Genomic DNA, 144,179 nt, shown 5'->3' on the forward strand with positions numbered 1-144,179 from the left:
GTTTCTTGCAGAGTTTGGATTCCATATAAGGAGCCGCGCAGGGCCGGCTCCAGGCATGTTCCAATAGAGTGGCCGCGCAGGGCGCCACCCTTAATGGGCGCCGCACGCTGGCACCGCCATATTGGAGCCTGGTCCTGTGTCTGTGTGTGGCTCCAGCTCCGTCCCCGGCCAGCCTCCGAGTCCCACTCCCAGCCAGCAGTCAGTGGCTGACTCTGAGCTGGGGGCGGGACTATGCAAAACTCCTCATTGCGCGCCACTGGCGCTGCATAGCGCGCTGCATAGCGCGCACTGAGTTTCTAGTGTGCCCAGCCGCCCACCCGCCGGAGACTGAGGGGAAGGAGAGGCGCACGCTGTGCATGTGTATCTGTCACTGGGGGCATATCTGGCAATGTGGGGCATGTGTATCTGGCACTGTGGGGCAGGTGTATCTGGCACTGGGGGCATATCTGGCACTGTGGGTAAGGTGTATCTGGCACTGGGGGCATATCTGGCACTGTGGGGCAGGTGTATCTGGCACTGTGGGGCATGTGTATCTGGCACTGTGGGGCAGGTGTATCTGGCACTGTGAGGGCATATCTGGCACTGTGGGGCAGGTGTATATGGCACTGTGGGGCAGGTGTATCTGGCACTGGGGGGCATATCTGGCACTGTGGTGCAGGTGTATCTGGCACTGGGGGCATATCTGTGGGGCAGGTGTATCTGGCACTGTGGGGCATGTGTATCTGGCACTGGGGGGCAGGTGTATCTGGCACTGTGGGCAGGTGTATCTGGCACTGTGGGGCAGGTGTATCTGGCACTGGGGGCATATCTGGCACTGTGGGGCAGGTGTATCTGGCACTGTGGGGCAGGTGTATCTGGCACTGTGGGGCAGGTGTATCTGGCACTGGGGGGCATATCTGGCACTGTGGTGCAGGTGTATCTGGCACTGGGGGCATATCTGTGGGGCAGGTGTATCTGGCACTGTGGGGCATGTGTATCTGGCATTGGGGGGCAGGTGTATCTGGCACTGTGGGCAGGTGTATCTGGCACTGGGGGGCATATCTGGCACTGTGGGGCAGGTGTATCTGGCACTGGGGGGCATATCTGGCACTGTGGGGCAGGTGTATCTGGCACTGGGGGCGTATCTGGCACTGTGGGGCAGGTGAATCTGGCACTGTGGGGAAGGTGTATCTGGCACTTGGGGGCATATCTGGCACTGTAAGACAGGTGTATCTGACACTGTGGGGCATATCTGGCACTGTGGGGCAGGTGAATCTGGCACTGTGGGGGAAGTGTATCTGGCACTGGGGGGCATATCTGGCACTGTTGGGCAGGTGTATCTGGCACTGGGGGACATATCTGGCACTGTGGGGCAGGTGTATATGGCACTGGGGGACATATCTGGCACTGTGGGGAAGGTGTATCTGGCACTGGGGGGCATATATGGCACTGTGTGGCAGGTGTATCTGGCACTGGGGGCGTATCTGGCACTGTGGGGCAGGTGTATCTGGCACTGTAGGGCAGGTGTATCTGGCACTGTGGGGCAGGTGTATCTGGCACTGGGGGCATATCTGGCACTGTGGGGCAGGTGTATCTGGCACTGGGGGGCATATCTGGCACTGTGGGGCATGTGTATCTGGCACTGTGGGGCATGTGTATCTGGCACTGGGGGGCATATCTGGCACTGTGGGGCATGTGTATCTGGCACTGTGGGGCATGTGTATCTGGCACTGTGGGGCAGGTGTATCTGGCACTGGGGGGCATATCTGGCACTGTGGGGCAGGTGTATCTGGCACTGGGGGGCATATCTGGCACTGTGGGGCAGGTGTATCTGGCACTGGGGGGCATATCTGGCACTGTGGGGCATGTGTATCTGGCACTGGGGGCGTATCTGGCACTGTGGGGCAGGTGAATCTGGCACTGTGGGGAAGGTTATCTGGCACTGTGGGGCATATCTGGCACTGTGGGGCAGGTGTATCTGGCATTGGGGGACATATCTGGCACTGTGGGGCAGGTGTATCTGGCACTGGGGGGCATATCTGGCACTGTTGGGCAGGTGTATCTGACACTGTGGGGAATATCTGGCACTGTGGGGCAGGTGTATCTGGCACTGGGGGACATATCTGGCACTGTGGGGCAGGTGTATCTGGCACTGTGGGGCAGGTGTATCTGGCACTGTAGGGCAGGTGTATCTGGCACTGTGGGCAGGTGTATCTGGCACTGGGGGCATATCTGGCACTGTAGGGCAGGTGTATCTGGCACTGGGGGCATATCTGGCACTGTGGGGCATGTGTATCTGGCACTGTGGGGCATGTGTATCTGGCACTGGGGGGCATATCTGACACTGAGGGCATGTGTATCTGGCACTGTGGGGCATGTGTATCTGGCACTGGGGGGCATATCTGACACTGAGGGCATGTGTATCTGGCACTGCGGGGCATATCTGGCACTGTGGGGCAGGTGTATCTGGCACTGGGGGCGTATCTGGCACTGGGGGCGTATCTGGCACTGGGGGCATATCTGGCACTGTGGGGAATGTGTATCTGGCACTGTGGGGCAGGTGTATCTGGCACTGTGGGGCATGTGTATCTGGCACTGGGGGCGTATCTGGCACTGGGGGCATATCTGGCACTGTGGGGCAGGTGTATCTGGCACTGGGGGCATATCTGGCACTGTGGGGCAGGTGTATCTGGCACTGTGGGGCAGGTGTATCTGGCACTGTGGGGCATGTGTGTCTGGCATGGGGGGCATATCTGGCACTGTGGGGCAGGTGTATCTGGCACTGGGGGCATATCTGGCACTGTGGGGCATATTGTGTATCTGGCACTGGGGGGCATATCTGGCATTGTGGGGCATGTGTATCTGTCACTGGGGGCATATCTGGCACTGTGGGGCATGTGTATCTGGCACTGGGGTGCATATCTGACACTGTGGGGCATGTGTATCTGGCACTGTGGGGCAGGTGTATCTGGCACTCGGGGCGTATTTGGCACTGGGGGCATATCTGACACTGTGGGGCAAGTGAATCTGGCACTGTGGGGCAAGTGTATCTGACACTGTGGGGCAGGCGTATCTGGCACTGGGGGCATATCTGGCACTGGGGGGCATATCTGGCACTGTGGGGCAGGTGTATCTGGCACTGTGGGGCAGGTGTATCTGGCACTGTGGGGCATGTGTATCTGGCACTGGGGGACTTATCTGGCACTGTGGGGCATGTGTATCTGGCAGTGGGGGCATATTTGGCACTGTGGGGCATGTGTACCGGGCCTGCTACGGGGCATATTGTGTAGCTGGCACTGCTGGGGGGCATATCAGGTGTAGCTGGCACTGCTGGGGGGCATATCATGTGTACCTGGCACTGCTGCGGGGCATGTCATGTGTAGCTGGCACTGCTGCGAGGCATGTCGTGTAGGTGGCACTGCTGCGGGGCGTGTCATGTGTAGCTGGCACTGCTGCGGGGCATGTCATGTGTAGCTGGCACTGTTGCGGGGCATGTCATGTGTAGCTGGCACTGCTGCGGGGCATGTCATGTGTACCTGACCCTGCACTACTGTAGACATTATGTGTATCTGGCACTATACTGGAGACATGTGTAATATGGCACTATACTGGAGACATTGGGGGTAATTCCAAATTGATCGCAGCAGGATTTTTGTTAGCAGTTGGGCAAAACCATGGGGGTAATTCCAAGTTGATCGCAGCAGGAAATTTTTTAGCAGTTGGTCAAAACCATAGTGGTCATTCCGAGTCGTTCGCTCGGTAATTTTCTTTGCATCGCAGCGATTTTCCGCTTAATGCGCATGCGCAATGTCCGCACTGCGACTGCGCCAAGTAAATTTGCTATGTAGTTAGGAATTTTACTCACAGCTTTTTCATCGTTCTGGTGATCGTAATGTGATTGACAGGAAATGGGTGTTACTGGGCGGAAACTTGCCGTTTTATGGGTGTGTGCGGAGAAACGCTACCGTTTCTGGGAAAAACGCGGGAGTGGCTGGAGAAACGGGGGAGTGTCTGGGCGAACGCTGGGTGTGTTTGTGACGTCAAACCAGGAACGACAAGCACTGAACTGATCGCAGATGCCGAGTAAGTCTGAAGCTACTCTGAAACTGCTAAGAAGTGTGTAATCGCAATATTGCGAATACGTCGTTCGCAATTTTAGGATGCTAAGATTCACTCCCAGTAGGCGGCGGCTTAGCGTGAGTAAATCTGCTAAAATCCGCTTGCGAGCGAACAACTCGGAATGAGGGCCAATGTGCACTGCAGGGGAGGCAGATATAACATGTGCAGAAAGAGTTAGATTTGGGTGGGTTATTTTGTTTCTGTGCAGGGTAAATACTGGCTGCTTTATTTTTACACTGCAATTTAGATTGCAGATTAAACACACCACACCCAAATCTCTCTCTCTCTGCACATGTTATATCTGCCTCCGCTGCAGTGCACATGGGCCCTCATTCCGAGTTGTTCGCTCGTTATTTTTCTTTTGCAACGGAGCGATTAGTCGCTAATGCGCATGCGCAATGTCCGCAGTGCGACTGCGCCAAGTAAATTTGCTATGCAGTTAGGTAATTTACGAGGTTTTTTCTTCGTTCTGGTGATCGTAATGTAATTGACAGGAAGTGGGTGTTTCTGGGCGGAAGCTGGCCGCTTTATAGGTGTGTGCGAAAAAACACTACCGTTTCTGGGAAAAACGCGGGAGTGGCCGGAGAAACGGAGGAGTGTCTGGGCGAACGCTGGGTGTGTTTGTGACGTCAAACCAGGAACGACAAGCACTGAACTGATCGCAGATGCCGAGTAAGTGTGGAGCTACTCAGAAACTGCTAAGAAGTGTCTATTCGCAATTTTGCTAATCTTTCGTTTGCAATTTTGATAAGCTAAGATTCACTCCCAGTAGGGGGCGGCTTAACGTGTGCAAAGCTGCTAAAAGTAGCTTGCGAGCGAACAACTCGGAATGACCACCATGGTTTTGCCCAACTGCTAAAAAATTTCCTGCTGCGATAAACTTGGAATTACCCCCCATGTGCACTGCAGGGGAGGCAGATTTAACATGTGCAGAGAGAGTTAGATTTGGGTGTGGTGTGTTCAATCTGCAATCTAAATTGCAGTGTAAAAAAAAAGCAGCCAGTATTTACCCTGCACAGAAACAAAATAACCCACCCAAAACCCAAATCTTACTCTCTCTACACATGTTATATCTGCCTCCCCTGCAGTGCACATGGTTTTGCCCAACTACTAACAAAAATCCTACTGCGATCAACTTGGAATTACCCCCATTGTGTGTAAGGAACACTACTATGTTATGTGTAAGGCTGCTAATTGTGTGCACAGTATCACTTCTCTAATTCTGTATGATCAGTGTAATTATACTGCAGATACACATTCCTACTATCTATATGTGACAGATGTACAGTATCCCTTCTCTCATTCTGTATGATCAATGCAATTATACTGGAAATATACGTTCCTATATGCAGAGCCAGCCATAGGCATAGGCAAACTAGGCAATTGCCTAGGGCATTTGATATGCCTAGGGGCATCAGCAGCTTCTGCTGATTAAAATGATCTGCAGAGCTGTAGAATAACCCAATTCTTTGCAGCAATGGAGAACCAACAATGGAAACAGGTTTCCCCGAGGGCCACAGTGACCGATCCAATCTGCTGAAGGTGGTATGGCCTATAGATAATCTCAGTAGGGATAGGCTGTTGATATTCCTCTTGTGGGCAGTAGATCTGGGGGTAAATGTACTAAGATGGGAGTTCTATTTAAGATCAGATGTTGCTCGTAGCAACCAATCAGATTCCAGGTATTATCTTCTAAAAAGTGCTAGATAAATGAGAAGTAGAATCTGAGTGGTTGCTATGGGCAACATCCCATCTTAAATAGAACTCCCATCTAAGTAAATGTACCCCCCAGATTGCCTTCAACAAACAGAAAAAAATGGAATGAATATCCTTCTCATTGGCTGCATGACAAAACTTTCCTTTAAGGATATAGGGGGAGATGTACTAAGCAGTGATAAAAGTGGAGGAGTGAGCCAGTGGAGAAGTTTCCCTTGTGAACCAATCAGCAGTGACATAACATTTATAATTTGCATACTATAAAATCATACAGAGCAGCTGATTGGTTGCCATGGGCAACCTCTCCACTGGCTTACTTCTCCAGTTTTATCACTGCTTGGTACATGTCCCCCTTAATGTATTGCTCTATGTCCTTGTGACCACATAAATCCTATCCGGTCCGGCTCTGACTAGATGTAAAATCCGCATCACCAGCCCATGGTAGCACTTTGGGCCTGGGCAGTGCTGGGCTCATCTGGGTGGCCAGACACGACCCGGCCCGTGACCTATGCGACACGGTGACATGACATCACACCACCACAGCCATACCACCCACACAGTGCTCTTTAGTGACTTAAGGGTCTATTTACTAAGCCCTGAAGAGAGATAAAGTGGGCGGAAATAAAGTACCAGCCAAGCAGCTCCTGTGTTTGAAAAATGACAGTTAGGAGCTGGTCAGCTGCTACTTTATCTCCATCCACTTTCTCTCTCTTCAAGGCTGAGTTAATAGACCCCTTAGTCACTGAGGCTGCAGCCGCTACTGCTTGCTGGTGTCACCTGTGGGTGGCTAAAATGGATTTACGTCCAACTCAATCAAGTCCATAGCGTCCCACCATTATGTTCTCCCAGCGTTTTCAATGACTGTATTTGATTAATAAAGTACTACAGTAGCTGCATTGCTCCTACAAATGACTTGAAGTTGAGATAATAAAGCAGCATAGTCGCTGCCAAGTAGCACAGTAATCAGCAATATTGTATGTGCATATATTTAGGTTTTTAAATAGTAGACAAAATAAGTCACAAATAAGTTTCAGACAGTTTTATTGTAATAATTCGGGAACTGTATGTAAAATCAACAACTTTTTTGTCTTTTTATAAAACGTATTCTCTTCACAAACAAATCAAATATAAACACTGTACACAATCTCTAAATCCAGCATAGATTACATTTTACAACATGGGATAACATATATTCTCTTTGTAACAGACAGTGTAAAGTATCTTTAAACAGGATGGATTAGAAAACAATGGGATCCTTTGCACAGTATGGTGTTGGAATCCATTGAACAGGTCGTCTCTTTCACCTGGAATAATACGAAACCCAGCGGAACAGGTTAAGGCAGTGGTTCCCAAACTTTTTTGAATCATGGCACCCTAGAGTATCAGATTTTTTTTTCACGGCACCCCTAAGCAAATAGTTTCATATTGAAAAATGTAGAAAGAAATATTAAATTAAGTAAATTGTCTTTATATGTCATCCTTAAGGGGGGTACTCACGGAGCGATCGCTGCTTAAAATCTAAGCAATCTGACTAGATTGCTTAGATTTTAAGCACGATCGCTCCGTGTGTAGCCCCCTCAGCGATAGCGATGCGCAGCCCCGCGCATCGCTATCGCTGCTGCTAGATTGGCCTGCAAGCAGGCCAATCTAGCGGGTCGCTCACTTCACCCGCTGGGTGAAGTGAGCGGCCCCCCCGTCTCCCCCCGCACGCTCAGCACAGATCGCGCTGTGCTGAGCGCCGGGAGAGATGTGTGCTGAGCGGTTCGCTCAGCACACATCTCTCTGACATCGGCCAGTGAGTACTGGCCTTTAGGGTAGCTTATGTGGTGAAGGACAAGATTTGCTTCTGATTGTCAATATATTTTATGATTGGCAGCCATTAACACTGGTTTTGCTTTTTACATTCACCATGCAGAATTTGAATTGGTTCTGGACCACCAACCCGAGGCACCCCTGCAAGTGTCCCAAGGCACCCCAGGGTGCCACGGCACACAGTTTGGGAACCACTGGGTTAAGGTGTTTTCTGCACAGCATACTGTGATAGGTAGGAAGGATTTTGACATAATAAAATTAAACTTTAATTTTTGTTGCAGAATGACACAGTATGAAAATATTCTACAAAAACTGTATTTCTACCTGGAACCTGATATGGTGCCAAGTAGCAACATATGTATATATGGAATACATACTACATCACGCCGGTTGGGATGCCGGCAGTCACATGACCAACTGTGGCATCCCAACATTGAAGATCCCGACATCGGAGGTAATAGTATTTGCACCCCCCTGTCCCCTACCCTAACCCTCGCGGTGGCGGCTAGGGCTAACCCTCCGGGGGAGTCGGCTACGACTAACATGTACCCACACAACCCCCGGGGGCCCTAACCCGTACCCACATACTTATCTTCAGGATGTCGGCTGTCTGTAATCCGGCGCCGTTATGAGATTTTCAAATATCTGTTTGGCTAACTTTACTATATGACGCTTTTCAAACATCTTCAGCAGTTTAGGTCACTGGATTTAAAGGGACGATCTTATTTAATATACTGTAAAACACACCTAGTTTTGTTGCAGTGGCTTTGAAAAGGGGATCAGTATTAAATCCCACTGGACGGGGTCCCGGCGGTCGAAATACCAACGCCGGAATCCCGACCACACAATCCCGACAGGGGTGGCGAGCGGAACGCGGCCCCTTGCGGGCCCGCTTCGCTCGCCTCGCTGTGGGCACGGTGTCTCGCTACACTCGGCACACTATTATATTCTCCCTCTATGGGTGTCGTGGACACCCATGGAGGGAGAATATGTCGGGATTGTGCTGGTCGGGATTCCGGCGTCGGTATTTCAACCGCCGGGATCCCGTCCAGCGGGATCTTGACCGCCTCCATTGGAAAGCTCTGTACAGTAGATTTAGCCCTTTGTGGATGCCAGAGACTTTTGTTCTGAATAGCTTTTCAGATGTTTTTTTTCTGTTTGTTCTGTTTTTTTGACAAATGCGTTTTCATTTGCGCTTGTAACACCTTGGAGTGTTAATCACGTGATATGTACAACTGTCAGTTTAGTTTCAATTCCAAGGACATTGAGAACTGTAATTAGTTAAACAGGTAATGTGGCATTAACATAGAGGGCCAAATGTAAAAGCCAGCAATTTGCAGACAAGACAGAGCCTGATTCATGTTTGTAAGTAAAACAAAAATGCAAGCAAATGGGCTAAACCATGTAGCACTGCAGGTGGAGCACATGTAACATGTGCAGAGAGGTTTAGGTTTGGGTGGGGTGTCTAGATTGAAATCTAAATTGCAGTGTAAAAATAAAGCTAACATTTGTGGGCTACATGCAGGACCGGCCCGACCATTACGTGGGTCCGACCGCAAGCCAATCTGAGCTCGTGGACAGGCAGCCAATTAGGCAGCGGTGGCTCCTGATTGGCTGCCGGACCATGAGCTCCGATTAGCTAGCAAGCCGCCCCCACATTTGAAATGGCCGCTCTGCTCTACCCGACTTTCCCCATCAGGGCCATTTTGAGGTGGGTTGACTTGTTACGCTATCCTCGACCTGCTGGCGGTTGCTTCCCACTGCTGGTTTCTGACTCCAGAACTGCCTGGTCCTGCTTACTGGGAGCCCCTATGTCACATCACCAGAGTAGTCTCCTCTGCTGAGCAGTAACTAGTTACTATTCTACACAGAACTGTGGGTGCAAGTTTTGCCACTGTTTATGTGGATCTGGCTTTTTCAAGGTTTTTTTGTGGCTCTGGATCTATCTCTTTGGGTTTTCTCTCCTAATATATATGTCTGTATTTGTATACTTTCATATATTATGATAGATTGACACGTTTTTACACCAATTGATGCCCCAGCCACATTGTAGCTCCATCCACAATATGCACAGTGAGTGGCACAAAAATCTATATTCGCTTACCAAACAAATTTGCTCAGGCCAGCCCTTGCTACATGCAAAAGCAGCCAATATTTACCCTGCACAGAAAAAATATAAATATATTTGCTCCCCTTGCATGGCAGCATGGTTTGTTCCAGACACAAAGTTACTTGCTTTCTTTGCTTTACTTAAAAACATGAATCAGACCCATAGCCACTAGAATTAAAGCGGCAATTAATTAAAAACAAAACCAGGTGGGTTCAGCCTTTAAACTTTAAAGCAAGTGACTATCACACCAGAATTGCACCCATGAGTTGCTGGCTTTTACATTTGGTCCGTAGTCTTCCATCAACTGTATCTCTTACTTGTCTCTTATTGGGCTTATATACATCAAAATAACAATTTACTTAAATAAAAAAGGTACAGGACATATTAGTTGTAATCATTTGGAATTATACACAGTGGAGGGTTTATAATAGCTGCCAATGATCAGTACACCCTATAAAGTTCATGATGGCCATATGCTGCAGCCAACCAGACAACAGGGAAAAGGGCAGGAGCGACTGCCCAATAATTGGAGGCCTCCATGCACTACACAATCATTAGATGCGATTATCAACCAAAGAGTGCATCTGAATGGCCAGTGGTCGGGTGGATTGGACTGGTTTGAAAACCCAACACTGAACGATAACCGTTCAAACTAGTCGCTTGGTTGGCTGGTTTGCACAATGAGCATTCAGTGTATGGTATGCTTAAGGATGATGAGGCACATCAGACTTTCCACTTGTGCAAAGAATATATCATTTAAGGGTCTATTTACTAAGCCCTGGAGAGAGATAAAGTGGACGGAGATAAAGTACCAGCCAATCAGCTCCTAACTGACATTTTTTCAAACGCAGCCTGTAACATGGCAGTTAGGAGCTGATTGGCTGGTAATTTCTCTCCGTCCACTGTCTCTCCAAAGTTTAGTAAATAGATCCCTTAGTCACACCCTGTGCGCATGCCTATGTATACATGTTTGATCAAACTTAACTAAGAGCACTCGGTCATAACTCCCAGCGGCTGGGAATGGGCGCATTCGCATACTGTAAGTAGATAACAAGAGTACATACACTATCAGAATATGCTGTTTGCTAACATTACGGGAAACTTCATACATTTATATATAATAATGGATTTAATCTTTGTTTTCCTTTAATCATTCATTAAGTACATTCAAAAAATTCTTGATGTAACAATGTTAATCCTTTTACCCACAGACACAGGCAGGTATAAATAATGGAGAGATACACACAGATGAGAATATGATTTTGCAAGGAAAAATTCTTGATTATAACGTTCCCAATCTGTGCGGTGGCTCATATATATATATATATATATATGCCCTAATTCCAAGTTGATCGCTCGCTAGCTACTTTTACCAGCCATGCAAATGCATAGTCGCCGCCCACGGGGGAGTGTATTTTCGCTTTGCAAGTGTGCGAACTCCTGTGCAGCCGAGCGGTATAAAAACATTTTGTGCAGAACAAGACCTGCCCTGTAGTTACTTATTACTTGCAAGGATTGCTGCGATGAAGGTCCCGGAATTGACGTCAGATACCCGCAATGCAAACGCCTGGACACGCCTGCGTTTTACTGAACACACCCAGAAAACTGTCAGTTGACACCCATAAACTCCCATTTCCTGTCAATCTCCTTGTGATCGGCTGTGCGAATGGAATCGTCGCTAGAAGCAGTGCAAAACAACGATGCTCTTTGTACGCATACGCCGCGTGTGCGCATTGCGCCCCATACGCATGCGTAATTTAAAAAAACATTTTTAAATGATCGCTACGCAGCGAACAACGGCAGCTAGTGATCAACTCGGAATGAGGGCCATATATCTTGACTTTTAACATCTATGTGCATAAAAATAATCTCAGAAAATCAGCACTATGTACATATTTAATCATATGTATTGATACAAATTCAGTGATTATTTCCTATAGGTATAAAAAATACAATATTTTGATAAAATTTACACTTTCAGAGTCCCCAGAATAAATTTATTGTCCATATGTTCCGGGAATTGCTGACTGTGGAACGGTGCAATTTTGGCGTTTTCGCCAATTTAACATAACTTTGTGCTTTCCTTCATATTCACCTAGACATCTAATACCAGCTTTGTTATATCTCCCAAGCTTAGACACTGAAACTTATTTTTTCACACAGCTAGGTCATAAAAAGTTCCATATAATGTAAATAGGCAAAAGTGAGTGAAAATGAAATTGGTGAAATAAGGAAGGGGCTATAAATGACATAAATCATTGATAAAGAGACCTATGGACATATTTTCACATTGGTGGCTTTTTAAAACCATCAATTGTTGATGGTTCTGTTTATGGGATTTAAAATGGGAATAATATTAAATGATGGCTAACCCTAATATGCGACCCGTATTTGAGTCTTGACCCATTCCATATACAGAGAGAATATCAACGGCTTGGCTTAAGTAATGTCATACACCAAATGGTATAGATTAACTAAAAGTGGTTGAGCTAATTGGAGGGTGCAGTCAGGGCAGTCTATTCATACGGGCTCAATGGGTACTTGCCCAAGAGGCACAGAAGTATAACGGCCCTACGCTGATAGCTGAGAGTCCCCTCTTTCCAGGGGTAACATGGTTTTGAAAATCGGCCCTGTGGAACCAGAGATATCGGACTTCAAAGCAGTGGTCCCCATATGGGCCTGTTAATTGCTCTTCCCAGCCAAATAGCTCAGGCTCTGTCTGACTTAGAGTTTTTCTGAGGGTATACTCCAAATCTCCTTTTTCGGTTGATTCTGGAAGCTTGTCTCTACTATGCCCAGAACCAGAAATATCAGCCCTGCAGCAGCTGGTCCCTGGAGGTATCTACAGTCAAGCAAGCTGCCCTCCCACCAGAAAATTATCAACATTAAGCCCACTCCATTATCCACCCCTCTCCTGCGTGTTAAACACCCCCTACCACCCTGGAAGTCATGTACCAGGGCCCCTTCATTCAGCCCAATGTCCCTTTTAAAGTTTAGCATTCTTCCTCCTGCCCCATCTGTGCAGTTAAGGAGTAATTAGCAGAAATTACTGCTCCAGGTCCTACATGCTGAGCGGAAGATAGAATACCCCCTACCGCCCGCAGGTCATCAAAGCTGCCGCTGATAGCACCCCCCTCCCCTACCGCTGGAGAATGGTTAGTGGCCCCAGTACATTGCTCTGCTCAGGGTCCTACACTGCTGTTAAGACGGCTCTGGGTACAGTAGATATTTAAGAAAGTAGTAATCAGTTATAATACTACTTTACTTACTAACTACTTGGACTGTTTTTATAATGTACTCAGCTAACTTTCCTGATTCTGTAGGTGCAGTCCCCAAATTTTGGGTTACTGACCTGCTTAGTCAGGACTTTGATCTGAATGTAAGCACATTTAGGAAATATGTCCAGCTTGACACCGCTCTGGTCATGAAGGGGGACTCTGTGCCTCAAATACTCGTGGAACTTACAAAAAAATTGTACTTGGAATGTTCCTGGACTGGCATAGTGAACAATGTTGCCTTCTCCTGATGTAGACCTTTCAGTCTTCTTAATACAATCTCCATTGAATACAAAATGTTGCAATAAACATCCATTATTACAGAATAATTCAATGACACCTGAAGATCCTCCTGGATACATCTTGTTTTTCACTTAAGGATGTTAAATCCAGTTTTCAATGGTTTCATGTTTTTGGGTGAAGTTCACTTGAAGACACTCACACATATGTCGCAACCTTTGCAGAAAGGACATAACGTAGCCCCATAATTAGGATCTGCCCTGTCTTTAGACCAGGAAAATTTGCCAGCCACTGGTCCTCTCCACTTTCACCATTATGTGACCTCTTCAAGGAGCTTCTGCTTGCAAAGCTCTATGTTTTTCTTTAAACCTTGGCTTTTTTCCGAGCTTATAAGCTTTTTTATGAGGTATTTGGCAACTGCCTTTATCAGGCAAGGAGGGGATAGGCAAGTAGTGTCCTGCAGTTTGCTGACCAGTCTGTAGAGGTCCTTAAATAGGCGATATCGGGAGATCTTCCTGAGGCTTTTGGGGATATCCTTTTTATTGCAAAGGCCTTCGAAGTAAACCATTGTATATTCCTGTAAATGTTCGTTTTCCTTGACTACTTCAAAGTCCTTCTGCAGACAGGACATGGCGGCACCAAACAGATTATTTGAGTCTTTCCAGCCCATACTATTCAGTTTGCGGCTTCTCCACTGTTCATACATTGTCTTGCTCCGCTTACTCCACACAATCATCACTTTACCTTTTCTTTGAGTCACCAGCTCCCTCTTTTGGTAAAACCATGGCAACATCCCAATCTGACTAATGGTGTTCATATCCCATAGGTCCAAGATGACCTCGCAACCCAGAATGCTTTGCAACAAGTCAGCAAAGACACAGATGAGATTCCTATACTCTGCAGAATCTGGGGAATATACCAGCAGGATGGTCCTCCTCCAAAGGGGAGCTAGGCAGAGAAAAAGCAAATATTATACAATATAAAATGAAAAGGCTTTTGCTTAGAGACATCTAAAAAAACTGTGGCACCACATCAACCCTGCTTCTGTTGCAGTCGGTCCCTTCTAGAATGGCAACATACGGGACTTCACTCACTTTATTAGAACTTCTTTTGCTGATAACCCCACCTACTACAGAACATATTGTATCAATATTCTGAAAATAAATAACTAGAAAGGGGTGGAGTTAGTCACTCATCGAGCATTTTTGCCCAATAGACTTGATCTTTGGCTAAATTTTAATTAGAACCTTAGATTGACAAATGATTTACCAGGGAACTCAGACATTTTGGTTGGCCAATGGCTCCCTTAATAGACAATTGTGACCAATGGTCAGTATTGGAATGGGCCATGAAGGGCTGAAGGGCCCAAGCAGGGGAATACATCGGTAAGGGTCCATGCTTTAGGGGGGTGGCCAGCCACCATAGCGGCTTGGTCAGCCAGTACAAACGACATCCTGCAGACAATATGATTACTACAGTGCCTGGGCCCAAATATATATATATATGTTACCTCAACTGCTAAATTTGATTGGCAGGTGGGTAGTTCCTATAGAAACAAACCAACTACCCATCTTCAGCCATGTTCCTGCTCTACCAGAAAACAGACCGTCTAAGTAACAATGTACAATACATTATATCTGGAACCTGACAGTAGAGGAGAGGTTGGGACCCTGAGGAAGTTGGGCCTACTGGGTTTTCTCCAGTACCGCTGTGGGCCAGTCTAACCCTGTCATTGACTGACTACATTTTCAAACTTGTTAGATAATAATCTGATTTTATCATTCAAAAAGTAATTGGTTGTCAATTGGGGCACAAATTGGTGGCAATACCAGATCAGTGGGGTCCATATAGCAGTTTGTGTGGCTAGTATAAGCATCTTGCTAATAGACTTAGCCAAAAATTCTCCAAGGGGGAGATGTATCAAATCTTATTAAATGGACAAGTGAAGAAGTTCCCCACTGCAGTCAGTTTGCTTCTAGTGATCATTTATCAAGTACATTCTATAAAACGATAGCTACAAGCTGATTGGTTGATATGGTAAACAAGATTAGATACTCCTCTGTCAAAACCCTTAATGTATAAATCTTATTACATGACGACATACTTGTCCTCCATAATACTTCAACTATTTTTTCAACAGGATACAATAATTCTAATCAACATATTGTTTTCCATACTAAATCTCATTTTTAACATTAATGAAAAAGAACTGGAATGTCAATTCTATTTTGCTTGTCGGTACACACGAGTCAACAAAAACAAATGTGATAGCTCACTTTTGGGTTCAACGGTGCTGATTAATTATGCCCCTCCCTTATCTGGGTGGTTTAAGTGATGGACAGGATCACATCCAAACCAATCAGGTTCTGTATTTAGATAAAAGAGGCCCTATGGGACAGAGGTATCCGGACTCCAGGTCGACAACAAAAAGGTCGACACACATTAGGCCGCCATGGACAAAAGGTCGACATGGACAAAAGGTCGACAGGAACAAGGTCGACATGGAAAAAGGTCGACATGAAATTTTTTTATTTTTTTTATTTTTTCGAACCTTTTCATACTTAACGATCCACGTGGACTACGATTGGAACGGTAAAGTGTGCCGAGCGAAGCGGCAGCGGAGCGAAGGCACCATGCCCAAAGCATGGCGAGCGAAGCGAGCCATGCGAGGGGTCGCGGTGCACTAATTGGGGTTCCCGGTCACTCTACGATGAAAACGACACCAAAAAACCATTAAAAACTCATGTCGACCTTTTGTCCATGTCGACCTTTTGTCCATGTCGACCTAAGGTGTGTCGACCAACTGGCGTCGACCTAAGGTGTGTCGACCTTTTTGTTGTCGACCCTGAGTCCCTGACCCCTCCAGCCGTTATCTGTAATTAGCTTTCTGTCCCGGGTCTTGTGGTAGTTATCAGTGACAATCATCTAATAGGGGAGCATTACTGAGATTTTGTTGCCCCTGAAACCTGCTTCCAGTTCCCGTAACATTTTACAGTCCAGCTAACTACTTACTGAGTTGCCAGTAATTTTTAAACTAAGCAATTAGAACTGCAATAATACACTGTAGGGTATGGAACGTCTGTAAAAGATAGTTAATTATTGTCTGCAAACACTAAGATGTTCTAAAGCACACCATTAAAGGGCTCTAAAGCAATAAACTAAACTCAGAAATACAGATTGAGCTATAAACAGTCTGCACGGTAACACAATTCTTTGTGAGTTACTGTAGATTCCTCCTCTACAAAGAGCGGCAATGAAAGGTCATACGCTGGGAGAGGCAAGTTCTCACCTGTGAATATCTTCCATATCCTCTGATAGCTCAGGAAAAGGAGTAATATCAACATGAAGACCACCACTACAGTAGCGAGAACAACAAGGCCCAGATGTTTGTGGGAAACTACAAAAAGCAGAGAACAGATAGGAAAATAGATTAAAAAAAGGAAAATTCCAGCAGAACTCTACATATTATATTATAGACATTTGTGATGAACAAAGTCATTCCATATACAATTTAAAAATGGCTGCCAACTTTGCTGGGGTAGGTACTACTGGAAGGTACTCTAGTGAGCCAGCCTTGTGTCACTGATGGATCAGTTGACATCAACACTCTAATGACCAGGCCAAGGCTTCCAGTCATAGTCCTCTAGGAATGTTTACACTTTACATATTGTTGCAGCTTAAGGAAGGCCTCTACTGAAATGGTTGTTTACTTCCTCATGAAGCCCCTTCCCCTCATGCCCACTGGTGCTACTGAAGATGCCAACATTTTCTGCACCTTTTGGCAATTTTGTAACTTGGCATCCTCACTTTTGTAACATTGTTTGATGAGGCACCTTCCATGGTATGCATTACCTGTCTCCACAGTAGTTAATCGATCTCATATTCGATACCCCTGCTATAAACCAATTACACTTTTCCACTGTGGAATACCACGAAACTGGGTGAAGTTGTGGTATAAATGTTCATAAATGTATAAATGTGATATGAACAGACAGACAGCTCAGGTAGGTACTGTACAATAGATGACAGAAGCAGAAGTTCTCGCACTTACAGTCAAATGAGCAGATGAGATATTTATGTGCATATCGGACATCAGAACGCCACACCTGCAAGGACATATCGGAGATGGATAAGTGGAAAGGGAATGGTAGCATAATGTTAAAGCTTACACAATAAGACAAGGCACTTCACAAAAAAATAAATAATCTAAATTCATTGTTACCAGTTATTCATATAGCGCACACATATTCCGCAGCGCATCTTTCCATTTGCAGTGAGATGGAGGTTCTCACTGCCCCAAAGATGCGTCACCCCCTAAAAGAACTATACTTCCAGCCCTGCATCTGTCTGAGCAATTGTAAGCGTGTCATGTAGTACAGTCTCCTCTCACACATCAAAGGGAGCTCATCCACCAATCACAAGCAAGCTATTTCCTTGCTATGTTACCTATTTTTAGCAGACTTATGGACAGGGCTTGCGATTAGAACCATCCTTACAATACATGGTAATTTTGTGTCTTATCAAAGCTACTTTTCACTAGAGATGAGCGGGTTCGGTTTCTTTGAATCCGAACCCGCACGAACTTCACTTTTTTTTTCACGGGTCCGAGCGACTCGGATCTTCCCGCCTTGCTCGGTTAACCCGAGCGCGCCCGAACGTCATCATGACGCTGTCGGATTCTCGCGAGACTCGGATTCTATATAAGGAGCCGCGCGTCGCCGCCATTTTCACACGTGCATTGAGATTGATAGGGAGAGGACGTGGCTGGCGTCCTCTCCATTAGAATAGATTAGAAGAGAGAGAGAGAGAGAGAGATTGTGCAGACAGAGTTTACCACAGTGACCAGTGCAGTTGTTGTTAAGTTAACTTTTATTTAATATATCCGTTCTCTGCTATATCCGTTCTCTGCCTGAAAAAAACGATACACAGCAGTCACACAGTGTGACTCAGTCTGTGTGCACTCAGCTCAGCCCAGTGTGCTGCACATCAATGTATAAAAGCTTATAATAATTGTGGGGGAGACTGGGGAGCACTGCAGGTTGTTATAGCAGGAGCCAGGAGTACATAATATTATATTAATTTAAAATTAAACAGTGCACACTTTTGCTGCAGGAGTGCCACTGCCAGTGTGACTAGTGGTGACCAGTGCCTGACCACCAGTATAGTAGTATATTGTTGTATACTATCTCTTTATCAACCAGTCTATATTAGCAGCAGACACAGTACAGTGCGGTAGTTCACGGCTGTGGCTACCTCTGTGTCGGCAGTCGGCACTCGGCAGGCAGTCCGTCCATCCATAATTGTATAATTATATACCACCTAACCGTGGTATTTTTTTTTCTTTCTTTATACCGTCGTCATAGTCATACTAGTTGTTACGAGTATACTACTATCTCTTTATCAACCAGTGTACAGTGCGGTAGTTCACGGCTGTGGCTACCTCTGTGTCGGCAGTCGGCAGGCAGTCCGTCCATCCATAATTGTATTATTATAATATATACCACCTAACCGTGGTTTTTTTTTCATTCTTTATACCGTCATAGTGTCATACTAGTTGTTACGAGTATACTACTATCTCTTTATCAACCAGTGTACAGTGCGGTAGTTCACGGCTGTGGCTACCTCTGTGTCGGCAGTCGGCAGGCAGTCCGTCCATCCATAATTGTATTATAATATATACCACCTAACCGTGGTTTTTTTTTCATTCTTTATACCGTCATAGTGTCATACTAGTTGTTACGAGTATACTACTATCTCTTTATCAACCAGTGTACAGTGCGGTAGTTCACGGCTGTGGCTACCTCTGTGTCGGCAGTCGGCAGGCAGTCCGTCCATCCATAATTGTATTATAATATATACCACCTAACCGTGGTTTTTTTTTCATTCTTTATACCGTCATAGTCAGTCATACTAGTTGTTACGAGTATACTACTATCTCTTTATCAACCAGTGTACAGTGCGGTAGTTCACGGCTGTGGCTACCTCTGTGTCGGCAGTCGGCAGGCAGTCCGTCCATCCATAATTGTATTATAATATATACCACCTAACCGTGGTTTTTTTTTCATTCTTTATACCGTCATAGTCAGTCATACTAGTTGTTACGAGTATACTACTATCTCTTTATCAACCAGTGTACAGTGCGGTAGTTCACGGCTGTGGCTACCTCTGTGTCGGCACTCGGCAGGCAGTCCGTCCATCCATAATTGTATTATAATATATACCACCTAACCGTGGTTTTTTTTTCATTCTTTATACCGTCATAGTGTCATACTAGTTGTTACGAGTATACTACTATCTCTTTATCAACCAGTGTACAGTGCGGTAGTTCACGGCTGTGGCTACCTCTGTGTCGGCAGTCGGCAGGCAGTCCGTCCATCCATAATTGTATTATAATATATACCACCTAACCGTGGTTTTTTTTTCATTCTTTATACCGTCATAGTGTCATACTAGTTGTTACGAGTATACTACTATCTCTTTATCAACCAGTGTACAGTGCGGTAGTTCACGGCTGTGGCTACCTCTGTGTCGGCAGTCGGCAGGCAGTCCGTCCATCCATAATTGTATTATAATATATACCACCTAACCGTGTTTTTTTTTTCATTCTTTATACCGTCATAGTCAGTCATACTAGTTGTTACGAGTATACTACTATCTCTTTATCAACCAGTGTACAGTGCGGTAGTTCACGGCTGTGGCTACCTCTGTGTCGGAACTCGGCAGGCAGTCCGTCCATCCATAATTGTATTATTATAATATATACCACCTAACCGTGGTTTTTTTTTCATTCTTTATACCGTCATAGTGTCATACTAGTTGTTACGAGTATACTACTATCTCTTTATCAACCAGTGTACAGTGCGGTAGTTCACGGCTGTGGCTACCTCTGTGTCGGCAGTCGGCAGGCAGTCCGTCCATCCATAATTGTATTATTATAATATATACCACCTAACCGTGGTTTTTTTTTCATTCTTTATACCGTCATAGTCAGTCATACTAGTTGTTACGAGTATACTACTATCTCTTTATCAACCAGTGTACAGTGCGGTAGTTCACGGCTGTGGCTACCTCTGTGTCGGAACTCGGCAGGCAGTCCGTCCATCCATAATTGTATTACAATATATACCACCTAACCGTGGTTTTTTTTTCATTCTTTATACCGTCATAGTCAGTCATACTAGTTGTTACGAGTATACTACTATCTCTTTATCAACCAGTGTACAGTGCGGTAGTTCACGGCTGTGGCTACCTCTGTGTCGGAACTCGGCAGGCAGTCCGTCCATCCATAATTGTATTATTATAATATATACCACCTAACCGTGGTTTTTTTTTCATTCTTTATACCGTCATAGTGTCATACTAGTTGTTACGAGTATACTACTATCTCTTTATCAACCAGTGTACAGTGCGGTAGTTCACGGCTGTGGCTACCTCTGTGTCGGCAGTCGGCAGGCAGTCCGTCCATCCATAATTGTATTATAATATATACCACCTAACCGTGGTTTTTTTTTCATTCTTTATACCGTCATAGTCAGTCATACTAGTTGTTACGAGTATACTACTATCTCTTTATCAACCAGTGTACAGTGCGGTAGTTCACGGCTGTGGCTACCTCTGTGTCGGCAGTCGGCAGGCAGTCCGTCCATCCATAATTGTATTATAATATATACCACCTAACCGTGGTTTTTTTTTCATTCTTTATACCGTCATAGTCAGTCATACTAGTTGTTACGAGTATACTACTATCTCTTTATCAACCAGTGTACAGTGCGGTAGTTCACGGCTGTGGCTACCTCTGTGTCGGAACTCGGCAGGCAGTCCGTCCATCCATAATTGTATTACAATATATACCACCTAACCGTGGTTTTTTTTTCATTCTTTATACCGTCATAGTCAGTCATACTAGTTGTTACGAGTATACTACTATCTCTTTATCAACCAGTGTACAGTGCGGTAGTTCACGGCTGTGGCTACCTCTGTGTCGGCACTCGGCAGGCAGTCCGTCCATCCATAATTGTATTACAATATATACCACCTAACCGTGGTTTTTTTATACCACCTAACCGTGGCAGTCCGTCCATAATTGTATACTAGTATCCAATCCATCCATCTCCATTGTTTACCTGAGGTGCCTTTTAGTTCTGCCTATAAAATATGGAGAACAAAAAAGTTGAGGTTCCAAAATTAGGGAAAGATCAAGATCCACTTCCACCTCGTGCTGAAGCTGCTGCCACTAGTCATGGCCGAGACGATGAAATGCCAGCAACGTCGTCTGCCAAGGCCGATGCCCAATGTCATAGTACAGAGCATGTCAAATCCAAAACACCAAATATCAGAAAAAAAAGGACTCCAAAACCTAAAATAAAATTGTCGGAGGAGAAGCGTAAACTTGCCAATATGCCATTTACCACACGGAGTGGCAAGGAACGGCTGAGGCCCTGGCCTATGTTCATGGCTAGTGGTTCAGCTTCACATGAGGATGGAAGCACTCAGCCTCTCGCTAGAAAACTGAAAAGACTCAAGCTGGCAAAAGCACCGCAAAGAACTGTGCGTTCTTTGAAATCCCAAATCCACAAGGAGAGTCCAATTGTGTCGGTTGCGATGCCTGACCTTCCCAACACTGGACGTGAAGAGCATGCGCCTTCCACTATTTGCATGCCCCCTGCAAGTGCTGGAAGGAGCACCCGCAGTCCAGTTCCTGATAGTCAGATTGAAGATGTCAGTGTTGAAGTACACCAGGATGAGGAGGATATGGGTGTTGCTGGCGCTGGGGAGGAAATTGACCAGAAGGATTCTGATGGTGAGGTGGTTTGTTTAAGTCAGGCACCCGGGGAGACACCTGTTGTCCGTGGGAGGAATATGGCCGTTGACATGCCAGGTGAAAATACCAAAAAAATCAGCTCTTCGGTGTGGAGGTATTTCACCAGAAATGCGGACAACAGGTGTCAAGCCGTGTGTTCCCTTTGTCAAGCTGTAATAAGTAGGGGTAAGGACGTTAACCACCTCGGAACATCCTCCCTTATACGTCACCTGCAGCGCATTCATAATAAGTCAGTGACAAGTTCAAAAACTTTGGGTGACAGCGGAAGCAGTCCACTGACCAGTAAATCCCTTCCTCTTGTAACCAAGCTCACGCAAACCACCCCACCAACTCCCTCAGTGTCAATTTCCTCCTTCCCCAGGAATGCCAATAGTCCTGCAGGCCATGTCACTGGCAAGTCTGACGAGTCCTCTCCTGCCTGGGATTCCTCCGATGCATCCTTGCGTGTAACGCCTACTGCTGCTGGCGCTGCTGTTGTTGCCGCTGGGAGTCGATGGTCATCCCAGAGGGGAAGTCGTAAGCCCACTTGTACTACTTCCAGTAAGCAATTGACTGTTCAACAGTCCTTTGCGAGGAAGATGAAATATCACAGCAGTCATCCTACTGCAAAGCGGATAACTGAGTCCTTGACAACTATGTTGGTGTTAGACGTGCGTCCGGTATCCGCCGTTAGTTCACAGGGAACTAGACAATTTATTGAGGCAGTGTGCCCCCGTTACCAAATACCATCTAGGTTCCACTTCTCTAGGCAGGCGATACCGAGAATGTACACGGACGTCAGAAAAAGACTCACCAGTGTCCTAAAAAATGCAGTTGTACCCAATGTCCACTTAACCACGGACATGTGGACAAGTGGAGCAGGGCAGGGTCAGGACTATATGACTGTGACAGCCCACTGGGTAGATGTATGGACTCCCGCCGCAAGAACAGCAGCGGCGGCACCAGTAGCAGCATCTCGCAAACGCCAACTCTTTCCTAGGCAGGCTACGCTTTGTATCACCGCTTTCCAGAATACGCACACAGCTGAAAACCTCTTACGGCAACTGAGGAAGATCATCGCGGAATGGCTTACCCCAATTGGACTCTCCTGTGGATTTGTGGCATCGGACAACGCCAGCAATATTGTGTGTGCATTAAATATGGGCAAATTCCAGCACGTCCCATGTTTTGCACATACCTTGAATTTGGTGGTGCAGAATTTTTTAAAAAACGACAGGGGCGTGCAAGAGATGCTGTCGGTGGCCAGAAAAATTGCGGGACACTTTCGGCGTACAGGCACCACGTACAGAAGACTGGAGCACCACCAAAAACTACTGAACCTGCCCTGCCATCATCTGAAGCAAGAAGTGGTAACGAGGTGGAATTCAACCCTCTATATGCTTCAGAGGTTGGAGGAGCAGCAAAAGGCCATTCAAGCCTATACAATTGAGCACGATATAGGAGATGGAATGCACCTGTCTCAAGTGCAGTGGAGAATGATTTCAACGTTGTGCAAGGTTCTGATGCCCTTTGAACTTGCCACACGTGAAGTCAGTTCAGACACTGCCAGCCTGAGTCAGGTCATTCCCCTCATCAGGCTTTTGCAGAAGAAGCTGGAGGCATTGAAGAAGGAGCTAACACGGAGCGATTCCGCTAGGCATGTGGGACTTGTGGATGCAGCCCTTAATTCGCTTAACAAGGATTCACGGGTGGTCAATCTGTTGAAATCAGAGCACTACATTTTGGCCACCGTGCTCGATCCTAGATTTAAAGCCTACCTTGGATCTCTCTTTCCGGCAGACACAGGTCTGCTGGGGTTGAAAGACCTGCTGGTGACAAAATTGTCAAGTCAAGCGGAACGCGACCTGTCAACATCTCCTCCTTCATATTCTCCCGCAACTGGGGGTGCGAGGAAAAGGCTCAGAATTCCGAGCCCACCCGCTGGCGGTGATGCAGGGCAGTCTGGAGCGACTGCTGATGCTGACATCTGGTCCGGACTGAAGGACCTGACAACGATTACGGACATGTCGTCTACTGTCACTGCATATGATTCTCTCAACATTGATAGAATGGTGGAGGATTATATGAGTGACCGCATCCAAGTAGGCACGTCACACAGTCCGTACTTATACTGGCAGGAAAAAGAGGCAATTTGGAGGCCCTTGCACAAACTGGCTTTATTCTACCTAAGTTGCCCTCCCACAAGTGTGTACTCCGAAAGAGTGTTTAGTGCCGCCGCTCACCTTGTCAGCAATCGGCGTACGAGGTTACATCCAGAAAATGTGGAGAAGATGATGTTCATTAAAATGAATTATAATCAATTCCTCCGCGGAGACATTGACCAGCAGCAATTGCCTCCACAAAGTACACAGGGAGCTGAGATGGTGGATTCCAGTGGGGACGAATTGATAATCTGTGAGGAGGGGGATGTACACGGTGATATATCGGAGGGTGAAGATGAGGTGGACATCTTGCCTCTGTAGAGCCAGTTTGTGCAAGGAGAGATTAATTGCTTCTTTTTTGGGGGGGGTCCAAACCAACCCGTCATATCAGTCACAGTCGTGTGGCAGACCCTGTCACTGAAATGATGGGTTGGTTAAAGTGTGCATGTCCTGTTTTGTTTATACAACATAAGGGTGGGTGGGAGGGCCCAAGGATAATTCCATCTTGCACCTCTTTTTTCTTTTCTTTTTCTTTGCATCATGTGCTGATTGGGGAGGGTTTTTTGGAAGGGACATCCTGCGTGACACTGCAGTGCCACTCCTAGATGGGCCCGGTGTTTGTGTCGGCCACTAGGGTCGCTAATCTTACTCACACAGCTACCTCATTGCGCCTCTTTTTTTCTTTGCGTCATGTGCTGTTTGGGGAGGGTTTTTTGGAAGGGACATCCTGCGTGACACTGCAGTGCCACTCCTAGATGTGCCCGGTGTTTGTGTCGGCCACTAGGGTCGCTAATCTTACTCACACAGTCAGCTACCTCATTGCGCCTCTTTTTTTCTTTGCGTCATGTGCTGTTTGGGGAGGGTTTTTTGGAAGGGCCATCCTGCGTGACACTGCAGTGCCACTCCTAGATGGGCCCGGTGTTTGTGTCGGCCACTAGGGTCGCTAATCTTACTCACACAGCTACCTCATTGCGCCTCTTTTTTTCTTTGCGTCATGTGCTGTTTGGGGAGGGTTTTTTGGAAGGGACATCCTGCGTGACACTGCAGTGCCACTCCTAGATGGGCCCGGTGTTTGTGTCGGCCACTAGGGTCGCTTATCTTACTCACACAGCGACCTCGGTGCAAATTTTAGGACTAAAAATAATATTGTGAGGTGTGAGGTATTCAGAATAGACTGAAAATGAGTGTAAATTATGGTTTTTGAGGTTAATAATACTTTGGGATCAAAATGACCCCCAAATTCTATGATTTAAGCTGTTTTTTAGTGTTTTTGTAAAAAAACACCCGAATCCAAAACACACCCGAATCCGACAAAAATAATTCGGTGAGGTTTTGCCAAAACGCGTTCGAACCCAAAACACGGCCGCGGAACCGAACCCAAAACCAAAACACAAAACCCGAAAAATTTCAGGCGCTCATCTCTACTTTTCACATTGGTCATAGTGTGCCTAGAGAAATGCTTTTCTCTGGTACAGTGCAGCGATGTTCCATTAAAAGCATAGGATTAAACCATATCATAGCTAGCTGTTACCTACTTTAAAATTCCACTGTGTTCTCAGAGTAAAAATGACTTCCTCAAAGTAGGGAACATTAGTAGTCTCTCATTTTTTGGGGTTGGGACTTTAATTCATGTTCCTATATTGTTTTTGTTTCTTAAAGAATGTAAATCCCACAGTAAATTAGATAACATGAGGAGGACTTTGAAAATAAATCTTTAGAATATGGGCTAATATATGTGATAAGTTCACTTTATAGAACCAAAACAGGGTCTAAACTAGAGATGAGCGGGTTCGGTTTCTCTGAATCCGAACCCGCACGAACTTCATGTTTTTTTTCACGGGTCCGAGCGACTCGGATCTTCCCGCCTTGCTCGGTTAACCCGAGCGCGCCCGAACGTCATCATGACGCTGTCGGATTCTCGCGAGGCTCGGATTCTATCGCGAGACTCGGATTCTATATAAGGAGCCGCGCGTCGCCGCCATTTTCACACGTGCATTGAGATTGATAGGGAGAGGACGTGGCTGGCGTCCTCTCCATTTAGATTAGGAGAGAGAGAGAGAGATTGACCTGAGGCTGATACTGTAGAAGAGAGTGCAGAGTTTAGTGACTGACCACAGTGACCACCAGCAGTGCAGTTGTTTTATTTAATATATCCGTTCTCTGCCTGAAAAAAACGGTACACACAGTGACTCAGTCACATACCATATCTGTGTGCACTGCTCAGCCCAGTGTGCTGCATGCCTGCATCATCTATGTATATATTATATATCTGACTGTGCTCAGCTCACACAGCTTATAATTGTGGGGGAGACTGGGGAGCACTGCAGTGCCAGTTATAGGTTATAGCAGGAGCCAGGAGTACAAGACAGTCACATACCATATCTGTGTGCACTGCTCAGCCCAGTGTGCTGCATCATCTATGTATATATTATATATCTGACTGTGCTCAGCTCACACAGCTTATAATTGTGGGGGAGACTGGGGAGCACTGCAGTGCCAGTTATAGGTTATAGCAGGAGCCAGGAGTACATATTATATTAAAATTAAACAGTGCACACTTTTGCTGCAGGAGTGCCACTGCCAGTGTGACTGACCAGTGACCTGACCACACTGACCACCAGTATAGTTAGTAGTATACTATATTGTGATTGCCTGAAAAAGTTAAACACTCGTCGTGTGACTTCACTTGTGTGGTGTTTTTTTTTTATTCTATAAAAAAACTCATTCTGCTGACAGACAGTGTCCAGCAGGTCCGTCATTATATAATATATATACCTGTCCGGCTGCAGTAGTGATATATATATATTTTTTATATCATTATTTATCATCCAGTCGCAGCAGACACAGTACGGTAGTTCACGGCTGTGGCTACCTCTGTGTCGGCACTCGGCAGTCCATCCATAATTGTATACCACCTACCCGTGGTTTTTTTTTTCTTTCTTCTTTATACATACATACTACTACATCTCTTTATCAACCAGTCTATATTAGCAGCAGACACAGTACAGTACGGTAGTTCACGGCTGTGGCTACCTCTGTGTCGGCACTCGGCAGTCCGTCCATAATTGTATACCACCTAACCGTGGTTTTTTTTTCTTTCTTCTTTATACATACATACTACGACATCTCTTTATCAACCAGTCTATATTAGCAGCAGACACAGTACAGTACGGTAGTTCACGGCTGTGGCTACCTCTGTGTCGGCACTCGGCAGTCCGTACATAATTGTATACCACCTAACCGTGGTTTTTTTTTCTTTCTTCTTCATACATACATACTACGACATCTCTTTATCAACCAGTCTATATTAGCAGCAGACACAGTACAGTACGGTAGTTCACGGCTGTGGCTACCTCTGTGTCGGCACTCGGCAGTCCGTCCATAATTGTATACCACCTAACCGTGGTTTTTTTTTCTTTCTTCTTTATACATACATACTACGACATCTCTTTATCAACCAGTCTATATTAGCAGCAGACACAGTACAGTACGGTAGTTCACGGCTGTGGCTACCTCTGTGTCGGCACTCGGCAGTCCGTCCATAATTGTATACCACCTAACCGTGGTTTTTTTTTCTTTCTTCTTCATACATACATACTACGACATCTCTTTATCAACCAGTCTATATTAGCAGCAGACACAGTACAGTACGGTAGTTCACAGCTGTGGCTACCTCTGTGTCGGCACTCGGCAGTCCGTCCATAATTGTATACCACCTACCCGTGGTTTTTTTTTCTTTCTTCTTTATACATACATACTACTACATCTCTTTATCAACCAGTCTATATTAGCAGCAGACACAGTACAGTACGGTAGTTCACGGCTGTGGCTACCTCTGTGTCGGCACTCGGCAGTCCGTCCATAATTGTATACCACCTACCCGTGGTTTTTTTTTCTTTCTTCTTCATACATACATACTACGACATCTCTTTATCAACCAGTCTATATTAGCAGCAGACACAGTACAGTACGGTAGTTCACGGCTGTGGCTACCTCTGTGTCGGCACTCGGCAGTCCGTCCATAATTGTATACCACCTAACCGTGGTTTTTTTTTCTTTCTTCTTCATACATACATACTACGACATCTCTTTATCAACCAGTCTATATTAGCAGCAGACACAGTACGGTAGTTCACGGCTGTAGCTACCTCTGTGTCGGCACTCGGCAGTCCGTCCATAATTGTATACTAGTATCCATCCATCTCCATTGTTTACCTGAGGTGCCTTTTAGTTGTGCCTATTAAAATATGGAGAACAAAAATGTTGAGGTTCCAAAATTAGGGAAAGATCAAGATCCACTTCCACCTCGTGCTGAAGCTGCTGCCACTAGTCATGGCCGAGACGATGAAATGCCAGAAACGTCGTCTGCCAAGGCCGATGCCCAATGTCATAGTACAGAGCATGTCAAATCCAAAACACCAAATATCAGTAAAAAAAGGACTCCAAAACCTAAAATAAAATTGTCGGAGGAGAAGCGTAAACTTGCCAATATGCAATTTACCACACGGAGTGGCAAGGAACGGCTGAGGCCCTGGCCTATGTTCATGGCTAGTGGTTCAGCTTCACATGAGGATGGAGGCACTCAGCCTCTCGCTAGAAAAATGAAAAGACTCAAGCTGGCAAAAGCAGTAGCACCGCAAAGAACTGTGCGTTCTTCGAAATCCCAAATCCACAAGGAGAGTCCAATTGTGTCGGTTGCGATGCCTGACCTTCCCAACACTGGACGTGAAGAGCATGCGCCTTCCACCATTTGCACGCCCCCTGCAAGTGCTGGAAGGAGCACCCGCAGTCCAGTTCCTGATAGTCAGATTGAAGATGTCAGTGTTGAAGTACACCAGGATGAGGAGGATATGGGTGTTGCTGGCGCTGGGGAGGAAATTGACCAGGAGGATTCTGATGGTGAGGTGGTTTGTTTAAGTCAGGCACCCGGGGAGACACCTGTTGTCCGTGGGAGGAATATGGCCGTTGACATGCCTGGTGAAAATACCAAAAAAATCAGCTCTTCGGTGTGGAACTATTTCAACAGAAATGCGGACAACAGGTGTCAAGCCGTATGTTCCCTTTGTCAAGCTGTAATAAGTAGGGGTAAGGACGTTAACCACCTCGGAACATCCTCCCTTATACGTCACCTGCAGCGCATTCATAATAAGTCAGTGACAAGTTCAAAAACTTTGGGTGACAGCGGAAGCAGTCCACTGACCAGTAAATCCCTTCCTCTTGTAACCAAGCTCACGCAAACCACCCCACCAACTCCCTCAGTGTCAATTTCCTCCTTCCCCAGGAATGCCAATAGTCCTGCAGGCAATGTCACTGGCAATTCTGACGAGTCCTCTCCTGCCTGGGATTCCTCCGATGCATCCTTGCGTGTAACGCCTACTGCTGCTGGCGCTGCTGTTGTTGCTGCTGGGAGTCGATGGTCATCCCAGAGGGGAAGTCGTAAGACCACTTTTACTACTTCCACCAAGCAATTGACTGTCCAACAGTCCTTTGCGAGGAAGATGAAATATCACAGCAGTCATCCTACTGCAAAGCGGATAACTGAGGCCTTGGCATCCTGGGTGGTGAGAACCGTGGTTCCGGTATCCATCATTACTGCAGAGCCAACTAGAGACTTGTTGGAGGTACTGTGTCCCCGGTACCAAATACCATCTAGGTTCCATTTCTCTAGGCAGGCGATACCGAAAATTTACACAGACCTCAGAAAAAGAGTCACCAGTGTCCTAAAAAATGCAGCTGTACCCAATGTCCACTTAACCACGGACATGTGGACAAGTGGAGCAGGGCAGGGTCAGGACTATATGACTGTGACAGCCCACTGGGTAGATGTATGGACTCCCGCCGCAAGAACAGCAGCGGCGGCACCAGTAGCAGCATCTCGCAAACGCCAACTCTTTCCTAGGCAGGCTACGCTTTGTATCACCGGTTTCCAGAATACGCACACAGCTGAAAACCTCTTACGGCAACTGAGGAAGATCATCGCGGAATGGCTTACCCCAATTGGACTCTCCTGTGGATTTGTGGCATCGGACAACGCCAGCAATATTGTGTGTGCATTAAATATGGGCAAATTCCAGCATGTCCCATGTTTTGCACATACCTTGAATTTGGTGGTGCAGAATTATTTAAAAAACGACAGGGGCGTGCAAGAGATGCTGTCGGTGGCCAGAAAAATTGCGGGACACTTTCGGCGTACAGGCACCACGTACAGAAGACTGGAGCACCACCAAAAACTACTGAACCTGCCCTGCCATCATCTGAAGCAAGAAGTGGTAACGAGGTGGAATTCAACCCTCTATATGCTTCAGAGGTTGGAGGAGCAGCAAAAGGCCATTCAAGCCTATACAATTGAGCACGATATAGGAGGTGGAATGCACCTGTCTCAAGCGCAGTGGAGAATGATTTCAACGTTGTGCAAGGTTCTGATGCCCTTTGAACTTGCCACACGTGAAGTCAGTTCAGACACTGCCAGCCTGAGTCAGGTCATTCCCCTCATCAGGCTTTTGCAGAAGAAGCTGGAGACATTGAAAGAGGAGCTAACACGGAGCGATTCCGCTAGGCATGTGGGACTTGTGGATGGAGCCCTTAATTCGCTTAACAAGGATTCACGGGTGGTCAATCTGTTGAAATCAGAGCACTACATTTTGGCCACCGTGCTCGATCCTAGATTTAAAGCCTACCTTGGATCTCTCTTTCCGGCAGACACAAGTCTGCTGGGGTTGAAAGACCTGCTGGTGAGAAAATTGTCAAGTCAAGCGGAACGCGACCTGTCAACATCTCCTCCTTCACATTCTCCCGCAACTGGGGGTGCGAGGAAAAGGCTCAGAATTCCGAGCCCACCCGCTGGCGGTGATGCAGGGCAGTCTGGAGCGACTGCTGATGCTGACATCTGGTCCGGACTGAAGGACCTGACAACGATTACGGACATGTCGTCTACTGTCACTGCATATGATTCTCTCACCATTGATAGAATGGTGGAGGATTATATGAGTGACCGCATCCAAGTAGGCACGTCACACAGTCCATACTTATACTGGCAGGAAAAAGAGGCAATTTGGAGGCCATTGCACAAACTGGCTTTATTCTACCTAAGTTGCCCTCCCACAAGTGTGTACTCCGAAAGAGTGTTTAGTGCCGCCGCTCACCTTGTCAGCAATCGGCGTACGAGGTTACATCCAGAAAATGTGGAGAAGATGATGTTCATTAAAATGAATTATAATCAATTCCTCCGCGGAGACATTGACCAGCAGCAATTGCCTCCACAAAGTACACAGGGAGCTGAGATGGTGGATTCCAGTGGGGACGAATTGATAATCTGTGAGGAGGGGGATGTACACGGTGATATATCGGAGGGTGATGATGAGGTGGACATCTTGCCTCTGTAGAGCCAGTTTGTGCAAGGAGAGATTAATTGCTTCTTTTTTGGGGGGGGTCCAAACCAACCCGTCATATCAGTCACAGTCGTGTGGCAGACCCTGTCACTGAAATGATGGGTTGGTTAAAGTGTGCATGTCCTGTTTTGTTTATACAACATAAGGGTGGGTGGGAGGGCCCAAGGACAATTCCATCTTGCACCTCTTTTTTCTTTTATTTTTCTTTGCGTCATGTGCTGTTTGGGGAGGGTTTTTTGGAAGGGACATCCTGCGTGACACTGCAGTGCCACTCCTAAATGGGCCCGGTGTTTGTGTCGGCCACTAGGGTCGCTAATCTTACTCACACAGTCAGCTACCTCATTGCGCCTCTTTTTTTCTTTGCGTCATGTGCTGATTGGGGAGGGTTTTTTGGAAGGGACATCCTGCGTGACACTGCAGTGCCACTCCTAAATGGGCCCGGTGTTTGTGTCGGCCACTAGGGTCGCTAATCTTACTCACACAGTCAGCTACCTCATTGCGCCTCTTTTTTTCTTTGCGTCATGTGCTGATTGGGGAGGTTTTTTTGGAAGGGACATCCTGCGTGACACTGCAGTGCCACTCCTAAATGGGCCCGGTGTTTGTGTCGGCCACTAGGGTCGCTAATCTTACTCACACAGTCAGCTACCTCATTGCGCCTCTTTTTTTCTTTGCGTCATGTGCTGATTGGGGAGGGTTTTTTGGAAGGGACATCCTGCGTGACACTGCAGTGCCACTCCTAAATGGGCCCGGTGTTTGTGTCGGCCACTAGGGTCGCTAATCTTACTCACACAGTCAGCTACCTCATTGCGCCTCTTTTTTTCTTTGCGTCATGTGCTGATTGGGGAGGGTTTTTTGGAAGGGACATCCTGCGTGACACTGCAGTGCCACTCCTAAATGGGCCCGGTGTTTGTGTCGGCCACTAGGGTCGCTTATCTTACTCACACAGTCAGCTACCTCATTGCGCCTCTTTTTTTCTTTGCGTCATGTGCTGATTGGGGAGGGTTTTTTGGAAGGGACATCCTGCGTGACACTGCAGTGCCACTCCTAGATGGGCCAGGTGTTTGTGTCGGCCACTAGTGTCGCTTAGCTTAGTCATCCAGCGACCTTGGTGCAAATTTTAGGACTAAAAATAATATTGTGAGGTGTGAGGTATTCAGAATAGACTGAAAATGAGTGGAAATTATGGTTTTTGAGGTTAATAATAATATGGGATCAAAATGACCCCCAAATTCTATGATTTAAGCTGTTTTTTAGTGTTTTTTTAAAAAAACACCCGAATCCAAAACACACCCGAATCCGACAAAAAAAATTCGGTGAGGTTTTGCCAAAACGCGGTCGAACCCAAAACACGGCCGCGGAACCGAACCCAAAACCAAAACACAAAACCCGAAAAATTTCAGGCGCTCATCTCTAGTCTAAACCAGAGGTTCTCAAACGTGGCCCTTAAGGCAACCCAATGGTCCAGGTTTACGGTATATCCATGGCTCAGCACAAATGGTTTACTTAAATTGACTGACGTGCTAATTAAGTCACCTGTGGCCAAGCAAGCATAAACTTGGGGTGCCTTGAGGACCACATTTGAGAACCTTTGGTCTAAACTGTCTTTACTAGAGATTCTCAAATGATTCAGACCGGTTGGTAACATGTTCACAATTTTTTGGCCACTTCACCTTGGTTTTGACTACTTCTACAGAATTCAATTGGAAGTTTGCAGCTCAAAGGTAAAACATAAGATGATTAAAGGAACTGTAAGTTTTGCCTGTTTGAGCATCATACTAGTATTTCATGTTTTTTTAATTGTTCAAAAAGTTAATATTACCGTGTTAGAGATTAAATTTGTTGTTTGCATTAAAAATTGTTAGCATACTGTACTACATAATGGAGGTCATTCCGAGTTGTTCGCTTGCAAGGCGATTTTAGCAGAGTTGCTCACGCTAAGCCGCCGCCTACTGGGAGTGAATCTTAGCATCTTAAAATTGCGAACGATGTATTCGCAATATTGCGATTACAAACTTCTTAGCAGTTTCAGAGTAGCTTCAGACTTACTCTGCCAGTGCGATCAGTTCAGTGCTTGTCGTTCCTGGTTTGACGTCACAAACACACCCAGCGTTCGCCCAGACACTCCTCCGTTTCTCCAGCCACTCCCGCGTTTTTTCCGGAAACGGTAGCGTTTTTACCCACACGCCCATAAAACGGCCTGTTTCCGCCCAGAAACACCCATTTCCTGTCAATCACACTACGATCGCCTGAGCGATGAAAAAGCCGTGAGTAAAAATACTATCTTCATTGTAAAATTACTTGGCGCAGTCGCAGTGCGGACATTACGCATGCGCACTAAGCGGAAATTCACTGCGATGCGAAGAAATTTACAGAGCGAACGACTCGGAATGAGGGCCAATGTCACTATTTAAGCCTGAAGTTGGTTTAATCATCAGTTTGCTTTGCTCAAATGTAACTTTATTTCCTACGTCTATTTAAAGAATGCATTGCCAATTTTCAAACTTCAAAGCAAATCTGACAAAGCCGTCTTAGAATTGGTTTGAAAACAAATTCCTTAGTCAATCTACATTATCTGTCTTTAAAAAGGTAACAGTGGTATGAGAATGATGTTGTTGTTTTTTATCATCACAGTATGTGCAAAGTGATTTATCAAGAAGAATACCACTGAGAAAAGTCCTACCTCGATACAGCTGCCTATGTCAGGAATAGGAAGAGACCAGTGCACCTCTTTACCCACCTGAAAGATAAAATATTACATAATTAAATATCATAATCCATGAATACACTTTCCTTCTATGGGGTAAATTTACTAAGGTGGGAGATTTTTAGAACTGGTGATGTTGCCCATGGCAACCAATCAGATTCTACTTACCATTTATCTAGCTGCTTCTAGCAGATAATAGATATAATCTGATTGGTTGCTATGGGCAACATCACCAGTTCTAAAAATCTCCCACCTTAGTAAATTTACACCAATGTGTTATCTAAGGATATACAATATTACTCTGGTACCTACAGTACATTGCTGCTTTTCATAAAGGCAGTTCTCTTTCATAATATCTGCAATGGTACATGATGGACATTGGGGCTGAGGAAACATGATGACCATTGGGACTGGGAAACATGATGGCCATTTGGGGCTGGGAAACATGAAGACCATTGGGGCTGGGAAACATGATAACCATTAGGGCTGGGGAACATGATGGCCATCAAGGCTGGGAATATGATAATCATTGGGGCTGGGGAATATGATGACCATTGGGGCTGGTAAATGTGAGGGCCATTGGGACTGGCAAACATAATGGCCATTGGGGCTGGGGAACATGAAAACCACTGTGATGGAGAACATGAGGGCCATTGGGGCTGGGAAACTTGATGATCACTGGGGCTGAAAAACATGATGGCCATTGGGACTGGGGGAGGTAAAGTCATTTGGGGCTAGAGAAAAGAGGGTAATTGGATCTAGGGAACATGATGAAAATTGTGGCTGGGGAACATGATGGCTATTGGTGCTGGGGAACATTATGTTCATCAGGGCTGGGAAACATGATAACTATTGGGGCTGGGAAACAGGAAGGCCATTGGGGCTGGAAAACATGTTGACCAGTAGGGCTGAGAAACATGTTAACCACTGGTGCTGGGAAACATGATAAACATTGGGTCTGGGAAACATAAACGCTATTGGGGCTGAGGAAACATGATGACCATTGGGACTGGGAAACATGATGGCCATTTGGGGCTGGGAAACATGAAGACCATTGGGGCTGGGAAACATGATAACCATTAGGGCTGGGGAACATGATGGCCATCAAGGCTGGGAATATGATAATCATTGGGGCTGGGGAATATGATGACCATTGGGGCTGGTAAATGTGAGGGCCATTGGGACTGGCAAACATAATGGCCATTGGGGCTGGGGAACATGAAAACCACTGTGATGGAGAACATGAGGGCCATTGGGGCTGGGAAACTTGATGATCACTGGGGCTGAAAAACATGATGGCCATTGGGACTGGGGGAGGTAAAGTCATTTGGGGCTAGAGAAAAGAGGGTAATTGGATCTAGGGAACATGATGAAAATTGTGGCTGGGGAACATGATGGCTATTGGTGCTGGGGAACATTATGTTCATCAGGGCTGGGAAACATGATAACTATTGGGGCTGGGAAACAGGAAGGCCATTGGGGCTGGAAAACATGTTGACCAGTAGGGCTGAGAAACATGTTAACCACTGGTGCTGGGAAACATGATAAACATTGGGTCTGGGAAACATAAACGCTATTGGGGCTAGGAAACATGATGACCATAAGGACTGGGGACCATGATGACCACTGGGGCTGGGAAACATGATGACCACTGGGGCTGGAAACATGAGGGCCATTGGGGCTAAGGAAGAAGATGACCATTGGTGCTTAAAAATATGATGGCCATTGGGACTGGGAAGCATGATGGCCATTGGGACTGGGAAACATGATGGCCATTGGCTCTAGGGAAATATGATGGTCATTGGGACTAGGAAGCATGATGACCATTGGGACAGGGTAAAACACAATTATTGGGTCAAATAAAATGAAAGCCCTAGTGGCTGTACAGTATAACATTATGGGTATTGGGGCTTTGCAGCTTCCTTGTCATAGGAAACTTTATAACATGAAGGCCATCGGGGCTGTATAATACAATGGCTATTGAGGCAAAGAACATGATGGCCATTGGGGCTGGGAAACAAGATGGCCATTGGGAGTGGGGAACTTGGGGGCCATTTGGTTGGGGAACATAATGACCATTGTGGCGGGAGATTATGAGGCCATTAAAGCTAGTATACATGAAGGCCACCGGGGCTGTATAGCATGAAGGCCATCTGAGCTGTGTAACATGAAGGCCATCTTGGCTGTATAACATGAAGATCATTGTGGCTGTATAACATGACTGCTACTGTGGCTTGCCTGTTGAAGGGCTAAATAACACGCTACTGAGTGGCGCTGGGTAACTTGCTGGCCCATATATACATTCATTTTTTGTCCTTTAGATGTTGCCGCTCACCATCGACACATTATAGATGACTGATTGAGGGTGGCAGTGCCCGGTGCTTTGGTCCTGGTGGCAAATCACCGCACTGAAAGAAGCTGTAACGTTTGAGGATACGGTAAGACGAACATCGAAGAGCTGTTTTTTCATATTAATGTTCCAGTCTGATAAGACACAACAGGCAAAATACACAATTTGACTTTTATTGTATTTAATCTTTAGACCATCACAGAACAAACAGGTAACAGCCCCATTCCTCCTTTTATAACCACATGTCTTCTTCACAAACATTCCTACTCTGTGACTTGTTACACAGTGCCAGGTATGAAGGTAGAGGTGGTTATTGCGCTGGCACTAGACACAGAAAAACCTGTTTGACTAAGGCCAAAATGCCTTGTTTAGCGATTACCAGCATACGTTTATGACAAAGCATTTTACACTATGTAAACAGCTATAAGCACATAAAATATAAATTAAGTCAAGATTTCTACAATTAATTGAACATGCCTATGTGCAAGTCAAAGTTTTAACTATAAACTATACACGGTGCTGTAATGTACTATAGAGGCTTCTCGTGACTGTTATTGACTGTCAACAGTAAAGTGCACTAATGACATTAATACACTTGATTTTGAGTACGAGGTGTAAGTCACGCTGTGTATGCGTCTCGATTGTGTCCATGCAGAGTCACAGTTGCTATATCAGACACACGCAGGAGAAGTGGATTGAAAATCTACAGGGCATTCCTGGGCAGTGACTGGGAGGTGGTATGGCACACGCTCAGGGGTGGTCCTTCTTATGGACATAGTATGGGTGTGCCCCGGGAGTGTTGGTGATACACAGACGCTCAGCTGTTCACTCAGGAGTCCACAATCACATGTAGGTACTGTATCTACTATAGGGCTCGTGCAAATGTTGATGGTGCAACCAAATGCGGCATCTGTGGAAGCGCTGGCATCCTGTGTCAGCGCTACTGTGTCTTTAGACATTCGCTATACGCGTCACTCCTGCGACATGTCCACATCTAGCTAGCCAACTCCCCCCAATTACCTGCCAGGAACCCTCATTGAAATCTACTGCCCTTGCGTTCAAATTTCCTGTGCGTCTCTGCATGGTTATTAATGGCCATGCATGCGCTGTGTCCTGGAAGAATGAGCCGTACTTCCAACATCGTCCAACTGTGTTCATATCGGCAATATAAGTAAGTGTGCAACCATCAATCAGAAGTCTAGAACTCTATATAACGTAAGATAACGCCTTTGTCTGCCGTTCTCCACAGGTAATGGGGATCTCAGTGTTTCCCTACTAACCCCTTGTTCTCGTCCAGGCATGGGGAATGTGATGCAGTCATTATTTATCAAACAGTGTTTAATTTAATATCACTACTCCATCTATATATGACATTGGTGATAAAGTAGCCATTGCCAGCAATGGGGACCCAGTAACCAGGGGCGGATTGGGATCGAAAACCAGCCCGGAAACTTTATGGAAGCAGCTCTAATAGGGGTGGAGTCTGTTGAGGGCGTGGAGTCTGTCAAGTGGCCGGGATTACTGCTCAGAAGGCTTGATCACAGGAATGCATGTAAAGTACGGGCATGACTTTGTGGGGAAGGGCGTGGCCACATAATAGTGCCAATTCACATTACACCACACAGTAGTGCCGCTTATACACATTGCACCAGGTAGAACCTCCTATACACACTGCACCAGGTAGAGCATGTTATACATATTGCGCCAGATAGAGCACATTCTACACTTTGCGCCAGGTAGAGCACGGTATACACTTTGTGCCAGGCAGAGCACATTATACACTTTGCGCCAGGTTGAGCACATTATACACATTGCACCAGGTAAAGCACATTATACACATTGCACCAGGTAGAGCACGATATACACTTTGTGCCAGGCAGAGCACGTTATACACATTGCACCAGCAGAGCACATTATACACTTTGCACCAGGTTAAGCACATTATATACATTGCACCAGGTAGAGCACATTATACACATTGCACCAGGTAGAGCACAATACACACATTGCGCCAGGCAGAGCACATTATACACTTTGCGCCAGGCAGAGCACATTATTACACATTGCACCAGGTAAAGTACATTATACACATTGCGCCAGGTAGAACACATTATACACATTGTACCAGGCAGAGCACATTATACACATTGCAGCAGGCAGAGCACATTATATACATTGCACCAGGTAGAGCACATTATACATATTGCACCAGTTAGTTGTACAGTACTTACTGACTGTCACACAACTGGTATGTGACGCAGTCAGAATTGGATAATTTCTGGCTCCTGCTTTGCATGCTAGCTGCAGCAGCCACGAGTCCATTGTGCGGTGTGCTTGCTGTGATGGCCCGGGCTGCAGGGTAGGCGGAATACGTGATGCGGCTGGAAGGGAGGCGGAGCCATCAGTAGTGACTGACGTCTCAGAATACTATGCATTATGGGGAGAAGGGGTTGCTGCGTATGCAGACGCTCAGGCAGCGGCCATTTTCAAAGTGCTTCACTGAGCTTCTGCGCATGAGCAGAAGCTTTCAGTGAACGCTGCTGCTATCGCGGCTGTCGGCCTGCATGGGTATCGCGGGCAGCCAATGAGCGGACGACCGGACCTGCCAAATAGAATCCGGTTCGGTGTCCTGGCATGCCAATCCGCCGCTGGGAATTCCTTTCCTGATACTGCAGCTTTCCCAGGCACCCACCCCACACTGTAGAGTCAGACACAGATGAGCAAGGAGTCACCGGCGCTAAACTGTACACATGCTTCTATCTGAGGCAGGGGCGTCTCTAGAGAGGAGGGGACCCGTGTGCAGACTCCGTGTGTGGGCCCCCTCCTCTCCCGTACCTGTCGTGCCACTGCTAGCACTCTGAGCGCTGTAGACTCTGGAACAGTGCCAGAGTCTACAGCGCATGCGCAGGACTCTGAAAAATGGGCGTGCGCCATTTTTTCTGAGTCCTGCGCATGCGCTGTAGACTCTGGCACTGTGCCAGAGTCTCTAGTGGTCAGTGCGCTAGCAGCGGCGCGACAGCTACGGGAGAGGAGGGGGGCCCACACACAGTCAGCAATGGACTCTGGAAAGGTAAGTATAGGAGAAATTGGTGCAGTGTGTGCAGTGTGGGCCCCCCCTGGACTCAGGGGCCCGTGTGCACTGCACACACTGCACCCATTATAGAAACGCCAATAGTCTGAGAAGTTCGCACTTCCATTTCCTGCAGGCTGCTGGTTCCTTGTGCCCAATGGCTGTATGGCCCCAGGATGCCCCGTGGAATTACATGGCTTGGACGGCTCTAGACGCCTGGCCACTCAGTCAGTGCCGTGGCTGCCCCTGGTCATTTACATTGATGGCAGCACTCTTTATTGCCGCTGCTCCGGCAGCACGCTTCATTGCCGCGGCTCGGGCTTGCGTGGCTCCGGCAGCACACTTTATTGCCGCGGCTTCCTGTTTGCATGAGCTTCTGCGCATGCGCAGAAGCTCTGATCATGGCAGCCGCGGATATATGAACTGGCCAAAGCGTGGGGGGAGCATGGCCGCTGGAGCTAGCGGGGGGGGGGGGGGGGGGGGGGCGGCTGACCGGTGGACTGTCCATCCCTGGCGCCCCAATCCGCCGCTGCCAGTAACCCACTGGTTTGAAGCAATATGAGACGAGTGGAGCAGAGGAGAGATGGGTGGAGCACAAAGGTGATGGGTAGAGCAGACAGGAGATGGACGGAGCTCTGTAAATAGCGTGAAACATGTATCCAGTTTAAACTACGGTTCCCAACAACCTGCAGAATTTATCTTTGTGACATTTCCAGGAATGGTGGAGCCTGTGAGGGCCCATCCTAGGAAGGCAGATGGGAGCAATGAAAGGTGAGAAGGAGCCCAGGACAAGGAAGTGTCTAATAAGGTAATTTGGTTGGTGCAAAGCATTGTGTGCTGTCCTTGCAAGGGCATCAAGGCCGTTTGGACCTTGTTGGATGTTGCCCTATTGTTGCTGGTTGCGAAGGAGCCTCCATAACAGTTCAAGCTTCAGGATCCCAAAAGTGTAGTTCTACCACTAACGTCATTTAAAAAAATTGTAAGCGTACAGGAGATGGGTGGGGCAGATAGGAGATGGGTGGGGCAGACAGGACAAGGGTGGAGCACAGATGAGATGGGTGGAGCAGAAAGGAGATGGGAGGAGCATATAGGAGATGGGTTGTGAAGTCAGTAGATGGGTGGAGCAGGTAGGAGATTGGTGGAGCAGACAGGAAATGGGTGGAGCGTATAGGACAAGGGTTCAGCAGTCAGGAGATGTGTGGAGAAGGTAGGATATTGGTGAAGCAGACAGGAGATGGGTGAAGTCTTAGGAAGATGGCTGGAGCAGAGAGGAGATGGCTGGAACAGAAAGGAGATGGGTGGAACAGACAGGAGATGGGTGGAATAGACAGGAGATGGGTGGAACTGACAGGAGATGGGTGGAACAGACTAGATTTGGAGCAGAGAAGAGAGCAGAACAGAAAAAAAAGATAAAGGAAAGAAAGGAAAAAGATAAGAGAGCAGAGATGAGACAGAAGAGGGGAACAGAAAAGAAAGTGTAAGAAGAGAAGGTATTGCAATTGGCTGTCTAGGTGGATTAGTTGCCCCCATCTTCCTACAGATGGAGCCGAGCTTATCTGAGGTGGCTCCAACGCAAACAAGCACTCGCTGGGAGTGCACAGAGACGCTCCCATTCAGAGCATCTCTGTCCGGGCGTGCGTCTCTGTCTAGAGCGTCTCTGTCCCAGGTGGACGGGGACGCTCTCGGCGATAGTTACAGACGGAGCCACGACTCGCGTGGCTCCATCTGCATACTAGATGTGATTATGCTGCCATATGAAAAGCTCCCCCTAGTGTATATACCCACACCGTGCATTCCAGAAATCATGCACGTGTTCCATGACCATCTTACCTCTTCCACCAGGGCATTTTATCAGGGTGTTGTTCAATAATGTGAACTGTGAAGAGAAATAAAAAAACAAGTGATTAACAATATACAGTATGTTTATCACACATTCCGTTGTAACATGCCCAGCAGAGCCGGCCCTAGCCAATATGATGCCCTAGGCAAGATTTTGGCTGGTGCCCCCTAGCACCACCGCTGGTTGCGCCTCTGACCTTGCACCTCTTTCCCAGCACCATCACCCCTCATCCATAGCAGTCCTTATTATGGGGTTTGTACCCCCTATACTTTAAATAGGAACAGTTCGCACATTTGGCGCACAGCCCAAAAAGGGGTGTGTTTTTGCTGGTAAGGGGCATGGCCACACAATAGTAACCCCAATTCCAATTACGCTACACAGTACTGCAACCTTATTAACGTTTGATCATGCGATAGTTTCCATAATTCATATTACAGCCCACAGTGGTACCACTTTACCTTATAAACGTTATTCCTCACAGTAGAGCCCCTTATTCACATTACATCACACTGAATTGCTCCTTATTCACATTGCACCACACCCAATTGCTCTTTATTCACAATAGACGACACAGTAGTGCCCTTTCTATATGCAACGCCACATAGTAGAGCACCTTATACACGTAATTCCACACAGTAATGCCCCTTACACATGAGACACATTATTAATGTCCTTATAAACATAATGCGCCTTACACATTATGACAACCTTTATTAATGCCCTTTTACACGTAATGTCCCTTACACATATGCTGCACATTATTAATGCCCTTATACACATAATGACACACATAGTGCCCCCTACACATTTGCTGCACATTATTAGTGCCCTTATACACATAATGACACACATACAGTAGTACCCTGTTACACATATGCCGCACATTATTAATGCCCTTATACACATAATGACACACATAGTGCCCCCTACACATTTGCTGCACATTATTAGTGCCCTTATACACATAATGACACACATACAGTAGTACCCTGTGACACATATGCCGCACATTATTAATGCCCTTATACACATAATGACACACATAGTGCCCCTTACACATTTGCTGCACATTATTAATGCATTTTTACATGACACACATAATGCTCCTTACACATATTCCGAACACTACTGCACAACCAACCCACTCACATGCACACAGCACTCAAACTGCAACTAACACTGTGACCTCTGCCTCTGCTTGAATACAGATGTGTCCTCATAAATCTTGCCTCAGTGCTAACGTCGGGCACCTTTTTTTTCTATGAAAATGCATCTTATTTGCATTGCTATGTGGCTAGGATGCACAAGCAGCTTCTGCTGATTAAAATGATATGCAGCATGCCTTTATACTGTGTGATAATGTGGCTGTATCTGCATATGAAATGCTACACACAGAATATAAGCATGCTGCATATCATTTTAATCAGCAGAAGCTGCTGATGCCCCTAGGCATATCAAATGCCCTAGGCAATTGCCTAGTTTGCCTATGCCTATGGCCGGCTCTGATGCCCAGGGCCAGATTAAGGGAGGGGCGGTCGTCCCGGGGCCCCACACCCAGGAGCGTAGTAGTCTCCACACTCCCGGCGGCTCAGCTGTTCATTAACAGCACTACCGAGGCGGTGTTCCTTGCACACCATTTCATAGTCTCGCGGGATTTCAATGCAGCATCCCGCGAGACTATGAAATGCTGTGCAAAGAACACCTCCTTGGCGGCGCTGTTAATGAACAGCTGAGCCGCCGGGAGAGGGGAGACTACTTCGCTCCTGGGTGTGGGGGCCCTGACTCCGGCATCCACTACACTGCCGGATGGACAGGTAGCGTGCGCGCATGTCTCTGTGTACGTCTGTGTGTGTGTGTAGCATGGGTGTATGTGTGTGTGTGTGTGTGTGAGTGTGTGTGTGTAAGGGGGGGCTCAGCGGTCTTTGTCATCTACTGTAGTGGGGGCCCCCACAACTTCATTGGCCGGGGCCCCCACCAGGCTAAATCCGGCACTGTCTGGGTCAGGGGCAATGTCTGCAGGACACACACAGCCGCATGACACTGTGCAGGGCAATGGGGTTGGAGCAGGCAATGTGACAGTCTAACAACAACCCCCATCCTTCTTAATAAAAGGGTACTTTTGTCTTTGTGCCCCCATTCCCACGCTGATACTGGTATTATATGAACATATTCAATGGAAGCTGCACTTTGCATCTAATCTGACATCCTAAAGGTGGTATTTTCTATATGGATAAGTCTTTTGTGTCTTATCTTTGTTGGACGGAGGAATGCAATTACATTTTCAATCATTGTTTGGATGAAAGAATGTAAAACATGCGGTAACTTTTAGTTGAATCAGTCCATATAGTTTAAATAAACCAAGATACAATAAACACACAGCTGAGCATTGTCCCACGCTGGCCAGATTGTGGGGCCTATGTATCAAAAATGCATTCATGTAATCGGAAAACATATCACTTGATAATGCATGACATAAAATAAAAAGAGACCTTTGTCTTGTATAAATTGTGTAAAATGTGTATTTTATAGCATTACACAGAGCAGTTGGTAAATAAGTCCCCTTTTACACTAGCTCAAAAACACTGGTAAATGCACGGGGGCGCGCATTTCCCCGTGTTTTTTTGCTAGTGGAAACGGCTCCCTCAGGAAAAACCCAGATCAAGTGACCCCGGAATCCTACCTGGGTAGGACACGGGAATGATCCGGGTAAGGTGTAGTGTAAACGGAAGCCGTGCCAATGCAACATGGCTCCAGTTTACACTGTATGGAAGGGCGGCGCTGGGAGATCATGTGATCTCCCAGCGCTACCCCTGCCACGTCACCAGCAGCGTCACCAACCCGGCAATATGCCACGGATGGTGACTACTGATGGGAAAGGGGCCGATGCGGGTTGCAGCCGGGTAGCACCCGTGTCAGGCTCCCGGCTGCGACCCGCATCCCAGATGGAAAAGGGGTATAAAAGTCTGCACAAAGGTTTTACAATTTAATTTTTACAGTTGGAACAAAGGGCCTAACTCAGACCTGATCGTAGCAGCAAAATGTTTCTCTAATGGGCAAAACCATGTGCACTGCAGGGGGTGGCAGGTATAAGATATAACATGTGCAGAGAGAGTTAAGGGGGGTACTCACGGAGCGATATTCTAAGCAATCTGACTAGATTGCTTAGAATTTCAGCATTATTGCTCCGTGTGTACCCCCCACAGCGATAGCGATGCGCAGCCCTGCGCAACGCTATCACTGCTGCTAGATTGGCCTGCATGCAGGCCAATCTAGCGGGTCGCTCACTTCACCCAGTGAGTGAAGTGAGCGCCCCCCCCCCCCCCCCCCCCGTCTCCCCCCGCACGCTCAGCACAGATCGCGCTGTGCTGAGCGGCGGGAGAGATGTGTGCTGAGCGGTTCGCTCAGCACACATCTCTCCTGCATCGGCCCGTCTATATGGGCCTTTAGATTCGGGTGGGGTGTGTTCAAACTGAAATCTAAATTGCAGTGTAAAAACAAGGCAGCCAGCCCCCGTGTCACACAGATATCTGAATATGCAAGTGTGGGTTTACCTTAAAACACAGGTGAGGATCTCTGTCTACACTGGCAAGGTAATATTCCTGTAGGACAGAAACAAGAAAGGAAATCATTTATCGCATCTGTACACAACAGAGTAAAACAAAGATTAGATTTTTTAGAATGACTGGTTCATGTTTCCGGTCTCCTCGTCCATTATTACCACACCACCAGTGGCTGCACAGAAATGCTAGTGGCCAGTGGCTGCTTTCATATTGGTGGCTGATAATGGTCCTGTCTTACAGTGGCCACCTGAACTTTCCCCATAACCAGCTACAATTGTTATTCCGCTAATTTATGTATGAAGTGTTTCCCACGCCTCTTACATTGTAAGCTCATTTGGAAGCACATTTATTACAATTTGTGGCTAGCCCCTGAAAATGAAGAATCCTTATTTAGGGTATGGGTCATAGGATTGACGGGAGCTTGATCGACTGCAGGTAACCGTAGGTAACCGTAGATCGACACATATTTGATCGACAGTAACTACCGATCGACAGTTAAGAAGTCGAATATATTAGTTAGACATAACATAATGGTCGACGTCATTTACATAGACATTACGCATACCAATAAGGGTTCTTTTTTTTCATTCACATGTAGTAATTACAATCTCTGGGACATGGGCTCAGACAAGAACCTTCCATCTGTGTTTCTGCAATGCAAATACACAACTGGATCCCCTGCAGCCCAACGGAGAGGGATCACAAGATTCCTCTCCAGCGGGACTACCACATCGACAGTAACGAGCTAACGCAATCTGGAGATGGCATTAACCCTTGCATCTCCGATATTTCCTGCTTCCTATATTGATACATATTAGGAAACTTAATTCTGCCCTTAAACATGAAGGAAACAGCAGTTTGTGCATTTTTAAGGGCAGAATTGATTAATAAAAAGGACTTGGGTCATTCCGAGTTGATCGCTCGCTAGCAGTTTTTAGCAGCCGTGCAAACGCTTTTCCGCCGCCCGCCGGGGAGTGTATTTTCGCTTTGCAGAAGTGCGAACGCCTGTGCAGCAGAGCGCCTGCAAAGTCTTTTTGTGCAGAACAAGACCAGCCCTGGACTTACTCTTCGTGTGCGTTGATTCTAACGTTGGTGGGACGGCTTTTGACGTCACACACCCACCCAGCGTTCGCCCAGCCACGCCTGCGTTTTCCCTGGCACGCCTGCGTTTTTCCAAACACTCCCAGAAAACGGTCAGTTGACACCCAGAAACGCCCCCTTCCTGTCAATCTTCTTGCGTTGTGCTGTGCAACTGGAAACTTCGCTAGAACCTGTGCAAAAGCACAAAGGACTTTGTACCCGTACGTCACGCGTGCGCATTGCGGTGCATACGCATGTGCAGAAATGCCGATTTTTAGCCTGAACGCTGCGCTGCGAACAACAGCAGCTAGCGATCAACTCGGAATGACCCCCTTGGTCTGGGCTTTCTGGCTCATGTAATTTAAGTATGCTTCCTGGTCCTCATTATCCAACTAAAGTGAATAGTAATCATTTAGAACTTATTGTGATTGATTTAAGGTTAATAAGTGGCAAATATTGCACCTCTTATGTACAATATAATAATTACAAATAAAGTAACGACAAACCAAGTGAGAACCGCCCTTGTACCTCTAACGATCCCAAATCCGGATCTGCCAGGTATGAGCTCTAGTATCACATGGAACCTGTTTGGCTGCATTATGTACATACCTATAGTTTAGTGACAATACAGAGCGCAATCGAATCTCACACTGATTGTCATTGCAGACTACTGTAAAACATGTGAACGATAGTCATAATCCACAGATGTGAACATTATATGCATTACCGCCTAGGAACCATTATCCTAAGGTGGCCCCTTGCCCTAACGTAACTGATACATGCAGCTGCTTTTTGTCACACAGAACCAGCAAATTCCTTTTGTTAGCCATCTTTAAATGGCTGCGAGTGGTGAGTTCATTATTTACAGTATAGTACACTGACCTGTGACTGACAATATAGAGGGAACAAGGCATGAATTATGGTAAATATACAGTCTGTGGTCAGGGCAGGTAGACCAGCGACGACTGCAGATCCCTGGGTAAGGCAAGCCAGCACATATATTATACCCCTTTTCCACCTGTAGCACGGGTCGCAGCCGGGAGCCTGACACGGCTGCGACCCGTGTTACAGCCCCCTTTCCCACAGCGCTCACCAACCCGGCAATATCAACCTGGCATATTACCGGGTTGGAGACGCTGCTGCTGACGCGGCCGGGGCGGCGCTGGAAGATTACATGATCTCCCAGCGCCACCCTTCCATTCACTGTGAACGGGAGCCATGTCGCCTCGACGTGGCTCCCGTTCACACTACACAGCTTACCGGGTTGAACACGTGTTCAACCCGGCAAGCTACCCGGGTAGGATTCCCGGATCACTTGATCCGGGAATTTGCAGGGGGACCCTTTTCCACTAGGAAAAAACACGGAGTAAATGCGCGCCCCCGAGCATTTACCCGTGTTTTTAAAGCTGGTGGAAAAATATATGTTGGTATGTGCTGACCGGCTCCCCCTGCAGTGTGTGGTCGGAGCTGCAGCCCAGGGGCAGCAGCAGCCACTGTTATAAAATATAAGGCTTAGGGGCAAGACTTGAAAAGGGATAAAGTGGACGGAGATAAAGTACCAGCCAATCAGCTCATAACTGTCATGTTAGAGGCTGTGGGGGTAATTCTGAGTTGATCGCAGCAGCAGGTTTGTTACCAACTGGGCAAAACCATGTGCACTGCAGGGGGGGCAGATATAACATGTGCAGAGAGCGTTGGATTTGGGTGGGTTATTTTGTTTCTGTGCAGGGTAAATAATGGCTGCTTTATTTTTACACTGCACTTTAGATTTCAGTTTGAACACACTGCACCCAAATCTAACTCTCTCTGCACATGTTACATCTGCCCAGCTGCTAACAAAATTGCTGCTGCAATCAACTCAGAATTAGGCCCAGTGTTTGAAAAATTACAGTTAGATGCCGGTTGACTGGTACTTTTTCACCATCCACTTTATCTCTCTCCAAGGCTTAGTAAATAGACCCCTTAGTTGTCTTAACTGTAAAATAACTGAATTAGAAGATAAAAATGGTCTTGATTCATGTCCCGTTGTAGTAGCGGCACATGCCGCACAGTCTGTGACGTAGGACACACTATGGCATCAGACTGTCAGTGATTGACAGTCTGATGCCATTTGCGGACAGGGAGGTGGTGGCGATGGCCGTTGCGGGGGAAGGACGAGGCCAGAATCTCTGTCAGGAGAGGGAGATTTCCTGGACTCTTTGTTGGGTCACGCAGCTGCCCGATGGTGTCGCAGATGGTCCGATACTGCATCCTAACACGCAGGCTGGATCAGTAATGCATGCAGTAAGCGTGATGCCCCCTGCTGCATTACCATATTAGTGCTATCGTTGTTGCTTCCATGGAAGCAGCAGCGATAGCTCCTCAGACTACTGTGACTGGTTTGCAGACATGAGGGTGCAGAGTTGGATTTCTGACTACATTCTGCAATTTGTTATATGAATAATATTTTCAAATGACTGTTACCGTGTCAACTCTTTCAACAATGGCATCGGGTACAGTGATACAATTCTCATTTTCTTTCATACAAAAGGAGACCTCCGGCACCGTCCCACAAGGATTGATGAATGTTACCATCATTGTATTCGTGTAATGCCAAATCTCTTGTACCGAGACGTTCAGCATCTCTGCAGCGTCTGTTGGAGAGATCGGAGGATTCATTTGCTAAATGCACAATGTGATGGATAATATAAGACACTAGTGTAAATAGCCACAATGTAAGATGAAGGTGGAAGAGTAATTGCTCTTAGGTTTCTAAGCAACAGCACAAAGGATTTGATAATTGGCTGCAAATGATCACTAAGAATTTTTTGACAGCTGCAAAAACGTAATGCTTTCATGTTAGCTGCGGTTAGAACATGTGGGGTGAGTTGCACATTCTAAAGGGAATTATAATACCTTTCTAATACTACAGTATGTATTTTATCAGGCCCGGCGCTAGCCACCCAGCAAAGGGATACAAAGCAGGGAGGCGCCAGGAAGGAGAGATGCTCTCCCTGCTCTGTATCCCTGTGCTGAGCTGATGTCCCTGCTGCGCCGTCCTGTCCCCCCTGCTGCTGCCGGCTGCTGCGCCTGTCACACTCCATGACAGGCAGCGGCGCCGGCAGCTACAAGCCTCCTCTCCCCTCCTCTCCGCTGTCACAGACTCCCAGTGCAGTGTGCGGACCTAAAAGCGGGCAGGGCTACAAGATAATAAGGGGCGGAGCTACATGGGACCAGTCTCCAGACTGTAACACAGGGGATAAGCTGCCAGACTTCCTTACGTAAGTGGCTGGAAAACAAGTGAGTGAGTGAAAGTGTGTGTGTGTGTATACAGTATCTGTGTATATGTATGTGTGTAATGTATGTTCAGTGTGGGTGTGTGTGTGTGTGTGTGTATATATACAGTATCTGTGTATATGTGACTATGTATGTGTGTAATGTATGTTCAGTGTGGGTGTGTGTGGGTGTGTATACAGTATCTGTGTATATGTATGTGTGACTATGTATGTGTGTAATGTATGTTCAGTGTGTGTGTGTGTGTGTGAGTGAGACTGTGCGGCATAATGTGTGTAAGCGTCACTGGTACTGGGGGCGTTATGTGGGCAAGCATCTCTGGTACTGGGGGTGTTACGTGCGTAAGCGTCTCTGGTACAGGGGGCGTTAAGTGTGTAAGCGTCACTGGTACAGGGGGGGTTATGTGTGTAAGTGTCTGAAACAGGGGGCGTTATGTGTGTAAGCATCACTGGTACTGGGGGCGTTATGTGTGTAAGCATCACTGGTACTGGGGGCGTTATGTGTGTAAGCATCACTGGTACAGGGGGCGTTATGTGTGTCAGCGTCACTGGTACTGGGGGCGTTATGTGTGTAAGCATCACTGGTACAGGGGGCGTTATGTGTGTCAGCGTCACTGGTACTGGGGGCGTTGTGTGTAAGCGTCACTGGTACTGGGGGCGTTATGTGTGTAAGCGTCATTGGTACAGGGGGCATTACGTGTGTAAGCATCACTGGTACAGGGGGCGTTATGTGTGTCAGCGTCACTGGTACAGGGGACGTTACGTGTGTAAGCGTCACTGGTACAGGGGGCGTTACGTGTGTAAGCGTCACTGGTACAGGGGGCATTATGTGTGTAAGCGTCACTAGTACTGGTGGCGTTATGTGTGTAAGCGGCACTGGAACAGAGGGCGTTACGTGTGTAAGCGTCACTGGTACAGGGGGCGTTATGTGTGTCAGCGTCACTGGTACAGGGGGTGTTACGTGTGTAATCGTCACTGGTACAGGGGGCGTTACGTGTGTAAGCGTCACTGGTACTGGGGGCGTTATGTGTGTAAGCGTCATTGGTACAGGGGGCATTACGTGTGTAAGCATCACTGGTACAGGGGGCGTTATGTGTGTCAGCGTCACTGGTACAGGGGACGTTACGTGTGTAAGCGTCACTGGTACAGGGGGCGTTACGTGTGTAAGCGTCACTGGTACAGGGGGCATTATGTGTGTAAGCGTCACTAGTACTGGTGGCGTTATGTGTGTAAGCGGCACTGGAACAGAGGGCGTTACGTGTGTAAGCGTCACTGGTACAGGGGGCGTTACGTGTGTAAGCGGCACTGGAACAGAGGGCGTTACGTGTGTAAGCGTCACTGGTACAGGGGGCGTTACGTGTGTAAGCGTCACTGGTACAGGGGGCGTTACGTGTGTAAGCGTCACTGGTACAGGGAGCGTTACGTGTGTAAGCGTCACTGGTACAGGGGGCGTTACGTGTGTAAGCAGCACTGGAACAGAGGGCGTTACGTGTGTAAGCGTCACTGGTACAGGGGGCGTTACGTGTGTAAGCGTCACTGGTACAGGGGGCGTTACGTGTGTAAGCGGCACTGGAACAGAGGGCGTTACGTGTGTAAGCGTCACTGGTACAGGGGGCGTTACGTGTGTAAGCGTCACTGGTACAGGGGGCGTTACGTGTGTAAGCGTCACTGGTACAGGGAGCGTTACGTGTGTAAGCGTCACTGGTACAGGGGGCGTTACGTGTGTAAGCAGCACTGGAACAGAGGGCGTTACATGTGTAAGCGTCACTGCTGCAAGGGGTGTCTTGTGTAAGCGTCACTGCTACAAGGGGCGTTACATGTGTAAGCGTCCCTGCTACAGGGTGCGTTACGTGTGTAAGCGTCACTGCTTCTTGTATAAGCGTCACTGGTACAGGGGGTGTTACGTGTGTATGCACCACTACCACAGGGGGCATTGTGTGTAAGCGGCGCTTCTACAGGGAGCATTATGTGTGTAAGCGTCACTGCTACAGGGGGCATTATGTGTGTAAGCGTCACTGCTACAGGGGGCATTGTGTGTAAGCGGCGCTTCTACAGGGAGCATTATGTGTGTAAGCGTCACTGCTACAGGGGGCATTATGTGTGTAAGCGTCACTGCTACAGGGGGCATTATGTGTGTAAGCGTCACTGCTACAGGGGGCATTATGTGTGTAAGCGTCACTGCTACAGGGGGCATTATGTGTGTAAGCGTCACTGCTACAGGGGGCATTGTGTGTAAGCGGCGCTTCTACAGGGGGCATTATGTGTGTAAGCGTCACTGCTACAGGGGGCATTATGTGTGTAAGCGTCACTGCTACAGGGGGCATTGTGTGTAAGCGGCGCTTCTACAGGGAGCATTATGTGTGTAAGCGTCACTGCTACAGGGGGCATTATGTGTGTAAGCGTCACTGCTACAGGGGGCATTATGTGTGTAAGCGTCACTGCTACAGGGGGCATTATGTGTGTAAGCGTCACTGCTACAGGGGGCATTATGTGTGTAAGCGTCACTGCTACAGGGGGCATTGTGTGTAAGCGGCGCTTCTACAGGGGGCATTATGTGTGTAAGCGTCACTGCTACAGGGGGCATTATGTGTGTAAGCGTCACTGCTACAGGGGGCATTGTGTGTAAGCGGCGCTTCTACAGGGGGCATTATGTGTGTAAGCGTCACTGCTACAGGGGGCATTATGTGTGTAAGCATCACTGTTACAGGGGGCATTATGTGCACTGTCCCTTTGTAAGGTATGGTAGGGCGCAAATTTATAGTTTGCAGGGGGCGCCAAACACCCTAGCACCGCGCCTGTATTTTATAATACGGTAGGTGTTACTGACTTTTCTGGTAAATAAAGAATAAAATCACCGCTTATAGAATGCATTTCTTACAGGGCTCTGGGTGATCTTGAAAGGGACATATCTTCTTCCGCCTGCTGTCACGGCACGTGTTAAACACCTGCATGAGAAAGGATATGATCAGGGCACAGATCTCAGCATAGAAGGATCACATGATTTAAATCCTAAAAATATCATCCCCTGTGGTTTCTGTATTATACCCCATATTTTTGCCCCAGTAACTATAATATCTTATTGCCACATAATGCAGCTATATGAAATTATTTATTGGGGCTATTTGAAAGATTAATTTGTAGAGTATCCGAGCCCATCCTTGGGAAGTTTATCTGTATTCCTTCTAACCCGGCAGAGCTACTAGTTTTACCTTTTAAAAACAAAATGCTGCTTTAAATCCGCAGCAAAATCGCCCAAAAATCTGCACTTGCCAAATCACACCCTATTACATTGGCCCCACTTCTCTAAATAATTGCTCACAGCTAGATTAAATGTGACACTTGTTCAAAGGATTATTACGTTTTCCATTTATTTATACAGCGTCACATCAGTCCCCGCCCATTGAAGCTTACAATCTAAAGGGCCCAACCCAGTGGGCGATAATACTGAACGATATGAACGATCTCGTTCATTAATGAACGAGATACCGTTCATATCTTTCAGTGTGGAGGCACCAGCGATGAACGATGCGCGGTACCGCGCTCGTTCATCGCTGGTGCCCCGTCGCTTGTGCATGCACGCCAATATGGACAATCTCGTCCATATTTGCCTGCATTATTTGCTATGGAGCCGGGTGACGGGGGGAGTGAAGAAACTTCACTCCCCACGTCACTGCCCCCCCCCTCCCCCGCGTCGCCTGTCGGCCGTATCCGCCGTCGGGCAGCAGTAATGCCCTGTACACACGTGGGAGATTTGTGCTGAGCGATCTATCACAGACCACTCAGCACACATCTTCTCCCCCACTCAGCACACAGCACGATGTGTGCTGAACAAGGGAGAGGGGAGCGGGGTTAACGCTCATTTCACCCCGCGGTGAAATGAGAGGTCTACAAGATTTGGCATGCATGCATGCCAAATCTAGAGCCGGCAATAGCGGTGCGCGGGGCCACGCATCGCTGTCGCCGGAACCCCTACATACGCATCAGTGTGTTCTTAATTTCTAAGCAATCTAGTCAGATTGCTTAGAAATGAAGTGAACATCGCACCGTGTGTACCCACCTTAAGAAACAAAATAGAAGGCTTTCTCCAGCAAAAATACTAGAGAAAAGTTTAATTTATTTTACCAAACAGACCCCTAAATTCCCTAACCCACAAAGACACACATATGGTTAAATCTGTTTCAGTCAGGAACCAATTAAGCTACCAGCATGTTTTTGGAGTGTAGGAGGAAACCGAAGCGTGCAAGGGGAAACCCACATGGTGAATTGCATCATCGTGGTCCCGCCCCTCAATGTCACTGTGCAGTGGGGGGAAGGGGCTGATCTCCGATGGTGCAATTTGCAGCACCAAGCTCCTCCCACCTGGGCCTGTTCACAGGCCTTCCATGGTCCAATCCAGGAGATACTTAATATTTGTGGGTGTTTTCGGGGGATATCCAGCAAATGTTATTTGATAAACAGGCCCCTTAAATAATAAAAAGCTGCTGTTTGTATTGATACATCAAAGTTGTGAATTTACAAGTCGCAATTGTGTTAATGTTTTATTTAATTAGTCTCACTTGGGGCGAAAATGTATAAAACCTGGATACATCTCCCCCTTGGCAGTTTCCATTGTTTAGTACTGCGTAATAGAAATACATTGTGACATAAAAAGTTATCTACTGTACCAACATTTAAAGAAAGCGCAACTACAAACACACGTTGGTTTATAAGATAATAATTCTCACCTCAATACATAAACAAGGCAGTAAGTGTTGGTATGGGAGAGATGCGTTCATGGAAGCATTGAGCTGCAAAAACAATTAGTGACATACTGTATTTTAGTTAATATACGGTGCACGCTAAATGTATATAAACAGACAGCTTCGCTCAAGGACAAATCACAAAGGCCCTCATTCCGAGTTGTTCGCTCGCAAGGCGATTATAGCAGAGTTACACACGCTAAGCCGCCGCCTACTGGGAGTGAATCTAAACATCTTAAATGTGCGACCGATGTATTCGCAATATTGCGATCAAAACCGAGTTAGCAGTTTCTGAGTAACTCCAGACTTACTCTGCCTGTGCGATCAATTCAGTGCTTTTCGGTCCCGGCTGACGTCATAAACACACCCAGCGTTCGCCCAAGCACTCCCACCGTTTCTCCAGACACGCCTGCGTTTTTTCCGGAAACGGTAGCGTTTCCAGCCACACGCCCCTAAAACGCCGTACATCCGCCCAGTAACACCCATTTCCTGTCAATCACAATGCGTTCTCCGGAGCGACGAAAAAGCCGTGAGTAAAATTACTTTCTTCTTAGTAAAGTTACTTGACGCATGCGCAGTGCGAACATTACGCATGCGCACTAAGAGAATTCTCACTGCGATGCGATGAAAAATACCGAGCGAACAACTCGGAATGAGGGCCAAAGGACATGAATTACTGCACAAGGGGGAAATAGCAGAACCAATAATATGCAGGGTGAACAAGATAAGAATTTAACAGATGGACAGATTGCTAATGTAGGGTGTGGATTGGGCCTAATTGCCTGCATTAATCCATGGCTACTCATATGAGAGCCCCAGCACAGTCCACAGCCGGCACCCGCCACAGGCAGGGACAGCTCTGTCCCTGCTGTGATGAATTGGCATCGCCACCTGCAGTTGTCGACATGTCATACATTGGCCGCGCATATTGGTTTACTATCTTTTAGATAGCAGCGCCGATATGGACAGGGGTGCACCGCAGCCATCATACATTGCGGAGATGCAGTACAGCGCACATATTGTGCGCTGATACCTCTTCTCCCCCATATCGCCAGTTCATACATTTACCCTATTGATATGCGCCATTATTAGGGGGAGATGAACTAAGCCTTAGAAAGTAATAAAGCGGAGAAAGATAAAGTACCAATCAGCTCCTAACTGTCATTTTGCAAACACAGCCTGTAACATGGCAGTTAGGAGCTGATTGGCTGGTACTTTATCTCGCTCCAAGGCTTAGTACATCTCCAACTTAATGCGTTAAGGCAGATTAAAACATTGATATTTTTATATGCGGTTTCAGTGTATTTTGTATATAACTGATTATAAAGCCCATGTGCATACATTAAGAAACGTTTGACAGCATTTTCATCAGGCCGATTTCCAGGCGTGTGACGTTCCAGCTATACAAACTTTCAGATCTGTTGCACTTCACAATCCTGTATTGTATTTGCATAGTCCCCCAATTTATGTCATTTATGGTGGAGCTGGGACCACAACAGTGAATTCCGTGAAGAACAAAAACGATTGGAGGAATTCCGAGTGGAACACTTAAGGCCAGTCTACGTGCTCACGCACATAATGGGGTAAATAAGCCACGTAACAGTTTAGAAAATTTTGCTCATCTCTAATTTAAACCAATTAAAACTATTTATAATGCACTTTTCTTACTCGGGTTAAGGCAGTTAAAGAAGGACGTCACCCAATATAATGATTTTCCCCTCAGTGATCCCTCCCTTAGGCCTTCACTTTAAAGTACAGTAACCACTTGAGCCAGAGCATGAGCTGCAATAAGCGCCACAGGTGCTAGAGAAGGGGAGCAACCAGGTAAGACTGGAATGGCTGAAATGAGGGGCGTGTCTGCTGGAAGAGACACCTGATTGGACAGATGCTGCGCTGAGCACATTTGCACGTTATCCGGCATCTTCGCCTTAACAGCTTATGTGGACTCAGAAGACGATGGCTCCTAATTCTGCTCAGGCTGTGATAGTAAGGGAATGGAAGTAGGGAAGGGAATTTGGGAAGGGAAGGAGCTTCCATCCATGTGAAGAGAATAAATTCAGTCTGGGTAGATCTGGAATCACTTTCCCATGTTCTCTTACCAGTTTCTTAGGGCTGTCGGGCAGGTCATCACAGATATTGTACTGGTAGCAGAGGCGTGTGTAGACATCCGGGCCCTGTGGTATAGACACCTCGAACCTCTTCTCCTCCGCCAGGTGCTGAAACTGGAATCGTGGCTCTGGTAGGGGGAGAGGGGATCATTAGCTGAATGATCTGCTATGTCCCCTATCTGAGATGAATTCCAACTAACCTTTACAGTGTAAATGCTAAAGTCACATTATCCCATTTGTACACAATATAATAATATTATACGGTGTCATGTACACACAAGAGAATAGTGTCTTGGCTGTTATTAATAAATGCAAAAAATAGCCAAAATCAGTGGTGCCGAGGGTATGGTGGGCGGATTGGGACGGTTATGGATTACCTGGGTTCAGACCTCTGTAGGGGCTGAAGAGTATTGGAGAGGCATAATCACGCCCCCTCCCCTCTAAGTGTCGTAACCATGCCCCCTGGTGCGCTCGTTGCCACCATAAATACATACACAAGGAAGCGGTATAGCAGTGACCCCTTTGTATCAGGGCCCAGCTGAGTCTTGGTGGCAAACGGAAATGACAATAAATAAGGCGAATAGATTGCTGCTAATTGATATCAAATAGGCATAATGGTAATGAATCAGATGGAGAGTTTAGTACGCAGGCAGCCTCACAGAACAAATAACCAGTATTGTTTACGGTCATCATAATGTTTCTGTGCACCAGCCCTACACAGCTGTAAGAGGTGTATCGTGGCACGCGTCCATGTCCAATTATGTTGCACTTATATATCATCTGGCCCTTACTGTACTTAGCTTATGATTGGACACCCTTGCCTTCCACTGTTCCGTCCCTACAGACATGAGAGGACGTAGTCTGCGATATACAAACATCTAGCACGGATACATTTATGTGCGCACATGCAGTACGGAAATGCGGATATTACACACATAGACAGAATGTCCCTATGCGCCTCTGTAAATGAGGCCCTCTATCATCTGTGTAGTTTAGAATAATCTATGACATGGTTACAGACAGTCAGTAAAAATCATGTTATATGTCTATCAGTAAATATAAGCTCAGTGATGAAATACAGCGAATGTTTGACCCCCAGCTATCCCCTATTGCAAATATTGCACTATTGCGTACACTGTGGGGTGATTCCGAGTTGATCACCCGCTAGCTGTTTTTAGCAGCCATGCAAACGCTATGCCGCCTCCCACTGGGAGTGTATTTTAGCTTAGCAGAAGTGCGAACGAAAGTATCGCACAGCGGCTACAAAATATTTTTGTGTAGTTTCAGAATAGCTTCAGACCTACTCAGCGCTAGTGATCACTTCAGACTATTCAGTTCATGTTTTGATGTCGCGAACACGCCCTGCGTTCGTCCAGCCACGCCTGCGTTTTTCCAGGCACGCCTGCGTTTTTTCTGAACACTCCCTGAAAACGGTCAGTTGACACCCAGAAACACCCACTTCATGTCAATCACTCTGCGACCAGCAGTGCGACTGAAAAGCTTCGCTAGACCGTTGTGAAAGTACGTCGCGCGTGCGCATTGCGCCGCATACGCATGCGCAGAAGTTACTTTTTTTGCATCATCGCAGCACAGCGAACATTTTCAGCTAGCGATCAACTCGGAATGACCCCCTATGACAGATCAACCAACACCCCAAAAAGCATTCATCTTACTGGCATCCATGTTGGCAATGTAGTACTTTTTGGAGACGGGTACGCCATAGTTGGGTTTGGTTGAGAGAGTAACATATATGTATTGTCCATGAGCAACGGTCCAGCAGTCATACTGCACTTGCCACTAGATGAGGAGAAAAAATTACATATATGGGTTAATAGCTGAACACCATAGCTGCACGTGGCCCGCTCCCAAATGGGCGCAGCATGTCAACCATCTCTGACGGGACATGTACTAAGCAGTGATAAAAGTGGAGAAGTGAACACGTGGAGAAGTTGCCCATGGCAACCAATCAGCATTGACGTAACATTTATAATTTGCATACTATAAAAGTATACAGAGCAGCTGATTAATTGCCATGGGCAGCTTCTCCACTTTTATCACTGCTTAGTACATGTCCCCGTTAGGCCCTTGGATTGTATATGCAAACTGTCCAACAACTGGCAGCTTCACTACATGGCACAGCAGACCACCTGTCGCTCAAATAAACTCTTTTGAGAAAGACAAACTTGGCAGCTCCTACTCTCGCAGTATTCGTATTGCCTATGGATGCTATTACATTTCATCACCAGGACAAAGTATATCGTTACTTCCAACCAATATTAAAAAGGAAAAGAAAAAGTTGAAAGAAAAATATAAAACTGTTATACTGGTTGAGTATCCCTTATCCGAAATGCTTGGAACCAGAAGTATTTTGGATATCAGATGTTTCCGTGTTTTGGAATAATTGCATACCATAATGAGATATCATGGTGATGGGACCCAAGTCTACACCTTATACACACAGCCTGAAGGTCAATTTAGCCAATATTTTTAATAACTTTGTGCTTCAAACAAAGTGTGTACATTCACACAATTCATTTATGTATCATATACACCTTATACACAAGGCCTGAAGGTTATTTAATACAATATTTGTAATAACTTTGTGTATTAAACAAAGTTTGTGTACATTGAGCCATCAGAAAACAAAGGTTCCACTATCTCAGTCTCACTCGAAAACTTCCGTATATTGGAATATTTGGATATGGGATACTCAACCTGTACATATACAGTATAATCCTCCAGAAAAACTCGGAGACAACAAATGATGAAAAAGAAAGAATTGTTATCCAATAGTCAACGTTGACTATTGGATAAACAATTCTTTTTCATCATTTGTTGTCTCCGAGTGCCGAGATCTTCTGGAGGATTATGGTATTTCTGATTTGAACACCAGAGCAGGCTGTTATTTAAACGAGAGTGCCGACTGCTGCTGGAAGATATATATATATTTTTTTAATATAAATATATATATATATATATATATGAAACGAAATAGAGGAGATGGCGCCAAGGGAGTTATATCAACGCCCTACCTAAAAACGGACCCTTACAGTACTCTCCGGATAAATTACATCAGATAACAAATACTAACATAAAAATTTATTAAAACAACATATAAACCCGACACAAATGTTCATAAGTATACAGAGTTGATACATTTACATTTGTCGCACAATTTGAACAATCAGTTTGTAGTGATGAGGAAAAAACGTAGATATATCACTACGATTTCCTCCTTCTCCTTATTGTAGATTCGGAGGTAACATCAGATAATAGATAGATAAATAACCCAACGCGTTTCGTCTTGTTCCAAGACTTCATCAGGGGTAAAATCTCTTAATTTCAGAACATATTGTCAGCACATAAAAGGTCATTCAAAGATGTATGAACAACGTTTCAATATTTCAATGGGACTTGATTGATACAGCGGGGACCATACCTCATATATCATCAGCTTGAGTCTGACATTCAGATATTCGAATATGGGGAAGATTCATATGTGTATAGAATCTAACTGGTTCGCAAGCATAAGGTACCTCGTCGGTCAGCAGCTTGAACCTGACACTCAGAGACTCAGGAGTGAAGGCAATTCAAATGGGTATAATGTCTAACCAATTTAGAACACGTGGTAGACCCTCCAGTGGTGCAGTGCTGACAGCCAAGTCTCTGTATATATATATATATACGGTATATATACCAAGCTAAAACATGACAAGAAAACAATGATGCTGCTCCACAGTTGCAGTGTACCCACACCCCACTTTGCACAAGAAGCTGCCAGACATTTTGTGGGATGAACCAAAAGTCATAAGAATATTGTGTGTCATTTACTCTCTAAACTGGTGATATTACAGAGGCATGAGGCTAGCCATGCCTCATTCCTCAATGTTGTCATTACTTTACAGTGAATTGGTACAGGCTGTTTATGTATCAACCCATTATGGGGTATATTCAATTGAAGTCGGATCCATTCAGACATTCATTTGTCGGAATGGATCCGACCTGGGCTATTCAATGCAATCTCAATTCAACTTTAAAAAAAGTCGAGTTGAGATGCGGGAGCAGAGACGGGGGAGAGCCGCGGGCAGACGAGGGAGAGCAGCGCTGCAGCAGCGGCTACAGCAGCGTAGCCGGAGGATGTCTCACAGGAGGATGTCTCACAGCGGCAGCGGCCACCCGGCTCCAGCAAGCGAGGTCTGCCGTGAGCGGCGGCTGTGACATCCTCCAGCTACGCTGCCCACTGCTCTGCCCGCTGTAGCACTGTTCTCCGCCCCCCCCCCCCCCGTCTCTGCTTCCGCATCTCAATTCGACCTATTTTAAAGTCGAATTGAGATGGGCGAGAAGGGGGCCAAAACGCTCCGATTTTCGACACAAGCACGCGGATCGTCAGCTATTCCGCCGATCCACATGCTTTCCGGCAAATCGAATTCCTCTCGAATATTTTGGGGTTATACTGAATAAGTCGGAACCCCTTCTAAAAAAGTCAAAAACTGCCGTCTCTTCAACAGACGGCAGCTTTCGACTTCAATTGAATATATCCCTAAATGTCTTCCTCCTTTCTATGTGTGCTGGTAACAAAATGATATTAAGTCAGGTAAGTACTAGTGTTTATTCATCTGGCAAATACAGTATATTCACTCACCAAGTTTATTTTAGGGCTTTTTTTCTTTGAAATACTAAATGAATGAAACGTGTTTGTACTTGTTTCCAGACCTTGTACATCAAAACCATGGAGCTTGGGGAGTCCTGCAATGAGAGACACAGTTATATTATATAGGCAGTCTTTCTTTACCAGATGAGTCAATTAACCAAAAATACTCTGATCCGATAAAAAAAGCCATTTGTCACTTTCCATGGTAATGAATGGTTTCCTAATGGGAAATTCCTACAGTGTGCTACAACAATTGCCTTTGTGCATCAGTGGCCAAAATGAAGGCAGCCATTAAGTCAAAATGGCTGCCTTCATGTGTCAGATGTTCCATGGGGGAGATGTACCAAGCACTGAAAAGAATGGAAAAGTGGAGAAGTTTCCCATAGCAACCAAATTAGCTTCTACCTATCATTTTATAGAATGCACTTGATAAATGTTACCTCAAAGCTTATTGGTTAATATGGGCAATTTCTTCACTTATCCTCTTCCCCACTGTGTTCACTGCTTGATACTATACATCCCTTACTCTGAGCCAGTCAGTCACCAAGTTCCTTGGTTGGTCATGTGATGAGAGAGGGAGGGCTGTGCAGGTTATTATGATATAAATGTGCTTCTCCAAATGCTATATACAGCATGCATGGTGATCACATGACAAACTGTAAATCATACTTGCCTACCCTCCCGGAATGGGCGGGAGGCTCCCGAAAAACGGGTGACCCTCCCGGCCCCCCGGAAGAGCAGGCAAGTCTCCCGGTCACAGGGGTCCCCCTCTGCCCGGCCGCCCACTTAACGAGTAAAGTGGGCGGTCCGGGCAGGTGATGACGCGATTCTTGTTGAATCGCGTCATCGTAACCACGCCCCCTGCTGTATAATGCCGGTAATCGCGGCATTACACCGCAGGGGGCGTGGCTTAAACGATGCCGTCAGAAGCCCCGCCCCATTATGCCTCTGGCCCGCCCCCGTTACGCCTCTGGCCCGCCCCCTGCACGGCATCTCAGGCCCGCCCCCTGCTGAGCCGACGGGCTGCTCTCTCCCGGAGAGAGCAGCCCAGAAGTCGGCAACTCTGCTGTAAATCCTTTATTGCAGCTTGAATAAAAACACTAAGCATAACAGAACAACTCTCTGTGTTTCTAATAGGTAACCATAGTGATTCATGTTAATAAAAACTTCCATCAAGCAGACAATGTCTAAGGTCAGAAAAACCACGCTTCTTGTATTTAAAAACTAGCTGTTCTACCCATTCTTCTCACGGGAGTTTCTGATTTTCACGGTTGTAAATATAAATGAGTATTAAACATTTGGTAAATTTATAGAATTGCAAATTTAAGACGCTTAATGTAAGTAAATATTAATCCATGGTTCTTGGCGTTACCCGAGGAGCACCCGTAGCAGATAAGGTAAAAAGTGAAAGGACCATTTTTGCAGTTTATTAAATTCTACACACTGGGGGTGCAGTCCAAATTTTGATCTCATTGTCCGTTTGGCTGTTATCCTTCACGCAACACAAGCCACGCATCAGTAATGATGTCATTATGTTAACCCCCTTCTCATCCCCTTAGGGGAGGTTTATTAAAATTCTGATTACATAGTTTTCCTAATTCCCACCTGAAGAATACCTATGTTACATTTCAGCTTCCTAACAGATGAGACAGTAAGAGAATTATTGATGAGTAGGACTATGCACCGGGCCATTTTTGCTGGATTTGAATTTGGTTATGATTCGTCGGTCGGCTTTGGATTTGGATTTGTTTTGTTGTTTTTTTAAATTGACAAAATAATCTAAAATCATTTAATTTGGGCATGATTTGTTTCTAGAGCATTATTAACCTCATTAACATTAATTTCCAGTCATTTCGACTCAATTTTGACCACCTCACAGCTCACAATATTATTTTCACCAATATTGGCCAAAGGCTGGCTGGCTTAACTGCAGTATACAGTGTGGGTTGGATACAGTGCGGTTCAGATAAAGAGTGGGTTGGATACAGTGCAGGTTGGATATAATGTGGGTTGGATACAGTGTGGGATACAGTGCGTGTTGGAAGCAGAGCAGGTTGGACACAGTGTGGGATACACTGCGGGTTGGATACAGTGTTGGTTGAATACAGTGTGGGTTGGGTACAGTGCTAGTTAGATACAGTGTGGGATACAGTGCAGGTCGGAAACAGAACAGGTTGGATACAGTGTGGGATACAGTGTGGGTTGGATACAGTGCTGGTTGGATACAGTGTAAGATACAGTGCGGGTCAGAAACAGAGCAGGTTGGATACAGTGTGGGTTGGATACTGTGTGGGATACACTGCGGGTTGGATACAGTGTGGGTTGAATACAGTGCTGGTTGGATACAGTGTAAGATACAGTGCGGGTCAGAAACAGAGCAGGTTGGATACAGTGTGGGTTGGATACAGTGCGGGATACACTGCAGGTTGGATACAGTGTGGGTTGGATACTGTGTGGGTCGGATACAGTGCTGGATACATTGCTGGCTGGATACAGTGCGGGATACAGAGCAGGTCAGATGATGGTGGTGTCCTCAGTACAGAGTTGCTGGTGATGTTGGTACAGCTGGCTGTGTCGGCAGTGCAGGGGTGCAATGGGTATCCTTACTGCAGGGATGTCGGCAATACTGGCAGTGTCCCCATTGTGGGGTTACCGGCAGCGTCCATATTGCTGGGGTGTTGGCGTGTCAGCAGTGATGGTGGTGTCCGCAGTGCAGGGGTGCCAGCAATGTCGGCAGTGCTGGCAGTGTCCACAGTGCGGGGTTGTCGGAGGTGTCCATACTGCTGGCGCTGTTGGCAGTGATGGTGGTGTCCTCAGTGCGGGGGTGCCGGCGGTGTCCTTGGTGTAGAGTTGCTGGCGGAGTTGCTACTGTGGCTGGGTCAGCAGTGTAGGGGTACAAAGGGTGTCCTCATTACAAGCGTGTCGACAGTGTCTGACTGCGGGGTAACTGCATTGCTGTCAGTGTCCTCAGTTTGGGGTTGCCGGTGGTGTTAGTATTGTTGAGGTGCTGGTGGTATCGGCAGATCAGCGTGTTGGTGGTGTCCTCAGTGCTGGGGTGTGTCAGCAGTGTGGGGGTGCCAGCTGAGTCAGCAGTGCGGAGGTGCAAGTTGTATTGGCAGTGCAGGAGTGCCGGCGGTGTCCTCAGTGAGGAGGTGTATGCAGCGCAGGAGTGCCGGCGGTATCCTCAGTGCGGGGGTGCAGGCAGTGTGGGGGTGTTGGCATTGCAGGTAGCGGTGTCAGAGCAGTGCGGGCCTCCATCTTTCCCTATTAAAGTCTATAGGGACATGCTGATTGGCTGTCACTGCTCTCTCAGCCAATTAGCGGTCGGCCCCATTGAATTTTGAAATTGGCGCCCGAGCCAAAACCGCAAGATCCTACAGCGGGTTCTCGCCTGTTCGGCTCGTTTCATGCTCGAGGCAGCCGGGGCAAATCAGAGACCAGGTTCAGAGAGGTTCAGATTTATTAAAATTTCTTAAAATCCGAACCGTTAGTGATGAGTTAGTGAGGGCTTTCGCATATATATATATATAATTATATATATATATATATATATATATATATATAAATAAAATAAATAAATCTTAGCCACTTAAACACTAGATGGCAGTGTTTCTCTGGCTTATATCACGTATATACCGTATGCATGTGAACTGAATGCCCATTGGACATGAGGACATCCACTTTCTAATTACAGAACTACAGTAATACAAAGAACGTCTTGATTTATCTGGGAAAGACCAATGTACAAATCCATAAAGTGCTGTGTAATGTAAACATACCATTATAAATGCTCTAGTCATGGAGTTAATGAAAATCAATGGACCTGATTTGGAAAGTAATTTAGAGTTTGGGGAAAATCCAGTTAAAGAGGGTGCAAATTTGCCCCCTTTGCCTTATCTATATTTGTCAGCACCTTTTAAATTTGCCCCTCTGTCATGCAGCATGGTTTTTGCAAAGCGCAAAATTGTACCTTCTAAATGGATTTACTCCTGCGATATTGGTCCTCAATATTAATTGACCAGTTTAACAAAACACAAAACAAAACAAAAAACACAGATGTTTTTTATTTTGTTTTGTAAAAAATTTCCAAACAATGGGGGTAATTCCAAGTTGATCGCAGCAGGAAATTTTTTAGCAGTTGGGCAAAACCATGTGCACTGCAGGTGTGGCAGATATAACATGTGCAGAGAAGCAGTTGAGTTGTTCAGTTGAGACAGGAGAGGGCATGCCCCCTCAGTGATGAAAATGGGGGCGTGGCTCGTGACAGCAGGCCCTCCCACGAGTCCACGTCCCGTTTCTATAGGTCACACCCCTTTCGGGCGCTGACACTTCACACATGCCAAGATGTCCCTCTTTCTGCTAATTAAATGTTGGGAGGTATGCAGAAGGGTTATTCCGGCCAGGGTCTACACATGCACAAAATGTAACCTCCCATGGTATCAATCAGTGGTTTCTAACCATCAGGGCTGTTTCTAGCCAATTTGGCTCCTAGTGAGAGATTTAAAAATGCGCCCCCCCCCCCCCCCCCCATATTCACATAAGAAAAAATGCGCCCCCCCCTAGTTATAAAGAGGAAAACAAGGCGAGCGGCAAGGGGGCGTGACCTCGTTAAAACGGGCGTGGCTTTAAGATGGGCGTGGCCTCCTCTGATGTCATCATCACGGCCACCATAGGATAAAAAAAAAAAAAGGCCTCATTTTATCATTACAGCAGGCACGCGACCCCATTTTACACAGCACGGCAGGCAAGTGTCCCCATTTTACACATCACGGCAAGCAAGAGTCCCCAATATACACATTCCGGCAGACTGCGTCCACATTTTACATATTACGGCAGGCAAGTGTCCCCATTTTACACATTCCGAAGACAGGTGTCCCCAATTTACACAGTACGGCAGGTGGTGGTGGTGAGGGGGGGAGGGGGGGAGAGAGGGAGAGAGAGAGAGAGAGAGAGGGAGAGGGGCTGACTTACATTTGAATCGGTTCTTCCCGCTCTTCAGCCTTCTCCCTCCTCCCGAGCACCCAGCTAGGGGGGCGGAGTTTTGTGGAATGACGCGATTGCATCGTGACGTCACAACGCAAACATGTAATTCCGCGAGACCCCGCCCCCCGAGCTGGGCACTCGGGAGGAGAGGGGAGGGGGGATTTAGTGTTGAAGAAGTGCCGCGGCGGGCGCCCCGTGCGGTTGCACGGCTCGCCCGCCGCAAGAAACGGCACTGCTAACCATCAATGATGTTTTAAAGTGACAATCCAAGGGCGTATCTACCATAGGTGCAGGCAGTGCAGCTGCTATGGGGCCCAGAGCTGAGAGGGGCCACCTTCCCTGTCACAGTTACATGTGTTATATACAGTTTTCGTTATTGGGTGGTACGTAGGGGTCATTTCAAACTTTTTCCTTGGGGTCTGCAATATATATACAGGGTGCAGCTACCATAGGTGCAGGCAGTGCAGCTGCTATGGGGCCAAGAGCTGTGAGGGACCACCTTCCCTGTCACAGTGTACATGTGTTATATACAATGGTGTAGTTTCCATAGGTGCAGGCAGTGTAGCTGCTATGTTGCCCAGAGCTGAGAGGTGCCCACCGTCCCTGTCACAGTTACATGTGTTATATACAAGGGTGTAGCTACCATAGGTGCAGGCAGTGCAGCTGCTATGGAGCCCAGAGCTGAGAGGGGCCACCTTCCCTGTCACAGTTACATGTGTTATATACAAGGGTGTAGTTACCATAGGTGCAGGCAGTGCAGCTGCTATGGGGCCCAGAGCTGAGAGGGTCCCACCTTCCCTGTCACAGTTACATGTGTTATGTACAGGGGCGTAGCTACAATAGGTGCAGTGAGTGCAGCTGCTATGGAGCCCAGAGCTGAGAGGGGCCACCTTCCCTGTCACAGTTACATGTGTTATATACAAGGGTGTAGTTACCATAGGTGCAGGCAGTGCAGCTGCTATGGGGCCCAGAGCTGAGAGGGGCCACCTTCCCTGCCACAGTTACATGTGTAATATACAGTTTTCGATATTGGGTGGTACGTAGGGGTCATTTCAAACTTTTTCCTTGGAGCCTGCAATATATCTAGGCATGTCCTTGGACCTGCTCATTGTAGTGTGGTATAAAATGGACTGGAGGGCATTTTAATGTTATATAATATGAACCGGGGCACTGTAATGCATACTTGCCTACTTTTGAAAAAGCATTTCAGGGAGATGTGAAAGTAACACCTATCAGTGCGGACGCGTACTGCTACATGTGAGAGGCATCATGAAAATCACTTACATCCAAATGTAATTGAGTCCCAAAGTTAGTAAGATCTATTTGCAGGATATGTTCGTGTATTGTGTTTTACAAGAGGTTCCATATACTGTGAGTGGCCACGAGAAACCTTATTTAAAATGCATGGGGATCATTGTACCTTATAACCAATACAACCAATATAACCAATACAGGAATTGGCATGAATGATCCCATGTATGGGTCAAATATATAGGAGTAATTTTAATAGCCTGAGACTTGCAGGCAGCGACAAGATCCCGGCGAGTCTGGGTGATGTTTTAAAGTGGCAATAATTTAAAAACAAGTTTGTTTTGCCTTTTAAAACTTTCTCCCCCCAAGAATATAACAGCTATATAATGGGGGTAAGGTGCAATCAGGGAGATTGCTGGACTATTCAGGGAGTAAGGGAGATCGCTACTATTTCAGGGAGTCTCCTGCAGAATGAGGGAGGGTAGGCAACTGTGCTGTAATGAGGCACAATATGAACGGGGAGCACTATACATCACAATGTGAATTGGGGGTACCGTGCGGAATAATGTGTGCTGGCAGCTCTGAAATGTGACATAGGGTGACCTTAAGCACTACTTTGATTCATAAAAGAAACTAGGGCACTACTATGGGGCATAACATTAAATAAGGTTCTACTATTGGTCAGAAAATGAACAAGGGCACTACAGTACTATAGAGCATAAAATGAGCAACTGCTGCAGAAAGTGTCTCTCTAGAAGCATTGGGATGGGGGGCCCCTTCAAAATGTTGCTATGGGGCCCACAAAGTTCTGGCTACACCAGAAATCATTTAAAAGGCAAAACAAACTTGTTTTTAAATTATTGCCACTTTAAAACATCACCCAGACTCGCTCAGTGGCGCACCCAGGGGGGGTTTCCGAGTACCCAGAAACCCCCCTCCACTAAAAAAAAAAAAAAAAAAAAAAAAATTTTTTTTTTTTTTTTTTTTTTTTAGCTGCATGAGTATTATTAATGACGGTCTAGCGTCCTCTGCAGCCTGCTGTGTTCCTGGTGGCACTTGCAAGTGCAATAAAAGTTTACTTTATTTTAATTAAAGTACATATATATCCATGCGCATACATATATACACATACATACATACATACATACATACATACATACACATAAATACACACACACATATGATATACATATATACATATATATACATGTGTATATATATATGTGTACTGTATGTGTGTGTACATATATATATATATATATATATATATATATGTATGCATGTTTAATATGCTATGTATATGTGTATATGGGTTCACTACGATCTCCCGGCGACCAGCATACCTGCGCCGGGAGGCCGGCCGCCGGCTTACCGACAGAGTGGCGAGCGCAAATGAGCCCCTTGCGGGCTCGCTGCGCTCGCCACGCTACGGGCACGGTGGCGCGCTACGTGCGCCACACTATTCTATTCTCCCTCCAGGGGGGTCGTGGACCCCCACGATGGAGAATAAGTGTCGGTATGACAGCGGTCGGGCTCCCGGCGCCGGTATGCTGGTCGCCGGGAGCCCGACCGCCGGCATACTGAAGACCACCCGTGTATATGTATGTGTGTGTGTATGTATGTATGTATATATATATATATATATGTGTAGATATATGTATGTATATATATATATATATATGTGTAGATATATATATATACACATACACACACAGACACACTAGTTTTACGGACCCAGCATATACTGGGTCACCTCAGTCCCCACCCCCGTGATTGGCTCCGCCCAGTTCTGGAAACCCCCCCTTGCAAATCCTGCGTTTGCCACTGTCGCTGGGATCTTGCCGCTGCCTGCAAGTCTCAGGCTATTAAAATTGCTCCTATATATTTGACCCATTAGTCATGTGTTGTACTCTAAGTTGACTGGTTCTATACTGTATGTCTGGCAATCTATGATAAATACTCGAGTAAAAAAGAAACTGAGCTAAATACAAACAAGGCAAACAGGTTCAGCCAAGAGTGAGCTGCCTCGAACAAGTTTCATCTGTTTTGATTGTAAAAGAGCATACTGTCTAGTACTCTTATGTGTGGGTTTTTTTTTTTGCATGCAAACAAAATTGATCACATAGAATTTGAGTATTGTAAAATTCACTGTGAGAATAAAATATCATCATAAATACTATATAAGGTCCAACCCAGTCATATCCATATACTGTATTGTCATTTTTATTTAACTGCAAAGATGTGAAAAAAACGTTGATGTTTTAGAGACAACCGGAGGAAAGATGACCCCCAAACAGTTAAACGAGGACTGTTCTACACTCATAGACGTCATGACAGCTGTAATGCTGAGCTGAGGCTGCCAAGAAGGAACTCGCAAGAACTCTCCACCATAAAAATAACACAGGCAAATATTTAATACCTAAGTGTGTTTAAATTGGCTAAGTCCTCTTTCGGGTTATTTCCTCCAGGATGCACGAGCAGTCACACCGCAGAACATTCAGGTTAGGGTTCCAATGTATAGACAGTGTCTACATAGACAGTCAGTAGGTCAACACCATATGGTTGACATGTGTTTGGTTGACATGGTCAAAAGGTCGACAGGAAAAAAAGGTTAAGGTTGACAGGTACAAAAGGTCAAGTTCAAATGGTCGAAATGACAATTATCGACAAAAGTTTTTTTGGGGTTTTCACACATTTTTTAATTATGTTTGGGAATAGTACCCTTGCCCGAAGCATGTCGATCTTTTTAGTGTCGGGCATTTCCATGTCGACATTTTGATAGCATTGAATTTTCCACCATGACGACCTTCTCTATTTTCGACCTTTGACCCTGTCAACCTAATGCATGTCGAACCATGTGGGCTCGACCTAATGACTGTAGATCCCACAGTAACCAATCAACCTCTAGCTAGCATTTATTAAGTACAGTCTATAATAAAAAAAAAAAAAATAGATATCTAGAGGGTGTTAAGAAACACCCCCCCCCCCCCCTCCCAGGGATCCAGCCATTAGATCGAGAAAACACTTAGGTTGACTGTTAGTAGGTCGACCACTATTGGTCGACATGCATTAGGTGGTTGACATAGTCACTAGGTCGACATGGTCACTAGGTTGCCATGGAAAAAGGTTGACATGAGTTTTTTCAAATTTTTTTCAATTTTATAAACTTTTTCATGGACTACGATTAGGAATAGTGAGCAGTGCCAAGGGCAGCTGTAGCAGAGCAAGGCACATTGCGGCACTACCTAACTCTCCTATTCAAATGTACATAGCTGTAGTCCCCCCTCATCACGTAGTTATTTCCCCTCTCTCAGCACAGTCATAGTCCCAATCCCCCTCCCAGCACATAGCCATAGTCCCAATCCCCCTCCCAGCACATAGCCATAGTCCCCTCCCAGTAAATAGCCATAGCCTCCCCACCTTTCCAAGCAATAGCCGCAGTCCCCCAGCACATAGCCATAGTCTCCACCTCTCCCAACACAGTCATTCAGTAGTCCCCACCCCCCTCCCATCATATGACAATAGTTCCCTGCCAGCAGGGGCGTCAGAACGTTTTCTGCTTGGGGGGAAGGGGGGCAAGATAAAATCTGTTTTTGGCACCCCTAGCTTCTGGCCACCATAGATGGGTCGCTTGAACCTGTACGGCACTCTAGAGCAGCTGGGAGTGAGTGGCCTCTTGTATACATTACACCTGGTAGAGCCCATTACACACATTATGCCAGGTAGAGCCCATTATACACATTATGCCTGGTACAGCCCATTATACACATTTCGCTTGGTAGAGCCCATTACACACATTATGCCAGGCAGAGCCCATTACACATGTTACACATTACGCCAGGTAAAGCCCATTATACATATTATGCCAAATATCGGCCATTATACACATTATGCCAGGTAGAGCCACTTGTACACATTACGCATGGTAGAGCCTATTATACATATTACACCTGGTAGAGCCCATTACACGTTACGCCTGGTTATCCATTATACACATTAAGCCTTGTAGAGCTCATTACAGATGTTACACATTACACCAGATAGAGACCATTATACACATTATGCTAGGTAGAGCCACTTGTACACATTACGTAAGGTAGAGCCTATAATACATATTACACCTGGTAGAGCACGTTACACATTATGCCTGGTTACCCATTATACACATTACACCTTGTAGAGCCCATTACACATGTTACACATTATGCCAGATAGAGACCATTATACACATCTGATAGATAGAGCGAATCTTTCTCCTCCTCCTTATTGCTCCTCTCGCTACTCCTTCCCCACAGCCAGCAGCTATGCTGCTGCTTACCTCTGCTGTCACGAGCAGCACGTCACTCTCTGCAGAGCGTAGACACTTCAGGAAATGTGGTGGGGTTGGCGGAGCCAGGGCCGGCCCAAGCCTAATTTTTTTGGTAAGCGAAAATATATTTTGGCGCCCCTTAATGGAATATATAGGGGCATGGTTTCATGTGGAAGGAGCATGGCCACAGAAAAGTACTAATTCACATTACACCTCACAGTAACATCAGTTACTCACATTACACCGCACAGTAACATCCGTTACTAACATTACACCGCACAGTAGCATCCGTTACTAACATTACACAGCACAGTAGCATCCGTTACTGACATTACACCGCACCGTAGCATCCGTTACTAACATTACACAGCACAGTAGCATCCGTTACTCGCATTACACAGCACAGTAGCATCCGTCACATTACACCGCACAGTAGCATCCGTCACATTACACCGCACAGTAGCGTCCGTCACATTACACCGCACAGTAGCGCCCGTCCCATTACACCGCACAGTAGCGTCCGTCACATTACACCGCACAGTAGCGTCCATCACATTACACCGCACAGTAGCGTCCGTCACATTACACAGCACAGTAGCGTCCATCACATTACACCGCACAGTAGCGTCCATCACATTACATTGCACCGCTGCAGTACTAATAGAGCGCAGGCAGCGCTGAAGCTTTCAAGAGAGTGGCGCCTCTGTCATGATTTGGGGGGAGTGAGTTGCCCCCTTACCCCCCCCCCCCATTCCGACGCCCCTGCCTGCCAGCATAGATAGCATAGTCCCCCTAGCCCCTCATCTCCCCAAGCACATAGCCATAGTCCCCATCCCGCTGCAAGTATGGCGGTACAGCGTACTGGTAAGAAATTCCCAGCCGGTACACAGTACCGCCGGGCCGCCACCTTGCAGACACCGTGGAGAGAGGAGAGCGCAGCATGCGCCTCTCCTCTCCTCCCCCCTTTGCGTCCGGTCGCGGCAAGTACTCAAACGCCGGTTCGTGAGCCAATTAGAGCTAGCCGACTGGCAGCCAATCAGGAACCGCCGCTACCAGACCGTGAGCTCTGACTGGCTTGCGTACCGGCACCAGAATCTGAGCTACAGGACAATGCCGCCGCAGGAGTAGATCAGACTGAGGGCAGGAGAGGCATGTGTTATGATCTCCACTCCCCGACAGCAGCAGCAGACAGTGCCGGCCCCAGGCAGCATCAGCAGCATCAACAATGGTGAGTTGCACTGCTGAGGGCATATCTGTCACTGTGGGGGCATATCTGGCATTATGAGGGGATATCTGGCCCCGTGGGGGCATGTGTATCTGGCAATGTGTTGGCATATCTGGCAATGTGGGGGAATATGTGTATCTGGCACTGTGGGGGCATATCTAGCACTGTGGGGGCATGTGTATCTGGCAATGTGGGGGCATATCTGGCACTGTGGGGGCATATGTGTATCTGGCACTGCACTATTGGGGTCATATGTGTATCATGCCCCCATTTCATTGGCCACGCCCCATGTGGCATGTGGCCACACCCATTTTTTGGCGTGCGCACACAGTACCACTAATCATTTTTTTATACTTGCACCACTGGGTAGTGCGCTGCACTGCACTTCTTTGCACTACTATTTGATTATACTACCTGGCCTTGGGTGGCATTGCCTTCACAGCCAGGTCAGGCACTGTCTCCTCGGTGTTATAAGAATTACTGTGTGGGCATAATGTGTAAAGGGAACTGCTGCTACTGTGTGGGCATGATGTGTGTAAGGGTTACTACTGTGTAGCGGAATTTGAATTGGGGGAACTATTGTATGGTCATGCCCCTTTCCCACAAGATTATGTCCCTTTTTTGCACATGCACCTTCCATATTTCAAATATGGGGGACGCCAGTTACTTACTTTGCCAGGGGCGCCCGGACCCCTAGATACACCCCTGTCGACCTAATGCATGTCGACCCTATGACCCATACATCTCCCCCGTGTCCTTAGGTCCCCATTATAAAATAGCTTTCCATGTCCATTGGCAATAAAATTCTTTATAATCCCCCCCTGTTAAAACCCTCTTGTTTTGTGCCCCCATGGCATACACAAAGATGACCTAAATTGTGCAGGGAGAGGACTGAATCCCCCATTCCCATACTGGGATCCCAGGCAAGTGCGCTCCAGAATGCCGGCTGCACGGCATTATGGGGCGCAATTTCATCATTTCTAGATTTGGGGAGCCAGAGAAGATCTGTTCTGAACTTGTGCAGAATGGATCTCCTCTTCCACAGGACAGGGAACACAGTGGGCATCGCATGTAATGCATCCTGGCCTGGTAACGTACTCCTGAGTCCGGTCACATCAAATGCTATAATGCCAGGCAAGTGGTTAAATGAATTTGAGATACTCCATTCCAAAGTCTAAAATTCACCTATAAATGCAGAGTATTTTTTTTCCTTCACGTATATGGTAATTAAAAATAAAAGTAATCAAAAGCTCTCAGTGATTTCATAGTCTGAATACTGGCTCAGGCCACAACATGGCTGCTTACACTGTCTGTGTAGACCAGGACTGGCCAAACCGGTCCTCGAGATCTACCAACAGTTCACATTTTCCAGACCACCTAGCTGGTGCACAGGTGTAGTCATTACTAATTAAGATGTGCTGCCTTCATTCCTAACTGACAATTCTATAGATCTCCAGGAGGCCTGGAAAACATGAACTGTTGGTAGATCTTGAGGACCGGTTTGGCCAACCCTGGTGTAGACGATACTTATAATTTTTAGGAGGCAATTTCCAATGATGGAGGCACTTGGATGTGCAGTGCATACAAACACTGCTAGATCAAAAGGCCATTACACACTTCTTATTCTCCTTGATCTCTCTGCTGCTTTTGACACTGTTGACCACTCTCTTCTCATACAAACACTACAATCCCTAAGTCTTCAGGACACAGCCCTTTCTTGGTTCTCATCCTACCTATCTAATTGCTCTTTCAGTGTTGACTTCTCTGAATCTACCTCTTCTTCTCTACCTCTATCAGTTGGAGTACCGCAAGGTTCAGTCTTGGGTACTCTGCTGTTCTCAATCTATCTCTTGGTAAACTAATCAGCTCCTTTGAATTTCAGTATCATTTGTACGCTGATGATACTCAAATCTACCTATCCTCCCCAGATTTGTCACCATCTGTATTGGCTCGTGTCACTACCTGTCTGCCATTTCATCTTGGATGTCATCTCGCCACCTCAAACTCAACATTTTCAAAACAGAATAAAAATTTTTCCCACCAGTCAAGAGTAGTTACCGGCCTGATATCTCCATAACTGTTGACAATGCGACTATCCACCCTACCCCACAAGCTCGCTGCCTTGGTGTCACCCTTGACTCTGAATTGTCCTTTGTTCCACACATTCAATCTGTCTCTAAATCATGTTACATGCACCTAAAAAACATATCCAAAATACGCCCTTATCTTACACAAGACACTGCAAAAACTCTAATCCATGCTCTCATCTCCCACATTGATTATTGTAATAGTCTCCTTACTGGTCTTCCCAAACATAGGCTCTCACCACTACAATCCATTTTAAATGCAGCTGCGAGGCTAATCTTCCTCGCTAGACGTTCTTCGTCTGCTGATCCTCTCTGTCAGTCTCTCCATTGGTTACCGGTATTCTACCGTGTTAAATATTAAATACTTTTACTTACATACAAGACTATTAACCAAACTGCACCATCATACATCTCCTCACTCATCTCAAAATATCTCCCTACCAGACCTCTCCGCTCTGTACAAGATGTGCGTCTCTCATCCACATGTATGGCTTTACCCACTCTGTGGAATGCCCTTCCACGCACAATAAGACTCTCCTCTAGTCTCCAAACCTTTATACATTCCCTGAAAACTCACCTCTTCAGACAAGCCTACCAAATTTTAGACCCACCCACATAACTTTCAATGCTTCCCTATCCAATTACATCCTCTCTGTACATATTAACCTCACATATTTTGTCTTCCAACATTGCTGGGTGATCATTTCATACAACCCATTAAGAACCTAGCAATCTAGTGGACCATTATGCAATTGGTAGCATCTATCCTTGTGTATCATTGCCTATTTCCCTATAGATTGTAAGCTTGCGAGCAGGGCCATCCTACCTCTATGTCTGTCTGTCTTTGCCCAGTTTTGTTTTATGGTGGTCATTCCGAGTTGTTCGCTCGCTAGCTGTTTTTAGCAGCCGTGCAAACGCTATGCCGCCTCCCACTGGGAGTGTATTTTAGCTTAGCAGAAGTGCGAACAAAAGGATCGCAGAGCGGCAGCAATGTTTTTTTGTGCAGTTCTAGAGTAGCTCAATACCTACTCAGCGTCACAAACACGCCCTGCGTTCGCCCAGCCACGCCTGTGTTTTTCCTGGCACGCCTGCGTTTTTTCGAACACTCCCTAAAAACGGTCAGTTTACACCCAGAAACGCCCACTTTATGTCAATCACTCTGCAGCCAGCAGTGCAACTGAAAAGCTTTGCTAGACCCTGTGTGAAACTACATCGGTCGTTGTAATAGTACGCCATGCGTGCGCATTGCGCCGCATACCCATGCGCAGAAGTGCCCTTTTTTTGCCTTATCGCTGCACAGCGAACGAATGCAGCTAGTAATCAACACGGAATGACCCCCTATAACTGTTGTTCTAATTGTAAAGTGCAACGGAATATGCTGCGCTATATAAGAAACTGCTAATAAATAAATAAATAATAACACTCAGGGGCACCAGAGTGGGTAATACCCGATAAGACCTGTGTTTTTTACCTAATTCCATCATCTTACTCAGCCATACATAATATTGCTATAACTGTACAATGCTCAGCTCTATCACCGGGTTATGGAAACTGTGGCACACCAGCTGCAGCAGAGCTACAAGCCAGAGCAGGTCCTTCCAGCTTTTTCCTACAATTAAAAAAAAAAAAATTTCTTACCTGTAGCATTTACTAAAATCTCAATCCGTAAGCATGGTTTACATGCCAGGAGCAAAGGGCACAGCAAGACTGTGGATACATTCAGAGAGTCGATGGGCAGGTTCCAGGCTGGGGTTAATCTTCTTGGCTTGCTTGCATGAAAACGAGAATTTTCTGAGGAAGAAAAAGAAAGTTAATAAGTAACAGAGTTACAAATGCTCTACCATTATTTACCATACTAAAACTGGCCACACTTACACTGAGGTACCTGCTGTGATATCAGGAGACTGGCCTGGTAGGACATGTTGGTAAATGACTATTAACCTGTATGTCTGGTCATCTCCTGACCACACTAACAGGCTACAGTGCCAGGCTGCTGGGATATACAGTCAGGGCTGGTTCGAGGGCCCTCTGCGCCACGGGCAGGAAATTGGGGTGTGGCTTAATACAGGGGGCGTGGTCAGTTACGCCCCCTGTATAGTAGTAGCGCCACTTAAATGCTGAGCGGTGCGCGATGACATCATCGTGCACCGCACAGCACAAGGTCCTCTCCACGAAGGGAAACTAGACGCGTCGCGTTTAGTTCCCTTCGTGGAGAGGACCTTTGCTGTGCGGTGCGCAATGACGTTATTGCGCACCGCTCAGCAAAGGTCCTCTCCACGAAGGGAAACTAGACGCGTAGCGTCTAGTTCCCTTCACAGGGGACACAGCTCACAGCCGGGGGACACAGCGGGCAGCGGAGGGCACAGCAGTGGCGGATCTTGCCATGGTGCGGCGCCCTCCGGATGGCGGCGCCCGGGCAAAAGTCCTGCTTGCCCGTGGCAAGATCCGCTACTGTATACAGTATATCTCATTGACCTCAGGGGGTTATTCAGGTTTGACTTACTCTACTTAGAGATCAGAGAAAGTTTTTCATACATTGACAACACGGAAACAGATGTCCTACTCCTTGGAATCTCAGTCCCACAATTTTCTGCAACCAATATCATGCGGAGTAATAGGCCCTACACACTGGCCGACATCACTGCACGATATGAACGATCTCGTTCATTAATGAACAAGATAACGTTCATATCGTGCAGTGTGGAGGCACCAGCGGTGAACGATGCGCGGCCCCGCGCTCTTTCATCGCTGGTGTCCCGTAGGCTGTGCATGCAGGCCAATATGGACGATCTCATCCATATTTGCCTGCAGTTCCATGGAGCCGTCTGACGGGGGGAGTGAAGTAACTTCACTCCCCCCCGTCACTGCCCCCCCGCCGCCGGGTCGCCCATCGGCCGCTCGGCGGCGGATCGCCCAAAGTGTAGGGCCCAATAGGCAACAAAATCACCTCATGAGAGATGTGAGCTGACGCGCCCCTGCTGACTAAATCTCCTCAGCTCCTGTGGGGGGTATCCAATTAGCAGCAATAACGCGGTTTCACGATATTATATCTCATTTGCAATAACTCGGTATCCAATTAGCTGCAAAACGTTATATCGGTGATAACTTGTCTCCATAGGGTTTAGGGCGGATTTCTCTTCACCATCTCTGAGCAGGGTATAAGTAGTGCAAAATCCCTATTTAAACTTAGGGAATGTGAGAATTTGGTTCAGAATCCATGGGATACCCCACTCCTTAGGTGTTTTTAATTACTGTATATTGAATTTGCCAATAATGACGTAATTTTTTGGGTAGAAAAATGCAAAGAGATGGATATTGGGGTGCGTTATGAGTAGACAAGTGCTTTTAGACTTGCAGGTGGGAGTAATCAATCCGTTTCCACTTTTTTTTTAAAGTCCCCTAAAGTGACCCAAATATATACTTATACCCATTTTTATGTACCCCAAATTTAATAAGAGCACTTATTTTGCTGAAAAAAATAGCTTTCTAGAATTTTTACACATTTAAAAAAAAAAATGCATGTAACAGCCATTTCACCCAATTTAATTACACAAAATAGTTTAATTATGGGCACTAATAGACTTCTATAATGGTTTCCTATATTAAATTGGCTTTTTGGGGGGTCCAGGCAGATTTCCTCATTTTCTCCTATACTTATTTCTGGTTTAGATTTATCGTGTGAATCCCATTACCGCCATTTTGGAATAGGACAGGTGCGATAAACGAGAGCGCGCAGTCTGTGATAAGCTGATTTTTCGGGAAATAGATGCAATAACCTTATCTGCGAGCGTGGATCGCATTATCGCGTCTAATTGGATTCCCCCTAAGTGTCTGTACAGTAGTAGCGCCGCTGAAATTATGTGCGGTGCGCGATGACGTCATCGCGCACCGCACAGCAAAGGTCATCTCCACGAAGGAAAACTAGATGCTACACGTCTAGTTCCCTTCGTGGAGAGGACCTTTGCTGTGCGGTGCGCGATGACGTCAACGCGCACCGCACATCATTACAGAAAAGGTCCTCTCCACGAAGGGAAACTAGACGCGTAGCATCTAGTTTCCCTTCACAGCGGGCAGCGGGGGGACAGCAGCAGCGGATCTTGCTGTGGTACGGCGCCCTCCGGATGGCACCGGTGCCCTCCGGAAGGCGGCGCCCCGGGCAAAAGTCCTGCTTGCCCGTGGCAAGATCCGCTACTGATTGCAATATCTGTCTTATTTCCATGTCTGTCTATAATATGTGCCTCCAATGGCTTCCTCTTGATCAACGAAGGCTTGATGAATTGTAGCATGCTGAAATAGCCCACCCTACCTCCAACTACATGTATGACTGATTGGCTGACCAACTAGTGTGTGTGGGTCTGCTGTTATAAATAAGCTACAGTACAACATGGAATTTAGTCTAGGGAGACATTTTCTCTACAAAGAGATGAGGAATCGCAGTTAAAGTTGGATACTCATTAAACAACATCTGAGGACCAGAACTGCACTCCACATCTCCGTTATTATCCGTACTATGGTGGTCATTCCGAGTTGTTCGCTCGCTAGCAGTTTTTAGCAGCCGTGCAAACGCTATGCCGCCTCCCACTGGGAGTGTATTTTAGCTTAGCAGAAGTGCGAACGAAAGGATCGCAGAGCGGCTACAAAGTTTTTTTGTGCAGTTTCTGAGTAGCTCAAAACCTACTCAGCGCTTACGATCACTTCAGACCATTCAGTTCCTGATTTAACATCACAAACACGCCCTGCGTTCGCTAAGCCATGCCTGCATTTTTTCTGCCACGCCTGCGTTTTTCTGAACACTCCCTGAAAACGGTCAGTTGACACCCTGAAACGCCCTCTTCCTGTCAATCACTCTGCGGCCAGCAGTGCGACTGAAATGCATCGCTAGACCCTGTGTGAAACAACATCATTCGTTGTAATAGTACGTCGCGCGTTCATATTGCGCCGCATACGCATGCGCAGAAGTGCAGTTTTTTTGCCTCATTGCTGCACAGCGAACGAATGCAGCTAGCGATCCACTCGGAATGACCACCTATGGGCCTAATTCAGACCTGATCGCTAGCAGTCGATTTTTGCACTGCTGCGATCAGATAGTCACTGCCTACAGGGGGAGGGTATTTTCGCTGTGCAAGTGTGGGAACATGTGTAGCAGAGCTGTACAAACTGATCTTGTGCAGTCTCTGTGCAGCCTAGGACTTACTCAGCCGCTGCGATCACTTCAGCCTGTCCGGGACCAGAATTGACGTCAGGAACCCTCCCTGCTAATGCTTGGCCCCGCCTGCGTTTTTCCAGACACTCCCTGAAAACAGTCAGTTGACACCCACAAACGCCTTCTTCCTGTCAATCTCCTTGCGATTGCCCGTGCGAACGGATCAATCGCACAAACCCATCACTGAGCGGCGATCCGCTTTGTACCCGTGCGACACGTCTGTGCATTGTGGTGCATACACAGGCGCAGTTTGGACCAGATCGCACACTGTGCGAAAACACACAGCAGCGACCAGGTCTGAATTACCCCCAATGTATTAAGCCTTGGAAAGAGATAAAGTGGAAGGGAATAAAGCACCAGCCAATCAGCTCCCGTCATTTTTCAAACGCAGCCTGTAACATGGCAGTAAAGAGCTGTTTGGCTAGTACTTTATCTGTCTCCACTTTATCTCTCTCCAAGGCTTAGTACATAGTACCCAAATTCTGATAATACAATAAACTGTCTTATCTGACCAAGTGATTATCAGATCGGTGTGCTCCCATACACACTGAGCCATTTTAAGCTCAGTGTGCACTTATTTATATGTCTTCAACAGGATCAGGAAGTCAGGAAAGAGATATCATGTGAGCAATCAGTTTCCGACTTCCTGCTTTGAACATTGCGCAAGCGTTTGAAACCGTTTATCGGTTAAGGCTCCTGCATACACACTATTCAGTTATCAGGCCAGTCAGCCAATTATTAGCTAATTGGCCCAATAATTGAATAGCATGTGCCCGGCTTAGAATAATTACACGACGGGTATACTTCAATACAGTACAAGTTATATATAAATATGAAAACCCTCACTCACTGGCTCATCACTAATTCCCTTACTTCCCGATATGTTATGAAGATGAAATGTAACATAGGTACTCTTCAGGTGGGAAATAGGAAAACTATGTAATTAGAATTTTAATAAACCTTTCCTAATGGGATGAACAGGGGGCTGACATACTGACGTCATTACGGATGCTTGGCTGAACACCCAAACTGACAATCGGATCAAAATTTGGATTACAGCAAGGTCTGGATTAAGCGTCAGGGGGGTCCAGGGCACTTAAGACAAGGGGGCCTCCTCCCCCCTCATGTCAGTGCCACACCCCTGGCTGCGCCTGCAGGTCCTACTCATTATATATATATATATCACGCTGTATCCAAACATTTCAAGGTGGCACACAACTCCAACCCGGAGGCCTTAACTTTTAAGGCTATTGAATTAGTAAAGTTGGGTGAAAGAGGAGGAGACTTGGCAAATAAACTTTCACGCAGAGAAATGTTCTGGATCTTCAAATTGCAGACACTCCACCCGAAGGGGTTCAATGACTATTACGAAATTGCTCCATTCCTGTGAACCCTCTGGTGCCATCATTACGGTTGGATTCATCTACACCTCGCTCTAATCACTAATCGGCTATCCTAATCACTTCCTAAACATGGTTCCACCACCGTCATTTATGCCACTACCATTGTATCCCTCCCTCCCCCCCCCCCACCCCCACTCACATACCAATCCCACAACCCCCCCCCCCCCACCCCCTAATCACCCCCCCCCCCCCCCTCCCCACCCCCTCCACCAGTACCACTTCCTAATTTGCAATATGACACATGTATGGTAAGTAATTATTACAGTCAAACCACACTGGAAATGCCCAACCTCGCCCGATCTTGGAAGCGGAGCAGTGTCGGGCCTGATCAGTACCAGACTAGGGAGACCATCTGGGAATATCAGGTACTGTAAATAAAAAACTATATATAAAAAGCCTACATGAGCTAGTCATTGTCGCAATTGCACACATATGAACACATCCCTGGCCCTTTAAAATTTCACACCTCTAAATAACACTGTCTGTACTGTATACATTAAACACCACAATTTATCCGGATTTAATATTAGTATTTATTTATTTATATATTTAAATTAGAATTATACATCCGGATTTAACTTATTTATTTATTTATTTATATTTAAATCAGCACATTAATGCACTTGATAAAGAATTATATTTATCCAGTGATATGATGAACTACTCTAGGAACTGTTAATATGGTGATCACATTCCTTTATAATCACTTATCATCATTTTGTTTCTCTGTTTACATGGTTCGCGGAGGATCAGTATGAGAATGTCCCTGATTTTGAACTCCGTTAACATGGCCGCCGCACGAAATAACTACATGAATAAACCACACAAAGATGGCCGCCGACGGTGCTCTCTTTATAAATACTGCTGGCCTCTAGGAAGAACTTTGCTGCTGAAGCTACGGACGCATGCGCGGTCGCGTCCCCGGAAGTGGGGCGGAAGTGACGCGACGTCCGAATACCGGAAGTGTGGCGGAGAAGCCGCCAGCGCTTCAAAACAAAGACTGTTTCTACTCCTTTCTTGCTCCAAATCTATTTTTACATTATATATTACACACTGCACTGTTATTTAACACCTGCTCATAGTATGTAAGACCATAAATTAATTGAATCACAGTCCGTATTGCAAACACCATGTGCAAACAGGAAGTGATGTCATAATTACCATTAGATTACTACTGGTATAAATAGAGGCATGGTCCCACTCTGCTAAGTACCCCTTGATGAAGTCTGTATGACGAAACGCGTTGGGCAACCTGACAGTGACCTATATCCAGTTAAGTTATAATCCTTTTATCTATTTTTAACTGGTAAACATACTTAGAACTGTGTAAATTGTTTTTATCCCATTTTTTAAAGAGACCTGTTATTAAGATATTTTTATGTGAAAAATTGTTTTATGTGATAACCCTATTTTATGTGAATAAATTGTACTTATATTCTATACCTTCATTGTGAGTTTTTAAGACACCATTGGTCGCTATTCCCCCTCCCCCCCCATTTCTTTTAAATCCTTGTACATCGCAGGGAATTACCATCCTTGTCTAGGGGCCAGCTGACACCCTTTTGAATTTTTAGGGAGTGTCTATTTTAAACTTCACATTTTTTTATATTGTTATTTCCTATTTTAATAATTGTTAAACACAAGTGGCGCAATAACTCCTCCATTTCCATATATACACATATATATATATATACACTGCTCAAAAAAAAATAAAGGGAACACTTAAACAACACATCCTAGATCTGAATGAATGAAATATTCTTATTAAATACTTTGTTCTTTACATAGTTGAATGTGCTGACAACAAAATCACACAAAAATTATCAATGGAAATCAAATTTATTAACCCATGGAGGTCTGGATTTGGAGTCACACTCAAAATTAAAGTGGAAAAACACACTACAGGCTGATCCAACTTTGATGTAATGTCCTTAAAACAAGTCAAAATGAGGCTCAGTAGTGTGTGTGGCCTCCACGTGCCTGTGTGACCTCCCTACAACGCCTGGGCATGCTCCTGATGAGGTGGCGGATGGTCTCCTGAGGGATCTCCTCCCAGACCTGGACTAAAGCATCCGCCAACTCCTGGACAGTCTGTGGATGGAGCGAGACATGATGTCCCAGATGTGCTCAATTGGATTCAGGTCTGGGGAACGGGCGGGCCAGTCCATAGCATCAATGCCTTCGTCTTGCAGGAACTGCTGACACACTCCAGCCACATGAGGTCTAGCATTGTCTTGCATTAGGAGGAACCCAGGGCCAACCACACCAGCATATGGTCTCACAAGGGGTCTGAGGATCTCATCTCGGTACTTAATGGCAGTCAGGCTACCTCTGGCGAGCACATGTAGGGCTGTGCGGCCCCCCAAAGAAATGCCACCCCACATCATTACTGACCCACTGCCAAACCGGTCATGCTGGAGGATGTTGCAGGCAGCAGAACGTTCTCCTTGGCGTCTCCAGACTCTCTCACGTCTGTCACATGTGCTCAGTGAGAACCTGCTTTCATCTGTGAAGAGCACAGGGCGCCAGTGGCGCATTTGCCAATCTTGGTGTTCTCTGACAAATGCCAAATGTCCTGCACGGTATTGGGCTGTAAGCACAACCCTCACCTGTGGACGTCGGGCCCTCATACCACCCTCATGGAGTCTGTTTCTGATCGTTTGAGTAGACACATGCACATTTGTGGCTTGCTGGAGGTCATTTTGCAGGGCTCTGGCAGTGCTCCTCCTGTTCCTCCTTGCACAAAGGCGGAGGTAGTGGTCCTGCTGCTGGGTTGTTGCCCTCCTACGGCCTCCTCCACATCTCCTGATGTACTGGCCTGTCTCCTGGTAGTGCCTCCATGCTCTGGACACTACGCTGACAGACACAGCAAACCTTCTTGCCACAGCTCGCATTGATGTGCCATCCTGGATGAGCTGCACTACCTGAGCCACTTGTGTGGGTTGTAGACTCCATCTCATGCTACCACTAGAGTGAAAGCACCGCCAGCTTTCAAAAATGACCAAAACATCAGCCAGAAAGCATAGGAGCTGAGAAGTGGTCTGTGGTCACCACCTGCAGAACAACTCCTTTATTGGGCGTGTCTTGCTAATTGCCTATAATTTCCACCTGTTGTCTATTCCATTTGCACTACAGCATGTGAAATTGATTGTCAATCAGTGTTGCTTCCTAAGTGGACAGTTTGATTTCACAGAAGTGTGATTGACTTGGAGTTACATTGTGTTGTGTTGTGTTGTGTTGTTTTTTTGAGCAGTGTATATATATATATATATATATATATATATATATATATAAAGCCGTATATAGACATTTGCACACTTTTAAATACTAACAAATATAGGTGCACCCTCAAGTCTGTTCCTCAATGGTCCAGTAAAGATATATTTTTTGAAAAAGAGGCACTCAATTAACAATAACATATGAAAAAAAGTCTTATAAATTTATTTTCACCCAAAAACGGGCATTTCAGGTAGAATCACACAGGTGATGGTGGCTCAGCAAAAAATCTTGAATATAATTCACAACATATGCAGCACTACAAAGTGCTTTTTGATGAAAGAGTGTTTGCTTATTAGAAGGACATGAAAAATCAAACCAATACGTCCGTCAACCTCGGTCCCATGTGGACCGTTCAAGACCCGCACATCATGTTACAGTCACCTTCCACCTTCCAGAGCCATCTGCAAGCAGACACATAGCAGACACAGCCAACTTTATACCCCTCACAATACACATTACTTACTGCAGCTGATCACAGTCACGAACTCGAACACCCGCGGCGTGTGTCTCACCTCAATTCGCATGTGCCAACAGACCCTGTCTTCTCTGTACACTACGTCACCGCGCCGGAGCGTTCATGCGTTCCACGGCGCTATGGGTTTCCGGATACAGCGCGTGATCACCCATCCTACCAATGCCATACACGCCTGTGCGTTCCACGGCTTGGTTGGCCTCCGGGTGTCACATGACACAACTACCTCACCGCCACAACAGACGGGACATAACAAAACAAATAAACAGGGCCGTTGCCATGGCTACCCCGCGACGAGTACATCAGACTACCGCCTCAATGTCTCCTCACGAGGGATCACCCAGGCACTGTCACCCAAACGATGTTATATTGGTAGCAAAATTGAATGCACCAATTCAGCCTAAACAAGCTGTACATTGTAAGAAGCAAGATAGCACATCAAACGCAGGTGTGAGGGACATGGTCATGCAGCCTAAAACAAACAACAAAATTAATGATATGTTATATCAAAGCATCAATAAATGCATACCATAATACTACATGTCACAAAGTGTCTGCTTGCAGAAAAGACTACCGGATAGTGATCCCATCCCAAAATGCAATGTGCAAAACATGACAACCACAATAAACAAAAACATAACATATCAAATAATATTATATAAGGCCATGAACCCTAATAGGGGCCAATCCTACGCAGAATAAGTTAAAGTGTCCAGCTATAGCTCAGCACTATAAAAAGCACCGAAAGTTATTACTCTCATTCAAGCCCTTAGGGGACTTAGTGTCCAATGAATGAATCCACTGAGATTCAGATTGAAGTTAAAGTTACACTTTAACTTGTTCTGCGTAGGATTGGCCCCTATTAGGGTTCATGGCCTTATATAATATTATTTCATTATTATATCACCTGCACCGGTGCCTTCATGTAGATACAAACACAGTCCCGAAGATGCGGCACTCTGGTTCACTTTAGCAAGCAAGAGGCGGGCGTGGACTCCCAAATATGAATCAACGTTTCAATATAAATTCACGCGGCGGGGGGGGGGGGGGGGGCAGTCAGAAAGGCAGAGGGCGAGTAGGCCACCCTCCCCTAGCCAGGAAGACCTAATCTTTAATCTATCTTCCCATGAACTCTCCAAAGGTGAAGTCAGTTTATTGTTAATAGGACTGTCATTTATTCCTTCAGTAAGTTTTAAGGAATTACCCTGGATGATGGAAAAACAAGAACTGGCTAGATCTATTAGACTGAAAGAGTTTTTTGGTAATTACAAAAGGTCTGGAGTGGGAACTAAATTAGAAATTCCATCTCAATTAAAAAAGTTTGCTGTACGCTCTAACTTTGACCCAATTTCTGATAATGCCAGTATAAGAACCTTCTTTAGCCGCTTGTTATAGTTTATGTTCTGCACATTGGACACTTTTTAGCACTGGCACTTTCTGGTAAACGGCACAGAACTATTTGGATGCACTAGGAAGCACTTGGCACTTTATTGCTATCTTATTATGGCTACCATGGCGGATGAGGTGGAGGCTGTGACTCCATCACTGCAGTTTTGTTACCCGGTGGGTGATACCCATACTTTCTCTGAATCAGAAGTTGATGCCATTCTTTACAACACAGGAGTCAAGGATGAGGTTGAAGCTATGGCTCCAGATTTGATTTATAGGGACCTTTTACGTTTAAAAAAGAAGGAAGTAGATTTTTATCTACATGGACTCTCTCTTAGCGACTATTATAAAACAAAGAAAATACCTAGGGGATTTAGAGTTAGGAACTGTCCCACAATTGGCCGCTTTGATCCTCAATTTTGCCGTAAATGGGTTGGCATCTTAAACCGATGCTCCTTTGACCTTATCTTATTAGTCATTGAGCAATCCACTAAGGAGCTCCATTCTATCAGAGATAAAATCACGAGTTTTGAATCTACTCATATGGCTACATTAACATCTGACCAAGGGACTGATTGGGTGGATCGACTAAAACAACAGATTGCAACTTACAAAAGGGAATTACTACAATTTAAGAAAGAGAAACTAAGCAAGGTTGAGTCTGATTATGAGAGACATATGGTTTACAGGTGGCTCTCTGGAGGGTCGAATGAGGAACATAAGCAACCATTCTTTAGGAAAAATAAACAACGCAACCATAGGAAAACCACTCGTTTTGACACGGATTCTTCCCCAGATAATTTGAGTTCCAACAGTGAACTGGATCAAACTTCTTCAACATCTGGCCCTTTAGGGGCTTTGACCCGGGCAGCGCACCAGGGGTTTACCCAAGGAGAGAAAGGAAATTCACGCGGCGGGGGGGGGGGGGGGGGGGCAGTCAGAAAGGCAGAGGGCGAGTAGGCCGCCCTCCCCTAGCCAGGAAGACCTAATCTTTAATCTATCTTCCCATGAACTCTCCAAAGGTGAAGTCAGTTTATTGTTAAAAGGACTGTCATTTATTCCTTCAGTAAGTTTTAAGGAATTACCCTGGATGATGGAAAAACAAGAACTGGCTAGATCTATTAGACTGAAAGAGTTTTTTGGTAATAACAAAGGGTCTGGAGTGGGAACTAAATTAGAAATTCCATCTCAATTAAAAAAGTTTGCTGTACGCTCTAACTTTGACCCAATTTCTAATAATGCCAGTATAAGAACCTTCTTTAGGCTGTTAGACCAGGAGGTTGATGCATCAACTTCCCCTTGTGTTCCAGCACATCCTAATTTAACTGTGGCAGAACGCCAGGCTTTAAAAACACTGACTTCTAATAAGATGCTAATTATCCGCCAAGCAGATAAAGGCGGAGGGATAGTTCTGCAGGATCTGCTTGATTACGATAGGGAAGTGATGCGTCAACTTAATGATGTTACAACATATCAACTATTATCTAAAGATCCTTCTAATGCTTGCAAGAGAAAGTTGTTCCAATTGTTACAGGCTGCATGTGATATGCATTTTATTTCTAATAGCATTATGGATATTTTGTACCCTAAATTCCCATTGGTACCAATTTTTTACACTATTCCCAAAGTGCATAAAGGGTTAAACCCGCCACCAGGCCGTCCTATTGTATCGGCCCGAGGATCGCTACTTCAACCCCTAGCAACTTTTTTGGCTGCTTTGTTGCAGCCTTTGATCCAATTGGAACCAACTTTCTTACTTGATACGACCTCTTTCCTTACTCGGTTGAATGCTATCACCGAGGTCCCTGATGATTGTTATTTAGTGGTGATAGATGTTGTTAGCCTGTACACGTCTATCCCGCACTCTTTGGGTTTACAGTCACTTAAATCATTTTTGCAAGCTAAAAGTGAATATTCTGATGAAGTGGTTGAGTTGATCCTTCAGATGTTTGAACTTATCCTATATAACAATTTTTTTCTGTATGATAACAGGTTTTATTTATAGACAAAGGGGTGTGCAATGGGGAGCTCTATGCATATGCAAATGTGGTGATGTTCTTAATTGAGCATCTAGTATTTTTTTCAAATGAGATTATTTCATCTAAAATTCTCATGCTTGTTAGATACATAGATGATCTGTTTCTATTATGGAGAGGTGACGTGCAGATCCTTACAGAAGCAATTGATCTCCATAATAATTCGGATAATCCGATTAAATTTACTTACAGTTATAGTGGTGATAATATCAATTTTTTAGATGTAAATGTATCTATCAAAAATAAGAGCCTGCACACCAAACTCTTTTCCAAGGAAACTGACAAGAATATGTTACTAAAACCACAAAGTTGCCACCCCAGAGCATTAATTAATGGTTTACCTTATTCTCAAATGGTTAGGGTGATGAGGATCAATAGTGACAGACGGATTGCAATTGAGCAACTTGATGTGATCATTAAGAATTTTTCTGAACGTGGGTATAAACTTAACTTGTTGCTTGAATGCAAGGATAAAGTTTTGAAATTAGATCGTACTAGTTTACTGACCAGAGGGGAGACAACAGATTCCAGAAGTACCAAGAATAGGCTGCCATGGGTGAGCCAATATAATGAAATGTCACCAATCATCAGAGCCGGCCCTAACCAATATGATGCCCTAGGCAAGATTTTGGCTGGTGCCCCCTAGCACCACCGCTGGTTCCGCCTTCTGACCTTGCACCTCTTTCCCAGCACCATCACCCCTCATCCATAGCAGTCCTTATTTTGGGGTTTGTACCCCCTATATTTTAAATAGGAACAGTTCACACATTTGGCGCACAGCCCAAAAAGTGGTGTGTTTTTGCTGGCAAGGGACATGGCCACACAATAGTAACCCCAATTCCAATTACGCCACACAGTACTACAACTTTATTCACATTTGATCATGCGATAGTGTCCATAATTCATATTACATCCCACAGTAGTATCACTTTACCTTATAAACGTTACTCCTCACAGTAGAGCCCCTTATTCACATTACATCGCACTGAATTGCTCCTTATTCACATTACACCACACCCTATTGCTCTTTATTCACATTAGACGACACAGTAGTGCCCTTTCTATACGCAACGCGACATAGTAGAGCACCTTATACACATAATGCCACACAGTAATGCCCCTTACACATATGAGACACATTATTAATGTCCTTATAAACATAATGCGCCTTACACATTATGACAACCTTTATTAATGCCCTTTTACATGTAATGTCCCTTACACATATGCCGCACATTATTAATGCCCTTATACACATAATGACACACATAGTGCCCCCTACACATTTGCTGCACATTATTAGTGCCCCTATACACATAATGACACACATACAGTAGTACCCTGTTACACATATGCTGCACATTATTAATGCCCTTATACACATAATGACACACATAGTGCCCCTTACACATATGTTGCACATTATTAATGCATTTTTACATGACACACATAATGCTCCTCACATATTCCAAACACTACTGCACAACCAACCTACTCACATGCACACAGCACTCACACTGCCACTCACACTGTGACCTCTGCCTCTGCTTGAATACAGATGTGTCCTCATAAATCTTGCCTCAATGCTAACGTCGGGCACATTTTTTTTAATGAAAATGCATCTTATTTGCATTGTTATGTGGCTAGGATGCACAAGCAGCTTCTGCTGATTAAAATGATATGCAGCATGCCTATATACTGTGTGAGACTATGGCTGTATCTGCATATGAAATGCTACACACAGAATATAGGCATGCTGCATATCATTTTAATCAGCAGAAGCTGCTGATGCCCCATGGCATATCAAATGCCCTAGGCAATTGCCTAGTTTGCCTATGCCTATGGCCGACTCTGCCAATCATTATGAATAAAGCAAAAAAATTATGGCCCATCATCCAGAGTGATGATAAGTTACATTTACAAGATTATAAGCTAATGCCCAGTTTTTCAAGGGGTAAAAACTTGAAAGATTCCCTGGTCAACACTCTGACATCTGTACGGCCCATTAAGAAAGCTACCTTCCTGTCCAATACCCGAGTAGGATGCTTTAAATGCACCTGCACTACTTGTCAATTTCTCCTTACGGGAGATGTTTTCTGTCATCCTCACTCTGGAAAACAATTCCATATCAGGCATCACTTTACATGTAATTCCACTTTCGTAGTCTACCAAATTGTTTGCCCATGCGGTCTGTCATATATCGGCAAGACTGAGAGCAAATTCAAGGAGCGCATGGGCAATCATAGGGCAGCTATACGGGCAGCTATTACATCAGGCATGAGTGATCAACCCGTAGCCCGCCACTTTGCACTTTTAAAACACCCACTTACTAGTCTTCGTTACTGTATGATTGATACGGTCCCCATTAACATCAGAGGGGGTAACAGATCTTTACAACTATTACGCTGCGAAGCACAATGGATCCATCGCCTTAATGTAATTGCCCCTAAGGTGCTTAATGAAAACGTAGCCTACGCAGCATTACGTTAGTATATTGCTATGGTAGCCTCTTACTTTTCATCAGTTAGTTCTTTATGGGCCATTCATGTTATTAATGCTTGATATATGTTTTGAATAACGATATTATGGTTGTACTTATAGTGCGCCCTGTGTCTCTAGGCTTGTTCTTGTTGCCATGGTGATTACATCGGGACTCACTAGACGCAGGTCTATGACGTCCGTTTTCAGCGCGGCAAAGGGGCGGGTGAGCGGTCCCGCTCCCGACGCCGGCATTCACGTGGTGATGGGCTTGTATAAAGGTATGTCTATGTTTGTTTTAGCTGTATCCTGATGACAATATAAATAAATATTGAAACGTTGATTCATATTTGGGAGTCCACGCCCGCCTCTTGCTTGCTAAAGTGAACCAGAGTGCCGCATCTCCGAGACTGTATATATATATATATATATATAATGCGGTGTGGAGACCGGCACTCTAACACACAGACACAATTGCCCCGGTGCCTCCTCAAGTGATCCAAGGATCATGTATATCCACAAACAAGGAGTGGCACTCGTGGGACTTCAATCAAATAACAAAGGACACAGCGGTCACCAGTTTGTTCTAATCGACGTTTCGATAATTTAATATCGTCTTCAGGATAAACACAGTGCATACAAGACAACATTTATATACCTACTCACCACCCCTGAAGTCACCACGCCACAGCTGCGGGCGCCGGGTCCTCGGACGACAGTGAGATTCCGTCGCGCACTTCCTGTGCGCCCGGCCGCTCGAGCGGTTGCCTGGAGACCAAAAATAACATGTGATATCAACAAATAACAAGTGACATCGGGCAATGCAGAATCGCGTGTATCCGACATAGATACACGTACAGGGACCACATCTTCATGGTTATACATGTGCATGCTGAAAACACATCATGTGTGCAGAATAGCAATGTAATCTAAGTACCTGCTGGGGACGTATACTGTGTACGAGATTGTGGACTAGCATGAATAAGCTAAATGCATCCAAGGAACATTAATATTCCATAAAGCAGAGACAATGATGACTCAAGGTACTGCAGGAAAACAGGCAAAAGCATTCTTAATTGATAATGGTACAGGATGTGTTACTGATCATGCACATAGGAATTCCAGAGTCCAGAAACATCATGGAGCTAGATTGGGCGCCTAGACTGTGATACTGACAGGAAAATGGTGAAAGAATTTTTTTAAAAAATATTTTTTGGGAGAGTACATGTAAACTCAACAAAAAATAAAACACAAAAAGCACTGTATACTTCACAGAAAGCAATTCAGGGGAAGATTCTCATTAAGCCCTTTAGGTGCAATGGTATTCAGGCGGTATATCCACCTGGCTTCTCTCTGAAGTAGGGCCTTGCCCCTATCACCCCCCCTAAGGCGTTTGGGTTCGGTATCAATGATTTTGTAACGTAGTGTGGTAAGACCATGTCCCAATAATCTGAAGTGACGGGCAACAGGTTGATTTGATGCACTGCTAGCCCCTTCTAGTGCATGTCTGATGGCCGACCTGTGGAGAGCCATGCGCTCTTTAAACATCCTAGTGGTTTTCCCCACATATAGGAGACCACAGGGGCATCTAATAATGTACACCACATAGGTACTGGTACATGTCAGTACATGGCGTATGGCGATCCGTTCCCCCGAATGTGGATGGGAGAAGGAATCACCATACTCCATGAAACTGCACGTGGTGCAGCCAGTACATCTGTAACACCCCGCCTTTCTCGTGAGGAAGGTAATCGGCCCAACTTTTTTGGTATTGGAGACATCGTTCTTAACAAGCCAATCTTTGAGATTCCTATTTCTGGTATAGCTGGCTAGTACTTTGGTATTTTTGAGCATACTCAATTCGGGATCTGTTGTCACCACCGGCCATAAGTTCTTTACGGTCTTCACTATATGTGGACTAGCTGGGCAGTATTGTTGAACGAACGGGATACAGTCACCAAGTCGTTTTTGACGGTCACCTGATGGAATTAGAGTTCTAGAACGTGGGATGGCCAGCGCTCTTTCTTTGGCTTTCACCAAGTCCCCATATTTATATCCTCTGAGCATGAATTGCTTCATCATGTCATTAATCTCTCGTTCAGCATTGACTATATCATCAGATATACGGTGTATCCGCAAGAATTGTGAGAACGGTAGGCCTCTCTTTGTGGAATTGGGATGTTGGCTGTTGGCATGCAAAATTGTATTGCGATCCGTGGCCTTCTTGTACAGTGAAGTACAGATTTTACCATTTGTCACAGAGATTTGGACATCTAGATAATTCACGGACTGTGAGCTCATCTGGTATGTGAATTTAATGGTGCTTTCCATGGTGTTGATGGCTGTCATTAAGATATTGAAGTCCTGCTCTGTCCCTGTCCATATCAGGAACAGGTCGTCAATGTACCGTGTGAAGAACGGAATCTTAGATGCAGTATTGCTATCACTGAAGAAGGCATGGTGTTCCACCTCAAACATGTAAGTATTTGCAAAGGCAGGGGCCACACAGGACCCCATCGCACAGCCTTGTTGCTGGACGTACCACCGTGAATCAAATAGAAAATAATTTCTTTTTAATGTTAGTTCCAGTAATCTGATGAAGAATGAGATATCTGGGCCCAAGTATAGTGTGCTGGATGTCAGCAATCTGAAGACCGCATCTAGCCCCTCCGAATGGGGGATATTGGTATATAGGCTAACTATATCCAACGTGCAGAGGAACGCATTCTCTGGGAGTTCTGTATACACTGCCGAAAATCCACAAAAACCCCATCACCCCTCCAGGCCGTCCCATCATATCAGCGAGGAATTCTGTCTATTACAGAATTTCCCAATACCTAGACGTCTACCTTCAGCCAGTGGTCCAAGCACAGAAGACCTATTTAAAGGACACTACCTCCTTGATAATCCAACTACAAAGGCTACAAACACTCCCAGAGAATGCGTTCCTCTGCACGTTGGATATAGTTAGCCTATATACCAATATCCCCCATTCGGGGGGGCTAGATGCGGTCTTCAGATTGCTGACATCCAGCACACTATACTTGGGCCCAGATATCTCATTCTTCATCAGATTACTGGAACTAACATTAAAAAGAAATTATTTTCTATTTGATTCACGGTGGTACGTCCAGCAACAAGGCTGTGCGATGGGGTCCTGTGTGGCCCCTGCCTTTGCAAATGCTTACATGTTTGAGGTGGAACACCATGCCTTCTTCAGTGATAGCAATACTGCATCTAAGATTCCGTTCTTCACACGGTACATTGACGACCTGTTCCTGATATGGACAGGGACAGAGCAGGACTTCAATATCTTAATGACAGCCATCAACACCATGGAAAGCACCATTAAATTCACATACCAGATGAGCTCACAGTCCGTGAATTATCTAGATGTCCAAATCTCTGTGACAAATGGTAAAATCTGTACTTCACTGTACAAGAAGGCCACGGATCGCAATACAATTTTGCATGCCAACAGCCAACATCCCAATTCCACAAAGAGAGGCCTACCGTTCTCACAATTCTTGCGGATACACCGTATATCTGATGATATAGTCAATGCTGAACGAGAGATTAATGACATGATGAAGCAATTCATGCTCAGAGGATATAAATATGGGGACTTGGTGAAAGCCAAAGAAAGAGCGCTGGCCATCCCACGTTCTAGAACTCTAATTCCATCAGGTGACCGTCAAAAACGACTTGGTGACTGTATCCCGTTTGTTCAACAATACTGCCCAGCTAGTCCACATATAGTGAAGACCGTAAAGAACTTATGGCCGGTGGTGACAACAGATCCCGAATTGAGTATGCTCAAAAATACCAAAGTACTAGCCAGCTATACCAGAAATAGGAATCTCAAAGATTGGCTTGTTAAGAACGATGTCTCCAATACCAAAAAAGTTGGGCCGATTACCTTCCTCACGAGAAAGGCGGGGTGTTACAGATGTACTGGCTGCACCACGTGCAGTTTCATGGAGTATGGTGATTCCTTCTCCCATCCACATTCGGGGGAACGGATCGCCATACGCCATGTACTGACATGTACCAGTACCTATGTGGTGTACATTATTAGATGCCCCTGTGGTCTCCTATATGTGGGGAAAACCACTAGGATGTTTAAAGAGCGCATGGCTCTCCACAGGTCGGCCATCAGACATGCACTAGAAGGGGCTAGCAGTGCATCAAATCAACCTGTTGCCCGTCACTTCAGATTATTGGGACATGGTCTTACCACACTACGTTACAAAATCATTGATACCGAACCCAAACGCCTTAGGGGGGGTGATAGGGGCAAGGCCCTACTTCAGAGAGAAGCCAGGTGGATATACCGCCTGAATACCATTGCACCTAAAGGGCTTAATGAGAATCTTCCCCTGAATTGCTTTCTGTGAAGTATACAGTGCTTTTTGTGTTTTATTTTTTGTTGAGTTTACATGTACTCTCCCAAAAAATATTTTTTTAAAAAATTCTTTCACCATTTTCCTGTCAGTATCACAGTCTAGGCGCCCAATCTAGCTCCATGATGTTTCTGGACTCTGGAATTCCTATGTGCATGATCAGTAACACATCCTGTACCATTATCAATTAAGAATGCTTTTGCCTGTTTTCCTGCAGTACCTTGAGTCATCATTGTCTCTGCTTTATGGAATATTAATGTTCCTTGGATGCATTTAGCTTATTCATGCTAGTCCACAATCTCGTACACAGTATACGTCCCCAGCAGGTACTTAGATTACATTGCTATTCTGCACACATGATGTGTTTTCAGCATGCACATGTATAACCATGAAGATGTGGTCCCTGTACGTGTATCTATGTCGGATACACGCGATTCTGCATTGCCCGATGTCACTTGTTATTTGTTGATATCACATGTTATTTTTGGTCTCCAGGCAACCGCTCGAGCGGCCGGGCGCACAGGAAGTGCGCGACGGAATCTCACTGTCGTCCGAGGACCCGGCGCCCGCAGCTGTGGCGTGGTGACTTCAGGGGTGGTGAGTAGGTATATAAATGTTGTCTTGTATGCACTGTGTTTATCCTGAAGACGATATTAAATTATCGAAACGTCGATTAGAACAAACTGGTGACCGCTGTGTCCTTTGTTATTTGATTGAAGTCCCACGAGTGCCACTCCTTGTTTGTGGATATATATATATATATATATGTCATGTTTCCCCCCCAGCAACCCATCACCTCCACCCTTTTATAATATGTTTATAGATCCGCCCTCACAACCGCCCTTATATATGTAATGATCCCCCACCACCACCTCTAAAGAGGTTTAATGACAATCCCCTCACCCACACCCGAGCCAGAGGGTGCACATCTCACTTGTTTCCGCAGCAGCACATTGCCATGACACGCTCAGCCTGTGCATCTCCAGGACAGTGCTGGGTGTAATGTGCATAGAGCAGCCATGACAAGAGTATACACTATGCAGGTCCGATGGTACTCACCCCAGTGCCAGTGGCATGTCTTACTGCTGCAGCTGCCCTCACTGGTGCGGCCGGAGGAGAGGAACAAGCAGCGTCGCGGGTGCAGTAGACAGGGACGATTCTACTCGTTTCCATGCTCCACCGCCAGCAGCAACTCTCCCAGCAACAGCAGCTTTGTTCGGGGGGCCCCCAGAGAAAGCGGGGCCCGGGGGTACATACCCCGTGGACCCCCTCTTAATGCGGCACTGATTACACCTCCAGTGAGTAGAACTTAATAAACTACAGAAATGGTACTGTCACTTTTTACCGTATCTGCCACGGGTGCTCCTCGGGTAAGGCCAACAACCGCCTTTATAGTGAGTATAGTGAGTAGGCAAATAAATCCGTGTACTGTTTACCGTCTGTGTCCCATGTTTTCCTTTGACCACAGACGGTAAACAGTACACGGATTTATTTGCCTACTCACTAGAAAGGCGGTGAGAACCTATGAAAGAGGAGACTGATAGGCCTTGACACAAGTTACTATTTGTTACGCAACCTTTGTTTCTGCGTGTGTAGAGCACACCTTGTAAGAACTTACTACACCATAAGGCGCTTGTTCTTCTCTATTTTCACAGAACCATGGATTAATATTTACTTACATTAAAGGCCCATACGCACTGGGTGATTTTGAGCTGAGAGCAGGTCACTTTTGGTGTGTTGAGCTGTTTTCAGCTCAAATACGCCCAGTGTGTATGGACAAGCAATGAGCGGTGAGCGCTGATGCGCGCTCCCGCTTCATCGCCAGCGGCAGCCGACCATCTACTGGTATTACCAGTAGATGAACGGCGGGTTGAGCGGCATTCCATAGCGTCCTGTAATGGAAAGCCACTTATCCCCGCTGACATTGCTGGGCAGGGGGGAAAAGTGCTTAGTGTGTATGGACCTTAAAACATCTCAAATTTACATCTCTATAGATTTACCAAATTATTAACACTCATTTATATGTACAAACGTGAAAATCAGAAACTCCCGTGCGAAGAACGGGTAGAACAGCTAGTACAGAATAGTTCTGATATTCAGTGGCAAAGCTACAGTTATGAATGTAAATATATAATATAATTACATACCTTTTACTTTGTGATCCTGTAAAAAGAAAATGAAGACAACTTAGATTAAAAAAAATTGTCTCTCTCTCTCTCTCTCTCTATATATATATATATATATATATATATATGTACACACACACACACACACACACACACACACACACACACACACACACACACACACACATAATAAATCTATTTATGGCTAATACACATATTTAGAAAATAAAATTATAAAATGTTTAGAAGACAAAATGTACTGGCATATGGGACACGCAGGGTGTGGTAAGATATAATTACAGCATGTAGGGTAATTAAATCATCTTTACAAGCTACATACTCTGGCACAGACCTGTATAATGAGGTTTATATTATTGCCAAGGTAACAGGGTTATTATTATACCTAAAACAAAACTGGTATATCAGTGACAGGCTAACATGACAGATTAAAGCTTGTTTTTTACAGTATTAGGTATTTGTCAGTGGGTACAAGGGTGACTGCCAGGCGGGAGCCTGATTCAGCATGGGTCTGTACGGCGGACACAGAGTGTCGGACCAAACATTGGTACTTTGCGGCTGCAGATCCATCGGGACCTGAATAAGACCCAGGATCTGTATGTTAGCATTTTGATTGAGAGAAGGGAATCTGATTTTGAAATATTAATAATTTGTAATAATTATTATTTTCCAGCAAGTGAAGACATTTTGGCTAAAATTTACAGTGGAATGAATATGCTTTTTTCTAAGCATTAACATTTATTACATTGAAGCTGTTCTATTGTCACGTAGGCCCTCATTCCGAGTTGTTTGCTCGCTAGCTGCTTTTAGCAGCATTGCACACACTAGGCCGCCGCCCTCTGGGAGTGTATCTTAGCTTAGCAGAATTGCGAACGAAAAATTTGCAGAACTGCTACTAAATAATTCTTTGCAGTTTCTGAGTAGCTCCAGACCTACTCACAGATTGCGATCAGCTCAGTCCGTTTAGTTCCTGGTTTGACGTCACAAACACGCCCTGCGTTCAGCCAGCCACTCCCCCGTTTCTCCAGCCACTCCCGCGTTTTTCCCTGACACGCTTGCGTTTTTTGCAAACGCCGGGAAAACGCTGAGTTGCCGCCCAGAAACGCCCCTTTCCTGTCAATCTTTTACCGAACAGCAGTGCGACTGAAAAGCGCCGCAGAATCCACAGCAAATCTGCTAAGCTTTTAGTTAAATAACTAAGCGCATGCGCCCTGCGTGCCTTGCGCATGCGCAGTTTGCAACAAATCGCAGCATAGCGAAAATCAGCACCGAGCGAACAACTCGGAATGACCCCCATAGTTGCTAGTACAAGTGTTACAATCCTCCGCCTTAGGCAGTTTTAAGAACAGCGCCACCTACATGTCATAGCAATAAAATAAAAGTAAATAATATTTTAAATATGTGTACAAAATATATATACAACAAAATATTTAGTCCCTTAGCACAAACCAACCAACTGTCCTGATTTTCACGGGACAGTGGCAATTTCATGTAACTGTGGCGCCGGCTCGTGACCAGGGCGTATGTACCAGTCTACAGCAGGGTGGGAGACATTTCCATAAAACACCATATAAATGGTACATTTGGCAGGCCTTCGGCTATATGCCCATATTTGCACTTTCCAGGTGCATTCGGACAACGTAACCAAACTTTGAAACATACAAATAAATATAATAAATACACGATTCATTGAAGACATGAATTAAACTAAACTGAGTAATATTTTAGCAGAAAACTACTTTTTTTAGTGTTGACACTAACATTTCCAGCCGTTGAGCAGAGAGATAGCTCGTAGCGGTGGAAACATTTTTTCTATTGCGTAAAGTGGACAGTAAAATGCTTTTGCACTGTTATAAATCAGAACTTTTATGACAGGGGTGGAACAGTGCTCTGCAGCCCCTCCCCGTACCACAATTTTGCTAGAAACCTCAATATTGCTAGAAGTCCCAAAACAGGAAATCAGGGACCTCTCCTAAACATGAGCTGGTGCCTGAATTGGGCCCAATAATAGTAGCACCCTAAGTATTTGGAGTTTATAAATTATCCTTATTCTATTGTAAAAGGCACGTTGGACAACCTTGATGATGAAGTGGCTCTGGACTTGCTCCAAAGCCGCCACTCTGGGAAGAGAAGAGACTGTTTACAATGAGCCCTACAGCTGCAGTGTGACACAGTGTCCCTGCTGGCAAACTTACTGACAGCTGCAGCAGGCACAAAAGTAAGGAACTTTGTGTTTGTTTTGGATGCAACATTTGCATAATACATCAATTACTTTTTGTTAGCTTTGTAAATGACGTTCAGCTTATGCGCAACATAAACTTCTGAGTTCTCCAGGCGTTAGGACATTTGCAAAAAAAGACAATGGCATCAATATGTTAGTTCAATTTCATGGGCGTCCTGCTAAATGAAAGTACATTGCACTTGTGTAAATAATCACATTATAAAGTCTTAAAGTAATGATATACTGAAATATTAATGTTTTGTTGGCCTGTGCTTTCTTACTAAAACCATTATACAGGAGGCAGATGTATGAAACCTTAAGAGAGATAAAGTGGAGAAAGATGACGTTCCATCCAGTCAACTTCTAGCTGTCACTTTACAAGCTGTGCTAGATAAATAACAGTCATGCTCAGGGCCGTCTTAACAGCAGTGTAGGCCCCTGAGCAGAGCAATGCACTGGGGCCCCTACCCATCCTCCAGCAGTAGGAGTGGGAGGTGCCATCAGCGGCAGCTTTGATGACCCGCGGGCGGTAGTGGTTGTTCTGTCTTCTGCTCAGCATGTAGTACCTGGAGCAGTAATTTCTGCTAATTACTCCTTTACTGCACAGATGGTGGGAGATGGGGCGGGAGAGAGAACACTTAACTGTAGAAGGGGGCATTGGGCTGAATGAAGGGTGTTTAATACACAGGGGAGGGGTACATAGTGGAGTGGGCTTAATATTCATAATTTTCTGGTGGGAGAGGTCAGCTTGCTTGACTGCAGATATCTAAAGTTTCTGGAAAATAGATTTCTTAGCTTTCAATTGGATATAAAACTAGAGAGTACCACCTTTCGGGAGGTACTGGGGACCTGGGGATCAGAGTTCAGAAGCCAGAGCAATCCACCAATGAAATTACAAAACTGCATATCAGGCGTGTGGAGCTGGAGCTGGGAGCAGCTGCTGGAAGGCTGATATCTCTGGTTCTGGGCATAGTAGAGACAAGCTGCCAGTGTCCAGTGAAAGGGGATAGTAACCGGAATTTGGTGTATACTCTCAGAACAACTCTAAATTAGACAGAGCCCGAGATATCTGGTGGGGAAGAACAATTAACAGGCTCCGATGTGGACCATTTCTTTGAAGTCGGATATCTCCGGTTCCCCAGGGCCGATTTTCAAAAATCTGGTACCCCTGGAAAGAGGAAACCCTCAGCTATCAGCCTGGGGCCCTTATATCTCTGGGGCCCTTGGGCAAGAGCCCATTGAGCCCATACGAAAAGACGGCCCTGGTCATGCTGGCCATACACCAGACCAGCTTTCCCCCAGCTATCCAACTGACCAACCTGTCTGTCCAACTAAAAGACTACCCCACACACCTAACCAACTTTTTCATCTGACCATCAAACTTCTCTCCAACTTGTGATGTCACAGAAGTAGACGGATACTGAGTGCCTATTTCTGCATGTTTATATAAAAAAAAAAATTCTAATCTGTATATGTGTGTATATATATATATATATATATATATATATATATTTATTTATATATTAAAAAAATATCTCCTATAAAATTCAATTGTCTGTATCTGTACTCAGGGTACGACAGTTGCAGTTTGAGTGACAGCTGTGGACGGGAGGAGGTGACACTGCCCAGTGTTCCTGAAAACGTGACTCCCCTGTTTTCTGTTAGTGCTGAGGCCAGGGCTCCCAGCGCAGTGTCCACATCCCTCAACACCCGCTGAAACTTTGCACAATCTCCATGTTTTGGCTGAGAAGCACCCGTGGAGGTGGTGGTGGTGGGGGGGGGGGTTGCACAATGAGAGGGGGTATAAGTGAGCCCGGGGCTGCACCACTGTCCCGCATGCAGCGGCTGATGGCAGCAGTAGAGGAGGATGTAGCACCTGCAGCAGGTGAGGGGCTGCACATATGCTTTATCTGCAGGTGAGGGGTGCCCTGGGGGCATGAGCACCAGCTGGTAGTCCAGTGCTTGGTCCGGGACAGTTGCACCTGTGTCATCTTTCTGTAACAGCTGCAGAAGTGGGCAGCTAATTCTGTAACAATCATTTAGTTGGGGAAAAATATTCCCCCTCATTGAAATGATAGTCAGCCAACTAGTTGGGACAAATCAGGCATGTTTCATTAGGACAATCCCTTTTTGCGGCTTTTAGGCATATTGGAGCAAATAAATGATTTGCTCCCACACACTGCCCAATGATCATTCCAACCAGCCAACTAATTGGCTAGTTGGAATTAAATCATTTTGGTGTATGGTCAGCTTTAGGGACTGTTGGGTTGTACTTTATCTCTCTCAATTTTATCTCTCTCTTAAAATACATCGTCGCCCGTCTCCGCCCACCGCTGCGATGCTAATCGCATATGTATGTACATCGCAATGTGTTGACAGAGGCCCCCCGTGATACCTGTAAGAACGTGTGTGTGTGTGTGGGGGGGGGGGGGTCTCTGTCACCTCCCAGGGGTCTTTGTCACCTCCCGGCCCCAGTAGGTGACATCAGCAATCAGGCCCGGGCTCCTCTTCCTCCTCCCTGCAGCCAGAAAGACCTCCGGGTATGTTGCTGGAGGAGGAGGAGTTTGGATTTCCAGGACCACTGGCTGCCTGCGCACAGGTATGCCGGGGAGAAGAGGGGCAGCATGAGCGGGGCGGCGGAGGCGGCGGGACGCGATGGCGGGATGCGGGTAAGAAGCCCATAGGCTTCTATGGAAATAGTCACTGTTGGTCTGCATGCCGACAGTCGGGATAGTGAGGGGGCGGGATTTTGGGGGAGGTCATGTGACCGTCGGTCTGCTGACCGTCGGTCACATGAATACCACCCGTGAACAAGTAGGAGATCTACAACAAAATGGCGTTCTCGCATTAGTCAAATACAAAAGAGATGCAAGTGAGAAATAAACCTGGCGATGTCAGGTAGGGCTATTTGCCTTCCATTGTACAATGCTCTGCTGATTGCCTCTGTATACTTCTCAAGAAGTCAACTGTATATGGGCCCTCATTCCGAGTTGATCGCTCGCTAGCTACTTTTAGCAGCCGTGCAAACGCATAGTCGCCGCCCACGGGGGAGTGTATTTTCGCTTTGCAGGAGTGCGAACGCCTGTGCGGCAGAGTGGCTGCAAACACATTTTGTGCAGAACAAGACCAGCCCTGTAGTTACTTATTCTGTGCGATGATTGCTGCGAAGAATGACACGGTAATGACGTCAGATACCCGCCCAGCAAACACCCGGCCACGCCTGCGTTTTTCCAAACACTCCCAGAAACTCCCACTTCCTGTCAATCTCCCTGCGTTCGCCAGTGCGACTGAAAGCGTCGCTATAACTGTGTGCAAAACCACGATGCTCTTTGTATCCGTACGCCACGCGTGCGCATTGCGGTGCATACGCATGCGGTTTTGCCGTTTTTTTAACTGATCACTACGCAGCGAACAACGGCAGCTAGCGATCAACTCGGAATGAGGGTCATTGTCTCTATAAATAGGATGCACATTATACTCATATCAAGTTGTTTACATCCAGCAAGTCCTGTTGTTTCTCTATTGATCTGCACTTTCTTCCACATCTCTCCAAGGTGTCATTCTGAGGCAATCTCCTGTCTGAAGAACCTGTCTAACCTGCTTATATAGACAGTAACACACGATAAACACTTGTAGGCTTTATGACACAGGGCTAGATGGGTGTAGTATGGTATGCCGGCGGCCGGACTCCCGGCGACCAGCATACCGGCGCCAGCATACCGACAGTGTGATGAGCGTAATGAGCCCCTTGCGGGCTCACTGCACTCACCACGCTGCGGGCACGGTGGCGCGCTACACGTGCCACGCTATTTTATTCTCCCTCCAGGGGGGTTGTGGACCCCCACGAGGGAGAAAAAATGTCGGTATACCAGCTGTCGGGATTCCGGCGCCTGTATACTGTGTGCTGGGATCCCGACATTCAGCATACTGAAGATCACCCGGCTAGATGCATCATCGCTTGGAAAGTGATAAAATGGTGAGTGAAAAAGCACCAGCCAATCAGGTCCTAACTGCCATGTCACATGCTGTGTTTGAAAAATGGCAGTTAGGAGCTGATTGGCTGGTACTTTTTCATTCACCATTTTATCACTTTCCAAGCGATGATGCATCTGGCCCACAATGGGGGTCATTCCGAGTTGATCGCTAGCTGCCGTTGTTCGCAGCGCAGCGATCAGGCTAGAAAGCTGCATTTCTGCGCATGCGTATGGGCCGCAGTATGCACGCGCGAGGTACTTTCACACAAAACTATGCCGTTTTACACAAGGTCGAGCGACTCTTTTCAATCGCTCTGCTGATCGGTGAGTGATTGACATGAATGGGGTGTTTCTGGGTGGTAACTGACCATTTTCCGGGTGTGTGATAAAAAACACAGGCGTGTCAGAAGATAACGCAGGCGTGCCTGGGGAAACGGGGGAGTGGCTGGCCGAACGCAGGGCGTGTTTGTGACGTCAAAACAGGAACTAAACTGTCTGCAGTGATCGCAAGGTAGGAGTAGGTTTGGAGCTGCTCTGAAACTGCATGAAAATATTTTATAGCAGAACTGCTAACCTTTCGTTCGCACTTCTGCTAAGCTAAGATACACTCCCAGAGGGTGGCGGCTTAGCGTGTGCACTGCTGCTAAAAGCAGCTAGCGAGCGATCAACTCGGAATGAGGGCCAATGTGCTTACAAATGTGTCCCCATGGCCTTACTCACCACTGCGCAACGCAGCGATGATGTGATTTGTGGCAATCAGCATCTCCCCTTGCTCCAGGCACCATGACACCTTGCTACACCTCTGACTGTGTATCTGAGTTTGCCATCTCCCTCCGGCTATACTTTTCACACCACAAGAAAGTTTGTCTGCAACTGTTTTCAATGCAAGCCTTCTCTGTTAATTAGCTGAACATCCTGATGAACGCACCTCCCCCTGTGCCGGCTGATATTGGGCCTAATTCATACCTAATCGCTGCTGTGCGTTTTCACATGGCGGGCGATCAGGTCTCAACTGAGCATGCGCCGGCCCCGCGGTGCTCCGGCGCATGCCAGAGATGCGATCGGCATCTCTGCCCAGCGATCGCCTCTACCTGATTGACAGGCAGAGGCGTTCGCTGGGCGGGAGGGGGCGTTGGGCCGCCGTTTTGGGGGTGCTGTCCGGGCAATGCAGGTGTGCCCGAACTGTGCGGGGGGTGGGCCGCGGCGGCTGCGTGACGTCACACGCAGGGTAGCTCCCTGCCAGCGCGCAGGAGCTGCGCTGGTAGGGAGCTATTCTTTAGGTACAAGAGCATCGCCACTGTGCGATGCTTTTGTACCTGTGCGGTGAGGGGAGGGCCTGACATGCGGGGCGGACAAGCCCTGTGCTGGGCATCCGCCCGCATGTCAGGGTGGCTGATCGTAGCGGTGCAAAGCTACGATCAGGTCTGAATTAGGCCCATAGGGGGTAATTTCAAGTTGATCGCAGCAGGAACTTTTTTAGCAGTTGGGCAAAACCATGTGCACTGCAGGGGGGACAGATGTAACATGTGCAGAGAGAGTTAGATCTGGGTGGGGTGTGTTCAATCTGCAATCTAAATTGCAGTGTAAAAATAAAGCAGCCAGTATTTACCCTGCACAGAAACAAAATAACCCACCCAAATCTAACTCTCTCTGCACATGTTATATCTGCCTCCCCTGCAGTGCACATGGTTTTGCCCAACTGCTAAAAAATTTCCTGCTGCGATCAACTTGGAATTACCCCCATAGTGTGTAGTATTTAAGAGCAATATTGTCAAGGCCTGCAGTCAGGGCTCGTCCTGCAAGCATTTGATACATTTGAAGAATGTATTTCAAGGATGCAGTCAGAGCCGGCCATAGGCATAGGCAAACTAGGCAATTGCCTAGGGCATTTGATATGCCTAGGGGCATCATCAGCTTCTGCTGATTAAAATGATATGCGGCATGCCTGTATTCTGTATGTAGCATTTCATAGGCAGATACAGCCACAGTCTCACATAGTATATTGGCATGCTGCATATCAGTTTAATCAGCAGAAGCTGCTTGTGCATCCTAGCCACATAGCAATGCAAATAAGTAGAGATGAGCGGGTTCGGTTTCTCTGAAACCGAACCCGCACGAACTTCATGTTTTTTTCACGGGTCCGAGCAGACTCGGATCCTCCCGCCTTGCTCGGTTAACCCGAGCGCGCCCGAACGTCATCATGACGCTGTCGGATTCTCGCGAGACTCGGATTCTATATAAGGAGCCGCGCGTCGCCGCCATTTTCACACGTGCATTGAGATTGATAGGGAGAGGACGTGGCTGGCGTCCTCTCCATTAGAAATTAGATTAGAAGAGAGAGAGAGATTGTGCAGAGTCAGACAGAGTTTACCACAGTGACCAGTGCAGTTGTTGTTAGTTAACTTTTATTTATTTTAATATAATATATCCGTTCTCTGCTATATCCGTTCTCTGCCTGAAAAAAAACGATACACAGCAGCAGCCAGTCACACAGTGTGACTCAGTCTGTGTGCACTCAGCTCAGCCCAGTGTGCTGCACATCAATGTATAAAAGGCAAAGCTTATAATAATTGTGGGGGAGACTGGGGAGCACTGCAGGTTGTTATAGCAGGAGCCCCCAGGAGTACATAATATTATATTAATTTAAAATTAAACAGTGCACACTTTTGCTGCAGGAGTGCCACTGCCAGTGTGACTAGTGGTGACCAGTGCCTGACCACCAGTATAGTAGTATATTGTTGTATGTATTGTATACTATCTCTTTATCAACCAGTCTATATTAGCAGCAGACACAGTACAGTGCGGTAGTTCACGGCTGTGGCTACCTCTGTGTCGGCAGTCGGAACTCGGCAGGCAGTCCGTCCATCCATAATTGTATTACAATATATACCACCTAACCGTGGTATTTTTTTTTCTTTCTTTATACCGTCGTCATAGTGTCATACTTGTTACGAGTATACTACTATCTCTTTATCAACCAGTGTACAGTGCGGTAGTTCACGGCTGTGGCTACCTCTGTGTCGGCAGTCGGCAGGCAGTCCGTCCATCCATAATTGTATTATTATTATAATATATACCACCTAACCGTGGTTTTTTTTTCATTCTTTATACCGTCATAGTGTCATACTAGTTGTTACGAGTATACTACTATCTCTTTATCAACCAGTGTACAGTGCGGTAGTTCACGGCTGTGGCTACCTCTGTGTCGGCAGTCGGCAGGCAGTCCGTCCATCCATAATTGTATTATTATTATAATATATACCACCTAACTGTGGTATTTTTTTTTCTTTCTTTATACCGTCGTCATAGTGTCATACTAGTTGTTACGAGTATACTACTATCTCTTTATCAACCAGTGTACAGTGCGGTAGTTCACGGCTGTGGCTACCTCTGTGTCGGCAGTCGGCAGGCAGTCCGTCCATCCATAATTGTATTATTATTATAATATATACCACCTAACCGTGGTTTTTTTTTCATTCTTTATACCGTCGTCATAGTGTCATACTAGTTGTTACGAGTATACTACTATCTCTTTATCAACCAGTGTACAGTGCGGTAGTTCACGGCTGTGGCTACCTCTGTGTCGGCAGTCGGCAGGCAGTCCGTCCATCCATAATTGTATTATTATTATAATATATACCACCTAACCGTGGTTTTTTTTTCATTCTTTATACCGTCGTCATAGTGTCATACTAGTTGTTACGAGTATACTACTATCTCTTTATCAACCAGTGTACAGTGCGGTAGTTCACGGCTGTGGCTACCTCTGTGTCGGCAGTCGGCAGGCAGTCCGTCCATCCATAATTGTATTATTATTATAATATATACCACCTAACCGTGGTTTTTTTTTCATTCTTTATACCGTCGTCATAGTGTCATACTAGTTGTTACGAGTATACTACTATCTCTTTATCAACCAGTGTACAGTGCGGTAGTTCACGGCTGTGGCTACCTCTGTGTCGGCAGTCGGCAGGCAGTCCGTCCATCCATAATTGTATTATTATTATAATATATACCACCTAACCGTGGTTTTTTTTTCATTCTTTATACCGTCGTCATAGTGTCATACTAGTTGTTACGAGTATACTACTATCTCTTTATCAACCAGTGTACAGTGCGGTAGTTCACGGCTGTGGCTACCTCTGTGTCGGAACTCGGCAGGCAGTCCGTCCATCCATAATTGTATTATATACCACCTAACCGTGGTTTTTTTATACCACCTAACCGTGGCAGTCCGTCCATAATTGTATACTAGTATCCAATCCATCCATCTCCATTGTTTACCTGAGGTGCCTTTTAGTTCTGCCTATAAAATATGGAGAACAAAAAAGTTGAGGTTCCAAAATTAGGGAAAGATCAAGATCCACTTCCACCTCGTGCTGAAGCTGCTGCCACTAGTCATGGCCGAGACGATGAAATGCCAGCAACGTCGTCTGCCAAGGCCGATGCCCAATGTCATAGTACAGAGCATGTCAAATCCAAAACACCAAATATCAGAAAAAAAAGGACTCCAAAACCTAAAATAAAATTGTCGGAGGAGAAGCGTAAACTTGCCAATATGCCATTTACCACACGGAGTGGCAAGGAACGGCTGAGGCCCTGGCCTATGTTCATGGCTAGTGGTTCAGCTTCACATGAGGATGGAAGCACTCAGCCTCTCGCTAGAAAAATGAAAAGACTCAAGCTGGCAAAAGCAGCACAGCAAAGAACTGTGCATTCTTCGAAATCCCAAATCCGAATTCCGAGCCCACCCGCTGGCGGTGATGCAGGGCAGTCTGGAGCGACTGCTGATGCTGACATCTGGTCCGGACTGAAGGACCTGACAACCATTACGGACATGTCGTCTACTGTCACTGCATATGATTCTCTCACCATTGATAGAATGGTGGAGGATTATATGAGTGACCGCATCCAAGTAGGCACGTCACACAGTCCGTACTTATACTGGCAGGAAAAAGAGGCAATTTGGAGGCCCTTGCACAAACTGGCTTTATTCTACCTAAGTTGCCCTCCCACAAGTGTGTACTCCGAAAGAGTGTTTAGTGCCGCCGCTCACCTTGTCAGCAATCGGCGTACGAGGTTACATCCAGAAAATGTGGAGAAGATGATGTTCATTAAAATGAATTATAATCAATTCCTCCGCGGAGACATTGACCAGCAGCAATTGCCTCCACAAAGTACACAGGGAGCTGACATGGTGGATTCCAGTGGGGACGAATTGATAATCTGTGAGGAGGGGGATGTACACGGTGATATATCGGAGGATGATGATGAGGTGGACATCTTGCCTCTGTAGAGCCAGTTTGTGCAAGGAGAGATTAATTGCTTCTTTTTTGGTGGGGGTCCAAACCAACCCGTCATTTCAGTCACAGTCGTGTGGCAGACCCTGTCACTGAAATGATGGGTTGGTTAAAGTGTGCATGTCCTGTTTTGTTTATACAACATAAGGGTGGGTGGGAAGGGCCCAAGGACAATTCCATCTTGCACCTCTTTTTTCTTTTATTTTTCTTTGCGTCATGTGCTGTTTGGGGAGGGTTTTTTGGAAGGGACATCCTGCGTGACACTGCAGTGCCACTCCTAGATGGGCCCGGTGTTTGTGTCGGCCACTAGGGTCGCTTATCTTTCTCACACAGTCAGCTACCTCATTGCGCCTCTTTTTTTCTTTGCGTCATGTGCTGTTTGGGGAGGGTTTTTTGGAAGGGACATCCTGCGTGACACTGCAGTGCCACTCCTAGATGGGCCCGGTGTTTGTGTCGGCCACTAGGGTCGCTTATCTTTCTCACACAGTCAGCTACCTCATTGCGCCTCTTTTTTTCTTTGCGTCATGTGCTGTTTGGGGAGGGTTTTTTGGAAGGGACATCCTGCGTGACACTGCAGTGCCACTCCTAGATGGGCCAGGTGTTTGTGTCGGCCACTAGGGTCGCTAATCTTACTCACACAGCTACCTCATTGCGCCTCTTTTTTTCTTTGCGTCATGTGCTGTTTGGGGAGGGTTTTTTGGAAGGGACATCCTGCGTGACACTGCAGTGCCACTCCTAGATGGGCCCGGTGTTTGTGTCGGCCACTAGGGTCGCTAATCTTACTCACACAGCTACCTCATTGCGCCTCTTTTTTTCTTTGCGTCATGTGCTGTTTGGGGAGGGTTTTTTGGAAGGGACATCCTGCGTGACACTGCAGTGCCACTCCTAGATGGGCCCGGTGTTTGTGTCGGCCACTAGGGTCGCTGAGCTTAGTCATCCAGCGACCTCGGTGCAAATTTTAGGACTAAAAATAATATTGTGAGGTGTAAGGTGTTCAGAATAGACTGAAAATGAGTGTTAATTATGGTTATTGAGGTTAATAATACTATGGGATCAAAATGACCCCCAAATTCAATGTTTTAAGATGTTTTTTAGGGTTTTTTGAAAAAACCACCCGAATCCAAAACACACCCGAATCCGACAAAAAAAATTCGGTGAGGTTTTGCCAAAACGCGGTCGAACCCAAAACACGGCCGCGGAACCGAACCCAAAACCAAAACACAAAACCCGAAAAATTTCAGGCGCTCATCTCTACAAATAAGATGCATTTTCATTAAAAAAAAGGTGCCCAACGTTAGTATTGATGCAAGATTTGTGAGGACACATCTGAATCCAAGCAGAGGCAGAGGTTATAGTGTTAGTGGAAGTGTGAGTGCTGTGTGCGGGTTGGTTGTGCAGTAGTGTTCAGAATATGTGTAAGGAGCATTATGTGTGTCATGTAAAAATGCATTAATAATGTGCAACATATGTGTAAAGGGCCACTATGTGTGTCATTGTGTGTATAAGGGCATTAATAATGTGCGGCATATGTGTAACAGGGTACTACTGTATGTGTGTCATTATGTGTATAGGGGCACTAATAATGTGCAGCAAATGTGTAGGGGGCACTATGTGTGTCATTATGTGTATAAGGGCATTAATAATGTGCGGCATATGTGTAAGGGACATTATGTGTAAAAGGGCATTAATAAAGGTTGTCATAATGTGTAAGGTGGATTATGTTTATAAGGACATTAATGTGTCTCATATGTGTAAGGGGCATTACTGTGTGGAATTGTGTATAAATGCATTACTAATGTGTGGCATTATATGTATAAGGTGCTCTACTATGTGGCGTTGCATATAGAAAGGGCACTACTGTGTCGTCTAATGTGAATAAAGAGCAATAAGGTGTGGTGTAATGTGAATAAGGAGCAATTCAGTGTGATGTAATGTGAATAAGGGGCTCTACTGTGAGCAGTAACGTTTATAAGGTAAAGTGATACTACTGTGGGATGTAATATGAATTATGGACACTATCGCAAGATAAAATGTGAATAAAGTTGCAGTACTGTGTGGCGTAATTGGAATTGGGGTTACTATTGTGTGGCCATGCCCCTTCCCAGCAAGAAGATGCCCCTTTTTGGGCTGTGCATCAAATGTGGTAAATGTTCCTATTTAAAATATAGGGGGTACAAGGACTGCTATGGGTGAGGGCTGATGGTGCTGGGAAAGAGGTGCAAGGTCAGAGGCAGAACCAGTGGTGGTGCTAGGGGGCACCAGCCAAAATCTTGCCTAGGGCATCATATTGGTTAGGGCCGGCTCTGGATGCAGTTAGAGACGGAGTTTGAACTGGATTTGGAGTTTGGACTGCTCTAGAATCTCTAAACTAATTTCACAAACACTGCAGCTCAGGATCATTATGTGGCCTCTCCTCACCTCTGCCATGAGAACATCACGACCAGGCCTAACATCAGGACAGCCCCTGGGCCTACCCCTCAAGCTGAGCAGGGAGCTGTGGGGGGAGAGCAGTGAGCACCAGGACCAAAGTTCAGCAGGGACATTTCCATCAGACATTAGTGTGATCCCTACATTCTCACACCCACCCTCACTGCTCCCATGAGACCAGGACATTTATAATTTTATTTTAAAAAAAGTATTACAGTTTTTCCTCCTAGCGTTGGTTACCTGCAAATGTGCTCTTACCATACGTGTTTTTTTTATTTTTTATTTTTACAGTGTACTTCCACCCCACCATACCTCCTAACATTGAAGTAGATGAAAGAGGGGGCGTGGCCTCGTGAGAGGGTCCGTGATCGCGAGCCACGCCCCCATTTTCATCACTGAGGGGGCATGGCCAGCGCTCTGTGAGCTGCTGGCATGCCCCCTCTCCCTCTAGCTCACTGGAATAGACGCTGTGTGCATGCGCAGAGCGTCTATTCACCGCTGCTCTGCTCTCAACTGAGCAGCGCAGCGAGTGATCAGGAGCCTCCCAACTGGCCCACCACGGGACACCTTGGGCCCGCAGGAGTGACAGCGGGACAGACCCAAAAGAACGGGACTGTCCCACGAAAATCGGGACAGTTGGGAGGTATGCACCCCACTGTGGGCCTACTTCAGACCTGATCCTAGTTGCAACTTTGTTAGCAGATGGGCAAAACCATGGTGGTCATTCCGAGTTGTTCGCTCGTTATTTTTTTGTCGCAACGGAGCGATTAGTCGCTAATGCGCATGCGCAATGTCCGCAGTGCGACTGCGCCAAGTAAATTTGCTATGCAGTTAGGTATTTTACTCACGGCATTACGAGGTTTTTTCTTCGTTCTGGTGATCGTAATGTGATTGACAGGAAGTGGGTGTTTCTGGGCGGAAACTGGCCGTTTTATGGGTGTGTGCGAAAAAACGCTACCGTTTCTGGGAAAAACGCGGGAGTGGCTGGAGAAACGGAGGAGTGTCTGGCCGAACGCTGGGTGTGTTTGTGACGTCAAACCAGGAACTAAACTGACTGAACTGATCGCAGTTGCCGAGTAAGTCTGAGCTACTCAGAAACTGCTAAGAAATGTCTATTCGCAATTTTGCTAATCTTTCGTTCGCAATTTTGATAAGCTAAGATTCACTCCCAGTAGGCGGCGGCTTAGCGTGTGCAATGCTGCTAAAAGCAGCTTGCGAGCGAACAACTCGGAATGAGGGCCCATGTGCACTACAGGGGGGGGCAGATATAACATGTGCAGAGAGAGTTAGATTTGGGTGGGGTGTGTTCAATCTGCAATCTAAATTGCAGTGTAAAAATAAAGCAGCCAGTATTTACCCTGCACAGAAACAATATAACCCACCCAAATCTCTCTCTCTCTGCACATGTTACATCTGCCCCACCTGCAGTGCACATGGTTTTGCCCACCTGCTAACAAAGTTGCTGCTACGACCAGGTCTGAATTAGGCCCTGTGTGTGATTCCTGTAATGTGCGCCTCCACTGATCACACCCTGCCAGCAGCAACCTACAAGTACAACACAAATAAGGTGCCTCAGATGGTTCCTCAGCGGGAAGGATGTTCTTCACGTGGATCTTTCCACGCAGGGTATCTCATACTACACACGTGTCAGTTTAACCATATATGGGCCCTTGTATGGCTCACAGCCCACAGTGTAACCTTCGAAGTGCGCCAAACATGGCTGCCTCATTTGGTACGCTTGTGGATGGGATCAAAAATACATGGACCTGACGGTTTTGTTGGGACCCTACTCTGAGCGTTAGTAATCTTCTGAGCGTAAGTAATCCTATGCAGTGTGCCTAAAATGGCTGCCTCACCTGGTACCTGTGAGGGCGGAATACACAACCCGTGGAAGTTATTACCCAGAATGCCTACACCAATCCTGCATTATGCTTACTCTGCGCACTAGATTTCCTTTTTTATGTCTATTGCTGTATTACTTAAGTCTTCTGTATTATGGCCCTCATTCCGAGTTGTTCGCTCGCTAGCTGCTTTTAGCAGCAGTGCAAACGCTAAGCCGCCGCCCTCTGGGAGTGTATCTTACCTTAGCAGAAGTGCGAACGAAAGATTAGCAGATTTGCTCGAATATATATAGCCTAGTAAACTAGAGCTCACTCTTTGTGGCAGTTGTATTAAGCCTTGTAGAGAGATAAAAAAAAAAAAAAAAAACCAATCAGCTCCTAACTCTATTTTTTATTAAAGCGGAGTATAGCATGACAGTTAGGAGCTGATTGGCTGGTACTTTATCTCTCTCCAAGGCTTTAGTACATCTGTCCCATTATATGACAATTTTTTATTTCATTCTCCGGCTCATAACCTAGTTATTAGGTAAGGTTGGATCCTATTATTATTACACAGTGCTTGCACGCAAGTCATATCTGCAGCAATTAAGTGCTATAACTCGCTTGTACCAGCCTGTTTCCTATGCAGTAATTTTCCTCTGAGTGTGGGAGGAAAATGCAAATCAGCTTTCCTGAAATATTTATTAATCCCTAGTTCCCTATTAGAGAGAATGTCAGTTTTGCATTAATAGTGTCGGGTGACCACATTTTAGATAAACTGAAATATTCCGCTATTTTCAAAAATCATAGAAAATCAGCATTCTGCACCCTCCGTAATAAACTGAAAAAGGTCAATTGTCCCAGATTCCCATTTTACTCATTTAAATAATTACTTTACCAGCGTGGTTTAAACAAAGACACAGGCTCATCAAATTCCTTTCTGACCCCGAAGATGGTAATCGGATAAAGCCCTGGATTAATCATCCCATGTGTATAATAGTGTCCTTCACTGATTATAGAAAATTTCTTGTGTGAAGGTCATTCAGACTATTTTTACATTTTGGCATCTTAACCACCCTTACAGTAAAGAACCCTTCCTATTGTGAAGGTGAGACTCTTCCGTTCACAAATGATAACCCCTCTGTAGGGTCCTTGTTAAGAAAATGTAATTTACACACTAGTAAAAGAAATATAGGACAAAAGCTATAATTCTTTCACAGTTATTTGACATACAGATGTCGCCACCCTCATCCAGCCTGCGGTATGGGTGCACGGACACACACGCCGCACCTAGGCATGCGTGCGCCTTAGTACGCCGAGCCTTGCCTTAATACGCCACTCATGTACTCCTATGGGCCTGCGTACTTAGACACACGTGCACGTCCTAGTCACGGGCAGACTTGCTGTGCCTGGTTTGCCACTAATACTGCAAGCTGCAGGCTAGATGAGCATGGCTCCAACTGTAAATTGGATGAATTTTCTTTTTCATAGAAGATTGACACCATAACTGCTTATGTTGTACTGGGATCTCTAATCTGTTCTACTGGGGGCCCTGCTCCTACCACAATATAACTCTCAATCTGGGGCTTCCTGCTGCCTTCATCCACCTCCTCACATCATGTCAGTGCCCCTGTCACATGCAGCCTTGTCCTCACTGACATATCACTTATCTCCTGATATAATCTGTGTGTTGGGGAACCCCCTGCTTCTACCATTATTTCTCTGACGTCCTAAGTGGATGCTGGGACTCCGTAAGGACCATGGGGATTAGCGGCTCCGCAGGAGACTGGGCACAACTAAAGAAAGCTTCAGGACTACCTGGTGTGCACTGGCTCCTCCCACTAAGACCCTCCTCCAGACCTCAGTTAGATTCTTGTGCCCGGCTGAGCTGGATGCACACTAGGGGCTCTCCTGAGCTCCTAGAAAGAAAGTATATTTAGGTTTTTTATTTTACAGTGAGATCTGCTGGCAACAGACTCACTGCAGCGAGGGACTAAGGGGAGAAGAAGCGAACCTACCTAACAGAGGGATCGACCGCAGGACCCGACCTTGGTGTTCGTTCCCGGAGCTGCGCCGCCGTCCCCCTTACAGAGCCAGAAGCATTAAGAGTCCGGAAAATCGGCGGCAGAAGACTTCGGTCTTCACCAAGGTAGCGCACAGCACTGCAGCTGTGCGCCATTGCTCCTCATGTACACCTCACACTCCGGTCACTGATGGGTGCAGGGCGCTGGGGGGGCGCCCTGAGGGCAATATATGACACCTTGGCTGGCAAATCTACATCATATATAGTCCTAGAGTCTATATAGATGTAAAATTACCCCTGCCAGTATTCCAGAAAAAGCGGGAGAAAGTCAGTTGAAAAAGGGGCGGGGCTTCTCCCTCAGCACACTGGCGCCATTTTCTCTTCACAGTGCAGCTGGAAGACAGCTCCCCAGGCTCTCCCCTGTAGTTTTCAGGCTCAAAGGGTTAAAAAGAGAGGGTGGGCACTAAATTTAGGCGCAATATATGTATACAAGCAGCTATTTGGGGAAAAATCACTCAGTTATAGTGTTAATCCCTGCATTATATAGCGCTCTGGTGTGTGCTGGCATACTCTCTCTCTGTCTCCCCAAAGGACTTTGTGGGGTCCTGTCCTCAGTCAGAGCATTCCCTGTGTGTGTGCGGTGTGTCGGTACGGCTGTGTCGACATGTTGGATGAGGAAGGTTACGTGGAGGCGGAGCAGAGGCCGATAAATGGGATGTCGCCCCCTGTGGGGCCGACACCAGAGTGGATGGATAGGTGGAAGGTATTAACCGACAGTGTCAACTCCTTACATAAAAGGCTGGATGACGTAACAGCTGTGTCTGCGTCTCAGCCCGCGCCTGCCCAGGCGTCTCAAAGGCCATCAGGGGCTCAAAAAAACGCCCGTTACCTCAGATGGCAGACACAGATGTCGACACGGAGTCTGATTCCAGTGGCGACGAGGTTGAGACATATACACAATCCACTAGGAACATCCGTTACATGATCTCGGCAATGAAAAATGTGTTACGCATTTTCTGACATGAACCCAAGTACCACATAAAAGGGGTTTTATTTTTGGGGAGAAAAAGCAGCCAGTGTTTTGTTCCCCCATCAGATGAATGAATGAAGTGTGTAAAGAAGCGTGGTTTCCCCCGATAAGAAACTGGTAATTTCTAAAAAGTTACTGATGGCGTACCCTTTCCCGCCAGAGGATAGGTCACGTTGGGAGATATCCCTTAGGGTGGATAAGGCGCTCACACGTTTGTCAAAAGGTGGCACTGCCGTCTTAGGATACGGCCACCTTGAAGGAACCTGCTGATAAAAAGCAGGAGGCGATCCTGAAGTCTGTATTTACACACTCAGGTTATATACTGAGACCTGCAATTGCCTCAGCATAAATAGGGCTGCTGCAGCGTGGTCTGATACCCTGTCAGATAATATTAATACGCTAAGACAGGGATAATATTTTGCTAACATTGAGCATATTTAAGACGTTGTCTTATATATAAAGGATGCACAGAGGGATATTTGCCGGCTGGCATCCAGAATTAATGCAATGTCCATTCTGCCAGGAGGGTATTAGAAACCCGGCAGTGGACAGGTGATGCTGCCTGTAAAAGGCACATGGAGATTCTGCCTTATAAGGGTGAGGAATTGTTTGGGGATGGTCTCTGGGACCTCGTATCCACAGCAACAGCTGGGAAGAAATTTTTTTACCTCAGGTTTCCTCACAGCCTAAGAAAGCACCGTAATTTCAGGTACAGTCCTTTCGGCTTCAGAAAAGCAAGCGGGTCAAAGGCGCTTCCTTTCTGCACAGAGACAAGGGAAGAAGGAAAAAAGCTGCACCAGCAGCCAGTTCCCAGGATCAAAAATCTTCCCCCGCTTCCTCTGAGTCCACCGCATGACGCTGGGGCTCCACAGGTGGAGACAGGTGCGGTAGGGGCGCGTCTCGGGAACTTCAGGGACCAGTGGGCTTGCCCACAGGTGGATCTCTAGGTTCTGCAAATAGTATCACAGGGATACAGGCTGGAGTTCGAGGCGACTCCCCCTCGCCGTTACCTCACATCAGCCTTGCCGGCTGCCCTCGGAGAAAGGTAGTACTGGCGGCAATTCACAAGCTGTACTTCCAGCAGGTGAAAGCAAGGTACCCCTCCTTCAACAACGCCGGGGTTACTATTCCAAAATGTTGTGGTACCGAAACCAGACATTTCGGTGAGACCCATTCTAAAATTGAAAGCCTTGAACACTTATATACGAAGGTTCAAGTTCAAAATGGAATCGCTCAGGGCGATTATTGCAAGCCTGGAGAATTTCATGGTATCACTGGACATCAAGGATGATTACCTGCATGTCCCTGTTTACCCTCTTCACCAGGAGTACCTCAATATTGTGGTACAGGATTGTCATTACCAATTCCAGACGTTGCCGTTGGTCTGTCCCCGGCACCGAGGTATTTACCAAGGTAATGGCCGAAATAATTATCCCGTACTTGGACGATCTCCTTATAAAGGCGAGGTCCAGGGAGCAGTTGTTCGTCGGAGTAGCACTATCTCGGGAAGTGCTACAACAGCACGGCTGGATTCTGAATATTCCAAAGTCGCAGCTGGTTCCTACTTTATTATTATTATTATCCTTTATTTATATGGCGCCACAAGGGTTCTGCAGCGCCCAATTACAGAGTACATAAACAAATAGTCAAACAGGAAAACAGCAACTTACAGTTGACGACAATATAGGACAAGTACAGGGTAAATAAACATAGCTACATCAGCAGATGACACTGTAATAAGTATCAGGTGGCAGAAGACTGCTGGATTTGGTGCAGCTGAAGATTATTAAAGTAAGAAAAGGGTAAGCACGTGAGGGAAGAGGGCCCTGCTCGTGAGAGCTTACATTCTAAAGGGGAGGGGTAGACAGACAGGGGTGAGACAGATGGGGTACATAGAGAGCGTGGAACAGAGGTTTAGGATGAGATTTGGCTGGGTTTGGTGAAGAAGTGGGTCTTGAGAGCCCGTTTGAAGTTTTGTAGAGAGGTGGAGAGTCTGAGGGGGAGAGGTAGGGAATTCCAGAGAAGTGGTGCAGCACGTGAAAAATCTTGGAGGTAGGAGTGGGAGGAAGTAATCCGTAGGCAGGAGAGTCGGCGAGCATTAGCAGAGCGAAGAGGACGGGTGGGAGTGTAAAGCGAGATAAGATCAGAGATGTAGATGGGAGAGGAGTGGGTGAGGGCTTTGTAAGCAAGTGTGAGAAGCTTGAAATGGATTCTGAAAGGGAAGGGGAGCCAGTGAAGGTCTAGTAAGAGAGGAGAGGTGGACGTAGTGCGTTTGGTGAGGAAAATGAGCCGGGCAGCAGCATTGAGGATAGATTGGAGTGGAGAGAGGTATTTGTCAGGAATGCCAGTCAGGAGGAGATTACAGTAGTCCAGTCTGGAGATGACCAGTGAGTGGATAAGAGTCTTAGTAGCATCCTGGGTCAGAAAGGGTCTGATCCTGGAAATATTTTTTAGATGAAAATGGCAGGTTTGTGAGAGGTGCTGAATGTGTGGTTTGAAGGAGAGGGAGAAATCAAGGATTACTCCAAGACAGCGCACTTGGGGGGTAGAGGAGATAGTAGTGCCATCAATAGATAATGAGATTGTAGGAGGTGAGGTTATGCGGGAGGGAGGAAAGATGATCAGCTCGGTCTTAGACATGTTAAGTTTAAGAAAGCGCTGGGACATCCAGGAAGAGATAGCAGAGAGACAGTTGGAGATACGAGTGAGGAGAGTAGGGGAGAGGTCTGGAGAGGAAAGATAGATTTGAGTGTCATCAGCATAGAGATGATATTGGAAACCAAAAGAACTAATGAGCTTACCTAGTGAGGACGTATAGAGAGAGAAGAGAAGAGGACCAAGGACAGAACCTTGGGGTACCCCTACAGTTAGTGGAAGTGAGGGGGAGGTGGAGTCATGAGAGGAGACAGAGAATGAACGGTCAGAAAGGTAGGACGACAACCAAGAGAGGGCAGTGTCCTACGACGCGTCTACTGTTCCTGGGTATGGTTCTGGACACAGAACAGGATAAAAAGGGTTTCTCCCGGAGGAGAAGTCCAAGGAGTTGTTGTCTCTAGACAGAGACCTCCTAATACGTATACAGGTGTCGGTGCATCAATGCACGCGAGCCCTGGGAAAGATGGTAGCTTCTTACGAAGAAATTCCATTCGCCAGGTCCCATGCAAGGATTTTCCAGTGGGATCTGTTGGACAAGTGGTCCGGGTCGCATCTTCAGATGCATCGGCGGATAACCCTGTCTCCAAGGGTCAGGGTGTCGCTGTTGTGGTGGCTGCAGAGTGCTCATCTTCTAGGGGGCCGCAGATTCGGCATACAGGACTGGGTCCTGGTGACCACGGATGCCAGCCTTCGAGGCTGGGGGGCAGTCACACAGGGAAGGAACTTCCAAGGCTATGGAAAAGTCAGGAGACTTTCCTACACATAAATATTCTGGAACTGAGGGCCATTTACAATGCCCTAAGTCAGGCTAGACCCCTGCTTTAACACCGGCCTGTGCTAATCCAGTCAGACAACATCACGGCGGTCGCTCATGTAAATCGACAGGGCGGCACAAGAAGCAGGATGGCGATGGCAGAAGCCACAAGGATTCTCCGATGGGCGGAAAATCATGTGTTAGCACTGTCAGCAGTGTTCATTCCCGGAGTGGACAACTAATAAACCTCCACCCGGGAGAGTGGGGACTTCATCCAGAAGTCTTCCAAATGATTGTACACCGTTGGGAAAGGCCACAGGTGGACATGATGGCGTCCCGCCTCAACTAAAAGTTACAAAGATATTGCGCCAGGTTAAGGACCCTCAGGCGATAGCTGTGGACGCTCTGGTAACACCGTGGGTGTACCAGTAGGTGTATGTGTTCCTTTCTCTGCCTCTCTTACCCAGGGTAATGAGAATAATAAGAAGGAGAGGAGTAAGAACTATACTCATTGTTCCGGGTGGCCAAGAAGAGCTTGGTAACCAGAACTCCAAGAAATGATCTCAGAGGACCCATGGCCTCTGCCGCTCAGACAGGACCTGCTGCAGCAGGGGGCCTGTCTGTTCCAAGATGTACCGCGGCTGCGTTGACGGCATGGCGGTTGAACGCCGGATCCTGAAGGAAAAGGGAATTCCGGAGGAAGTTATCCCTACGCTATTTGAAGCTAGGAAAGAAGTGAACGCAAACCATTATCACCGCATATGGCGGAAATATGTTGCGTACTGTGAGGCCAGGAAGGCCCCAAAGGAGAAATTTCAGCTAGGTCGATTTCTGCACTTCCTACAGTCAGAGGTGACTATGGGCCTAAAATTGGGTTCCATTAAGGTCCAGATTTCGGCTCTATCGATTTTCTTCCAAAATTGAACTGGCTTCACTGCCTATAGTTCAGACTTTTGTTAAGGGAGTGCTGCATAGTCAGCCCCCGTTTGTGCCTCCAGTGGCACCGTGGGATCTCAACGTGGTGTTGGATTTCCTGAAGTCGCGTTGGGTTGAGCCACTTAAATCCGTGGAGCTATAATACCTCACGTGGAAAGTGGTCATTCTGTGGGACCTGGGCGTCGGCCAGGCGTGTATCAGAATTGGCGGCTTTGTCATACAAAAGCCCTTATCTGTATTTTATATGGATAAGGCGGAATTGAGGACTCGTTCCCAATTCCTTCCTAAGGTGGTATAATTTTTTAATGTGAACCAACCTATTGTGGTGCCTGCGGCTACTTGGGACTTGGAGGATTCCAAGTTACTGGATGTAGTCAGGGCCCTGAAAAGTATATGTTTCCAGGACAGCTGGAGTCAGGAAAACTGACTCGCTATTTCTCCTGTATGCACCCAACAAGCTGGGTGCTCCTGCTTCTAAGCAGACGATTGCTCGCTGGATCTGTAGCACGATTCAACTTGCACATTCTGCGGCTGGACTGCTGCATCCTAATGCTGTAAAAGCCCATTCCACGAGAAAAGTGGGCTCTTCTTGGGCGGCTGCCCGAGGGGTCTCGGCTTTACAACTTTGCCGAGCTGTTACTTGGTCGGGTTAAAACATTTTTGTAAGAGTCTACAAGTTTGATACCCTGGCTGAGGAGGACCTAGAGTTTGCTCATTCGGTGCTGCAGAGTCATCCGCACTCTCCCGCCCGTTTGGGAGCTTTGGTAAAATCCCCATGGTCCTTACGGAGTCCCAGCATCCACTTAGGACGTCAGAGAAAATAAGATTTTACTCACCGGTAAATCTATTTCTCGTAGTCCGTAGTGGATGCTGGGCGCCCATCCCAAGTGCGGATTGTCTGCAATACTTGTTTATAGTTATTGCCTAACTAAAGGGTTATTGTTGAGCCATCTGTTGAGAGGCTCAGTTATATTTCATACTGTTAACTGGGTATAGTATCACGAGTTATACGGTGTGATTGGTGTGGCTGGTATGAGTCTTACCCGGGATTCAAAATCCTTCCTTATTGTGTCAGCTCTTCCGGGCACAGTATCCTAACTGAGGTCTGGAGGAGGGTCTTAGTGGGAGGAGCCAGTGCACACCAGGTAGTCCTAAAGCTTTCTTTAGTTGTGCCCAGTCTCCTGCGGAGCCGCTAATCCCCATGGTCCTTACGAAGTCCCAGCATCCACTACGGACTACGAGAAATATATTTACCGGTGAGTAAAATCTTATTATAACTCAAGGTTTGTGGCTTCCTGGTGCCCCCATTCCCCTCCTCACATCATGTCAATACTGCTGTCACATGCAGCCCTGTCACATCACTCATCTCCTGATATAATCTCTTCTGCTGGGCAGGACTATTTCTACCTGTAGGCTAAATGGGCAGTTGCCCAAGGGCCCTAGGATTCCAAGGGTCGGTGGCCAATAACACACACACACACACACACACACACACACACACACACACACACACACACACACACACACACACACACACACACAATAGCGGAATCCCCCACCCCACACAGCTGCCGATAGCAAACCCCCTACATCTCTTGATTTGATATACTCTGTGCTGCTGGGTGACCATGCTACTTCCACTATATAACTCTAAGGCTGTTGCTTCCTGCTGCCTTCATTCTCTTTCTCACATCATGACAGTGCCCTGTCACATGCGGCCCTATCCTCACTGACATTATCACAGGAGCAGATATATAATTGCCTCTTAAAACATCAGCTCATTCTGCCACTGAAGCAGGGCCGTAACTACGTGTGTGCCAAGTGGGCTTGGCACACAGCGCAGTTGCCCTGAGGGCGCACGGCCAGCGGCATGTAATGAGTCAAATTGACTCACTACATGCCGCCTCTGCTGTGTGCGCCGTGCGCCGCGCTGGAGGGAGAAGAGACCAGCGCTGGGCAGCGGACAAGGAGGAGGAGGGAGGGGGAGCAGGGAGCCGCAGCAGCGCTATTTCATTGGTAGTAAGCGCCGCTGCAGCATCCCCCTCTCCTTCTGTATTGGCTGCCCGGCGCTGCTATGGATGCTGGGATGCGGTTCCTTCATCCCAGCATCCACAGCAGCGCCAGGCAGCCAATACGGAAGAAGAGGGGGATGCTGCAGCGGCGCTTACTACCAATGAAATAGCGCTTCTGCGGCTCCCTGCTCCCCCTCCCTCCTCCTCCTTCTCACCTCACTGCCTGCACCGAGAGGGAGATGCCAGCACGAGGAGCCTGTCAGCGGGGAGAAGGTAAGTATATCCCTCTCTCTCTTTCTCTCTCTCTCTCTCTCTCTCTCTCAGGGGGACACCGTCTGCCGCAATGTGTAAAAAGGGGTCCTGGCTGCCGCAATGTGTACAAAGGGGGACTGGCTGCCGCAATGTGTAAAAAGGGGGCCTGGCTGCCGCAATGTGTAAAAAGGGATCCTGGCTGCCGCAATGTGTAAAGAGGGGGCCTGGCTGCCGCAATGTGTAAAAAGGGGGCTGGCTGACGTAATGTGTAAAAAGGGGGACTGGCTGCCGCAATGTGTAAAAAGGGGGACTGGCTGCCGCAATGTGTAAAGAGGGGGCCTGGCTGCCGCAATGTGTAAAAAGAGGGACTGGCTGCCGCAATGTGTAAAAAGGGGGCCTGGCTGCCGCAATGTGTAAAAAGGGGGACTGGCTGCCGCAATGTGTAAAAAGGGGGACTGTCTGCTGTAATGTGTAAAAAGGGGGACGCTGTCTGCTGTAATGTATAAAAGGGGCTCTACCTGGTGTAGTGGCGCTACTGTGCAGCGTAATTTGAATAATGTAGACTACTGTGCACCGTAGTATGAATTGCTATTATTTTGTGGCCATGCCCCTTCCCTGTAAAGCCACGCCACTATAATTTTTTCGCGCGCCTGCGGCGCGCACTGCCCCTATCTTACATGGGGGGGGGGGCGCCACTGTCGTTTCTTGCACATAGCGCTAAAATGCCTAGTTACGGCACTGCACTGAAGCATATCTCCCAACTTGACAGAAGGAGCAAGAGGGACTCCTGCGCGGCAAAGCCGCTCCCGCCGAGGGAAATGTGGCGTGGCTTAAAAGAAAGTGGCCGTGGCCTCGTGGCAGTGCCGTGATTGCGAGCCACGGCCCCCATTTCTCGTCACAACGGGGGCATGGCCAGCGCTCAGTGAGCTGCTGGCATGCCCCCACCATCTGTCTCGGTGAATAGACGCTGTGTGTGACAGCGTCTAGTGCAAGTGCCTCCAAACTCCCCTCCCCCCCATCCCCACCGCGAAACACTGCTGCCTGCAGGTGGGACAGTCCCAAAAAAACCTGGACTGTCCCGCGAAAATTGGGACAGTTGGGAGGTATGCTGAAGTACTCTGTGCTGCTGTTAAAATATCAGCTCACTTTGCCTCTGAAGTACTCTGTTCTGCTGTGAACACTGCTATAATCTGGTGGTCTATAGGTTGTGCTGTCCTGCCAGGGGCGTTTCTACAGAGGAGGGGGCCCGTGTGCACCTCCGGGTGGGCCCCCTCCTCTGTACGGTGCTGTAGACTCCGGCATTGTGCCGGAGTCTACTGCGCATGCGCAGGTCTCCGGAAACATAGCGCCCGCCATGATCCGGAGACCAATTTGGCTACCGCGATTTCCACCACGATTGCAGCTCCCTGCGCTGGACCCCCTGGAAAGGTAAGTATTAAAATGGGTGGGGTGTGGGCCCCCCCTGGACCCAGGGGCCCGCGTGCACCGCACCCATTGCACCCTTTATAGAAACGCCAATGTGTCCTGCCTGCTTCAATAAAAAGTTACACACAGACATGCAGGAAGTAATCACTGAAGAACAGGAACTTTGAGTCTATTAAAATACTACTGTATATATATTTTAAAGGTGAAATACTGAAGGTTGTGGAAATACTCTGCAAGTCACCAACAGTAAATACGTCTTTACTTCAAAGCTGTAACATACTTACCTACTCTCCCGGAAGCTGCGGGAGGCTCCCGTTTTTTGGGGGTAGCCCCCCGCACCCCCGGAAGAGTGGGCAGGTCTCCCGCCTCCTGCTCGCACCCTAGTGATGCGAGCAGGATGGAGAGATAACCTCCCGCATTCGCGGGTCCGTCGGGTGGAGAAGGGGTTAAAATGACGCTAATCGCGTCATTTTAGACCCGCCCCCTTCCCGCAGACCTGCGAATCGCGGCATTTCCCGATGCGGGGGCGAGGCTTAGTGATGTCACAGCCCGGCCCCGCCCCCCGAAGGCACCTGCAGCGTCTCCTCTCCGGGCTTCTCCCGGAGAGGAGAAAAACAATGTAGGTAAGTATGAGCTGTAAGTGTAGCTTCAAGCTTGTACCAGGAAATAGTCCTTATAGATGTAAGATCATACAATGCATATGTATCAAAGCTTTGAGAGAAAAAAAGTGGAGAGAGATAAAGAGGCATATGCATTAAAGCTTGGAGAGAGATAGTACCAACCAATGACATTTAGGAGCTGGTTGGTTGGTACATTAGGGCCGGGGTAATTCAGACCCGATCGTTGCTGTGCGTTTTCACACAGTGGGTGATCAGATCTGAACTGCATATGCACCGCAATGCGCAGGCGCGATGGACGGCTGCAAAGGGGATCGCCGGTCAGCAACGGGATTGTGCAAAGGATTCATTCGCACGGGTGTTCACAAGGAGACTGACAGGAAGAGGGCGCTTGTGGGTGGCAACTGACCGTTTTCAGGGAATGTCCAGAAAAACGCAGGCGCGTCCATGCATTTTCAGGGCAGGGGTCTGACGTCAGCTCCGGCCCTGACCTGATGTGATCACAGCGGCTGAGTAAGTCCTGGGCTGCGCAGAGACTGCACAAGATCTGTTTGTACAGCTCTGCTACACATGCGTTCACACACTTGCACAGCTAAAATACCCTCCTCTATGGGCGGCGACTATCTGCCCAGCGATCAGGTCTGAACTAGGCCCCTTATCTCCATCCACTTCATCTCTCTCCAAGGATTAGTACATAGGGGGTAATTCCAAGTTGATCGCTGCAGGATTTTTGTTAGCAGTTGGGCAAAACCATGTGCACTGCAGGAAGGCAGAAGTAACATGTGCAGAGAGAGTTAGATTTGGGTGGGTTATTTTGTTTCTGTGCAGAGTAAATACTGACTTCTTTATTTTTACACTGCAATTTAGATTTCAGTTTGAACACACCCCACCCAAATCTAACTCTCTCTGCACATGTTATATCTGCCCCCCCTGCAGTGCACATGGTTTTGCCCAACTGCTAACAAATTTCCTGCTGCGATCAACTTGGAATTACCCCCATAGACCTCACCCCAAACCAAAGTACCAAACAACCAGCTCCTGTCATTTTTCAAACACATATAGAATACCTCCCAACTGTCCCGATTTTCATGGGACAGTCCCATTTTCTTGGGACTGTCCCGCTGTCCCACCCGCGGGCCAAAGTGTCCCACAGTGGTGGGGGAAGGGCAGTTGGGAGGCTCCTGTCACTCACTGCTCTGCAGAGGTGAATAGATACTGTGAAAATGCACAAAGCGTCTACTCGCAGGAGACAGAGGGACCGGGGGCATGGCCTGCAGCTCACTGAGTGCTGGGTATGCCCCCTCAATGCTAAAAATGGGAAGCATGGCAGGCAGTCGTGGAATACCCATGAAACCACGGCCACGTTTCAGGAATATGCGGCTTCGCTCGCAGAGCAGTCCGAGTCTATAATACAGCTGTGAGGTATGATATACCATATACTTTGAAAATGACAGTTACAATAGGAGCTGATTGGTTGGTACTTTATCTCTCTCCACTTTATCACAGAAACAAAGAATTTGTCGGCAGATAAGAACTAAATGGCTCATTTAGTCAGCCTGTTAGAGTATTAGGGTTAGGGAATGGGTTAGGGGTTTTGGTATTAGGTATATGGTATTATTTATTTATTTATTACCAGTTATTTATATAGCACACACATATTCCGCAGCACTTGTTTTAGTGGTTTTGGTAAGTGGTGAGGATATTGGGGTTACTTTGGGGGGTGGGGTTAGGGTATTAGGGAAAGGATATTAGGGTTGGTTTATCAGTTTGGCTTAAGACAGTCATTCTTAAACTGTGTGCCGTGGTACCCCGGGGGGCTTCAGGACACTTGCCGGGGTGACTAAGATTGATGGTTCAGGACCAAGTCAAATTATTTCTGGTCAGTGTAATAGGTAAAATCACTGTTGGTGGCTGTCAATCATAAAATAAGTGGACAAACAGAAGCAAATTCTGTCCCTCACCACACAATTGAACCTAACGATGACATAAACACATGTTTACTTAATTTGATATTTCTTTCTAAATTTCTCAATAAGAAAATTAAAGCTACTGATGCCATGAAAATAATTCTGATACACTATGGCACCGTGATTCAAGGCAGGCAAAGCCAAATCCCCGATAATTTACTATATTGTCCAACATTAGTGCCACAAAAAACGTAGGTTCACAGCTTCTCGTGGACCCTTTGTATATTTGCAAGAAAAACAGTTTTTTTCTCAAAATGTAATTAGGTACCAGTGATAAAAAAAATCAGTGATAAAATAAAAAAATCATGAAAAACACTCATTTTTCACAGCTGCAGTATTATCCTGGCTAATTGGATACCACGTAATGTGTCAGTAAGCCAGTGCTATACAGGGTAGGCTGCTACAGTTACACACAGTGTGTCAGTAAGCCAGTGCTATACAAGGTAGGCTGCTTCAGTTACACACAGTGTGTCAGTAAGCCAGTGCTGTACAGGGTAGGCTGCTACAGTTACACACAGTGTGTCAGTAAGCCAGTGCTATACAGGGTAGGCTGCTACAGTTACACACAGTGTGTCAGTAAGCCAGTGCTATACAGGGTAGGCTGCTACAGTTACACACAGTGTGTCAGTAAGCCAGTGCTATACAGGGTAGGCTGCTACAGTTACACACAGTGTGTCAGTAAGCCAGTGTTATACAGGGTAGACTGCTACAGTTACACACAGTGTGCCAGTAAGCCAGTGATATACAGGGTAGGCTGCTTCAGTTACACACAGTGTGTCAGTAAACCAGTGCTATACAGGGTAGACTGCTACAGTTACACACAGTGTGTCAGTAAGCCAGTGCTATACAGGGTAGACTGCTACAGTTACACACAGTGTGTCAGTAAGCCAGTGCTATACAGGGTAGGCTGCTACAGTTACACACAGTGTGTCAGTAAGCCAGTGCTATACAGGGTAGACTGCTACAGTTACACACAGTGTGCCAGTAAGCCAGTGATATACAGGGCAGGCTGCTTCAGTTACACACAGTGTGTCAGTAAACCAGTGCTATACAGGGTAGGCTGCTACAGTTACACACAGTGTGTCAGTAAGCCAGTGCTATACAGGGTAGACTGCTACAGTTACACACAGTGTGTCAGTAAACCAGTGCTATACAGGGTAGACTGCTACCGTTACACACAGTGAGTCAGTAAGCCCGTGCTATACAGGGTAGGCTGCTACAGTTACACACAGTGTGTCAGTAAGCCAGTGCTATACAGGGTAGACTGCTACAGTTACACACAGTGTGTCAGTAAACCAGTGCTATACAGGGTAGGCTGCTACAGTTACACACAGTGTGTCAGTAAGCCAGTGCTATACAGGGTAGACTGCTACCGTTGCACACAGTATGTCAGTAAGCCAGTGCTATACAGGGTAGACTGCTACAGTTACACACAGTGTGTCAGTAAGCCAGTGCTATACAGGGTAGGCTGCTACAGTTACACACATTGTGTCAGTAAGCCAGTGCTATACAGGGTAGACTGCTACAGTTACACACAGTGTGTCAGTAAGCCAGTGCTATACAGGGTAGGCTGCTACAGTTACACACAGTGTGTCAGTAAGTCAGTGCTATACAGGGTAGGCTGCTATAGTTACACACAGTGTGTCAGTAAGCCAGTGCTATACAGGGTAGGCTGCTACAGTTACACACATTGTGTCAGTAAGCCAGTGCTATACAGGGTAGACTGCTACAGTTACACACAGTGTGTCAGTAAGCCAGTGCTATACAGGGTAGGCTGCTACAGTTACACACAGTGTGTCACTAAGCCAGTGCTATACAGGGTAGGCTGCTTCAGTTACACACAGTGTGTCAGTAAGCCAGTGCTATACAAGGTAGGCTGCTTCAGTTACACACAGTGTGTCAGTAAGCCAGTGCTGTACAGGGTAGGCTGCTACAGTTACACACAGTGTGTCAGTAAGCCAGCGCTATACAGGGTAGGCTGCTACAGTTACACACAGTGTGTCAGTAAGCCAGTGCTATACAGGGTAGGCTGCTACAGTTACACACAGTGTGTCAGTAAGCCAGTGCTATACGGGGTAGGCTGCTACAGTTACACACAGTGTGTCAGTAAGCCAGAGCTATACAGGGTAGGCTGCTACAGTTATACACAGTGTGTTAGTAAGCCAGTGCTATACAGGGTAGGCTGCTACAGTTACACACAGTGTGTCAGTAAGCCAGTGCTTTTCAGGGTAGGCTGCTATAGAAACACACAATGTGTCAGCAAGCCAATGCTATACAAGGTAGGCTGCTACAGGTACACACAGTGTGTCAGTAAGCCAGTGCTATACAGGGTAGGCTGCTACAGTTACACACAGTGTGTTAGTAAGCCAGTGCTATACAGGGAGGGCTGCTATAGAAACACACAATGTGTCAGCAAGCCAATGCTATACAAGGTAGTATTAAAATGCATTTGGGGGGTTATAGGTAATTATCCAGCCTTATAACTGACTGCCAGTTCTGTGATCTTAAAACCAGTTACATAGCCCCCTTGGAGTGCTTTCATATAATTACACCTTTGTGTTTGTTTTTATGTCAGACTTTACCATGTCCACCACCCAAACAAATTGGATAATGTTTTCATGCACACTAAAACCTAGTACAGACTAGGCGATCACCGCCGACGCCGATATTGGAGACGGCGGGGTGCCGGCGAGGAAGGGAGCGATGGCGGGGGAAACGACGGCCACGCTGCATCTGCAGCATGGCTGTCGTTAACGAGGCCCTCCCTCGTCTATACATGTTCAGATGAGGGAGCGGGTCGTTTTAGATGTGCGGGAACGCGCATCGTTAACGACATTGAGTGTACACACTGGACGAGATTGTAAAAGATCTCGCTCCGATTAGCCCTTCTGAGTGAGATCTTTCACTTTCTCGTCTAGTGTGTATGTGTATGGAGCTTAAAAGTTAAATACATTAAAATGATTGGCAAGACTTACTGTAATTTGTTGCCCTGAACATAACCATTTCCAATTTTCAACAAAAAAAAATAAACAGCATAAAACTGTTTTGTGTGTTTCATTTTACATTAAAAGATACCAGGTGTCATGTTACTGAGATCCAATTCATCCCAATTATGCGTATGTCAGGTTACAAACCATTTATTTAGCACAGTCCTTTTACTGCACATTTTACCCTGGCACACTAGGGAACATATCCTGCAGGTGGCAAAGTCCGTACTTTCCTGTTATGTACAAGGACCACAGTGTAGAGGATTAATGGGGTAAGGATGGCCTACAGAATGATAAGAAGACACAACAAAGGAAATAGATGCTTCTTTATATCTGATGTGTCATGTTATGGAGTGCAAATAATATAGGCCCTCATTCCGAGTTGTTCGCTCGGTATTTTTCATCGCATCGCAATGAAAATCCGCTTAGTACGCATGCGCAATGTTCGCACTGCGACTGCGCCAAGTAACTTTGCTATGTAGAAAGTAATTTTACTCACGGCTTTTTCATCGCTCCGGCGATCGTAATGTGATTGACAGGAAATGGGTGTTACTGGGCGGAAACACGGCGTTTCAGGGGCGTGTGGCTGAAAACGCTACCGTTTCCGGAAAAAACGCTGGAGTGGCCGGAGAAACGGTGGGAGTGCCTGGGCGAACGCTGGGTGTGTTTGTGACGTCAACCAGGAACGACAAGCACTGAACTGATCGCACAGGCAGAGTAAGTCTGAAGCTACTCCAAAACTGCTACGAGGTTTGTGATCGCAATTTTGCGATTACTTCGGTCGCACTTTTAAGAAGCTAAGATACACTCCCAGTAGGCGGCGGCTTAGCGTGTGTAACTCTGCTAAATTCGCATTGCGACCGATCAACTCGGAATGAGGGCCATAGTAAAGCCTGCTATAACCTGTGACTCAGGATATCCCAACATAAATCATTTGAATATTTCCATCTGTGGAACAGGTCAAATATGAATTTATATGGATAGGATGAATTACACCTTGAAGATATGGATGATTAGGTGTCATGAACAAATGAGAAGCTGACATTAATGTTTAGTGTTACAGATTCCCAGGACTGACAGAGCTATTCAAGAAAAAGAGAAATGCAGGTGCACACTTTAAGCACTAAGAATAACAGTCAAAATCATTTTGAAGAACTCTTACAATTAACATGAAGTGTAAGTAATGTTCCTAGCACAAACCTGGACAAAACTGAGATTAGAGTAGGGGTTTAGGGTCTCGCCACCATAGTAGCCATGGTGGTAGTAACGCTCCTGACCCTAACTTTAGATTACAGGTGTGCTGGAGCTGTCAGTAGTAGTAACAAAGAACAAGAATGTGGTAAAACAGGCGATGTTTACAAAGGATTATGGAAAGAGTAATTCCTGCAATGGGCTCCTTTGTTGTTTTATTCATTTAAAAATAAGGTCCTAATCGCCTCACAAAGACAAGAGATTATAGAATGGTGAGAACTGGTCTTTTCTTTTAATGAACCAGGGCCCTTATTCCGAGTTGATCACTCGCTAGCTATTTTTTGCATAGCAGCGATCAGATAGTCGCCGCCCACGGGGAAGTGTATTTTCACTTTGCAAGTGTGCGATCGCATGTGCAGACGAGTGGGACGAAAAAGTTTTTTGCAGTTTCAGAGTAGGTCTGAACTTACTCAGCCGCTGCGATCACTTCAGCCTGTCCGGTCCCAGAATTGACGTCAGACACCCGCCTGCAAACGCTTGGACACGCCTGCGTTTTCCCTACCACTCCCAGAAAATGGTCAGTTGACACCCATAAACGTCCTCTTCCTGTCAATCTCCTTGCGATCGGTTGTGCGAATGGATTCGTCGCTAGAAGCAATGCACAGCATCGATGCTGTTTGTACCCGTACGACGCGCGTACGCATTGTGGTGCTTTTGCATGCGCAGTAGTAACCTGATCGCTGCGCTGCGAAAATCTGCAGTGTGCAATCAATTCAGAATGACCCCCTATATTGGTATGAGAGACATGAGAGGGGTTTGGTCCACTGAAATGTATTGTAACATACATTTTATTGATAGTAGCAAAACAGAAATGGTGCAAGCTGTAGCTCTCCAGCTGTTGTGTAACTACAAGTCTCAACATTGTAAGATGTAATTTTACATCAGCAGGAAATCCAGAGTGTCCTATACTATGCGGACAGGGCCATCTACCCCACACTTTACAGCAGGAGCAAAAGCCCATCATCTTTTTTGTTAATTTATTTCTGATTGAGAGAGTGGAAAGCGTGGGTGTTTTTTTTTTTCCAGGTAAAATGATTTGCATAAAATTTGCAGGTGAGATTATTTCTAATTTACTTTTTATGGTATAACAGATAGGGATCCTTAATACTCAACTAGGTGATCATCCAATGCCAACATAAATGTGTGCAGATTGGAAGCCAATAATGTTATCTTATGAAATGCAGAGTGCTGACCAGTAATGCCTCTTTGTGTGCACAACTTTACATGTGTGTCTATTTTAGGGATGTCCACTGATGAGCCAGACCGCCATGTCCGTCACGGTTATCAATGTTTTTGTTTTTTTTCTGCTCAGAAACTTCTATTCGATGGTGGCACAACTAGCGAAGATACAATTTTGATGTAAAGGTTAGGATTTCCCCCCTCCCCACTGCTGAAAGCCATTTTATGTGGCTTGTTCTGATTGGCTGTCACTCTTACAACCTCCTAATACTGGAAAATAAGTCCGTATCTACACAGACCTCCCAAGTGTTTTGATTTGTGGATATTGAAAGTTTAGCCCCATGGCAGGCATTTCTAGCCTGATCAGGAAGGACTGTAGCCGTTCAGTAGCGGAGCTTATTTTGTATTCATTTTGCGCAGTCAAATATTGGTAGGTACAGTATACTTACATATGAGGTTTCGGTGATAATCTTAAAAAATAAGACGCGGAACTGGTTGGCAATCTTATATAACACATTGGGAATAATTTACTCAGCAGTTAACTACAGTTTGCACTAGATTTATAACTAAAATTATTAGTGTGCTAAAAAATATTTTTAAAAAACCCAAACTGATCACAAGTGGTTGTAGATTACCTAAACTCGCCTATATTGTAGACACGTTTCAGGTACCTGAAGCTGCAGTTTATCAGATCAGATAAAAAAGTACTTTTGAAATCTGGAGCAGTAATTTAGCCGCCAGCTTCCCTACCGCAGAGATCTAGCTACGGTGCACAATTCTAAGAAAATGTATTTCATGTCTGCTTGAAAATACCTGAAAATAAGCCGTGTAATTATACAAAGACAGTGAGCTAACGAAAGCTTTCTGTTTTCAACCTAATAAAAAAACTTTACAAAAGTTAAAACTTCTACTAAAATGCTAAACAGAATTGTTACTAATACTACAGGATTAGCAGAATAGACAATCGCATGTATAATAATGGCATTATTGCAATGTGGTGTAATCAATGTTTTAGTTATTTGGATGTAGGTGGATGTAACTGTAAATATTATTATTGTGGAGTTTATAATGTTTACGTAATGAGGATTATTGACTCAGTTGCTCTAAACTTTGTAATGGAATCTGAGGAGTCCTTGCCAGGTCGTTATACCTTTAAAGTCTCCTCAACACTGAGGTTATGCTCAATATAAGCAACTCCCTCCCCCCTCCCCCCCCCCCCCCCCTTCCACTTACCACCACGCTCCCTCCTTTAGATGCTAAACAGTGTTACTTATAACTTAAAACACTTTAAGATTGGGTTTCCCAACACGGACCTCGAACAATCTAAGTTTTGAGGATTTGTGCTTAAACATGTATATATTTAAATCCAGAGGCAGCTGCAGAGGTGGGCCTGCAGCGCAGTCCAAAATTCAAATAGCAGAGCGTTTGGGGTGGCAGTTGGTGTGTCTCCCTGAAACCAATTAACCAACTAGTATTTATTAAATGGTGGGGGAAACTGAAGCACTTAAAAAATCCACCACACAAACATTGATGAGAACACACAAACTCAACACATATAAAGGTATGGTTGGCACTGAAATATGAATCTGGGTTTTTGATCCCATTATGTAATTCTTCCCATTCACCTCTCCCTCTTTCCTCCACCACCATCCGTTAACCTTCATAACAATCTCCACCTAATCACCAGTTACTGTTTTCTAACACCCTTCACCACCACCTACTTCTACCCCACCTCCAACCACCACAAAGGGCAGCAAAACAGCACAGTGATTGCAAATGTGTTGTGATACCACAATTAAATTTTTTCATTATTGGTACTATTGTTATTATCAACCAAATAAGTATTATATTTTTATGTATTTACAAACCAGCAGCTGTCTCTTAGCGCCCTTGTTATACTTTTTTATCATTTGTATGTTAGGTTACATCCGCATTTACTGCCTCCCCTGCCTACCTTATCCGCATATCTCTGATCAAAACTCACCAAATTTCCAACAGTATATACTGCGACACCTGTGTATAATGGGACTAATTCAGGTTGGATCGCAGTGTGCGATCCAACCGCAAATAATGAGAAAAAGATGCGGGGGCATGCCGTGCACACCACCCATCCTACGCATGCGCCCGCATTTTCTGCGGGGGGGCAAAAATGAGAAAATGATATCGCTTCTGCCTGTCAATAAAGCAGAGGCGGTCGCGGGGGGGGGGGGGGGGGGGGGGGGGGGGCGGGGAGAGGGGTTCTGGCAACACTCCGCTTCCATGGAGCATTGCGGGGGCGGACAAACGGAGGCAGTGTAGCGCGAACGGGGGGGGGGGTGTTGGGGGAGTGATCACAGTGGCTGCGTGATATCACACACAGTCGCCGCGTTCAAGAACATGGCAGCGGGACTCCTGCTTAGCTACGCCGGCAGGAGCCATCCTTAATTATTGCTAACAAGCAGAAACTGCGATGCGGCCCCCAGCATGCGATCCAAATCAGCAATTTGAGCGGCCCCAAGCATTTGATCCAAATGAGCAAATCGGGTTCATACTGTATATGTGTGTATAAATCTGTCTCTAATACTAGCCAGTGCCTCTTCACCCATTTACCCCAGCGCATGTCACTGGGTTTTCACAAAAAAATAATAAAGCTATTTTTTCAGTCATTTTTCACTTACTATGTGTAGGAACAATACAGTATAATAGCCCAATAAGGCACACCATTCTTTTCAAATAGAAACCTACTGTACCACATGAAAGCAGAGGACTTGTTTTTTTAATTTGAAACGAGAGTATGGGGGCACAGAGTTTGGGAGAGAGGAATCCCCCTTTCAATCAAGGTTGTTTCCATCTTTCTAGGTGTCGTCAACAGAAGGACTTACAATTGGGAGTAAATCATTTTCTTCTTTCGCAGAGACGGGGTTAGAGGACCTTCCTATTCTTTATGATCATTTGTGCAAGATGTAACACTTAAATACCTGTACTCTTAGTAATGACTCTTAAATGGACAAAGGGCCCGATTCAGACCTGATTGCTGCTGTGCGTTTTCGCACAGCGGGCGATCAGCAATAGACTGCGCATGCGTATGCACGTCGCCAAACAACAACAGGCATCACCGGACAGCGACAAGCTGGTGCGAAAATTTCGATTGCATAGCCGTTTGTGGGGGGTAACTGACCGTTTTCAGGGAGTGTCAGGGAAAACGCAGGCATTCCCAAGCGTTTTCAGGGAGGGTGTGTGAAGTCAGCTCCGACCCCGATCAGCCTGTTCTCATCGCACTGTAGGAGTAAGTCCTGGGCTGCGCACACACTGGAAAAAAATGTGATGGTGAGTGAGGTGCGTTCGGATTTGCAGCTGTCCATTTACTAAGGGTGTGTACACACGGTGAGATATTTTCTTTCGATTTTGACTATATAGTCAAAATCGCTAGAAAAGTTAGTGCAGATCGCAAGGTGAAAGTCACCTTGCGATCCCGATGCGCTGTCCCGCCAGGTCGGCATCGCAAGAAAAGATAGACTGTGTAGGCAAGTCAATCCTTTCTAGATCGGTGTACTATCTAGTTCATCTCACACAGGCCTGGCCAACCTGTGGCTCTCCAGATGTTGTGAAACTACACATCCCAGCATGCCCTGCCACAGTTTTAGCATTCCCTCATAGCAAAACTGTGGCAAAGCATGATGGGACTTGTAGTTTTACAACAGCTGGAGAGCCACAGGTTGGCCATGCCTGATCTCACAGGTCAATGACATCTCACATAAGCCAAAATCTCACATAAGCCAAAATCGTAAGCACACATAGGGGGTCATTCCGAATTGTTCGCTCGCAAGCTGGTTTTAGCAGCATTGCACACGCTAAGCCGCCGCCTACTGGGAGTGAATCTTAGCTTATCAAAATTGCGAACGAAAGATTAGCAGAATTGCGAATAGACACTGCTTAGCAGTTTCTGAGTAGCTCCAGACTTACTCGGCATCTGCGATCAGTTCAGTGCTTGTCGTTCCTGGTTTGACGTCACAAACACACCCAGCGTTCGCCCAGACACTCCTCCGTTTCTCCGGCCACTCCCGCGTTTTCCCAGAAACGGTAGCGTTTTTTCACACACTCCCATAAAACGGCCAGTTTCCGCCCAGAAACACCCACTTCCTGTCAATCACATTACGAACACCAGAACGAAGAAAACACCTCGTAATGCCGTGAGTAAAATACCAAACTTAATAGCAAATTTACTTGGCGCAGTCGCACTGCAGACATTGCGCATGCGCATTAGCGACTAATCGCTCCGTTGCGAGAAAAAAATAACGAGCGAACAACTCGGAATGACCCCCATAGTCCATATCTCAAGAAAAGTTAGTCAAAATCTGTGCTATCTGGGCTCCGGGGAGTTCAAGGGAAATCGCAAGTGAAAATCGGGCATAGCAAGGATCTCACCGTGTGTACACACCATAAGAGATATTTGCAGCTTGGCGCACACATGCGATCGCACACTTGCACAGGCGAATATACACTCCCCTTGTGCGGCGACTATCTGAACGCAGGACAGCAAAATTAGCAGCCCAGCGATCAGGTCTGAATTACCCCCAAAGTTCAAAATAGGGGGTTCTAGAAAAAGATGTGAGACCTACTGTATTTCAGCCTCTATTGACTTTAAAGTCCTCTCATGGATAAAGTAGGCATAAAAAAATACCTGTAAAATGTATAATAAAAAAAAGGAAAATAAAATGAAAATCAAATTCTTTTGTTCTGCCCTTCTAACCCCTCACATCTCTTATGTGCCCTGCACACTGGCCGATTACACAGAAAGATATGAACGTTGTCTCGTTCATTAATGAACGAGATCGTTCATATCTTTCAGTGTGTGTGCACCAACGATGAATGATGTGCGGCCCCGTGCTCGTTCATCGTTGGTGCCGGCTTGTTTATGCCTGCAAACAAATATGGACAATATCGTTCTATATTAGCATGCAGGGCTATGGGGCCGGGTCACCCCCATCCCCTCCCACCACCGGGTCATCCGTCGGCCATATCGGGCACCTCGGCGGCTAATCGGACAGTGTGTGGGGCACTTAAGTTGTACAAACCCATTTCAGATAATCATTGAATTGTACTCTATACTGCATATAGTCATTAGAGTGCACTCCGTATTGTATTGAGGTCATAGGAGTGCAGCTATTATTGTAAAGAGGTCCTTCTACATATTGTTTTCGGTGACTTCTATGTATTGAATAGAAGTCACCAAATGATCTTTGAATTATATATTGGCCCCTAGAATGCTCTCTATATTGTATACCGATCCACAGAGTACTCTCTGTGTTGTATATAATGGTCCATAGTGTACTCTCTGTATTGCATATTGTCACTAGAATGCTATATGTATTGTATACTACAATCTTAACTTTTACTGTATGAATGACAAGACCTTCAGTAAGTTGGTGCTTTGATATGTGGTATGAATCCTTAGACAAATATTTGTGCATGGAATGTGTAACACCTTATACCCCTTTTCCACTAGCTCTAAAAAAACACGGGTAAATGTGTGGGGGCGTGCATTTACCCGTGTTTTTTCCTAGTGGAAACGCCTAGGAAAACACCCCGCCCCTGCAAATTCCTGGATCAAGTGATCCGGGAATCCTACCCGGGTAGCTTGCCAGGCTGAACACGTGTTCAACCCAGTAAGCTGTGTAGTGTAAACGGGCTCCCGTTCACAGTGTATGGAAGGGCGGCGCTGGGAGATCATGTGATTTCCCAGTGCCGCCCCTGTCGCGTCAGCAGCAGTGTCACCAACCCGGCAACCCAGGTTGGTGAGCTGGTGTAGAAGGGGGCTCTAGCACGGGTCTCAGCCGTATCAGGCTCCCGGCTGCGACCCGTGCTACAAGTGAAAAAGGGGTATCAATGATTTCCTGATATATGTACCCCTTTTGCAATAATTAACTGCACACTAGCCAGTGGCGCCGAGAGAGGGAGGGAGAGGGTACAAATTACCTGGGCCCAGGTCTGATAAAGGTGCCCAGTGGGGGCCCAGGTCCACGCCTCTTTTGATTAGGCCATGCCCCCTGAAAAGTACCTGGGCCCAGCAAGGCTCTGCTGCCCTGGCTGGGAGGCATTTCATTCTCCTGTGAGTGCCATGCCCCAAAGAGGAGTGGCCATGCCCTCAGCATGCTGTGGTCACACCCCCTCCAGTGGGGGCAGGAGGGCCCAGGAAGTTGTTGTACCAGGGCCCAGGATTTCTCTTGGCAGCCCAGGTCAGAGCGGGGGAAGAAGCATCTTACAGGATGAAGAAGCAAGAGCCTCTTTTCACCTCATCTTATGGGAGGAATAACCCATCTAACAGTACTGCAACATCAGTCAAAAACATCAATATATTCAAATCAGTATCTTTCAACAAACAATAGTTATTTGTTCCAACAACATTTTATTGAAGTGAAACTTGGAAAAGTACAAAGGTACTTTGTTACAAATCCCACACCGTAATAATACAGAACAATTAACACATTGCATGATAACTAAAGTTAAAACAGAACTTGCTCTTACAGATAGTTTTGAACAATGGCGCATTAACCATTTTGGTCTAATGTCCATCTTTCATTTATTCTCTTGGGCAGCAGAATTGCACAAAATCAATTTCCCTGTGAGGGTGTACCACTGTATGTAGTATAGGCGGAGTAGGGTAGATGTGAGGGTGTATTAGTGTGGGTAGTACAGGTGGGAGTATGGTAGGTGTGAGGGTGTATTAATGTGGGTAGTATAGGTGGGACTAGGGTAGGTGTGAGGGTGTGTTAGTGTGGGTAGTATAGGTGGGAGTAGGGTAACTGTGAGGGTGTACCAGTGTATGTAGTATAGGCAGAGTAGGGTAGGTGTGAGGGTGTATTAGTGTGGGTAGTATAGGTGGGAGTAGGTTAGCTGTGAGGGTGTACCAGTGTATGTAGTAGGCGGAGTAGGGTAGGTGTGAGGGTGTATTAGTGTGGGTAGTATAGGTGGGAGGAGGGTAGGTGTGGGGGTGTACCAGTGTAAGTAGTATAGCTGGGAGTAGGGTAGGTGTGAGGGTGTATCAGTGTAAGTAGTATAGCTGGGAGTAGGGTAGGTGTGAGGGTGTATCAGTGTGGGTAGTATAGGTGGGAGTAGGGTAGATGTGAGGGTGTATCAGTGTGGGTAGTATAGGTGGGAGTAGGGTAGATGTGAGGTTGTATTAGTGTGGGTAGTATAGGTGGGAGTATGGTAGGTGTGAGGCAGTATTAGTGTGGGTAGTATAGGTGGGAGTAGGGTAGGTGCGAGGGTGTGTTAGTGTGGGTAGTATAGGTGGGAGTAGGGTAGGTGTGAGGCAGTATTAGTGTGGGTAGTACAGGCGGGAGTAGGGTAGGTGTGAGGGTGTATTAGTGTGGGTAGTATAGGTGGGAGTAGGGTGGTGTGAGGGTGTATTAGTGTGGGTAGTATCAGGGCCGGTTCTGGGGCTTTGCGCGCCCCGGGCGGCAATGTGGGGCGTGGCTTCGTACATGGGGCGTGGTCATTTACGCCCCCTGTACAGACTACTGTAGCACTCTGAAATGTGCCCGCTGCCCCACGCTGCCGCTGTGAAGCCCTTCGTGGAGAGGTCCTTTAATGTGCGGTGCGCAATTACGTCATCGCGCACCTCACAGTAAAGGACCTCTCCACGAAGGGAAACTCTAGTTTCATTTCACAGCGGCAGCGGGGGGCACAGCAGTAGCGGATCTTGCCCTGGTACAGCGCCCTCCGGATGGCGCCGGCGCCCTCCGGAAGGCGGCACCCCAGGCAACAGACCTGCTTGCCCGTTGCAAGGTCCACTACTGGGTAGTATAGGTGGCGGTAGGGTAGGTGTGACGGTGTAGTAGTGTAGGAAGTATAGGTGGGTGGAGGGTAGGTGTGAGAGTGTATTAGTGTAGGAAGTATAGGTTGGAGGAGGGTAGATGCGAGGGTGTGTTAGTGTGGGTAGTATAGGTGGGAGTATAGTAGGTGTGAGGGTGTATTAGTGTGGGTAGTATAGGTGGGAGAGGGTGAGGTGTAAGCGTGTGTTAGTGTGTGTAGTAAAGGTGACAGTAGAGTAGGTGTGAGTCAGTACTAGTATGGGTAGTATAGGTGATAGTAGGGTAGGTGTGAGGCAGTATTAGTGTGGGTAGTACAGGTGGGAGTAGGGTAGGTGTGAGTGTGTATTAGTGTGGGTAGTATAGGTCGGAGTAGGGTAGGTGTGACGGTGTATTAGTGTGGGTAGTATAGGTGGCAGTAGGATAGGTGTGAGGGTATGTTAGTGTGGGTAATATAGGTGGGAGTAGGGTAGGTGTGAGGCAGTATTAGTGTGGGTAGTACAGGTGGGAGTAGGGTAGGTGCGAGGGTGTGTTAGTGTGGGTAGTATAGGTGGGAGTATGGTAGGTGTGAGGGTGTATTAATGTAGGTAGTATAGGTGGGAGTAGGGTATGTGTGAGGGTGTATTAGTGTGGGTAGTATAGGTGGGAGTAGGGTAGGTATGAGGGTGTGTTAGTGTGGGTAGTATAGGTGGTAGTAGGATAGGTGTGAGGCAGTATTAGTGTGGGTAGTATAGGTGGGAGTAGGGTAGGTGTGAACGTGTATTAGTGTAGGAAGTATAGGTGGGAGGAGTGGAGGTGTGAGGGTGCATTAGTGTAGGTAGTATAGGTGGGATGAGGGTAGGTGTGAGGGTGTATTAGTGTAGGTAGTATAGGTGGGATGAGGGTAGGTGTGAGGGTGTATTAGTGTAGGTAGTATAGGTGGGAGTAGGGTAGGTGTGGCGGTGTATTAGTGTAGGTAGTATAGGTGGGAGTAGGGTAGGTGTGAGGGTGTATTAGTGTAGGTAGTATAGGTGGGAGTAGGGTAGGTGTGAGGGTGTATTAGTGTAGGAAGTATAGGTGGGAGGAGTGGAGGTGTAAGGGTGTATTAGTGTAGGTAGTATAGGTGGGAGGAGTGGAGGTGTAAGGGTGTATTAGTGTAGGTAGTATAGGTGGGATGAGGGTAGGTGTGAGGGTGTATTAGTGTAGGTAGTATAGGTGGGATGAGGGTGTATTAGTGTGGGTAGTATAGGTGGGAGTAGGGTAGGTGTGAGGGTGTATTAGTGTAGGAAGTATAGGTGGGAGTAGGGTAGGTGTAAGGGTGTGTTAGTGTGGGTAGTATAGGTGGGAGTAGGGTAGGTGTGAGGCAGTATTAGTGTGGGTAGTATAGGTGGGAGTAGGGTAGGTGTGAGGCAGTATTAGTGTGGGTAGTATAGGTGGGAGTAGGGTAGGTGTGAGGCAGTATTAGTGTGGGTAGTATAGGTGGGAGTAGGGTAGGTGTGAGGCAGTATTAGTGTGGGTAGTATAGGTGGGAGTAGGGTAGGTGTGAGGGTGTGTTATTGTGGGTAGTATAGGTAGGAGTAGGGTAGGTTTGAGGGTCTGTTTGTGTGAGTAGTATAGGTGGGTGTAGGTAGGGGCGCTTTAAGAGAGGAGGAGGCCCGTGTGCTTTCTCATCTGTACAGGCCCCCTCCTCTCTGCAGGGTTTTTAACAGTGCCGGTGACGTCGGCACGAGACTCCGGAGGGGTATTAAAAAAATAGGTGCACCCATTAAAGAAACGCCAGTGGGTGTAGGGTAGGTGTGAGGGTGTATTAGTGCAAGTGGTACAGAGGGGAGTATGGAAGGTGTGAGGGTGTGTTAGTGTGAGTAGTATAAGTGGTAGTAGGATACGTGTGAGGATGTGTTAGTGTGGTTAGTATAGGTGGGAGTAGGGTAGGTGTTAGGGGGTATTAGTGTGGATAGTATAGGTGGGAGTAAGGTAGGTGTAAGGATGTGTTAGTGTGAGTAGTGTGATGTGTTAGTGTGGGAGTAGGGGAGGTGTGAGGGTGTGTTAGTGTGAGTAGTATAAGTGGTAGTAGGATAGGTGTGAGGGTGTGTTAGTGTGGTTAGTATAGGTGGGAGTAGGGTAGGTGTGGGGGTGTACCAGTGTTAATAGTACAGGTGGGAGTAGGGTAGGTGTTAGGGGGTATTAGTGTGGGTAGTATAGGTGGGAGTAAGGTAGGTGTAAGAATGTGGTAGTGTGTGTAGTGTGATGTGTTAGTGTGGGAGTAGGGGAGGTGTGAGGGTGTGAGTGTGAGTAGTATAAGTGGTAGTAGGATAGGTGTGAGGGTGTGTTAGTGTGAGTAGTATAGGTGGGGGAAAGGTTGTGTTAGTGTGAGTAGTGTGATGTGTTAGTGTGGTAGTAGGATAGGTGTGAGGGTGGGTTAGTGTGAGTAGTATAGGTGGGAGTAAGGTAGGTGTGAGGATGTGTTAGTGTGAGTAGTGTGATGTGTTAGTATGGGAGTAGGGGAGGTGTTAGTGTGAGTAGTGTAGGTGGTAGTAGGATAGGTGTGAGGGTGTGTTAGTGTGAGTAGTATAGGTGGGAGTAAAGTAGGTGTGAGGGTGTGTTAGTGTGAGTAGTGTGATGTGGTAGTAGGATAGGTGTGAGGGTGGGTTAGTGTGAGTAGTGTAGGTGGTAGGATAGGTGTGAGGGTGGGTTAGTGTGAGTAGTATAGGTGGGAGTAAAGTAGGTGTGAGGGTGTGTTAGTGTGAGTAGTGTGATGTATTAGTTTGGGAGTAGGGGAGGTGTGAGGGTGTGTTAGTGTGAGTAGTATAAGTGGTAGTAGGATAGGTGTGAGGGTGTGTTAGTGTGGTTAGTATAGGTGGGAGTAGGGTAGGTGTGGGGGTGTAGCAGTGTGAATAGTACAGGTGGGAGTAGGGTAGGTGTTAGGGGGTATTAGTGTGGGTAGTATAGGTGGGAGTAGGGTAGGTGTAAGGATGTGTTAGTGTGAGTAGTGTTATGTGTTAGTGTGGGAGTAGGGGAGGTGTGAGTGTGTGTTAGTGTAAGTGGTAGTAGGATAGGTGTGAGGGTGTGTTAGTGTGAGTAGTGTAAGTGGTAGTAAGATAGGTGTGAGTGTGTGTTAGTGTGAGTAGTGTAGGTGGGAGTAAGGTAGGTGTGAGGGTGTGTTAGTGTGGGAAATATAATAAAGAACCCTGCATAGGTTCAAAATACATTTAGCAAGGAGACAAAGGACCTGTGGAGTTTGCTATTATTTGTGACTTTGCTGAGGCCAGATGAATGCAGCTTAATGCAGTTCAGCTCCGGGTGCCATGTAGCTCCGGAGTGCAGTGTTGAGGCCATGCATTTAGTGGTGCTCCGGCAGTGGCTGTGGATACTCCGGGTGATGGCGGTTGGGTGCACGGTGATTGTGAATTGTGGTGTCGGAGATGGGAGTTCTGTGAGCATGCAACCATCCCCGGACACCACCGGAAGATGTACATTAAATAGTTCCATTTACCATACGGTGTTGCACTACTGCCATTTTTTTCTTTGACTTTTATATACCCTATACCAGGCATGTCCAAACTGCGACCCTCCAGCTGTTGTGAAACTACATATACCAGCATACCTTGACACAGTTTAGCTGTCAGAGAATGCTAAAGCTGTGTCAGGGCATGCTGGGATGTGTAGTTTCTCAACAGCTGGAGGGCCGCAGTTTGGACTTGCCTGCCCTATATGAAGAATATTTGTATAAAGAAATTGATAGATGTCCAATCTGCACCCTCTCTGCATTATATGAGCTGCTCTGATCAAACACACTGAAGGTTTCTGAAGGTGGTGATGTATACCAAGCTTCTTTAGCTAAAGACACCTGCTTCACAGGTTATGAACCCTCGATTTATTAAAGACACTGCGACCACCTTTTGTATGCATTTTGGGATGTGATATATTTGGGAGATCACATGTA

General features: G+C 46.5%; 1 protein-coding gene across 1 annotated transcript; it reads right to left on the reverse strand.

Moving 5' to 3' along the window:
• Window positions 1–7,578: 7,578 nt before the first annotated feature.
• IL17RE (interleukin 17 receptor E) lies at window positions 7,579–93,607 on the reverse strand. The gene is made up of 15 exons (XM_063941550.1): window positions 92,770–93,607; window positions 76,469–76,621; window positions 60,967–61,070; window positions 57,998–58,121; window positions 56,316–56,452; window positions 54,202–54,264; window positions 52,356–52,422; window positions 48,669–48,838; window positions 45,117–45,164; window positions 41,556–41,601; window positions 36,641–36,789; window positions 34,282–34,338; window positions 17,303–17,357; window positions 16,541–16,648; window positions 7,579–14,199 (listed from the first exon to the last, which is right to left on the reverse strand). The coding sequence occupies exons 1-15, from the start codon at window positions 93,605–93,607 to the stop codon at window positions 13,565–13,567; spliced, it is 2,754 nt and encodes a 917-aa protein (XP_063797620.1). The 3' UTR covers window positions 7,579–13,564.
• Between the last annotated feature and the right edge of the window lie 50,572 nt (window positions 93,608–144,179).

The sequence above is a fragment of the Pseudophryne corroboree genome, chromosome 9 (assembly GCF_028390025.1).
Source record: "Pseudophryne corroboree isolate aPseCor3 chromosome 9, aPseCor3.hap2, whole genome shotgun sequence".
NCBI lineage: Eukaryota > Metazoa > Chordata > Amphibia > Anura > Myobatrachidae > Pseudophryne > Pseudophryne corroboree.

Excerpts from the sequence above, each read along its gene's own strand:
- IL17RE (XM_063941550.1), bottom strand. The coding sequence starts at position 93,607 with ATGGGGTCCTGTGTGGCCCCTGCCTTTGCAAATACTTACATGTTTGAG. Across the intron at positions 56,453-57,997 it reads CATTGCCAACATGGATGCCA|AGCCACGATTCCAGTTTCAG; the intron begins GTAAGATGAATG and ends TCCCCCTACCAG. Across the intron at positions 17,358-34,281 it reads ACATAGGCAGCTGTATCGAG|GTGTGGCGTTCTGATGTCCG; the intron begins GTAGGACTTTTC and ends ATGTCCTTGCAG.